This window comes from Acomys russatus, chromosome 27 (genome assembly GCF_903995435.1).
Source record: "Acomys russatus chromosome 27, mAcoRus1.1, whole genome shotgun sequence".
Classification (NCBI taxonomy): domain Eukaryota; kingdom Metazoa; phylum Chordata; class Mammalia; order Rodentia; family Muridae; genus Acomys; species Acomys russatus.
Genome location: NC_067163.1, coordinates 9,098,733 through 9,242,911, shown reverse-complemented (window position 1 = coordinate 9,242,911; position 144,179 = coordinate 9,098,733). Strand labels below are relative to the sequence as shown.

The window sequence follows — 144,179 nt, the reverse complement described above, 5'->3', positions numbered from 1 at the left end:
TATTCAGCATGGGGGCGGGGCTTATAAGGATAAACATAAAGATGTTAAGGTAATAAATTGTTAGTAGGATTGATGGTGAGGCAGCCAACTTTCTGGCCCTAGGTTGGGAGGAGGAAGGGAGCCTGCTACCCTCATCTGAGGTATCCAGGGTTGAAGTTCTCCTCAAGCCTTGTTCTGGAATCCTAGGCCATTATGGTCCCACATTCAGTCTCTTGCTTGGCTTAACCACAGAGCCTTAGGGGGATTAACTCAAACAGTTGTGAAATGCACAAACACTTCTAGAATGTTACGTGTTGCATGGCGGTCACAAAATAGGAAAGCAAAATTACCATCCCTTTTTCTACAGGAGGAACCTGGGAGCCAAGCAACCTGCTTAAAAATCACACAGGAGTAAGATCTGGGGTCCAGCCAGAGAAACTTAAGTTCTCAATTGATCAAACTCTATAGCCAAACTCCTAAAAACATTGAGTTTATAAATTTACCATGACTTCTGCAAGGTAACTCACTTTCTATAACTTAGTGTCAATTTACTCACTGGCTCAGTCATCAGTGAGTATCTATTGTAACTATAGCAATCAGTTTAGATGTTCTTTAAGAAGCTAAAATTAGAGCTACCACATGAGGCAGCTATCCCACTCCTAGGCGCAGACTCAAGGAATTCTGAGTCAGCATTTTAGTTACTGTTACTGTAATAAAAGACTCTGACAAAGGTAACTTAGAAGAGAAAGGGCTCTTTTTAGTTCACAGTTCCAGGTATGCCCATTACGACAGGGAAGTCAAGGCTGCAGCAGCTCGGAGCAGCTGGTCACATATAACCCACAATCAGGTAACAGGAAGGGAGGAAGACAAAGGTGCTCAAATCACCTTCTCTAGTTTAAAAAAAAAAAAAAAAAATCCAGGTCCTACCACTCAGGGAATCACCAAACCGCAATTAGTACAGTTCTTCCTACAACAACTAATAAAATGATGATATCCTGCCAAGGCATCCCACTTCCCAGGTGATTCTAGACTGCCGAGTTGATAATGAACTATCAGAGTCAGAATTGCTTGACATCGTTGTCTCCACTGCAGCCAAGATACAGAGTCAGCCCACGGCATCCTCAACAGAGGAATGATGAAAACATGACACATGTGCTCAGTGAGATGTTGCTCAGCCATAATAAAGAATGGGAAATAATGGACCCCAGAATCATCAAGTTAGGTGCAATGAGCCAGGCTCAATGTTACGGATTAAATCTGAAATATTGCCCAACGGCTCCTGTGTTTGAGTACTTTGTCCCTAGCTGGTGGCACTGCTTTGAGAGATTCATAGAACCTGTGAGAGAAGTGGGTGGATAGAGAACTGAACACCCATTTCTGACTCTGAATCTTGATCTGCCAGGAGGTGAGAACCCACCACAAGCACCACGGTGCACTCCTTCACATCCTCTATGCCTGACGCACCAAAGCCAGGACTGAAACTTCTGCCTTATGTTGTTTCTGTTGGGCTATTAGTCACAGCAATGAGAAAAAATGACTAATGCACTTAGACAAGTAAAGCTTATTTTGAATATATGTGAAATCCAGATATAGATATAGATATACAGATATATAGTGTATCTGTATATATTATATATAATTTATATGCTCAATTAATTTATATATGTGTGTGTACTGGCATGTGCATTAGCTTTTCAAGGGAAAGAAAACAATAAAAAAAATTAAAACTTTTAAGGGACTGGCAAGACGATTCAGCAGATAGAAGCGTTTGACCCACAAGGCTGAAGCCCTGAGGATGATCCCAGGAGTCCATGGTACGAGGGGAAAGTTGATTTCTAAAATTTGTTCTCTCCAGGCCAGTCTGGTCTACAAAGTGAGTCCAGAACAGCCAAGGCTACACATAGAAACCCTGCCTTGAAAAAAAGTTGTTCTCTCATCTTCACACTTATACCATGGTGTGCACATGCCAGTACACACACACACACACACACACACACACACACACACACACACACACACATACACACACACACACCATACAACACAACAACAAGAACAATTTTTTAAAAAGGAAAGAACGGGAAAAGCATCGTGCGCACCAGATGACACATCCATCAGGCCAGAGGAGCTTGGCACTGCTCTGCCATATCTAACCAACATGGTCCCACTCAGCCATTGCAATTACTTAAACAGAGCAAATTGGAACACAACACAAAGGATACTGGACAATTATGAGATTACATGGCTGCCACAAAATTTCCTACAACTAGCCACTTGTGTCTGGAGTAAAGCATGCAAGCAAAAGGTGGTGGGACTGTAGAGTTCCCCGCTCCTCTCTGCTAGCCCAAAATGCCTTCTGTCAGCCCATTTCTAAAGTCACTGGTTACCTTAAAAATATTCATCCATGATATTTTACCCAAGTGCCCCTTTCCCTATGGTGGAGACAAAAGCAAACGTCTTCCAGGTCTATCTAAATATAGATTAGCTTGAAGTAAAGTCTTCATTTGGCCTTTCTGCTTCATTGCCTGCTAATAATTGTTTTGTTTTGTTTTGTCTTTTTAAGGAGAAGAAAAGAAAACACGACCTTGTTTACAAATACTTCTCAAGTCCCATCTAGCAATGTGTTTTAATTAATCCTCCCTGCTCCATCTCCTGGGACTCCAGTTCTGGGCATCACAGTTTCAAAGCAGGGAACATCCTTCTTATGTTAATCTCTCTTTCAACTAGTTTTCTACCTGCACTGTTTAGATAAATAACTTCAACTTGCAGAGGATGATTAGCACGGATCAAAAACAACAAAGGAAGCAAATTACTTTCCACCCACAATGCAACGTGATGGATGGCGGGACTCTGAGACAGCCTAATTTACAGGTGCATACACAGCACCTGCCTTGGGATGCGATTGCTCCCGTGCTGTTTGCAGGGACCCTGGACACATAGGAAATTAGCAAGACATCTGATTTTGAATAGCATCATTTAAGATGCAGCCTTCCCAGGCTGGTCCATGGGGGACAGATGAAGTGAATGAGCTACGGGGTAGTGGGCACTGCGTTGAAAGCCTTCATACTCTGGCAACTTCTGTCTCTGCCCTCAGCTGAGGACATGCATCCTGGCTGCAGAAGGATGGTCTGACCTGAGGTCTGAATCACACATACCGGCTCCTTGCAAAGCTCGCTAGATTTCTATTCCACCTAACCACAATACACATATGTGAGCAGCCACTGTGAATAGTAATATGACTTATATTCCTTTCCCCTCCTGATGCTGTTTGTGGCTTGGGGCTTGGAAGTAGACTATGCCCTGTGGCCTCACAGCCCAAGCTTGTCCTTGGTTCTAGGCACTGCAGCCAGCCCAGGGAAAAGCCTTCCTCACAAACCTGTGTTTATCTTCCTTCTGATCTGTCTGGCCCACAGCTTGCCTGGCACCAACATATCCAATGAGAGAGCGATCAGTGGGTTCTGGGTTCGGAGCTCACTGCTTGCTATCTGGGCCTCTTGACAATAGCTAAATGCTCTGTCAGTTTGGGGACCAGGAAAGACACGTGCCCATTTCCTGAAAGATTCTTCATCGTTCCCCTTAGCCCAATGTCCTGAACGTTCGAGTCCTGTAAAGATGATGCTTACTAAAAGAAGACAGAGCTGCAAAGAGCGATTTTCAAAGGGCATCTTCAACATCCCGGTGGGTGGGCGTGTAAGCAAGTGCAAGCACTATAGAAATCGGTATAGTGCTCCCTGGGGGAAAAGATAGAACTGCCGTATGACCCAGCTACACGCCACTTCTTTGTACATGCCTAAAAGGTTCTTTCTCTGAACACAGTACAGAGACGCTTGCATGCCCATGTTACTGTTGTCTTGTTGTCAACAGTCAGGAAATGGAGCCAACTTGGATGTCTAACACAAATGAATGGAGAAAAGATAGGTGTAGTACGTATACACAGGGGAGTTTGTTTTTGTTTTGTCTTGTTTTGTTTTTCGAGACAGGGTTTCTCTGGGTGGCCTTGGCTGTCCTGGACTCACTTTCTAGACCAGGCTGGCCTCAAACTCATAGAGATCTGCCTGCCTCTGTCTCCCCAGTTGCTGGGATTACAGGCGTGTGCATCACATCTGACACGCAGTGGACAAAATCTTACCATTTGTAGAAAAATAGAAAAGCAGACTTGAAAAGCAAATACCACATATTTTCCCTCACATGTGGAATCTAGAAGAAAAAAAAATGAAAGAAAAAAGGAACTATTAGGGAAGAGGAAGGGCAACAGTGAGGAGACTTAGGTCAGGCAGCATCCTGCCTGTTCAAGTTCCTCCAGAAGCCTCTGAATTCTCACTAACTGGCTATTTTTTTTTTAATTTATTTATTTATTTATTTATTTATTTATTTATTTATTTATTTATTGTCCAAGATATTTGTGTCCTGGTGGCCTACTGCTTCAGTGTTCCACTATCACCTGCTTTTCCTATCATGGCCTCATAAGCCTCTGCTGTGCTCTGTGTTCTGGATACTCATGGGACTTCTAAAAATGGACACTCATTAACATAATGAAATCCAGTGATATAATACAGATTATATATATCCACCTCATATGTTATATGCTGAATGTACCATAATATGGTGACCAGCACACGTGTAATTTTACTTACTGCCGGGTTCTCGCTATGGCATCAGATCGTTACAGTAACCCAGCATGGATGTGGTGCTCACAGAGTGACTGTTATAAGATCTGCTGCTGCTGCAGGACAACCCGCCACAACTCTTATTTATTAAAGTGTGCTCCTACATAGAAACATCAAAGCCATGCAATTTTTACCTGAAAATGCTTCATTTTATAAATTACTGGGAAGAAGTCAGAGGAGCACAGATTCTACCTGAGCACATAGAAGCTAGCTGAAGGGAGAAGACATCTGGGTCAGACAGAGCCTAATGTCACTCTTCACAGAAGAACCATATTGAGGATGACAGCACGCTCCTGGCTCCTGGAGCCACAGTTACCACAGGTAATGCACAGAAGGCCAGTATGGAGCAGTGAACTTGGGTTTATGGCCCCAGCCTCAGATATCCCAAATAGTTTGTGAGCACACTAGGTCCATTTACCTTGGCTTTAGTGACAAACATGATCTTCACTGTTCCTGAATTAAGCCTGCCTTACACAACAGAAGTAGGCCCCATCATCTATTCCTAGTATCTAATGAGATAATTTAGAATAAATCATGACCAATATGTGACATGCAAAAGTGCAGACTTTCAAGAGGCCTGCATAGACCCATATCCCAACAATCACAGTTTACAATGCAGCTTGAATACCTAGCAATAATAACAATATTTATGTCATAGTTAGTCAAGCAATATAAGAGTCATTTTAAATACTAAATTCATTTACTTAATATTAAATTAAAATTATGGAATAGAAATTGGCATGTAACATATAAGATATGCCAACAGAGCAAATGAATTAGCCCCAGGTAAATCATCTGCCAGAGCCAACACAAAATGGGAAAAGTGTCAGTAGGCCTCCAAGGCCCACATTCTAGTGTTCCTCCAAAGGGGGTGTGGTCAGAGATGGCTCAGCTGCTAAGAGTGCCTTCTGTGCTTTCAAGGTTTATGAGTTCGGTTCCCAGCACCCATGCCAAGCAGTTCACAAGTGACAATAACTCTAGCTCAGAGGGATCTGTCATTTCTGACTTCTGAGGACAACTTCAGTCATGTGTGCATGTACACACACACACACACACACACACACACACACACACACACACACACACACACACACACCTTAAAATGAAAATATATTTTAAAGATAACACCCTTGGACAAATGGGCCCTAAAGATAAAGGATGTCATTAAACGCTGTGTGGAAACCCATTCCATTCATATCAAACAGACAAAGCAAGAATAGCACAAGCCAGCATCATAAGCCCTGCTCTTCTCAGAGAGAGCATGAAGCTCTGAGCTCTGATAAAGAAGTAATTTTAGAGAAATCACTCAACCGTGTCTCTCTGTCTGTAGCCCTCGAGAACCAGTGCCAAATTGTTATCATCTGCACCGGGTACCACAGAAGATATCAACACAAGGTCTGGGGTCTCTTTTGAACAAGTCCTTAAAATGTGATCCTGCAAAGCCTGATACCTGTAAAATCCCAGGCCCCAGTGGGCTTGTCCTCACAGCCCTCAGCCATCCTTTAATTCAGCTGGGGTTTTTCCTTAGACACGGTTTCATGTAGCCTAAGCTGGCCTCCAAGGTACCAGGTAGCTAAGGATGACCTTAAACTTGCAAATTCCCTCCCTCCACCTACTGCTGGTTTGGCAGACATGCACCACCACACCTAGTTTACGCAGTACTGGAACCGAACCTGGGCCTGCACACGTGCTAAGCAAATGCCCTGTCAATTGAGTGGCCTCTGCAGCCCCTCCACTCGGCTAATAATTTACATAATGGTCATTTCAATGTGACACCCACATGCAGGTATACAATACGCTTCGTTCACCTCTGCCCCCTTTCCACCCCGTCTCTCCTTTCTTAAAGGTCCTCCTTATACTTTTATGCCATTTTCAACTACATTCCACAAATGAAAGAATACGGGGACCTAACAGCCCAGGATTAATGGGGGAAGGGCCAAGGAGAGTTTCAATCCCTGCTACCTCCTCTGAGGATGGCAGGCATTGGTTCCCTTCCCTCTCACAGCCTGCCATGAGAAACTTGGCTGCCCCACCATCAACCCTGCTAAAAATACATTACCTTCACAGTGATAAGTTTCTCCCCTTGCTTGACCTTACAAGGTCGTGTGTGCCCTCCTCATCCTACAGGCCCCGAGTATGCAGATGAAGCATCTTCCAAAACCCCTGCCCTGGCCAATTATGCACGGCCACACAAACCCTGCCACCTCCCAAGGGGCATAGACACTGCCCCCTCTGTAAACTGAACAATTCTCTGAAGCTGTTCCCAAGTGTGCACATTCTTTTCTCGTGTACTCACTGCTGACCAAGGCCCTGCGTTACACCCACGCATCCCACCCAGCAGCTGGCTAGCCCAAGGGGGAGAATGGGCATGGAGCGTCAGAAGAATACATGTAATACTGGCTTGTTTTACATAAAGTGGCAATCAGGTCTATCCTTTTTTTCTCCTGATGACATGACTTCATCTTTCTAGAAAGCTGCATAATTATCCAGTGAGTGAGTGTGTGTTTCACTTTTTCTTACCCCTTCCTCACTTCAGTGCACATCTACACAGACCCCATAACAGAGGTCTTGTGAATAGTTCAGGGTAATGATGGATGTGGCAGAGCTTCCAATACGCTGACAGAGTTCTTGGGTATGTAGTTAGGTAGGTACCTGAGAACAGGAAGCTGAGGCCTCTGGTTTCTACCTTGTGGTTTTCTGAGTGCTGGCTTCCATGACTACTAGTGTACCTTCCTACCAACACAGGCATTCTTTCTTCCCTATATCTTCACCAATACTTGTTATTGTTTTCTTGATGATGGCACCCATTTTTACTCAGGTCCCATTAAATACTAAATGGTTTTTATTTTATTTTCTTGATGAATGAAGATATTCAATGTGTTTTATATAACTGCTGGCTATTTACTTTTCTTTTCAGAAGTATCTGCAGGCTTCATTTACCCATTTACTGGCTAGATTACTCATTCTTCTGGTGTTAGGATGTTTTATTTCTCTGTATATTCTGGATATTAATCACATCAGAAAAAAATAAATCTTGGACAAATGTTTTCTTCCATCTATATAAGCCATCTCTTCACTCTGGTAACTATTTTGTTGTTTTGTTTTGTTTTGTTTGCTATACAAGGATTTTTTATTTTTTTGCAACCCTGTTTTTTAACTCTTGCTTTTATTTCCTGGGATTATTGTAGTCACATATATATACATATATTTATATATTGTATATATATTATATATTATTATATATTATATATTATTTGAATAATATATATTTTAAATATATTAAATAAAATATGCAACATAATATAACTAAAATATATATTTAAGTCTTAAATATATATATATACATATATATATATATACATATATACACACATAGCCAGTGCGTCGTGGCCACTGGCTAGATCTTACTGTGTTTCCTTGTGTTTCCTGGAGTCATTACAAAGTCTGGATTGTTACATCAAGCTCCTTGATCCAGTTTGAGTTTATTTAGGACAAGATGGTGGCTAAACATCTCATTCTGTCTTCTGCATGGGGCTCTCCAGCTTCCTAAGGCCTCCTGGTACAGAGGCTCCCTTTACTCCAGTGATGTTCATGGCATCTTTGCTAAGAATCCAGTGGCTGCTGTTGTGTAGTTTTCCTCCTGGGTTCTCTGTCTTAGAACCCTCATGTGATCTCACACCGATGCCACACTTGTTTGGCTGCTATGGCACATTCCACACTTGTAGTCAGGTACTGTGCACACCTGTAGTCAGGTACTGTGCACGCCTTGAGATGCTCTGTTACTCAAGCCTGTTGTCTCGCCTTCGGCTCTTTCATGCTTCACTACAAACGTTAGTTGTTTCTTCCAGTTCCGCAAAGAATGTCATTGTAATTTTGGTGAAGGTTGCATGGACTCTGCAGGTTGCTTTCAGTAATGTGACCGTGTTAACAATATTAATTCTACTTACACAGGATTATGGGAGTTCTTTCTACTTTCTTCTGTCTTTTCCAGTTTCTTCCTTCAGTGTCTTTTACTCTTTTGATGATGCTCATTTTGGGTACTTTATTATCTGAATCTGCTGTTAATGAGACTTTTCTCCTATTTTATTTCTCAGGGTATGGAAGGCTAATGGTTTTGCATTCTTCTATTTGCTTAAATTGTCTTCAGTTATAACAGTCTTCTGGTAGGGTCTGTGAGTCTTCAAAGTGTTCCTTTAGTTTCTCCTGCCTTATTGCTTTGGCAAAACAAAAAATTCAATCACTAAATTGATTAAGAGTGGATCCCTTGTCTCTTCTTGATTTTAGAGAAAATGTTGTTTTACCGCTTACTAAGACACTGGCAGTGGGTTATCGAGGACACATGATGATCAAGCCTACTGGTTCTCCTGCAGCCTATCATTCGTCCATGTGATTTCCTATTGAGTGTGTGCATCACACGGTTCTTACCCTCCCCCCATCAGCTCAGTGGACACCGACACAGACCCCATGCTAGGCTCTCATGACTAGTGCAGCACTCACCACAGATGGGGCGGAGTCATCTACCCCTGAGCCATCTCTCCAGCCCCTGTACTCACCATCTGAGTCTCTATTGTAGAGATAAGAAAATGAACATTTGAGAGATAACAATTCCCCCAATCCTGACCAGTAGTTAACCCAGTAATCTGATCAGAAAGGAGGACCACTGTCTCCTAAGTGCTACTTAGCTCTTTGTTTTCAGATGTACTGAGATGACCTTGGAGCTTAAGCTTCAAACACCATATTTTAAGAGGAGTAGAATGTGTATACAAGGATAGGTCAGTCCTAAAGAAGAGAACACATCACGGCAAGGTCCCAGGTCCCATCTCTGTGTTCTAACTCATTCATTCATTTATATGTACTGAACTGTGTCTTTATCCTTGGAATAAAACCAACAGTATATGCTCTTCGTAATGTGCCCCCCACAACTCACTTTGCAAGTACTCTAGTGAGGATTTCTGCATCCATGTTCATCAAGGACACTGAGCTACAGTTTGGAGTAAAATTCAGTGTCACTTCATGATAAAAGAGGAATGTGTCTGACCCTTATTAAACAGCCTGGATCTGAAGTTCCAAGTGGTTGTGTGTCACCTTGTATGGGTGCTACGAACTGAATTCAGGTCCTCTGCAAGAGCAGTGCCCACTCTTAACTGCTAATCTATCTCTTGAGCCCCCTGTCTTCTGCTTCTTTGAGAAAACGTCCTATGTAGCCAGCATGGCCTCCAACTTGCTGTGTCGCTGAATATGACCTTGAACTCCTGACCCTCCTGTCCCCAAACCCCTGTACAGAGCCCCAGTTATTTCTTTGTGTTTGCCTCCCTTCCCTCTTATTTGTCACCTTCGATGGTCTCAGCCACCCTGACCACTCATTTCTCTCCTGACACACCTACTTCACCAATCACCAAGGATGTAAATATGTAAATATCCCGCTATGGCCAAATGTGAGTCTTCAAGACAGAACTTGTCTTAGTTCAATTTCAGATGGAATGAGCAGAAATGTTAGTCAGCGCTGAACTAGACTCCACAACAAAATTACAAAGGCAAAAACTCTGAGCCTGGAAAATAAGGTTTACTTTCTCCAAGTTTATAAGCAAAAAAAAAAGGTTATATATTAAAATATCACAGAAACAAAGACAAAAAATAAGACTAAAATCAGAGACAATAAAAACATCTTCCACCAGAAGCTATGAGACTTCAAGGTAACAGCAGTTCTGGGACATGACAAGTTTTATATGATGTTTGCTGTATAATAGGCATTTTCTCATAGGAAAAAAATCTATGATAAGCAGGTTTCTATTCATTTCATTGTCAAATGACTATCGTCCTTTGTGTCAAAACTATCTGGTGGGCTTTAATTCCCCTTGAGGTGTTTCAGGAGGTGGCAGACACAGAGACAGGGATGGAAGCTCCATCTGGGGACACCCAAGCATCTTGCTTTTCCCATCACCCACCAGTTTGTGGTTTGGTTGGACACTAACACTGGTGTGAAAGGATGGCATCTGAGACCGTCAGTGGTACTGCCTGTTACTGTCACACTTGCCGCTCTGAAAACGGACCATCTGTAGAGGAACGAGAATCACATTCCTGTATGACTCTGTTCAGATGCTGAGCAAGAGCATCCTCAGAAGCATTACGCTGCTGAGTCCCGAGTCGAGGCGGACTGGGAGGCACTAATGAAGGTATTTGTCAACTCCTTAGGGGAGAGACTTCATTTTCAGAGAATTGAGAGCAGGCAATTTTCCTGGTCTCAGGGAACACCCCATGAGGGTGCAAAGTGCATTTAGAATCTAAAGAAACATTAAAAGCATAAATTAAGCATGAGATTAATCCACAGCCTGCTCACTAATGTCTAAAACGATGAGAATCTAAGCGTCTTCATCTTACAGGCACGTGAATGCATGCTATGCTGTGTGCTGGAGAGCCTGGTAAATGAAATGCTCGGTTTTGTGAGCTCAGGCTCTCTGGGAAGCTATCCTCATTACATTAAGGCATGAGCACCTTCACATATTGCAGTGTTGGAGCCTGCTCTACCTTGGTGACAGACAGCAGTCAGTAGCTAGCAGCCTGGCTGTGGGCAGGATGTAATCCCCAGGCGTATGGCACCTGAGAGGATATAAGTACTCCACGTGACGACAATAAAGTTAAAAGCACTGGCATGTAGCAGCCTGCTAGGGAGAGGGAGAGCCTGTGTGTGTGACTGCGTGTGACTGTATTTGTGTGTCTCTGTCTCTGTCTGTCTCTGTCTCCCCCCTCCCGTGTGTGTGTATATGTGTGTGTGTGTCTGTCTGTCTGTCTGTCTGTCTCTCCCACCATGCATGTGGACGTGTGTGTGTGTGTATGTGTGTGTGTGTGTGTGTGTGTGTGTGTGTGTGTGTGTAATCTATTTGCTGAGGAAATACAAAGTGAAAATTTCCTGACTCCCTGCTGTATCAGTTACTTTTCTGTTGCTATGATGGACCTCCCTCACAAAAGACAACTTAGAGGGGAAAGCGTTTCCTTGGGCTTACAGTCCCGAGGTGGATTCAGCCCATTGTGTCAAGCAATGCACACTAGCAGGAGCATGAGACCAGCCTGAGTTAAGGATGCAGAGTGACCACATTTTGTCTGAACACAGAACGCAGAGAGGGAAAGTACCTATCTACAGGGACTTCCTCCAGCAAACTCCACCTCTTAAATATTTCACAGCCTTCCCAAACAGTGCCATCAGTTGGGGACCAGGTGTTCACATGCATAAAACTATGAGATATCTTTCTCATTCAAACCATAGCATCCACACCATATTAAGTGTTCAATATCTATTGCAATGGTCATTCTACTTTAAACCCCCAGAACACTGACAGGAGCTGTATAGCACAGAGCAACTCTCACCACTTGGGCTGTTGCTCTGCCTGGTGAGAAAGCACCACAACTCTTTTCAGCACCCTGCAGGACCGCTGAAGTCATAACTAGAGATGTCACATCTTCATCTTCACCCATGGCAACCACATTTGCTCTTGCACATAATAATCACTTAAGAAAAGAGAATCCATCCAGAGTAGAAGACAGGGTGGTGTCTCTCTGTGTCTTTGTATGGCAGGTAGAGAGGCTCAGAAAACCTTTCATATCACCAAGAGAAGACATTCATTAGAAAGAAAAAAGTAGGCCTTTCCTGCTTCTATTCAAGGCAGAGTCACCACAGGACAGTTTTGCCAGTACAACCAACAGGCTGCAGAAGCAAGCCTTGCCATGTCGAGCCATATCACCAATAATCTCTGCTCGCCTGATAATTCCTGGAGTTACCATCTGAGAGGTCTCAACCCCACAGACTATTTGGGGCTGCAAACACAGTATGGACTGAGAATGGTAACCCAAACATTAACACCACACACAAGAACAATAGCAGCCAACAACTGAAGGAGTCCAAGCTGTAGGTTTACTTAAGTTCTAGACATCATAGTCTGGAACAAAGAGGGATGGGATTGGGAAAACGTAGAATAGGAAATAGCATCAACTCAGCTGAATCCAGTGTCCCCCATAAGACACCCTCTGCCCACCCCAGTGACCCTGATGGCAGCTCAAAGAAAGGTACATTATCCCAACTGTCACTTCTACCAAAGCAAGCCGTTTCTGGAAAGCCTAGAGTCCATTTGTGACACACTTCATCTTCAAAACAGAGCACATAAAAGGGTAGATGAAGGGCCTTGCCTGTTGTCTGATACAAATGACAAGAGAGGAGCCAGAAGATGTGCAGCCTGCAGGGTTCTATCGCTTCCTTGGTGCTTATTCTCCATGTAAGACTTTTAATCCCTTAAATAAGTCCTAATGAGAAAGGAGCAGTTTTTAACTTCTGACTTCTTTAATCTCCACTTGAAAGGACTATCCGGGACGATGGAGCCCTTTCAGATTGCAGCACATGACTTCACTACGTCTTCATTACAAAGTATATGGGCCTCAGAACTGGAAATACACAGATTGAGGCTTATGTTGCTTCTTGCTTTTTATCTATAAAATGCATTAGAAATGATTTCATTTCCGTAATTGATCAGTTTGTTCATTAACCTCAACTTAAATAGATGCCTTCTGATTGATTTTATTTTAAAGAAAAAAGAAATTTTAAGCAAGAAGTCTAAGCTGAGGAGAAAGGTCAGGTCCACACAGTACTGAAACAGCTCTTTGTGGCCATAACTTTCTATCCTGGAAGCACAGCTAGATGCGTGCATTTCCATAATTGATCAGTCTATTGATTCTTTTCAAATTAAATGAAGGTCTTTAAATAGACTTATACAATGTCTAGAAAAGATGAACTGCAGGAGTGACTTCAAAGTCATCAGAGTTTTACAGTGAGGGAGAAGACAGAGGTCTCAGATCATAGATAGAACACATGGGATTCCAGAGCCTTCCGTCTCACTGTGCTGGCCCATGGGGGTCACTCATCCTTCTCAGCTAGTAGCAGGTCCTGTGACTGGGTACACAGGCCCAGTGACTACCAAGCTGGCCAGCCTTGCCATTCACAAAGCCTGGGCACATCCCCTTCCATGAAAGGGCTGTATTAGCTATCTTTATGTTGCTGTGATAAAATACCAGGACCAAGGCGATTTACAGAATAAAGAATTTGGTTGCAGAAGGGAAAAAATCCATCTTGGTGTGGACATATGGCAGCAGGCAGCAGGCATTGCAGTCAGGGCAGAATGCAGAGCTCATATCCTCTACCTTAAGCATAAGGCAAAGGGAGCAACCCTGAAACATGGGAGAATTGGGGTTCTGGAAGGCCACGCCCTAGTGACATACTTCCTCTAGCAAGGCCACACCTCCTAAATCTCTCCTGATAGCACCCAACTTGGAACAAAGCATTGAAATACAGGAGCCCATGAGGGACATCTTCATTCAAACCTCTACAGGGACCATAACTCTTACTACACTAGAGCGCTGGGAAGACTACCTAAGACAGGCGGAGATGACAAAAACTACACTGTGTGTAAAAATAAGGTGCTTGCAGAAATGGTTCACACAAAACCATGAATATACAGTGGGTATGGGTCTGTATGAAATACTGACACAAAATTAGTATGCAAAACACAGATCCAAGGACAGCCAACTGCAGCATCAAAATTCCCAGGTTACTTTAACTGATAAGTGAAAGCATAAAATTATTCATGAGGAAGCATCTGATATTTTGTTGCATGCACACATGAAACACTGTGTCCATTGAAGTCTGGGTGCACACATCTATCTCCTCAAACAGTCACCACTTCTTCATAGCAAACACATTTTTTTAAAAAAACTTTCAATTTTTGAAAATACATAGCACATTACCATTTTAAGTTGCAGTGTGGACTAGTTAGCAGGGACAAAGCTTAACTGAACTCCTCTGCTCAGTCTGAGGTGTGAAAAGCCAACAGTTACCTCTCTAGTAGTAACAGGCTCAATGGCATGGCCTGGTGATTGGCAGTAGGGGAAGCCGTGGCCTAACTTCTTGGCCTGGAGTTTTGTCTCTGCCAGCTCAGCCAGTCCTTTTATGTGGCAGGCCTCACTTGGCCCCTGACATCTCAAGGCAAGATGAGCCATTGGCCTGCCCAAGGCAACTTTTTCTTTAGCCTTCAGAGAATTCTACCAGGGTTCCTAACCCTTACCTCCCTCCATCACAGCATGGGGGGAGGGGTGCAGGGAGATAGAGTACACGTTTCTCTTTTTCTACTCTATGCAACACCAAGCTTTCTTCCCGGGCAAACAAAAGATATATATTCCTGATAGAATTCCTCTGTAGCCCATCAGCCTGACTTTGTCAGCATAATCATTTGAGTCTCAGGGCCAAACAAATGGAGAGACATCTGAAAGTTTCTACAGACTATCGAGTTCCCAGCTGTCAACCACTCTGCATGTAAATCTATTTTAATTTTCAGCATCCTCTGAGTCATTCGGTTCCCAAACCGCTGCACTTAAGAGTAATAAAGGGTAGGTATTGGTAGGGGTTTGAAGCTTACTGCCTACATTCTCCTTGGCTGGTGCCTTAGTTTGAGGAGGACCCCAGGACCCAGATCTGCTTGTCATAAAGTTCTTCTTGTAGGTTTCCAGGACCCTGTGGATCCTATTATTTCCCCATTCTTCCATGCTACTCTCGCCTAAAGTCTCAATAGGACGTCCTCTCCTCTGACCCACTTTCTTAGTAAGTAAAGTTTTTCATGGTACGTATCCCTTGGACTAGTGTTTTGATATAAGTGAGTATATACCGTTTGCCTCTTTTTGCTTCTGGGTAAACTCACTCATTATGATAATTTCTAGATCAATCCATTTGTCCACAAATTTTGGGAATTCCTTGTTTTTAATAGCTGAGTAGTATTCCACAGTGTAAATGTACCACAGTTTCTTAGTCCATTCTACTGAGGGACACTTAGGCTGTTTCCATGTTCTGGCTATTATGTATAAAGCAGCTATGAACATGGTTGAGCATATGTCCCTGTTGTGTGATAGGGCATTTTCTGGGTATATTCCAAGGAGTGGGATAGCTAGGTCTTGAATAAGCCCTATTCCCATTTTTCTGAGAAAGCGCCAGATAGCTTTCCAAAGTGGTTGTACTAGTTTGCATTCCCACCAGCAATGAAGGAGTGTTCTTGAATGGAGAGTGAGATCTGACTCTCACACAAACTCTGGTGCCCCTTTTCTGATCACGTCCCCTGGATGGGGAGGCCTGGGCGGCACTCAGAGGAAGGATAGCAAGTTACCAAGAAGAGACTCGATATTCTAAGAGCATATATAGGGGGAGGAGGTCTCCCTCAATCACAGACATAGGGGAGGGGAGAAGGGGGGAAGTGGGAGGGAGGGAAAAATGGGAGGAAACAGGGGAAGGGCTAACAATTGAGATGTAACATGAATAAATTAATAAAAAGAAAAGACCAGCCTGTCAGCACAGCACAGTAAGACTCTAGTTCTGAAATAAAGCTCCAACTTCCTAATAAATATATACCAGACACACACACACAAAGAGTAATAAAGGGAACATGAGGGTATATCAGCGAAATAGAGGGTAAATAATTTACAAACTTAAATTAACACCAAGCCCCTGACTTTGTACACAATAGACTTGCTTGCTCTGTGTAATGCCTGACCAATGACTTCCTGTCTATGGGCTGCCTAAATTTCATAGTAAAATCCACATCAGGACCCCTGCATGGGCCTGTGTGTCCATGAGCATGTAGAATTTATCCTTCTTGCTAGCAGCAGGAAACATTGTTGGGAATCTCAGGGGTAGCTTTGGCCAACGTGTGAGTCCTCTGCTCTTCGGATATATCACTGACCCTACCAGGATATTAAGAGATTTCCATCAGAAGATTTAGGCTGAGTCACATATCAGGTTAAAGTTTGCCATGTTGGAAGAAAGCAAGCTTGTTAAGACACAGGATGTCACCACAGGGTGAATCCCTGGCAGAAGAGCCAGCTAGGCCATGGCCCACCCTACCAGGATGCCTTGTTGATGTCTGTGGCATGAGTTACCACTGAGGGCCATGCAGATGATGTCTGTGGTCTTTGCTGCTGCCTGAAGCCATGCCAACAATATCCTTAGGTTGTGCTGCAGGCCGGGGGCCATGTCAATGTGGGTAGCCTGATCTACCACCTGAGGCCATGGTGCTGTCTGGGTCCATGTTGGTGTCCGAGGGCCATGGTGCAGCCAGGGTCCATATCGACGTGAGTGGCCTGTGCTGTCACCTGAGGCCGTGGTGATGTCTGTGGTCTGGGCAGCCTCTGAGGAGCTTGTCTGGGCCCATGGTCCTGCTGCAGCAGGGGACTTTGTTCGTGGGTCTGTGCTATGGCCAGAAACCATGTGGAGTCCCTTGATGCAAGCTCCTATTGACTATGAAGAGCATGGAGGCTTTTCTTGCTGTGATAACGATAGCTGTAGATACACAGTTGAGAAAGAGGGATGTAGAAGGCTTCTCTGAGAACCTCTTCTACCTCCCCCACACCAAAGATGCAACAGCCTAGAAAGGAAGCCACCGAAGAGAACCCTTACAGAGTGTGATTGAAATGCTGAGGAGCAGCTATCCACAATTGATGGCTTCTGGTACAGGTATGGGAGGGGAAGGACTCAGTTCTACTTAAGGGGCAGGCCACTGAGAGTTTGAGCATGCTCCAACGAGTGCATAAATAACACAAATTGGATATCATCATCATCATCATCATCATCATCATCATCATCATCATTATTATTATATGAACCAGGGGGTGAGGGGGGCAGCAAACATGGAACGACTGGAAAGTGGATGTGACTGAGATGGATAATGTGAAACTCCTAGAGAATCAATATAAATGTTACATTGAAAAAGACAACAACAACAAAGATACCGGATGTTAGAAAGGAAGCATACAAGAAATTTTGTAAGGGAGAGGGGTTGAAGCATTACCTCCTACAAGGAAGCTCTTATGCTCAGGAAATAAAGAACTCAAAGCAAACGCCTGAACCTGACCAGATACACTGGGCCCCCCCCCCCCCATCCCTAAGTATATACAAGTTGCAAGGAACAGTGAGTGTCACTCAGTAGACCATACCTGATGAGAATTCGCAATGTCACTTTAGCAAAGATGACTCTCAAAAGAGAAGAAAAGAAAATTGGATCTCCTTCCTCACAGGGCTGCACCTTAAACTAGGGGCTTTCTAAATCCGTTCAGAAAGCATTGCTCTCTGCTCACCGTTGAGGTGCATTGAGATAAAGCATCACCCACCATCACCACTGCCCAAAGGGAAGGCACCATTGTTAGTGCTGTGGAGCACACTTCCCCTCATACACTCAGCAAGCTCTCAGCACACACAGGAGAACAGACCTTGCCTATACCGTCCACGACAATGGGTAGTGTCTATATGGACTTGGTAGAAAACAACTTGAAATCAGGCTCAATAGGGTTTGCTGTCAGTGTAAGGTACTGAGTAGTGACATACCCTCATGGCCAGAACCTTTTTATGAGCAACATGGACCATGTCCTCTGGTGACTTAGTTTTCTTATGACCCTGGTTAATGCCAGCAACTGATATCAACCCAGTAAAGGTAGAAAGTCCTCCTGAGCTATGAAGGACCCCAGGACAGAGATCCCGCTGCTCTCCTGCTGAGGTGCTCCTTGAAGTTTGTGGGTTGTTCTCAAGTTCAGCACCCCCACTTACTTCAAGGCTGAGCTGCCAGGTCCTTCCTCTGTGAGATGAGGGGGGGGGAAGAGGAAGGAGGTGGGTGAGAGAGGAGTTGGAGGAGAGAGATAGAGACAGAGACAGAGACAGAGAGAAAGAGGAGACAGAGACAGACAGACAGACTTGGGGTCCAGCATCAGACAGACTTGAAGAGTGGAGGTCCCTTTCACAGTACCCATGCTACATCCGCTGCACAACAGCATGGTACCCTGCTCCCCAGGTGACATAGGACACCATTTTCTTGACTGCAGATGAGCTTGCCCTCAGGGCCAGGTGAGCCAAACAAAACTCGAGCCACTTTACCTTAATGCTCTGAGAATATATTTCAGAAGAATTAAGTAGCAATAATATTTAAATTATCTGTATGCTTAATGCATGAGCTAAATTATCCTCCAGCACTGGGCAAGTTTATCATAATGCTCCTTAAAAATTAGTGCTTTAGGCATGACTCCCCTTAAATAGGCTTTAACACTGGAGCGGATGGTATGGAAGCCAACTGTGGAAAAATTCATTTCCCTGGGAAGGTCCAGATGTCCTTTGATGGCCAAAGTGCCTGATAGAGGAACACAAGGCTCTTCCACCATCTGGGCTTCAACTGAAAATCAGCTTGAGTCCTTCTTCCCACCTTCCCTTTGAGGAAACAGGATACACAAGAAGGGTGTCCACAGCAACAGAGGATGTACATGAAGGGTGTCCATGGTAATAGAGGATGCTCAAGAAGGGTGTCCATGGCAACAGAGTGTACAAGGAGGATGTCCATGGCAACAGAGGATGCTTCAGAAGGGTGTCCATGGCAACAGAGGATGTACAAGAAGTGTACCTATGGTAACCAAGGATGCTCAAGAAGGGTGTCCATGGCAACAGAGGATGCTTTGGAAGGGTGTTCTGGGCTTTCTCTCTCTCTTCCCTAATGTGATCCCACAGCAGATGCTGACTTGAGAAATCTATGGCCCACCAAGAAGGGAGCCTCCTTAAAGAGGTATTAACCTCTTCCTGGGCAAGAAAGCCATCTATTTGCCACCTAAATAGATCTGGGCATTATAAGGTTAATGAAAAAATTCTAGTTTGCTTTCCTTAGTCAAACTTTCATGTCCTTACCAGACCCACCACATGATTAACATTTTTATCAAAATGAAAAGAAATTAGGACAACAAAAGCACTCTATAAAATAGTATAGTGGTGGCTACAAGTCATTGTCCATGTGTCCAAACCACAGGAAGAGGGAGCTAGACATAAACCATGGGCTTAGTGTGATGACATGTCAAACTCGGTCCATCTGTTGCGACACAGGTTGCTTGTGAGAGTGATGGGCATGATGCATTTGTGGATATCTTTGTAGCTCCTGCTCATCCTGCTGTGAACTTAGCATGAAGCATGTCTTCTAAGTAAAGAAACATGCATGGCACGTGAAAAGCATGTAACTCATGAACTATTGCCAAACGAACACAGCCAAGCCTCCATCATTCAGTTGTGGGTATTAACTGTCTATCTTCAAGGACTTCATTGTGTCCCTCTTCCTCCCTGCCCTGTCCCTCTTGGGCACTGGAGTCAGGGTAAGGACTGCGAACCAGGACCAGCAATCAGAATCCATGAATAAATGGAAATGGGTTTTCTTTATAAGATCCTCGAAAATGTCAGAGAAGTATAAAGTAGGAATTTGATACCTACATGTCCTTCCATGGTAGAGTAGAGTTCTAGGCAGAAACAAAAGAACATTTTTTCTCAGCAACAGGGGACTTTCAGGACTTCAAGCCAGACTAGATAATTAGGTTGGTATTTATTAATTGTAGTGCCACAGTATCTAGTGCTAGATGAAAAATTAAAGTCCTTTTATGACTCCAGAGGGACCGAATCAAAGCAGCCTCATTAGTCTTCAGTGAAGGGAGATAGGAACTTTTCTTGCCAGCACCATTATCAAACCACTGCCTAGATATTAATAAAGTTTTGGGAAAATTGCACAGCCAGGTTCAGTGGCTCTCGCTGCTACCCTGGTATTGAATACATATTTGTTTATCAGCTCCATGAGGTCTTAATATCCTGTCCTAGCAACTGACACAGTTAATTGGATGCTCGCTCTAACCTTTAGAAAGATTCTGTCTGTAAGTGTCTTTACAAATCAGGATATGCGCCTCTAGCTTGTGTGGGTTCAGGGCAGAAAGATGGAATGCTAAGACCAGCCAAAGTTACCACGCTCTTAACTAGAGCCCAGGAAGCTGATGCCCCATGGGTGTTAGCAAACTGACTGGCATGGCTATTCTTGATTGTCGACTCGACTACTAGCACCCAAAAATGGAGGGCACAACTATAATGGATTTTTGCTGAATTTAAAGTAGGTAGAACCACTTCTAATCCAACCCAGATCTCTGAGGAAGAGGAAAGCACACCTTTAATCCAGATCTTGAGGTGGGAAGACGCACTCCTTTAATCCAATCTTGAGGCCCAAAGCCTTTAAACTGGATCTTTGGGCAGGAAAACATACTTTAATCTGGGCCACACTTTCTGCTGGAAGCCTGTAATATTATGTAGCACAGAAGAGCATGGAAGGAAGAAGCTCCTGCTCTCTGCCCACTTGCCCTCACCTTGGTAGCAAGTGCATTCCATCACTGGCATTAGAGCCTACTTCTTCAGGATTCCAGCATATACTGAAGACAAGCTGAGACATCCAACCATGTGGACTGAATTTTTGGACTTTCTATTCACAGCCAGCCATTGTCGGATTAGCTGGGCCACAGCCTGCAAGGCATTCTAATAAATCCCACTTTTATGTGTAGAGTAATTCTATAACTTCTTTTGTAATTTTTTATTAATTTGTTACTTTACATCCCAATTATATCCCCCCTCCCTTGTCTCCTCCCAGTCTTCCCCTCACCCCTCACCCCTTCATCCTTCCACTAGTCTTCAGAATGGGGGAGCCCTCCTTCCCTAACATCTGACCTCAGCCTATCAAGTCTCATCTGTACTACCTGTATCCTCTTCCTCTGATGCCTGGAAAGGCTGCCAGGCCAGGGGGAAGTGATCAATGACTGGTCACCAGAGTACATGACAGAAGTAGTCCCTATACCCCATATTATAGGACCCACAAGGAGACTGTGCTGCCTGTCTACTCCATCTGAGCAAAGGCTCTAGGTCCTCCATTGCATGGTCCTTGGTTGGTACATCAGTCCTGCAGCACCCACTTTCTCTGTCCAGATTTGTTGGCTCTATTGGTCCCCTTGTGGAGCTCCTGTCCCCTCCAGGTCCTTCTATCCATCAACTCTTCCATTAGATTCCCTGAGCTCCACCCTGAAGTTTGGCTGTGAGTCTTAGTGTCTGCTTAGGTCCCCGGCTGTGTGGAGTCCTTCAGAGGACCTCTGTGCTAGGCTCCTCCCTTCCTGTTCCTTCTCTTCAACTTCTGGAATCTATTCCATTTGACCTTCTGAATGAGAATTAAGCATTCTCCCTAGGGTCCTCCTTCTTATTTCTCTTCTTTAAATGTGTGTATTATAGTGTGGTTATCCTGTATTGTGTGGCTAGCATTCGCTTATAAGTGAGTATATGCCATGCGTGTCATCGTTTCTAACTTCTTTTTCTCTAGAGAACCCTTACTATTACACTGTCCTCTGCTGAGAAGTATGAAGCCTTGTCTCCAGTCCCAATAGTAGGATGGCCATCTCCTCTCCCAAGGTCATTCTGACCATTACCTGTAAAGAGGGAGATCTGAATCCATGCTCCTCGCGAGAGACCACCTCAGCAGGAGTGATGGGTCTCTCCTGGGCTTTTCTGTGTTCTGGGTCAAATGTATCAGTCTTGCTTCCACATGCACTTCCATGATGGAGCATCATCTGCATCAAGTTTTATTTAGTGAAGTTCCAGAACGGCCACATGGGTGTGGTGTACGGAGCTGGGGCCCATCGCTACAAGATCATAGGCTGTGCCACACACCTCACCTGCCCTGAAGGATGGAGTCCAGCCACAGCTTGGCCACAGGGGAGATGAAGGGACTCTAAGGTCAGCACTGCCAGGCTGCCAGTCCAGTGTGGATATGGTCCTGAGAGACCTCTGAATGTGGGTGTCCTGTATGCTGCTCTGTCTTTTCGTTAACTGCCAATATTTAGTCAGGACTGAAACATGATAAAGTGCCTTGGGAAATGTGTCTGACAAGGCAAGCCTTTGCACTCCAGTCCACCATGAAGGGCTTTCTGAAAAGTAAATAATCTTATGCAGATAAGGCATGCAGCTTCTGGGACTGGTGCTGCAGGGTGCCATGGGAAAACCGTTTTAATAATTATTTTCTTAGCATACAAAGCATTACTTGGCTCTACGCACTATTCCATGTCCTAGTATTACTTTCCAAGAGAGCTATGCACTCCTCAGTCTGGCGTACATGTCCTTTCAAAGCAGTAACAACCTCCTCCACATTGCAGTTTCAGGGGCTGGGGAGACGTCTCAGTCTATAAAGTCATGAGTTTGATCCTCTGGACCCATGATTTTAAAAGTATATACTGGCTCAAACCACTGAACACATGTAACCCCAGTGCCAGGAATGTATTGATGGAAGCTTTTTGGGGCTTAATGGCCAGTTGGTCTAGACAAATCCATGAGTTCCAGGACAGGGAGAAACTAGGTGGAGAGGATTTGAGGAACAGTGGTCAAGATTGACCTGTGGTTCCAAATCACCTATACATTAACAACAGAGAGGGTGGGGGGTAGGGAGAGGGAGAGAGGAAGAGAGAGAGAATGAATCGTGAATTAAAGTAACACTTTGGGGGGAAAAGCCAACAGCATTAGGGCAAAGCTATCATTCTATGACTATTACCAGTTTAAAACATTCTATTACTAATTATGAAAAACATGCAAATATATTAAGCTGTCAATAATAGAGAATAATGAATCTGTAACAATAAAACTAGGTCATAAATTAGAAAACATACAAAATAAGGCAAGTGGAATGGTGAGATGGCTCAGCAGGTGAGAGTGCTTGATACCTAAACCAGATGGTCTGATTCAAACCCTTCAACACAGAAAGGTGGAAAGAGAAAAACCGGTTCCCCAAGGCGTCATCTGAGCCCTACATGCACACTGTGGTACATGTGCTATAGCATGTCCACACATTAATTTGGCAAACAAATATCCATACTCAGATACCCCCTCACACACATGTCCAGTAATTATAATCAATATGAAGAAGCTGCCTTGGTTCCTTGAAAATTGTGCCAGTGTAAGGAAATACTAGACAGTACAGGAGAAAAGGCAGATGTGCAAAGAGGTTGTTCTAATCACGAACACAAGCTGCACATCTCTGTGCCAGAGACTTGGAGCAGGGAGCTGAAATGGATAGTCCTCTTACCATTCCAGGCTCTCCTGCCTCATTGTCTCACACAGAATAAGGCAGTGGTGGAGGGCAGTACAGCTGCACTGAGGAATGGAACCTCCTCGTTACACAGCCGTCTAATTCCTTGGAGGGAAGCAAGGCTGGCTTGGGGCTATCTCTGTGAATTTGACTGTTCCTGGGGGAGGCTTAGCATTTGACCCCAGTTGCAGGTAAGTATCAGTGGCCAATGTTGTAAATAAGAGGAATATGCCACATCAATACTGACTCAGTTATAGATACAGAGGAACCATAAGGATCAACTATGTTAAAAGATACCCAGGACAACTAAAAATGAAATTAAAAATAACAGATTGATTTGCTTTCTTGCTCATGCAGGAGGAGAAGAAGTCACCAGGTGTACGTTTCTGTCCTAAGCAACTGTGAGAAGCCACTGATGTAGGTTTTAGAAAACACGTGACATGGTCTTTGATACTTGAGAGCAAGAAACAGAAGCAGGTAGTTCCATGCTGGGCTGGATTCTTCCTATGGAGGTAGGCAGGAAGGCCCTGAGAGCCAATGGGAGTCCATTGTCCTAGCAGACTTCTGGAGTCTCTGGGAGGCCTGAAGCAAGGACCCAGAAGGGAGCTAGGTAGGACCATGGTAGAGGTTTTATTGGGATCCTGGTATCTTTGCCGAATGGTACAGCATGTGTGGAATGAAACTTCCAGAGGTTGCCTGGTGGCAGTAAACAGTGAATCCCGTGCCTATACACAGTCTTTAGGGGGAGATTTGAGGATGAAAAGATCAAAGACATCAGTTAGAAGGAAACAAGTGAGAAGGCTTCCCACTGATCTGGGCATCATTCATACGCCCATCATAGTTAGACAGCATGGAGGACCCAACTCTGTCACTTCATTTCACATGGTACCAGCATCAGTGTCACAGCGAGAGCATAGTAAGCACTTAGGGACAGAAACAGCAACAATGAGGGTAGGGATGTGGGAGTTAAGCCCCACCCATCTCCCACCTACAGTTAGGACCTTCCAGAGCAGACGTGTGGTCACCACTGCACACAGAGGGAGGCTTTGCATGAGAGCAGAGTGAAGGCGATTGAAGGTGAGTGTCTGCCTTGAAGCCATCAGTACTTTTGTGAGAGAATGCACACACAAGAAGAGAGGGCTCACATGGCCAGAGCCCAAGAAGCATGAGCAAAGAATGTTCCATAGTTTAGCTTAAACCTCTTCATTGCCCTCAACTGGGAAAGTTAATCTCAAGTTTTAAAATCCAGCAAAGAAGGGATTGATGATTGCCTTAGGTTCTATGTCAAGACTGGGCATCTAATTGGAAGGACACTGCACGGTGAGCATATTTCTTGTAACACTTGTCACTTGTTCTCCCACACCATAGTGTCTCAATCCGTAGTTGTTTAATTAAAAAAAAGTCTTTGTTTTCTCCATCAATATAGCTTCCTGGCATACTGTTTCAATATTTCATTGCAAACAAAAATAATAGCTTCTAACACTGAAAAAATAAGCAGTATGGTCAAGGCTGCCTTAAAGCTTTTGAGATATAATTTTTTATTGTATCTGTAAACATGAAATGCTTACGGGCTATCTCCTGTCCTGACTGTGAATCACAATTTCCCCTATAGAATGCCCTCAGCCCCGTGTTCCAAAGGTAAGCATAAGTCTCTGAGGAAGAGACATACATGGGTTAGTTTAATGCAACTGTATAGAAATTCACACATATTCACAAGGGAAAGAAACATACAGGTGATAGACACAGGGTGAAATAATTGACCCTGGAGTTGCCACACCAGTTGCTTCTCATGCATGTGTGACTGACTGTCAGGAGGATTTTCTACTTAAACTCGACAATTCTCTGGGTTTTGTCTCCTTTGTTGGCTTGTTTGCACGCTGAAAACCTGTCATGCTAAACAATTTCTGAGACATACTCAGATGATGAGTCAGAACTAATCCTTATGACACCAAGCTTGGAATATAAACCAAGCACTTTCCTGAAATGAATGCAGGTGTGTAAGATTTATTCCTTTTATTTTTAATAAAAAAAACTATCCATACTATAATTTTCACATAGGCTTTTTTATGTTTAACAGAGTGTTGCAGACAATTTTATTTTCCCTTCGTGTCTGTGCACACCCACATAGCTGCAATGTTAGGCTGAGAGATTAATGTTATGGAATGTTCTGTTTTCTTGGTGGTTTTTTGTTTGTTCGCTTTCTCTCTTCCTATGTTCCCCAGACCCACAAGCAGTCAGTCATCCTGCAGACACCTGGTCCTTCAGTAAGCCCAAACTGCAACGGGAAGTGCTCCACCACGGATTTTCTTAGTTGCTAAGGCAATCAAATACCAACAAGCAGATTTCCAAAGTTTGTGGCTGCTCTTCTCTGTGAGCTAGCTGCTCTTCTCCAGATTTGTTCCCGTTTCTTTCACTACCAGTGCTGAATGCATTGTCCCAGATCAAGTACACAGTTCAAGGCTTCCTATCCCCAGAAGGTGCTCGGCTCCACACTGCTGAGCAAGCTCTGTCTCCATGGCCCTTTTCATCCCTGTGAACAAGGCTAGGATAAGGGCCTGTTTTATAGACTTTGAGGGTTCTCAATCTTTTGCAGATACTTCTCAGAAGTAGACCGCTTCGTGACAGTGCACACATGTATTTAATGGGTTGAGTTACACTAAGGATTAATACAACGGCTATCTTTGTCAACTTGACCCAAGCTAGGATATCCTAGGAAGAGAGCTTCATTAAGAAATTGTCTATACCCTATGAGCATATACAGGGGGAGGAGGTCCCCCTCAGTCACAGTCACAGGGGAGGGGAGTAAGGGAAAATGGGAGGGAGGGAGGAATGGGAGGATACAAGGGAGGGGATAACCATTGAGATGTAATATGAATAAATTAATAAAATAAAATTTAAAAAAAAGAAATTGTCTACATTAGGTTGGGCTGTGGCTATCTCTGCAGGGGATATCTTAATACATTTAAGTAGTGAAGGCAGATCTAGTCCACTGTGGGTGGTACCCTTCCTAGGCAGAGGGTCCTGAACTGTCTAAGGGTAGAGAAACACAGCATGAGTTAGGTGAGCTGTAAGCATGCATGTGCTTATTTCTTTTCTCTGCCCTTGAGTGTGGATCTGATCACTGTTTTACCTTGGCCACCTTGACTTCCAGACATGATGGACCACAACCTAGAAGCGAAGGTAAAGTCAACCCTTTCCCTGTCTGAGTTATCTATTGTCAGGGTGTTTTACCACAGCAACAGAAATGAGACCAAAACACACAGGTTCCATCAATGTCTGCTTCTGGTAATGAGGTGAGTGCCATTTTGCCAAGATCTTTAGCTGCAAGAATTAAAAATGGTCACCAGTGGACATTTCTGCCATTAGGAAAATATTGAGTGGTATCCCACTGTTAATTTAGTGACATTGCCCTAGCCACAGGAGGGTTTTGAGTGTCCATTTCTGTGTTTGGGGATTACCCGAGCTCTGGCTCTCTGACATGATGCTCTGTAGCTTTTGCTTTTCCTAGTGCACAACTGGTCTTTTTATTTAAATTTATAAAATCAAATCAGCAGGAACACTTTTCCATAACCATCATTTTACTCTGTGCTATATGCTGAAAACTTTCTATATAGACCAGCATGACTTTGCACTTATAGAGAGCCATCTGCCTCTGTCTCCTGAGTGCTGATTTGCCACCACACCTGGTAGAAATGTTGTTGTTATCCTTATAGCGTGAAGTGTGACTGACTAAACCGCCTTCCTGAATGCTATGTTTGTTTTGTGAACGACCATCTCATTTACTAATTTAGGTGTTTAGCTGACTCCGTACTTAAAGTTCTAATATTCAGAACAGAAGCAAGCCTGGCATTTATACAGCAGCTAGCATCAGGAAGCATTCACTCTGCCCTACCCTAAGGCCTTCATCCATCAGTCCTCAGGGTGGCAGTGTGACAGTGCAAGAAATGCATGGTAAAGGTAGGTAACTGCAGACATAATTGTTTTAGCTTCATTACTCTGTGGGGTGTGTGTGTGTGTGTGTGTGTGTGTGTGTGTGTGTGTGTGTGTGTGTGTTCGCTGTGTATGTATACACATACATACATAAATATTCACTATATATACTAACTTAAGGTAAACCAATAAATGTGATCATTATTAAGTTTTATTGTGCTAGTTTTTATACCAAGAGTTACCAAATTTTGTTAGAAAGCCCAAACCACATAATAGCACAGCAATTTCCCAGTAAATTTTAATCATTTTTGGCCATTACACCAAGCCAGGCCTTGTGCTGAGTCCTCTCCTGGCACCTTTTATTTGATTCTAATTAAATTAATGGAGCCTTCTGTGTCTGTCCTTTGTATTGTTGGTTACACACTTCACTGAGCACATCTCGTTCTGGGTACTATGAAAAGACTTATTGTTCAGCACACACCCGCGGGGCCTCTACTCCGGCCCAGGCCCTTTAGGTAACCACTCTCCTTTTAAAAACCACTCACTGTAACTCTCAAGGCACCTGGCAACATTTTATAAGAAGGATTTGTGGATGATAAATGGCACATGGTGATGTAGGTTGTCACCACCCAGATAAGAGGTGCCCAGCAGGCAGTACCAGGCAGATCAGAGAAGCACTAGCTGTGTCACCAGCCTCCTCACCCCCACACAGCTCCTATCCAGGGGTCTCCCCATGGTGGATACCCACTCATGCTCACATGCTGCCCACTCAGGCCTTCACCCTGCACACCCTTTTCCCCTTGCTCTTGTTGGTCCTTCCTTTGTGATCTCATCGACTATCTCTGGGTCCCTCTGCTCAGTAGTATCTGAGCCCACAGCATTACAATGCTCTGCAATTAGCTGCTCTGTTCCTAACGCAGGAAGGATAGATCCCATCATCGCTGATGACTGATTCCAGTGTGTCCCCGGGGTAACTCTGAAGGCTCATCAGGGACTGTATCACCAGTGAACAGCACCAGAATATTAAAGACATTTTTTCCTCCATGCTGAGCAGAAATCACATCCTTAGGAGAAAAAAAAAAAGTGTAAGAACTGGAAGGCACTGTGCCAAGTAAAAGAAGCCAGACTAAGAAAGGTGGATATTGTATCAGTACAGCACAGTGTTCTCTCATGTGGGGAAGCTGAACTTGAAAGTCTGCATAGGGTGTGTGTGTGTGTGTGTGTGTGTGTGTGTGTGTCTGTGTCTGTGTCTGTGTGTGTGTCTCTCTGTGTCTATGTTTATAGTGGGGTGTGCCATGAAACTATAAAGGGGATCATGAGGAAGGAGGGAAACAGCTAAAGGAGGAAGAGAAAGAGAGGGCAGTAGAGCTTGTGATTATCTGGAGAAAGGAGTGGAATCAGGCAGAATGGAAAATAAACAGAGAGGGGCACTGGGGGAGGCACTGGGGGGGGGGGGGGAACAAATGTGAACCAAGAATGATAACACATATTATGAAAATGCCATGATAAAATCCATTACTCTGTGTGCTAAGCTAAAATATTAACTCTTAAAGAAAAAAAAACCAACAATGCTTTTGGGATCAGTTGTCGGTCCTCATCTCACCACAGAGAAAACTGAGGTACCTATTCAAAATACCCACTGCGTTATTCCCTAGAGGGACAGGACTGGCACAGAGACTACATATTAAAAGGAGGTTTGTTAGGCTGACTTATAAGATATGGGCGGGGTGGGGGGGCGGGCGGGGGCAGGGGTCAAAGGAGCTGGATGCTGATGTCTAAAAAATGGCCACAGCTGTGTAACTGAGAAGATGGACTCAACAGCAAGACACATGCAGGGTAGATGGACTTGCCAGGACAATGTGAAGGCAAGCAGGCAAAAAGCAAAGCTTCCCCCCCTCCAGGACCTCCTTTATCAGGGCCACCACTAGATCTAGGGTGGGTCTTCTTCCTTCAAATCCCATGAACAACTAACTCCTTTATGGGAATTACCCAGCAGTTTATTTCTTAGCTGATTCCAGAAGCAGCCAAGTCGACAACCAAGATGGAATACTACTCAGCTATTAAAAACAAGGAAATCTCAAAACTTCTGGACAAATGGATGGAACTAGAAATGATCATAATGAGTGAGTTAACCCAAAAGCAGAAAGACTCGCATGGTATATACTCACTTATAATTGGGCACTAGCCCAAGAGGCATGTCCCATGAAAGTCTTCACTTACCAGGAGATGGGGATAGATGTGAGGACATCCTACTGGAACTCTAGGTAAGAGAAATATAGGAGAATGGGGAAATAGAAGGATCCAGAGGGTCCTAGAAACCTACAAGAAGAACATCATGATGGGTGGATCTGGGCCCAGGGGTTTTCCTCAAACTACTGCACCAATCAAGAACAATACATGCAGTAAACATCGAACCCCTACCCAGATCTAGCCAATGGGACAAGACATTCTCCACAGTTGAATGGAGAGTGGGGACTGATTCTGACATGAACTCTGGTGCCCCATATTTGACAACCTCCCCTTGGTGGGGAGGCCTGGTGGCACTCAGAGAAAGGATAAGCAGGCTACCAAGATGAGACTTGATAGGCTGTGACCATATAGTGGGGGAGGAGGTCCCCCTCAGTCACAGACATAGGGAGGGGAATAGGGTGAAAGTGGGAGGGAGGGAGGGAGGAAGGGAGGGAGGGAGAATACAAGTGATGAGATAACAATTGAGATGTAATCTGAATAAATTAATTAAGGGGAAAAAACTAAAAATTAAAAAAAAAAAAAAAAGACTGACTGTCACAACGTTAGACAGGAATTGTCCCAGCAAGCCCGGTCTCCTCAGCTCTGAGCCCTCCTCAGCTTACTTGTTCTGGGGTCCCCCTGTTCACGTAGCCTGGATCAGTGTACCTGCCATGCATTGCAATGACAGGTTCTAACCCACATCTGGAAAACACAGGAGCCATGTAAGATGCTTCCACAACTTTTATCGGTAACCAATACTTTATGTCCTGTGGAGATATAGTGCAGAGGTCACTTTGTCAGACATGTAAAGCTTGTGGAGCATTGTGGGAAGTAACAAAGGAAGCTGCTTTTACTTCTTGGAAATACAAGAAATTTTCCTCTGAAGTGTAAATGTTTTCCTGAAGACCTCTCATTTGGTGCCATGCGGTTACACAGCCACCATGACCTCTGGGAGGTGGCGGCTCTGGAGAGAGCTTCTCTCACAATACTCTTCCTGCCTTTTATTGTCTTTCCAAAAATATCAATATATCAGGCTGCAATATATTCATAAGTCAAGCTTTAATTGGAGTGAGACTAATTATTCCCACTTACACTGTGACGATAATGTATTATGTACGCTGCCCTTTCTTAGAGTGAGAGATTTATAGATCATTTTAATAGCATTTTAATCATTTCATTCTATTTTTTTTAATTTAGCATATTAATTTGCAGAGACACACCAGCACATTGAAAGTCTCTGTGAACTTGGAGAGATACATAAAGCCGCCGCCATCATTCCTGAGGCAGCAGAGATGGCTGTGGAGACAAAACTCAGTGTATATAGTCTAATATAAAAATCCCATAATTCAGAGAAGAGATGATTAAACAGCAGCTTGATAAGGAGACTAAACTTTACATGTTAACTGTTTTCAGAAGAAAGAGACCTATGGAATCATGTCGTCTAATCCATTTGAATGTGTCTTCTTGCACCATCCAGGACAGCTCCATTCGTACAGAGTCCACAGAAAAAATTACTTGAATGGGGAGACATTCACAAGGCGGGGGTTGTGGGGGATATAAAGCCTGGAAGGCTGCAGATGGCACCAACAGGAACAGTGCGTAAAGAGCCCACCCCGATGGTCTCCCTGAGCATGGAAGAGCAGCGTGGAAGGAAGAGCAGTGAGTCATTGCAGCTGCGGCCCCCTGTTTAGAGCACTGCTTGGTCTGAAAAGGAAGATTTTTCCTGTCTGTAAGATGACTTCCGGTTTAGACACCAATGGCAATGCCCCATATAACTGAAAAAGAGGGGTGGAAGAATGAACCCCTTTGCCACCTACTTCCTTTTCCCTGTCTTCTCCCTCTTGCTGTGGAGGAGGACCCCACAGAGAACTATGGAACTATGAAACAGAGCTTCAGAGGAAATTAGAATACTCCCTGTTCCAAGGACTCCTAGATGCTCATTGGTGGGAGATTAGATTTCCTGAAGTTTCTAGAGAAGACAATAACTTGTATCATCCCATGAAGCTGTTATCGGTCCCTAGCTTCTGTATAGAAAACATCATCCTTAATCCACACAGAGTCAAAACAATCTAGACTTACCCTGTGTATTGAATTTAATAGGCAGCACTGGATACCCTGACAGGGTAGACTAGCATCCATGAGCTGAAAGTATACAATGTTTTTATGGAAATGTCCCTGTGGTTAAAGGACAGGTAATTTAAACTCAGAAGTAAGTGAATAACTAAACACTTACCGATATAAAATAAAACCCCTTACTGGGGAAATAAACATACACAATTTCTCCTTGAGACCATAAGACAAAGCAAGTTAGGCCCAGGCAAGCCCATCCATTGTAAGCTTGGCTTGATAAATGGAATAAGAAAAGGTTAAGTGCGGTGTGATTGAAAGTGCTTTGTCTCCCCGGAGAAAATTTAGCTGCATAGACCATGCTACAATAAGCTAATTACTTGCAATCGTCACAATTCTCTTCTGTTAATGTGTTAGAATCCATGGGCATTGTCCGTCTTTCACAATAAAATATTTATTCTTTCACAAAAGGAACTGCTTAGATAAAATCCTAGTGGGCAGCTCCATTTAACAGATGGTATATGCCATGTCTAGTCCCCATGGGCACAAATCCATGCCTCTGGCTCACTTTCAGAGGGACTTCTGCTACAGCTGTCACTTTCACTTCTGGAGGATGAATCTCTGTTCTCCATAAGCACCCACATTAAGAGGATACGTGGTGCAATCTAAGGAAACGCTAATGTTATCATCTTGGGAGGTAAATTATCATTATGGTAACAATCACTAATATTGTTCTCAGCATCATGTTCAGTATAAGAACCGCCATGCTATAATCACCACCATCACTGCTATCAATACCACTGCCACCTTCATTGTCGTCATCGTAACAATGATGACTATCATCGTTATCCTCTTCACTAGCATTACCATCAGCAGCAGCACCAGCATCGTTACCACCATAACACAGCCTAATGTCAATATCATCTTTGTCATCATCACCATTATCGCCACTGCATAGTCACTGTCATTACCACCGTCACCGCCATCACTAACACAATTACTGTCAGCAATATTGCCGTCAGCTTCACCACTGTTACTGTGGTCACCGTAAGTGCCACACCATCATCATCATCACTGCCATCACCATTGTTCTGACTCCGAACATCACCAGCGTTATCATCACCATTGTTACCATCACCGTCATCGCCATGATCACTTTCATCACCGTCATCCCTTTCATCAGAGAATTTATGCCAAATGTCCTCACAAAAGACAGCTCATTCTACTACTGGTCCTTTTTGCAGGTCCAAATAATAAAGATGCTTGTCACCCTAGTTTTAAAGATAAGAAAATGTAAGGAGTTGCTAAGCAAACATCCCAAGATGCAACAGCTTATAACAGCTATGCCAAACTTGTATATATACATACATGCTCATATATGTACATATGTATATGTACATGCATGTGCATATAGAGGCCAGAGGTCAATATCAAGTGTCCTTCTCAATGATCCTCCACCCTATTTTTTGAAACAGAGTTTCTCACTGGACCTGGAACTCATAGAGTCAGCAAGTCTGGGTGGCCAGCCAGGCCCAGGGATCCTCCTGTCCCTACCTCCAAGTACTAGAGTTACAGGCACATGCCACCACAGCAAGATTTTTTACAAGGGTTCTGGGAAAACAGACCTCGTGTTCGTATGGTGAGCACAGCGACTGAGCCATCTCCTCAGCCCTAGGATTTTTAAAGTTTATAAAAACAAAACTTAACATTATAATCCAAATATAGTATCAGGCGTATAAATAATTCGAACCACAGGCATTCACAAATGAAAGCCTACATATAAATGGTAAAATACCTAGAAGTCACCTACTTCAGAGAGATTTTTGTTTTGTTTATTTTTTTAAAAAACATGATCTTGCTATATGCCCCAAACTGGTCTATAATTGTAATCTTCCATCCTCCACTTCTTAAACTAGATTATAGGTGTGTACCATCACATCTAATTTGATGGCAATTAAATATAATTTCTACATTTTTGAGGTGAAATTTTTCAAAGAGGCTGGGGGAGAAAGCTATGAAGAGCTATTGGCTTTCACACATTATTTTCTAAAACCTAATTCATCCCACTCCCACCAGCACTAGAGCTTTCGCTAATACACTTCTTCGAGTCATTCAGTTTAAAAAAGTGAAAACTTGACTGACTAGCTCCATTACTCTGTTAAAATTAAGTGTTTACAGAAAGCACTTAATTTCACTGAGGCAAGAGCAGCAGCTCGGTCAGTAAAGTGCTTGTGGTACAAGTATAAAGGCATGAGTTCGATTCTCTGATACTGCATGAATGGCCCCGCATGGTGGCTGACTTATGCTTGCAGTCCCAGCACTGAGTGTGCAGAGACACCTGGATCACTGGGTCTTACTGGCCAGCTAGCCTCCCCTACTTGGCAAGCGCTCCAGGTCAGTGAGAGACCCTGTCACAAGAAACAAGGCAGACAGTGTCTGAAGAATGACACATAAAGTCAGTCTCTAGCCTGCGCACGCACGCGCGCACACACACACGCACACACACACACACACACACACACACACACACACACACACACACACACATACATACACACGCTGAGGAAAATTGCCAATGATCAAAGAAAAGCAATATAAACCATATGGTATACAGATTAACCTCATTAACTATAGGATCTGTGCAATTCTCACATCTGTAGATAGAAAAGTAGATGTTCAGTACCGCAGTGTAAAAACACAGTGCACGGCATAGGATGCGGAGACAGTGCTGTGCATGAAAAATGACACATTGTAAATGAGAACGTCCATAGGAAATGAGTGGCACCATCATGGAAGGCCACGCAGCAGAACACCAGGCGATTCTTTCATTAAGTAGGACTGTTGTGTGTAGGTACTTGCATTGTCTCATGAATCCTGACTTCAATATCTGTTCCTGTTACATCAGTTTTTATCAATTTGGTAACACCCTTCCTGGCTCTGACTCAGAGCTGGGACCCGCTAGCTTTCAGAAGGGAATCAGACTGTTGAGCTGCCTTGCTTTAGTGGTTTCAAGCAAAGTCCAGATCGGAGGCTGGAATTCACTCCTCCACGTGCAAAAGAGATTAGCTCAATAAAGCCTCATATGCACTGTGAATTTCATTTTGCAGTTTTCTTTATTGGTGGAATGTCGTTCGTGGAGACATTTTATAACCGATGGGAAGCCCAGTCTTTAAAGTCTTGCTTGACTAAACAAGGTTGTTAAGGTCTGTCGAAGTTGATCGACCTGGTTGAACCAAGGAGAACTTTGGAAGAAGGGCATACAGAGAAAGTTCCAACTGTAGTGCTGGGCTGAGGGGTAGGCAGGCCATTCAAGAAGAGCAAGCCATGTGGGAAAAAGCTTTACACATCACTAAGACAGGCCTTTCCACCTTTACCTCTGCTGTCCATCTCGGCTAATATGAAAGTGCGACCTTGACAGAATGTGACTGTCCACCGGACAGGCCACTAGCCACAGAAGCCCTACAGACAACATCAGTGACATATGGGGCTCACTATAACCCAGTGATCAAGATCAACATCCATGAAGTCACCCACACACCACACCAGGTCCCACCAGTGAGTCACATCACACTCCTGCTGCTTAGATTCTACCATGATTATTACCTTCAGACAGCCCAAAGCCCTCTGTGATTTCTACCTCATCCCACCCTTAGAATCCAACTATTGGAACTCGGAGGCTGGGGTCTGAATCCTTCCTGGCAGTTTTTGGCTACCATGAGCCCCTACCTCATGAATTTCTCAGCACCTTCATTCCAAGATTGCCCATCCATAAACTGTATTTCTGACACTGAGTACTTCCTGGAAATTTTCCTTCATCACCTTGGCTATAATTTCTGCTTTACTAGATTTTACCTGGCTGAATTGGCATGATTCTGTCCTCAGCAGCTGGGCTGCTCACTGCAAGAAATGGACAAACACAAAATGCTCGCTCTTCTTACCTGGACTGGATGTGCAGAGGTAAAAACAGCCAACCACACACAGATGCATTCCGTCGCTTTCATGTTACAGAACCTCCTCTCTAAACAAGTAAGGTTTCATAAATGGGAAATCTATGTATACCCACCTCTGTTGTACTAACTCAACCTCTGCCACTTACCAACCCAGGCCACCAGGTGTATCTTGGTGTACACTGATTAAATGATGTACCTTTCAACAAAGGGATATATGCAACAAAAAAAACCCCTCACAACTGGAACCGCAGTGGCCAGGGAATGTCAATCACCTGCATGGTGCTTCCCAGTTCTGATTCAAGGCACAGTTAGCAGGAGTAAGAGTAGGCGCCAGAGCACTCCTGCTTGGAACCAAGGCCAGAGATGCTCTAAGACTCAAAGCTGTTATCAAGAAAGAGGCTGAGACAGTGAAGTCACCTGCTGGCCCAGGCTGTGGGGTAGGGAATGCCATTCTCCATCACATAGCAGCTCTTTGGAAAGTAGCTCACTGGAAGCCAGTGTAATAAGCTTCCCCACGGTTATATGCAGGGTTCAAAGGAAATTGAGTGAATGTGTTTAGGGAAATGGCTCAGTTGGCAAGTGTCTGCCATGCAAACATGAAGACCTGAGTCTGTATGCCCAATATCCATGTAAGAAGCCAGATGTGGTTGTACATATCTGTGGCTCTAGTACCAGAGAGGACCCTCAGAACTCACTGGCCAGACAGAATAGCCTACCAGTGACTGGCAGGCTCAGTGGCAGATCTATCTCAACCAATAATTTACAGAGCAATGGAGAAGGACACCTAAGGCCAACCTATGACCTCCATACAGAAGTACAAACAAGTATCTGTAGCCAAATGTGTGCACACACATAACTACACAGAAGGAGACGGGGTAGACAAATGATTTTTTAAAAAATGGTTTTTGGGGCAAAGAAAAGAGTGATAGTAGAGGTTAGGCCCTATCCAGACCTGGTCCAACAGCAGGTCTCATAGTATGGAGAGACAGAGACGAAGACCTAGTGGTAGAACTCCCCACACCCACCTTGCTGTTCTGCAGGCTCTAAATCATCAGGAGGAACCACTGTGCTTATGTTCTGTTCCACATCATGAACAGGAGTGCAGATGCATGAATGTGTTGATCCCAGGCACTGCTGGAGTCAGGGCACTTCCTTACTGCATACTTCTGCTCAGGAGAGGGTGTGGAACAGTCCCCAAGAGAACATCCCATTTGCACATGGCACCTGCTGTTAATTCTACAGGGGAGCTGTGATGGAAAACACTTGTACTTTTCAGATTTTGGATACAGCTGTAATCAGCGGCCTTGACCAAGTCTCCAAGTCAGTGAGGTGAGGTCAGAACTGACCAGAGGAGGTATGTGCTGTGTGCAGCTTCTATGAACAGTCAAGTCTGGGAGCATGGCTCTGTTAATCTTTTCTTCTTTGGGTGGCTTTCTCTTTATATATATTTTTTTTTCATTTTATTATTCCAGGTTATATACAACCATTTTCATGCAAGTGTATAATGTACTTTCAGGGTAAGTCTCTGTACCTGGCTCTCCTCTCCTTTCTCATAATCCCCTCCCAGTGTTCCTTGCTGTTCCCAAACTGTCTTGTTTCCCTTTACATGTCATGGAGAGATATATAGGTATAGATAGATAGATAGATAGATAGATAGATGCAGAGATAGATACAGAGATATATAGATATAAACAGGTATAGATATAGATACACATTAATATAAAACCTAGACCCACAAATGAGAGAAAATCTGTGATACTTTTCTAAGTTTGATGTAATTCTCTGGATAGTTATCTCCTGTTATATCCATTTTCCTGCTCATGACATAATTTTATTCTTGCCTGTATCTGAAACAAATCTATTGAGTATATAAATCACATTTGCCCTTTCCATTCTTCAGCTGCTGGACACCTGGACTGGTTCCATTCCTAGCCACTGTGGTGAGTGCTGCAGTAAATATACATCCTGAAGGCCTGATGGTTGGAGCCAGTGCCTCACGGATACTTAGAGCATGCGCATTGCTGTTTACTACTTTCTTCAGTTTTTCTGGGCTTTACTTCACATGAGACACAAAGTCCTGTCATCTCAGTGCTCTGGGGATCTCTCTACTGTGCTGCTCAGGCTCTCAGTCCTCAAGAACTACTGCCAGAACCTGCGTTTACCTGCACTGCGCATGCTTACACAGAAGACTTGCCAGGACCTGTATTTACCTGCACAGGCACTGCGCATGCTTGCACAGAAGACACTGTCCTCACAGTAGATGATTTTCTGAGGTCCCAGACTAAGCCTGGGTTTCCTGACACAACCTATCAACACTGTACATGAGGAAACAGAAGAAATTAACAAATGTCTCTAGAGGAGTCAAAAGAACGGGCAGCATCAGCAATGTGCCCAGTGAGCTGTGGAAAATGTCACCTCTCGTTCTTGCTTCATGTTTCTGCAGCTGACAAGTGCTCAGTACAGACTTGGGGGTGTTTGTAATGTACTCCAAGTGATCGTACAGTCATTTTGTCGCTTTGTCATTTTATTAAACATGATCTAAACATGCAAAGACTGAAGTGCATTTCTGTCAGGAGCCATAGGACCTTGCCTGACCTGCCCCAGTGGCTGAGAGGCCCTGCTGGCTGAAAGCCACAGCTGTCTGCATACTTGAGATAATTATTCTGCCTGGCAACCACAAAAGATCCAGCCTGACCTTGAGAAAGAGAACATTCGGTGTATCGTGACTTCTGAATAATCGCCCCACTCCACATCTGCTGTCCTTGGGGCCTGGCCCAGAAGATTTTGTAGCTTTCCACTACATTTCTTCCTACTCCCTGCCCTCCCCGAAGCTCACTTTAAATTTGAATACCCCCTCACAATAAACGGCTCTTGACAAGCAGTGTTTTCTTGGGCCCCTGTCTCTCTCCCGCCCATTCTTTATTCACAGGTCGCAACCCTCCTCACCGCTCCACGAATAACTGAACCCACGGGTTGGGGAAACATTTCCGTCCTTCCCAGCCCTCCCTAAAAAACTCCACAGATCTTCACACACACACACACACACACACACACACACACACACACACACACACACACACACACACACACACACTTCCTTAAGCCTGGTTTAGGTCTCTTCATCATCTTTGAATGTTAAGGGGCTCGGAAATAAATGTTTCTATTTTTAATAATTCAACAGGATCTCACCATGGCACTCTATTCTGTGTATTCATTCTTTCCTTGGTTTTCTGTCTCCATTTTCTTTTATAAAATCCCAGTAGGTCATGTGATTGTGTTGTACTCGTTTTATAATGTACTTCTGACTGGTTTTGAAATAAAAGAAGAGATACATAAGATGGTTCTGTAGCTAATGATGGAAGATGCATACATATGAAAGTAATATACGGTAGAAACATGGTGTGGACCCCTGAACTTGAGTGTTTGGTTCACAGATGGTGGGGCTTACTCTAGTGAGCTCTTCTTTCATGAGAGCTCTCAGCTACTGCTCCAGCAAAATCCCTGCCTTCTTGCTACCATGATCCCTGCCGTGGTGGTCGTAGATTCACCCTCTGAAACTGTGAGCTATCCATCCCCCAATAAACTCTCTCTTTCTTAAGTTACTTTGGTTATGGTGTCTCTTCCCATCAATCAAAATGTAGCTGAGACAAATGATGAAATGAGGAAAAAAATAGGTGCTGGTGGCTGGGCAGTGGTGGTACACTATAAGCTCAGCATTTGGGGGGCAGATATCTATGCGTTTGAAGCCAATCTGGTCTACAGAGAGAGTTCTAGGACAGACAAAGCTAAGTAGGGAAATCCTGTCTAAAAACAAACAAACAAACAAAAAACCACAGAAAATAGTGAGCAGATTGTGATAGGCCATAGACAGATGTGTAGATGATTAATTAACATATTTGACAGATGATAGGCATAGGTAAGAGGTAAGTAGATTAATAGATGCTATAAGAGACACATAGAATCAGATAAATAGATGAATAAGTTAGATAATAGATGGAGAGAGAGAGAGACGAGAGAGAGAGAGAGAGAGAGAGAGAGAGAGAGAGAGAGAGAGAGAGAGATAATTGATAGATGATGATGATAGATAAATCGATAGATATGGGATGATATAAAAGACAGATTTATGAAATAGAAAAAGAGATGATAGGTAAGATAGATAGAGAAATAGATAGATGAGTGACTAGATACATAGACAGAAGATACATAGAACAATATAGATGTTGTTGGTCCTCTTCATTTAAGTGGAAGGTTACAAGCCAATAGCTTGACATTTGTTACCCAGTCTGACCACTGAAGAAGATGACAGTAATTTTAACTCGAAGATGGCGGCGAGCAGTGCGGACCGCGTTTGGAGGCTCCAGTGAACAATTCAGGGAATTGCACAGATTTCTGAGCCAGGAACACCGAGGTCCGAACATCATGGCAGAGGGAGTGCTCCACGGTTCGGAGGGACCAGGGTGCGGAGGACCTGTGTGCCCCTGCACACGGGAGGAGCATGGATTTTCTCTGATCAGAGCGGCAGCAGCAGAGGCAGCAGCACCAGTGGCACCAGCGGCACCAGCGGCAGTGGCTGAGGTTTGCAGCTCATAGCCTTCCAGTGGAGGCAATTGGTGTGGTGGCTGGTGGGAGTTGCTGTGGGAGAGGGGACTCGGGGCAGGATTTGGGTCACGTGGAGCCTTCGGACCCAGACTGGACTCAGTGGACAGTTCGGCCCCAGAGTCCCAGGTACTGGCCCAGACCAGCAAGCAATTCTGCCCGAGGCACTAACTCAGCTTCGGCCACAACTCCCCTGCTGTGGCACAGCCTTAGTGGAGCACGCAGCTCCACACTAGGCAGCAGCTCAGCTCAGCGGCAGCTCCCCTGCAGTGACACAGCCTGGGCGGGGCACTTGGTTCCACCACCAGCGCTAACTCAGAGCAGCCGCAGTTCTCCTGCTGTGGCGCAGGCTTAGCCAAGCACTCAGTTCCACCCTAGGCACCACCTCAGCTCAGCGGCAGCTCCCCTGCAGTGACACAGTCTGGGCGGAGCACTTGGTTCCACCATTGGTGCTAACTCAGAGCAGCCGCAGTTCTCCTGCTGTGGCGCAGGCTTGGTGGAGTGCTCAGTTACATCCTAGGCACCACCTCAGCTCAGCAGCAGCTCCCCTGCGGTGACACAGTCTGGGTGGAGCACTTGGTTCCACCACTGGCGCTAACTCAGAGCAGCCGCAGTTCTCCTGCTGTGGCACAGGCTGGACAGAGCGCTTGGTTCCACCAGTTCTAAGACTCTGGTTGGACACAGTGTGCAGTTTGAATCCAGAATTCCTGGCTGAGATTGGTGGTCAGTTCGGGCCCTGAGTCAATAACTGACCACAGCACGCACTTTGGGCCAAAAAGCCCTAGCGGAGCTTGGTGCGTAGTCCCAGCCAAAAAATTCTGGCTGGACCCTGTGTGCATTTTGGGTCCAGAATCCCTAGCTGACCTCAGCAGACGGTTCAGGCCCTGAGAATCTAGCTGAGTTCAGCCCGTGGTTCGGGCCCAGTGTTCCTGGCTGGACTTGGCAGGGAACACAGAAGGCTGTGGATACCTTGGCCTGACCCAACGCTCATTCAGAGACCCAGAACAATTGCAGGATCCACAGCACAGGGGGGCTGAAGATCACTGGCTGTGATAGACCAGAACAACAGGGCTAACCTCCTAACATCCACACCAGTGAAGCTTGGAGCTCCCAGCCTAGGGAAATCGTGAGAAAACAAGTGAATCTATCATCAGACTACCTCCATCCAACTCTAGAAGCTACCAACAAAAACAAAGACGGCAAGATGTCTAAAGGACAGCGAAAAAGCATACGCAAAAAACCCCAAAACAACATGGCATCTCCAGTTTCCAGCTATCCCAAAGAAAATAACCCAGAGAACTCAAATACAACAGAAATACAAGAAAATGACCTCAAATCCTTAGTAATGAGGATGATAATGGAGGAAACAAATAAAATTAGTAATCAAATGCAGGAAGACGAAGACAAACAGGTGAGAGACATAAAAGAAGCACATAGAGTGGAACTGGAAAAATTACAGGAAAATGCAAACAACCAGATGAAAGAAATAAATAAAACGGTTCAAGCTCTGAAGACCTATAAAGAGGCAATGGAAGAGAAACGCAGGAATATACAAAAAATCAGATGAAAGAAATCAAAAAATCAGTTCAAGATCTGAAAATGAAAATGGATTCAATGATAAACACACAGATAGAAGAAAAACGAGAACGTGATACCTCAGAGAAGAAGGCGAGCAACACAGAGGTGAGCTTTTCTAACAGAAACCAAGAGATGGAAGAACGAATCTCAGGGCTAGAAGATACAATCACAGATATTGAATCAACCATTAAAGAAAATGCCAAATCTGGAAAACTCCTGACACAAAACATCCAAGAAATTAAGGACATCATGAAAAGAAGAAATTTGAGGATAATAGGCATTGAAGAAAGAGAAGATATCAGACTCCAGGGCCCAGAAACTATTCTCAACAAAATCATAGAAGAAATTTTCCCCAATCTAAAGAAAGAAATGCCTATAAACATACAAGAGGCCTACAGAACACCAAATAGAATTGACCAGAAAAGAAAAACTGCCTGCCACATAATAATCAAAACACAAAACATGCAGAACAAAGAAAAAATATTAAAAGCTGCAAGGGAAAAGGGCCAAATAACATTTAATGGTAAACTTATCAGAATTACACCCCACTTCTCAGCAGAGACCATAAAAGCCAGAAGGGCCTGGACAGAGATCCTGCAAACCCTAAGAGACCACAGATGCCAGGCCAGACTACTTTACCCAGCAAAATTATCAATAACCATTGATGGAGAGAAACAAATATTCCATGACAAAAACAAATTCAAACAGTACCTATCCACAAATCCAGCTTTACAGAAGGTACTAGAAGGAAAACTCCATCCAAAGGGTCAAGCTACAACCAAAACTACCCAGGAAATAGATAACTATCCCATGGCAAAAAACACAACTACACAAACGCTCGACTGGAAACAACATCAAAATTAAGACTCTTAACAGTCACTGGTCATTATATATCTCAACATCAATGGCCTAAATTCTCCAATAAAAAGACACACGAATAACTTGAGTGGGTACATAAACAAGATCCAACATTCTTCTGCATTCAAGAAACACATCTCACCCATAATGAAGCATTACCTCAGGGTAAAAGGTTGGAAAAAATATTCCAAGCAAATGGTCACAAGAAGCAGCAGGCGGGGCCATTTTAGTATCGAACAAAATGACTTTCAACCAAAATTAATCAAAAGGGATGAGGAAGGACACTTCATACTCATCAAAGGTAAAAGTCAAACCAAAGATGACATCACAATTCTGAACATCTATGCTCCCAATACAAGGGCACCCACATTTGAAAAGATCTCCTAAAAAGCTTAACCACACATCGATCCCCCACACACAATAATAGTGGGAGACTTCAACACCCCACTCTCACTGAAGGATAAGTCATTGAAACAGAAACTAAGCCGAGAAATAACATCATTAACCAATGCATGGGTCAAATGGATCTAACAGATATCTATAGAACCTTTCACCCAAACAAGAAAGAATACCACCTTCTTCTCTGCACCCCATGGAACCTTCTCCAAAATTGATCACATCGTAGGTCACAAAGCAAGCTCAATAGAGACAAGAGGATTGAAATAATACCTTGTATCCTATCAGATCACCATGCTCTTAGGCTGCAATTCAACAACAAACAGAAATAACAAAAAGCCTACACGTACGTGGAAACTAAACACTCTCTGCTAAATGACACCTGGGTCAGGGAAGAAATAAAGAAAGAAATCAAGGAGTTTCTGAAATTCAATGAAAATGAGGAAACCTAACATACCCAAATTTGGGCATACATTGAAAGCAGTGCTAAGAGGAAAATTCATAGCACTAAGTGCCTTTAAAAAGAAATTGGAAATATCGCACATAAGCATCTTAAGACACAACTGGAAGCCCTAGAAAAAAAAGACGCAGAAGAAACACCCACGAGGAGTAGACGCCTGGAAATAATCAAACTCAGGGCGGAAATTAACAAATTAGAAAACTAAGAAAACAGTCCAAAGATCAACAAAACCAAAAGCTGGTTTCTTTGAGAAATCAACAAGGTAGACAGACCATTAGCCAAACTAACTAAAAGGCAGAGAGACAGTATTGAAATCAACAAAATAGAAATGAAAAGGGAGACAATAACAACAGACACTGAGAAATTCAAGAATGATAAGATCCTACTTTGAAGGCATATACGCCACAAAATTTGAAAAATCTAAGGGAAATGGACGATTTTCTTGATCAATTTCACTTGCCAAAGTTGAATGAAGAACAGATATAAACAAGCTAATGGTCCGCATTTCCCCTACAGAATAGAAGCCAATCATCGATGGTCTCCCAACCAAAAAAAAGCCCAGGGCCAGATGGTTTCAGTGCAGAATTTTACAGACCCTTCAAGTGCGAGCTAATACCGATACTCTTCAAGCTACTCAAAAGATAGAAATGGATGGAAATTATCAAATTCATTCTATGAGGCCATAGTCTCATTGATACCTAAACCTCACAAAGACTCAACAAGAAAGAGAATTTCAGACCAATTTCTCTTACGAACATAGATGCAAAAATACTAAATAAAATACTTGCAAAACGAATACAGGAACACATCAAAGATATCATTCATCATGACCAAGTAGGCTTCATTCCAGGCATGCAGGGATGGTTTAATATACGGAAATCCATCAATGTAATCCACCATATAAACAAACTGAAAATAAAAAACCACATGATCATCTCCTTGGATGCAGAGAAAGCATTTGATAAATTCAACACCATTCATGTTTAAAGTTTTAGAGAGATCGGGGATACAAGGTACTTTCCTCAACATAATAAAGGCTATATACAGCAAGCCAATAGCCAAATCAAAGTAAATGGTGAGATACTCAAGGAAATTCCTCTCAAATCGGGAACAAGGCAAGGCTGCCCACTCTCTCCATATCTCTTCAATATAGTACTCAAAGTTCTAGCCAGAGCAATAAGACAACAAAAGGAGATCAAGGGTATCCAAATGGGAAAGGAGGAAGTCAAATTATCCCTATTTGCAGATGATATGATAGTGTACATAAGTGACCCTCAAAATTCCACTAGAGAGCCTAAAGCTGATAAACACCTTCAGCAAATTGGCTGGATACAAAATTAACTCAAAAAAGTCTGTAGCCTTCCTATACACAAATGACAAGCTTGCAGAGGAAGAAATTAGGAAAACCACACCCTTCACATTAGCCACAAGCAATATAAAATATCTAGGAGTTACCCTAACTAAGCAAGTGAAGGACTTGTATGAAAAAAATTTCAAAACTCTGAAGAAAGAGATTGAAGATGACCTGAGAAGATGGCATGATCTTCCTTGCTCATGGATCGGGAGAATTAACATAGTAAAAATGGCCATCTTACCAAAAGCAATCTACAGATTCAATGCAATCCCTAGCAAAATACCTACACAATTTTTTAAAGACATTGAAAGTTCAATTCTGAACTTCATATGGAAAAACAAAAAACCCAGAATAGCTAAAACAATCTTGTATAATAAAAGGTGCTCCGGAGGAATCTCCATACCTGATTTCAAACTGTACTATAAAGCAATAGTAATTAAAACAGCATGGTACTGGCACAGCAACGGGCTGGTTGATCAGTGGAATCGAATCGAAGACCCAGATATGAATCCACACACATATGGTCACTTGATTTTTGACAAAGAAGCCAAATCCATTCAATGGAAAAAGGATAGCATCTTCAACAATTGGTGCTGGTCTAACTGGAGGTCTATGTGTAAAAAAATGAAACTGGACCCATATTTGTCACCTTGCACAAAACTCAAATCCAAGTGGATTAAAGACCTCAACATAAAACCAGAGACACTAAGCCACTTAGAGGAAAAAGTGGGAAAGAGCCTGGAACATATCGGCACAGGAGACAACTTCCTGAACAGAACACCAACGGCCCAGGCCTTAATATCAACCATTAATAAATGGGACCTCATGAGGCTGAGAAGCTTCTGTAAGGCAGGAGACACTGTCAAGAGAACAAAGCGACAGCCTACAGACTGGGAAAAAATCTTCACCAACCCTACATCTGACAAAGGTCTAATATCCAAAATATATAAGAACTCAAGAAATTAAACACCACCAAACCGAATAACCCAATTGAGAAATGGGGCTTGGAACTAAACAGAGAATTCTCAACAGAGGAGTATCAAATGGCTCAGAAACACTTAAAGAAATGCTCAACCTCCTTAGTCATCAGGGAAATGCAAATCAAAACAACTCTGAGATTCCATCTTACACCCATCAGAATGGCTAAGATCAAAAACTCAAGCGACACCACATGCTGGCGAGGATGTGGGGAGAGAGGAACACTCCTTCATTGCTGGTGGGAATGCAAACTAGTACAGCCACTTTGGAAATCTATCTGGTGCTATCTCAGAAAAATGGGAATAGGGCTTCCTCAAGACCCAGCTATTCCACTCCTTGGAATATACCCAGAAGATGCTCCAGCACACAACAAGAAAATTTGCTCAACCATGTTCATAGCAGCCTTATCGTAATAGCCAGAACATGGAAACAGCCTAAGTGTCCCTCAGTAGAAGAGTGGATAAAGAAACTGTGGTACATATACACTATGGAATACTACTCAGCTATTAAAAACAAGGAATTCCCAAAATTTGTGGATAAATGGATTGAGCTAGAAATGATCATAATGAGTGAGTTAACCCAGAAGCAGAAAGAATCAAATGGTATATACTCACTTATATCTGCATACTAGCCCAAGGGGCATGTCCCACGAAAGCCTTCACTTACCAGGAAACTGGGACAGAGGGGAGGGCATCCTATTGGGACTCTAAATGAGAGACGCATGGGAGAATAGCAAAATAAAAGGATACAGAGGGTCCTAGAAATCTACAAGTAGAAAAAATAGGATAGCCAAATTGGGCCCAGGGGTCCCTGCTCAAACTAAGGCACCACCAAGGACAATACAGGGGGTAAATTTTAAACCCCTTCCCAGATCTAGCCAATGGTCAGAGTATTCTCCACAGTTGAGTGGAGAGTGGGATATGACTCTCTCACGTACTCTGGTGCCTCACATTTGACCATGTCCTCTGGAGGGGGAGACCTGGTGGCACTCAGAGGAAGGACAGCATGTAGCCAAGAAGAGACTTGATACCCTATGAGAATATACAGGGGGAGGTAATCCCCCTCAGGAACAGTCATAGGGGAGGGGAATAATGGGAAAATGGGGGGGGGAGGGAGGAATGGGAGGATACAAGGGATGGGATAAACATTGAGATGTAACAAGAATAAATTAATTAAAAAAAATTAAAAAAAAAAAAGAAGAAGATGACAGTAGAGGGAACTGGAGTAAAACTGGGCCAAAACATGGTTTTTCATCCTAATCACTGATATTTTTTAAATAATCACTTGTTGATTTCAATAAATACATGGTCATAAATACAAAATATACATTTTACAGAACTACTATATAAATGAAATATTAGAAATACAAATAATATAAAATAAATATAAGATTGTGTGCAGCATGTATTTACGTTTTATGCATAAAATGGCATAAGAATCATTAACATATAGAAGGGCTACTGTTGGCTTACTTTGTAGAGAAGATTTTAAAACTCACTCAATGTAATTTTGTTTTTCAGTAGCTGCTAAATGCTTATATTAGGATCATTAGGACAAAAGATCATCTCCAGTTCTTGACCATCAGATGTCATATTCATTAATGGCACTTAATCCACATATAGAATTTCAACAAGATGTATAAGTTAAGATTGACTGAAAGTCTTGACTTATGATCTCTTGTAGAAGATCAAGTGTTTTTTGTTTAGAAGATATAGACATAATGTTCTAGGATGGAAACAATGAATAAAGAAAACCTTCACTCTACAAAATATATTTAAAAATATATCCTTTCTCGTAAATTCATGCTAAGTGTCAGTAACACAGTCATAACTATTTAGTAGATCTAAATTGTGGGGAAATTTAAAGTATAAAAGTTTTCTTAATAAAATATATTGACAACCTCAGAGACAGATATCTTAATTCACAGCTGCTTAAATTTATTTTATACAATGAAAGATAATAAGAAATTTTAATTTGCATAACATAAACTACTAAATCTAACAGTGGCATTTAAATGCATACTTCTCATTTCTGCCTTAAGATTTATTTATTTTTATTTTGGAGGAGCATGGGCCCATGTGTATACAGGTGCTCCTATAGACCAGGAGAGAGCATTGGATGCTGGAACTGGAATCACAGGCATTGTGAGCTGCCTGAGGTGGGTCCTGGAAACTGAACCAGGGTCCTCTTCAAGAGTAGCACCTGTTCCTAACTGACAACCCATCTCTCCAGCCCTCTCCCTTCCCCCTTATCATCCTAATTTCTCCATTTACACATACTTTGTCACAAGTGTCACTGAGAAGACGGTATTCTAAATACCATTTAAGAAAACTTTTTATAGAAAAGACACAAATTTTGTTCCTTCTTAAAACCACTAAGTACTGGGGTGGAGACACACACAGGAGAAAGAGGCTCCTGGTTTTAATAGATGCCCCGTCTGAAAGTGCTGAGACAAAATGTCGGCATCCTGATAGTCTCAAGTGCTGGATAACTTTGGCTCTTACAAATTACTGCTGGACTTAGAAGTATTTATAGAATACCCAGTTATATAAGGCACACAAGTCTAAGTATCATTAGGAGAGTGTGCTGACAGGGCGAGCACCTGCTGGGTATGGAGACCATTTGTTCATGTTGCATAAGAGCCTGCTGATGACATCAGCCCCACCCTTCACCCCTCCTAGCCACTGCCAGAGAGTTGGCACAAAACACCCCACACACAGCAATCTTCCCTTACCCCTCTTCACCCTAGGACTGATTCTGCTCTAAAAATAACAAAGTCTTCCTGTTCTGAAGTATGGCATGACAACACTAGACCAGGAATAATCTCTCAGATGTGTGACATTTTCAGTAAGATGGAATCTCATCCCTTTTCAAGGGGATCAATGTCTGCTTTTGACACAACAATCTCTGTGAGTAGAAAATTGAATGAGATTTTCAGTCCACTAATGCTAAGTCGTGGTTCCCTAGAAATGTCTGGGGCTGACATCAGTGTCAGGAAATAAAACAAAGTCCGCATTAAATACCAAGCTGGAGTTTGGAAATTCATACCTGGTGAGGTCCACATGTGTCAGTTCTGGAGTAGGACCATGGTGGCTTTCAAATTCATACCTCTGCTAATGATTGCATTGTTCTCAATATCTTAAGCACTGGGGCTTGGGGTCTCTGCCCCACAAAGAAATGCACTAAGCTAGAAAGAGCTGGGACATTATATTTCTGGACCTTCCTTCTGATAAGCAATTGGTCGTCGTTTGGGTCCTTTCCGTTATTAAGCATACTGTACTTGACATCAATATGAGGACTGGGCTCTCGGAGCTTGAATCTGAAATGTGGTGGCAAATGAAGGCGGCAGATGAGAGCAACCACCACCGTGCTTCTCTTCCCTTCTAGTGAGACCTTGACAGTGTGGGGACAAGGAAAATGCGCAGGTGACTCCAGAAGCAGCCTGCTCTGACCAGCTGGAGAAAGAATCTGAGAACAGCCTCTCTTTGCAACATCCCCACACAAACATTTTCCTGTCATCTCCCCCAGATAAGAGATGCCAAAGTATCCATGAGAGACGTTAAGGAGGTGGGGAAAGCCAGGTGGACAAGATGCCAAAGGGACCTTCCTGAGGGCCCCAGCACATTTGCTGGATGAAGCACCACGGCAGCTTTGACGACAAATGAAACCAAGTTCAGATTTCCAATCTGCCTAGCAAAACCAGCCGTTGGTTGTATGGTGGGGGGCATTTTCCTCTCTATAAGCTTAACAGTGTTTCCTGAAATCCAGGCCTGTGCCCAATCTTCTGTTCTATTGTTCTTTTCTTTCCATGCAAGTCACATCCACCCTTGTCTGACAAACACATCCCTTGCCAACTCGGTTTTAGAAGATGAGTGCTGCTCACCTCTAGGAGTGTCTGTGTGAGTTACTAGGAGTAACTATTGTGTGAAGACTCATCTGCATGTGGACAGCATTGTCCTATAGCCTGGGCCAGGATGGAACAAACAGGGAGTAAGGGAAAGACAGCTAAGCTCGGGCATGTGCCAACTCTACTTCCTGACTGTCAAGACATAGCTGCATGAGGAACTAAAGCTGCCTGGAGCCACTGAAGTAGTTTCCTAAGGTGTCTGAGCACAGAGGGAAAAAAAAACTAATACATTCTGTTGCAGGGCCCCTTGCCTGTGTCTGTCTGTGCTTAGATGAGAAAAGGGAACTCATTTTGCTATAAATAAATGATCAAGTGCCTCACAGTGCAAATGGTGCCGCAGAGAAGGCTAGATGATAGAGAGAACTGATGCTATTAGTGTCATTGTCCTTATCCCCAGTAAGGCCCAAGTGACCCTGCGCCTGGATGAGAAAGAAAAAGTGAAGAGACTGAGTGTTTGCGTAGGTGGACAGCCTGCCCTTCGGAGGCCAACTGAACCAAGTTGTCCACAAACGCAGACTTCTCATTCACCAAGTACCCTAGACCTCAAGGGAGAAAAGGTCATTGGGGTGAGGGAGAGACATGCAAAGCCTAAATGCAAGTGAGCTTCCCAGGCCTACAGCATCTTCCACACTGGAACTCAGAAGGTACAATCACTTGAAACTGGCCAAGACCTGTACAGGTACTTCATGAGACTTGTGCATGACAAAGAAGCCAGCCTCTGTGAGCCATAAAATAGGATGTTCATGGCCCTGAGTCAGGCAACACAGGATCTCAAACTCGCTGCATCTAATATAAAATCACATAAGCCCCACTCTACAGCCCATGCACAGTGGATCAGGTGCACAGGGTCAGGTGCACAGTGGGTCAGGTGCACAGTGGTTCAAGTGCACAGTGTCAGGTGCACAGTGGGTCAGGTGCACAGGGACAGGACAGGGGCAGGTACACAGGGGCAGGTGCACAGGGGCAGGTACACAGGGGCAGGTGCACAGGGGCAGGTGCACAGGGGCAGGTGCACAGGGGCAGGTGCACAGGGGCAGGTGCACAGGAGCAGGTGCACAGGGGCAGGTGCACAGGAGCAGGTGAATATTTAACATGTGTGCTCAGTCCCTTCTGTGATTTAAGAATTTACTTTTCTTAACCAGTGAAATTTTTTTTTCTCTTTCAGTAACTGCTTGAGCAAATAAGACTTGCTTGTTGGGTGTCAACAGGTTTAACAGTAAAGGAGCAGGATAAATGTGTTTCTCAGAATGGAGCCAACTGATTAGCTTGTGTGATCCATGCCATAAAGCACGTGGGATACTTTAACGAAATGATTACTCCCATGATGCTTTGACCTGTGGAGTGTGAAGGAAAAACTGTGAAAGCTCCTAAAGACACAGGCAAGAATTGGTTTCACAAGTAGTGGTGGTTTCGCATGTGCATCACTGATGAATTGATGTGTAGTCTTCTAAGTGTTGAGAAGAACATGTGATAATACAAGGAAGGACTCTTGCCACGGCTGCAGATGGTAGATGCTTCTCAGCCAGGTTACATCTCAAGGAAGCAGGAGCAGAAATTTATCTCAAATCCAAGAAGTACTAATAAATGGGTTTCATTATTATCCAGACTGGAGGCTCCTGGGTGGCAGACAGATACCCTGCAATTTCAGCAAATGACACATTTGTTTAACCTCATGTCCTCAGATAATGTATAAGCGTGGATTGGGTTGAAATCTTACATACTTGGCACAATTAGATGACCAGTTCAATGGAATTTCAAAGACAATGACATAAGTGATGTGAAAATTATACCCATCCCTCCCAGAGCTCGTCCGTGGATGTTTTTCTTACAGGAAATTCCAAACGCATTGAAAATGAGAGAAGCAAGCTTGTGAAGAGCTGTAGAGATAGCACAAATGGCCTCATATGGAAGAGTTTCCTGCTCTCAGAGAGCCACGTGAACCAGTTAGCAGCACTGCTGAACCCCAGACTTACTGATCCCAGGACCTCTAGGCTTTATCCAGCTCTCCAATCAGATGAAACTCAAAATTAAATATTGCCAAATATTAAGGTACCTGATCCTAGAAAACAGTGCTTGGAATGCTCACATTTTGATAGTAAAAAAAAAAAATGTATATATATTGCATCTTGAAGTAGACCCCACCTTGTGTTTCTCAATGACTGGCACATGTACTCCTGACAAATTTGTAAAACCATCCCTAATGTTTTGAGTAGTGATTATGTGTGTCAGGTCTGTCCCCTATGAATAAAGTTATCTAATTTAGTAAAAGATCAAAACTGTAAGAAATAGGCATCAAGTGTTGTTTGACTGAAGTCAACAGATTTAAACAGCCACATAGACATAATTTTGGTTTATTTAAGTACACAACATGAAGCTTGATATTGAAATTGCACCTATGGTCAGGCAAATCACACACACCATCACGCCACATAGCTGTCTTTCCTGAAATTACAGCATCTAAAACCTGTTCTCGCAACAATTTTCCCACATGTGATGCAATGTCACCAACTACAGTGAGACCTGAGAGTTACTGGTCCCACATAACAGTGGGTTTGTTAGCATTTCTCCAACAAGGCCTTTATTTCATCTTCATTTTTGAAAGAAAAGATTGCTGGGTATAATACTCCTGGTTGGCAGATGCCTTTGTTCCCTCAGTACTTTGAATGTGTCATCTCAACCCTCCCCCCACCTTAGGCCTGTGAAGTTTCTGCTAAAAAATAAAAAATAAAAAATAATTTTAAAATGTCATTATCAGTTGCTACTGAGACAATGGAATCCAAAGGAGAAACTACTACAGCCACTATCCTAAACCACTGTCATCTCTAACTGCCTGGCTGTCCTGGCCTCACTTTGTAGACCAGGCTGGTCTCAAACTCACTGGTATGCACCTTCTTTTGCCTCCCAAGTGCTGGGATTAAAGGTGTGCGCCACCAACACCCAGCTCTCCGTTTACTTTTAATGCACATGAATATTTTGTCTACACGTGATAAAGTTATACCATGTACTTGTCTGATGCCTGAGGTCATTAATGGGCATCAGGTCCCCTGATCCTAAAAAGCCTACCCTTATTATAGGCAAGTATGTCTCTCACTCCTTATCAAAGAAGCATGTCTTTGCAACATATGGAGAGCATTCTAGAAAGCCATAACTGGTCAAAATGCAGAGATCAACTGTGCATGGGGCACTTGTCCCCAATTAACACATTTGCAGTACAACGCCTATTCCTAATGTCCAGGGAATATTGAGGAGGAGGAAGAGCAAAGGCTAGGACTCCTGCTGAGAGATGGTCTCTCCTAGAGGATGACACAAAGAGAAAGGGCGTGTGGAGGAGGGAGTGGGCCTGGGAGGAGTTAGGGTAAGGAGTGAGAGTAAATAAGATAAAAATAATTCACATAAAATCCTCAGAGTTAATTAAAAAAACATTATGGGTTTTTTTATGGAGATAATTGTACCAATATACATGCTAACACGGCAAAAAGAGAAACCTCACTGTTCTCTAACCCTAGCTGAGGGAGAGAAAACTACTCTTCCCTAAGGGAGAGCCCCTAATGGGTTATCCTGTACGAAATGCTCAGCACCAAAATCCTGAGCATGTAGGTAACAAATGCATGGTCTGAGCAGAGGGAGACTCATGAAAAAGAGGCTGTGAATATAAAAAGTAGAAAGGAGGATTGTGGGAAGGATAGGATGGAGGGAAGGAAAGGGGAAATTAGGTAATTATATTTTAGTTTCCAAAAGTAAAATAAAATTTAAGAGAATCCCTTTGGAAGTAACGGGTCTTTTTTTTTTTTTTTTTTTTTTTGTCCTGGCTGTTTTCAATTTGTTTGTTTGTTTTCAACTTCTGGCCACTGCATTGTGTGTGTCCAGATGATAGCATGTGTGTGTCCTTGAGTTTATCTTATTGAATACCATTCAGCTTCCTAGAGCAGCACTTCTAATCCCTTAGTTTGGAAAATATTTATTCATGATTTTTAATATGCCTCCTGTGCCTTTCTTCTCATTCTAGAACTCCAGTAACTAAAGCTTTCACCTTAATGTTGTCCCATAGATCCCTTAAATCTTGTTCTCTCCCTCCCCCTCCCTCTCTCTCTCACACACACACATACACACACATCCGCATACACATACGCTCACATACATACACACATATGCACATATATACATACACATATATGCACATACACACATATACACACATATACACACATACACACACATAAAGACTCACATACACATATACACACATACACACACATACACACAAACACACACATACATACACACACACATACGCATACACATACACTCACATATATACACACATATGCACATATATACATACACATATATGCACATACACACACATACACACATACACACACATAAAGACTCACAAACACATATACACCCATACATACATACACACATACACACACATACACACACACACATACACACATACACACAAACACACAAATACACACAAACACACACACACACACACACACACACACACACACACACGGGTTATTGTGTCTTTTCTTTCCTCAGTGTTTATTGCCCGTGACCTGTCTTCATGTTCCCTGTCAAGCTCTCTTTCTTCTACCTTCAGTTGACTATTAAAGTGTCTTTGATTATTTAGCTGTGCTTGTGCCTTTCTGTTCAATGACCGATGCTTGATGCCATTTATAGTCTCGGTCTTTACCCATGTTTCCTCACTCTGTGTGTCCCTTAGTGCCATAACCGCAGATAAATACATTGTGAGTATAGTTTCCAATGTTAGGGGGTGAGCACAGGCTCATCACTTATTCCCACTAGAGTTTCTAAAGACTGCGTGCTGTTCTTTTTCTTAGAATATGTCTTTTGTATGGTCTTCCTTGACTTTCCATTCTGGCTGCTGCATATCAGAAGAAATGCTCTCTCCCAGGCCCATCCCATTGCCCCTGTGAAGTGAAGACGTCACCAAATCAGCCCAGCCACAGATTCTGGGAGCCACATGGACTTCTCCCCCCGCCCCAAAAAAACAAACCAAAACAACAACCAAAACAACAACAACAACAAAAACCCACCACACTTACTTTTTAGTGTCCCCCACAAATTAGGATAAGCTACATCCTGTTAGTGCCCCAACAGAGGAACAAAGCTTCAGCATTAATCTTTAAAAGTTGGGTGCTGGGGTGCAGCGATGGCTCAGCTGTTAAAGGCTAGGCTCACAACCAAAAATATAAAAGGTGGGTGCTAAATATGTGTTCTAGTGCTTTCTTTTCTTGTGGGGAAGCTAAGATTTAGAGCATATCTCCAAGTCATGGAGAGAGAGTCTATGGGAACCGACCGCACTTTTGCCCACATCCCCACTGGGCCCAGACAACACACTAGAACTGGTCTCCTGTTCAGGACCCACTTTGCTGCTCAGTGGCCTTGACATCCTTGTGTTTCCAAAGCTCTGTTGTCAGGAGATGCCAGTCCTCAGAAACCATCTGTAGGAACTGAGACCAGGTGTGAGCACAAATCTTCCCTGGCAAGCCTAGGCAGGTGTGAGAAGTCCATTTATTTCTATTCAGGCTCCTAGGGAGCATCGAGTCTATGGTTTTTCTGCCCTGTAAACATCCTGATGCAGGCTTATAGAAGCTAAGCCTTCAGGCAGCAGCTGAGAAAATATACAGACTCATCCCAGAAGAAACCAGGAGCAAGGCCCTTTAGCCTTGTCTCTAGACCTGCCGCGTAGAGTTTCATCTTGTAAAGTGCCTGCATATCCATTGAGAATTGCTTCTGAGTTCGCTGTGGTTCAGGGGAACTTATAAATGCCAAACTCTTCTGCTCCTAGACCTGGGGGATTTAAGAGCCAAAGCCTCCTAGACAAACTGTAAAGGCTGAACCTGATTCCTCTTCAGGAAGAGCCTTGACTAGGTCCCTTACTGGTCCTAAGGTCAGGTGCCCAGGGAGAGCTGGGTTAAACCTGTTAATTGGGCCAGGGTTGTGGGAATAGTGACCACCTCTGTCCTTCCCCAGCTCCCAGATGCTAGGAATGACAGCAACACCCTGAGGGGAGCTGTTTGCTATCAACTATGTATTTCTTGAATTCTGCCCAGGGAATGCATCTCCCTATTTAATGTCTGTCATAAAAATAATTTGAGGAAAGACACTTAAATGTCAAAGTAGTTCTGTGTTCCAAGACACTTGAGTAAATAATGAGCTCACAAATTAAAGAAAATCTGTAGAGATGTGTGGGTCTGCAGGGTAGACAAGCATCTTTACCGAGTGGCATCCACAGTGGTCTTCCAGAGCAGACATGCTTGAGGGAAACAGAAAACTAATTAATCCCAGGAGGACCACAACCTCCAGGTCCCTCACTGAGAAGCAGCTTCACTCAGATTTAAGGGGATCAATTACTATGTAGCAAAAACAATTGCACTGAGCTACAACTCCTATCTGGTGAACCAAGAATTACAGTGTAGCCTACAGGAGCCACCCTAGGGTCAAGCTGTGCAGGCTCTGCCCACCGTCTTAGCACGTGCCTGCAGCACCTGCCAGAAGATCCTGTTTGTTCATCATTTGACTTTTATTTCCTTTCTTTACAAACTATAACAAGACTTGGCCAAATTTAGGAAATATCTGTACTCTAACAAGAGCCAAACCATTATCACTAGAATATGTAAGAGGGAATAACCAAAGAAACTGAGGCAGAAGGCAAGGGGGAAAAATGGCACAGGAAGAAAGTCAGTGCCTGGTACAGGAAGAAAGTCAGTGCGCAGCACATCTGTTTGAAAACAAAGTCTCCTCTCTAGGATCAGGTAGAGAAGCTGACACTGGCTCTCTAGAATCCAACCATTTTCCTCTAGTCTTATTGTGACATATTGACAAGTAAGAATTATGTATAAGTTTTATATATATATGGTACATATGTCAATGTTTTGATAACTGTGAAACCATCACCACAATTGAGCTAGTTAACAGATCCATCACTCCCATAGCTCCTATATTCATTTCTACTTCCTATTTAAGGTGAATAAACTTTAGCATTTAGATAACTGCACGGTTTTAAGGAAATCACGGCTTAGTGGAACCCATAACTGCAATTCTGCAAAGAAATTCCATTTTCTTAACCACATATCCCAGAGACTACATCACTGTAAAGGAGGATGGGCTTCTAGTTAGCAGGGAACAAAAGAAAAACACCATGTGTTGCATTGCACAGTAGGATGTAGATGTAAAAATCCCCAGAATAAATAAACCACATTATCTGAGGACCACCATGAGCCTTCATGTCACCAGATCTGGCAAAAGAGGAGCACTCTGTGGGTCCAGTGTGTACCAGAGGGGCACGCAACCGAGATGCGGCAGTCTCCCACTCACAGTGGCCTGGGACACGTGGTCTCAAGGAATATATTGTCCCAAACAAGAAGAACCAAGGCATAGCAAGGGCAGGGTCCTTATCCTGTCATGTGGAAGGCACAAGGACTTCTCTGGCCCCCCAGAATGTGCACTGAACTGATCAAGTGTACAAGGCACAGAAAAGTCAGCACACTCAATATTCCAGTGACCAAGAATAAATGTTCCTTGGGGGGATTAAAAATCCATTCATATGAAAATTTTAAAGTGTGGATCCAGAACTGCACAGTCATGTTAAACAGATACACAAAATATGAGTACAAATGGTTGGAGGAAGAAGAGATCATCAAATCACACACACACACACACACACACACACACACACACACACACACACACACCTCCGCTTACACAGAAGCATCTCAGTGTGATGTGAGGCAGGCCTAAGACAAAGCCAGAGACAGGACCAAGAGAGGAAGAGGACTGGAGTGAGTCCCACAACAAGGTGAGTGCAGATTCAACAGAGAAAAGTAGAAGGGGCCGCCTTCTAGCAGTCCAGGGGTTGTAAAGGGCTATGTTGAACTAAATGGCAGGCTTTAGCAGGATAATTCAAATGAGTGACACTATGACCTGGAGAACAAAGGCCCTGCTTTAGGAAGATGAATGGAGCAGGGTTCGTGGGAAGTCGGACACAGAAGTACAGGGACAACACTGTGGACATGGTCCTCCAGGGCTGGAAGGACTGTGGCGGGAGGAACTGAGAGTTTGGTGACAAGCAATAGGGACTTCCAGCAGCTCTATACTGTCTCCAGAACACCGTCGGGAGGAACTGAGAGTTTGGTGACAAGCAATAGGGACTTCCAGCAGCTCTATACTGTCTCCAGAACACCGTCGGGAGGAACTGAGAGTTTGGTGACAAGCAATAGGGACTTCCAGCAGCTCTATACTGTCTCCAGAACACCGTCTCTGGCTTCTAGATCATATATCTCTGAAGATCAAGCAGCCCAAAACTCGCTCACCAGAAAGGTCATTTAAACAACATAAACGTTTATAAGTTAAAAAGAAATTTCTAAGCAGGAATTTATCTGCATGTCTAAGTGTTGTCTTGTTATAAGGACTGTACATGGCAGATTAGAAATTATATTTACAGCCTAGATAACAATAAAAAAAATGACCTGGCTGTCACAAACATGGTGTTGTCACCTTCAGAAGCCAGAACACATGAAAAGGAGCCCAGGGCCTTTCCTTTTATGAGGTCATGCTGTGAAGCACAGCAGACTAGGTGGTGTAGAGAAATCCCTCTGAAAACACTGAGGACGCTGTTAGTACACTGGTGTTGGCATCTGCAGGGCATGAAGCCCAGTAACAGGAAGTGGGGAGGCAGGAGTAGGAATAGAGGGTGGCTGTTCTGGGCTTGCTGCCATAGGTAAGATGCAATCGAATTAAGCAAACGTCATACAACCAACAACCAACCAAACAAACAAACAAACACATAACCAAAGCTGAAGGCTACCACTGTTTACCTCTTAGTACAACCAACACCCAGACACTGCCACAGGGTGACATGAAGAAGCAAGATCCCTCACTCGGTACTGGGGAACGCAAAATGCCCCAGACGCTCTAGAAAACCAAACACTCTTATCATACGACTTAACAGTTATAGTCAACGAAGTTGAAAACTTGTGTGTGCACAAAACTGTGGTACAGAACACCATTGCAACTGTACTCATAATATCCCAGACTTGAGAGCTACAAAGACATCATCCTTCAGCAGGCAAACAGGCCTGGGGTACACCCAGACCATGGGAAATTATTCAGCAGTAAACAGAAATGCGTGGCCTAATCATAAAAAGACATGGAGGGATCCTCAATGCATGTCACTGAAGAAAGGAGCCAGACTGAAAAATAACTATGGAACGATACCTACCATTCTGGGAGGAACAGGAGCTAGAGGTGAAGGGTGGCCTGGGGTTGGGGGGGCGACTTAGGCAGGGTTACTATTGCTGTGATGAAACACCATGACCAAAGCATTTGACTTACTCTTCCACATCATAGTCCATCATTGGAGGAAGTCAGGACAGGAGCTCAAGCAGGGCAGGAACCTGGAGGCAGGAACTAATGCAGAGGCCATGGCAGGGTGCTGCTTACTGGCTTGCTCAGTCTGCTTTCTTATAGAACCCGCTTCCCCTTGGCGGGGAGGCCCGGTGGCACACAGATGAAGGATGAGAGCTGATAGGCTGTGGTCATATGGTGGGAGAAGAGGTTCCCTTCTGTTAGAGGTCTAGGGGAGGGGAATAGGCAGAAGAGGGAGGGAGGGTGGGAATGGGAAGATACAAGTGAGGAGATAGCAATCAGGATGCAATCTGAATAAATTATAATGAATTAAAATTAAGAAAAGTACCCAGAACCACTGGCCCGGGGGTGGCCCCACCCACAATGGGATGAGCCCTCCCTCATCAACCACTAATTAAGAAAATGCCCTGCAGGCTTGATTACAGCTTCATCTCAAGAGAGGGAACCAGGTCTTCCTAATTCACCATAGGTGCCTGGGATAACAAAGTATTTCACCAGAAGGGATGTAAGCAATGCTGTTTCCTAAGAGTAAGAATAAAGAAAAAGCAATTATCTTAAAGAAAAGCGTGCTCTACCACACTAAACTACCAGACCAATGCACAACACACTGCAAAACTGTAGTACAATACAGCCAAACACAATGTTCAAATATTCATCTGTTCAAGCACGTGAAGGTCATCTTCTGAAAGACAAACTGGGCTCTTATTCCATAGCTACTTTTGTGTAGCTTTAAAAACACGCTATCCCTCAACAAGATCTGATCTTGATCCTTGTTAGGAAGTTTGATATGAGACAGTAACAGCTCAACAGTCAGCTTTCGAGGTCTCCCCGCGCTCATCTTCAGCGTTCATCCGAGGACTGGGCATCGTCTTGGTCCCTCACTTCTCGGCATCTCCCTGTAGACTCCCCTTCTGGATTGTAGCTCTGCATTTTGCTATTCAGTATCTCGGCTAGTTTCCGTGCTGCGATCTTTGCCTGCATCTCCTTGTTAACTCTGCGTCTGTCTGCTCTTTCCGCGGGGCCAGCAACTCTTCTATAGCGTGCAGCTGTGCAGACAGGTGGTGGAGTGGAAGGAAGCGCACTGCTGTGACGTCATCAAGATGCTGCCTAGCCCTGTGTCTGCTTCGTGCCTCTTCCGAGGACGCCGGAGGCTCACCCCTCTGTCAACGACTTGGTGAGTCACTCTGTTGTGTGGGTAACACATTGGTCTTAAACTTACGAGGAGGGGGCACTGGGTTTCTAGTACTTCCATGTAATGTGGCTTCTTAGGAGTCTCGCTCAGCCCTGGACGGTTGTCAGTGCTGGTGTTTTCTTCCGAGGGTTCAGTCTGGTCTGAGATTGTAGTCTTTTGCAAGGCAGTGATAAACTGACTTGTCAGTGCTGCTGGAAATATCTTCTTCTTGACCTGAAACAGGGCGCTGGGGAAGATGTTGGTTCACTTCAGACGAGGGTGCGCTGCCTCTGCTTCTGGGAGCTGGGCGTGTGTTCGCTGGCCAGCCTGCCTCCAAGGTCTCCTCACTCCCTCTGTGAGTGAGATGAGCAGGTCTCCTGGTTTCTGAGGTTGCTTTAGAGGATTCAAATGTCTACAGAGGAACATTCGGGAACTAATGACGAAGTATCAATCATCAGGTCTGAATTCTGGGCCTTGTCTACGTCTGTATCAGTTCGTGTGGTTTGCTCTTTGCCTTAGCTTACAGTCTGCACGAACTGGGTTAAACAGTTCGCTTCTCCGATTGTTTCACGTTCTGCAGTGGCGGCTTTCTGGTTGGCAGTGGTGTCTGAGATCTTTTCACCTTTGTCGGGAAATTTGCAAATGAATTTTTCGTTGCACGAAAATCTCTCCTGGCGCCTCAACCTCTCCCTGCAGCTCCGCCGAACTCTGCTGCCCCAAGTCCTCAGGAGCTGGGGGCTCGAAGGTGCGGGACAAGTGAGCACATTGTGCAAGGGCTGTGGCTGGCAGAGCGGGCAGGGTTCCCCGGCCGGGCCCACGGCTCTAGCGAGCGAGTGGGAGTCAGCATTCTCCCGGAAGAGCACGGCGTCTTCTCGGGCCTAACGGAGCTTTATTCTACAGCTCAGTCTGATAGAGACATTTTCTCTGTTTAGGCTCCCTCCTGTCCGATGACTCTAGCTTGTGTCACATTGACACTAAACTAGCCAACACAGAAGGAGATAAACAGATGGGGAATGGAGGATTTTTCCGGGCAATGGAAGTTATCTGTGTGCTTCTGATGGACTTGTCACTGCACACTTGGCCATACGTACAGAGTGTAAAACATCAGGGTTGAATGATAATGTTAGGTGTGGGTTTGGGGCTATACTCGTGTGTCAGTGTGAATTACGTCGTTCTCTTCTGCTTAAAAAAGCTATAGTTTTAACTGAGCTTCTTCCCAAAGTTGCCAGTCTCAGAGGCTATTAGTTATTTATCTGTTGCTGGGAGGGGGGTGGGGGGTGGGGAACCATTAAAAGGGCAACTTAAGGAATAGTTATTTTGACTTACCAGTCCCAGACTGTTAGATGTTGGCAGGGATAGCATGTCAGTGGGATCTGGAAACTGAGAGATCATTTCTCAGCCATGCACAGGAAGCAGGGAGCTGGAAGTGCAGCAGCACTAAAACTCTGAAAGCCCGCTGCCTCCAATGATGTATTTCCTCCAGCAAGGCCACACCTCCTAACAGTTTCAACACAGTACTGAACAGCGCCACCAACTGGGGGCCAAGTGCTTAAATAGATGAGTCTGTGCAGGACATTTCTCATTCAAGCCATCATAGGCAGCAAAGTCCAAGGCCTACCTGCAAGAGCACAACCTGCTGGCCCAGAAGACCCGAAGGTGAGAAAGAGAGGTCCCGTAAGGTGGTGTAGGAGACATGAAATTCAGAACTTAAGATGGGAAATAGATGAACTGGCATTCATCTATAAGGAAGGCAAGAAGGAAACCAGAAATAATGAGCTAGAACATAAAAAAAGCATGAGAAAGATTAACAAAAACAAGTGCTGGTTTTTTGAAAATAATGAACAACCCCAAATATTGGCAACCACCATTTCAAACTACATAGCACAAAAACTCTTCTAAACATGTAACCACAAAATGAACACATAATTTTAAAGCACAAAACAATACCATGAAATTCAAGATTAATGAGTTTGACAGACTTAGACAAACTTAGGACCTTAAAATAGAATATATAGTTCCAATTGTCTTGAAATGAGCACATAATTATCTTATAAGCATTTGTGGAAGCAAATCACAAAAGAATATAAGTTCTGTATAATATTATAGGAGATTTCTACTGAACTTGCTAGGAAGACATGATCTGTTCTTAATGTCCAAACCAGCAGCATCAGCTGAACTTTCATATGGAACTTATACACATGAGCATCCCTGAGACAATATTTGTGGTTGATCTGGTAGCATTTATTTATAGGTGCAGTATGTCCAAACAAATGCTCGTTCCAGGACCTCAAGAATGGCTTGACATTGGGACATTCATGAACATAATTCAATGGCAAACAGACTTAAAGGGGAAAGCATTAGCCACATATTGTGGTTCTTCTGACAAAATACTGGCGAAAGTAGCCAGTGGTACCCACCCAAAGCATTGCCTGTTGACCATCATCCCCAACAAGCACAGGGAATGCCACCTCCACATCCATTGGCTACTCTGGATGCACTCCCTCCTCCCCATCATCATCCTGGTGGTTTAGTTCACAGATGCATCAAGAAAAATGCAACTTATGAGAACTGAAAGGAAAGAAAAAACTAGCTTGCAGACAGCACGGTTGTCAGAGTGAAGAAGTCTACCAGAACTGATGGTAGAAGCAGTTAATGTAGCAACATACCACTGTGAAACTACAGCCCTTCCCTGGTGTCAAGTATAATCAGACATGAGAAACAAAGGAACTCCAGATTTGGGTGATCATGCATAAAATTAATAACATTTCCAAGAGAAAATGAGAAGGCATGGTAAAGTGGGAGGCTAGTGATTCCTCGTCTGGCAACTGTTGTATCTACACCTTAGAACAGGCTCACAAAGATGCTAACAGCACTGCTCATTTATAAATACTTTCAATATTAAAAAAAAGTGAAGCAATATGTCTTTCTCAATAAGAATATATAGAACTACATATGAAAACAGAGGACAAAAATTGGTAAGAGAAGTTTATAAATCAATTTCAGGTAAGATACAGCAAATTCTAGAATCAAGGAAGGAAACACAAAAGGGTGGGTTTTTTTTTTTTAAACTGCAACCTGTGTGTGTGTGTGTTGAGAGAGAGAGAGAGAGAGAGAGAGAGAGAGAGTTAGAAATGCTCTGTTTTCACTTTTTAATTATAAAACTATAAAATTTAAGTAGACTTGTGTGGTATACCTATAAGGATGGGGGAAAAGAAAAGCCAAAGAAAATGTTCTTTCGATTGCTGAATGAAAAGCTCTGAACAAAAGCAGCTTAGGGTGTACAGGGTTGATTTTTAACTTACACTTCCACATCACAGTCCATCCCTGAGGGAAGTGAGGGCGGGAACCCGAGGCAGGAACTTGGAGCCAGCACCATGGGGGAATACTGCTTGCTGGCTTGCTCACCTGCCTTTGGTAAGTAGCCCTGGCCCACCTGTCTAGAGAGCTTCTTTCAGGACCTGCAGTGGGTGGAAGAGTCTGGTATCCTGGGCTCATGCTGTGCGTGTTAAACACATGCACTTGCTTCTCCCCAGACTGTTATCCACCTGGGAATCCTTTGTTCATGAACAATGCCAAACAAGATTTGTCTGAGAACAGAACCAAGTAACCTCTGAGTTCATGTGACAATCTGACATCACTATCTCATTAAGCCAGTTCTTGCTGTAAAAAACACTGCCCACCCCCGACTTTCAGCTTTACTCAGATGTCTGGTAAGCTATTGTTCCAGACACGGCTGCCTTGGCATTGAGGGCCTTTTCTTCCTGCTGGTCTTTTACGCTATGAATGGGTAAATGCCTTCACCCCTTAGGCAGATATGGAACCAGTTTTCTCAAAAGACTGTCCATCCGGTGGCTACAGTGGAGAGGCGGGGAGTTGAGAGAAGCAGCCTTTCACTCAAGTAGCTTAGCAAGTAGAGAATGAGAAGGGCTTCTTCATTATTTGTCATTCTTTCTCAATCATTAGAAGGGAAGCTAGGGAAATTTATGCCTGACAGTTTATTTCTCTTTGAGAAAATACTAAGGACATGTCTTAGTTAGGGTTTCTATTGCTGTGAAGAGACACCATGACCATGGCAACTTTTATAAAAGAAAACAGAGCTGTCTTAGAGTTTCAGAGGTTTAGTTCATTATCACCATGGCAGGAAACATGGGGACAGGCACGCAGACTTGGTGCTGGGGAAGAAGCTGAACTTCACATTTTGACCCCCAGGCAGCAGTAGGAGGCTGCACCACACTGGTAGTAACTTGAGCTCAGAAGACCTCAAAGCCCGCCCCCACAGTGGCGTACTTCCTCCAACAAGGCCACACCTACTGCAACAAGGCCACACCTCCTAATAGCTCCACTCGCTATGGGCCAAGCATTCAGACACATGAGTCTATGCGGGCCTTTACAGTTTGAACCACCAGAGGACATTTTGAAAACAGAGCTGTAGGAGATGATTTCCTTAAAGGTCTGCATCTTGGCCTGCTGGCCAGACCACTAGCCTCCAAATCTCTGGCTGCACAAAACAGCCTCCATGAGAGATTTACAGTCAAGACTCAGTACTTTACCAGCCATATAGCCCTCCCGAGCCTCAGTAGGATGGCACACCTGCAGTGACAGTCCTGTTTCCCTCCTGGATTCTAGAACTGTCTGCATGTCATAGCCCCATGGGCCATCCATCCCCACTGCTCTGAGACCCACACAGGCATTTGCTTGAGATGAATTTCTGCCTAGGTTATGGCTACAGCCCATCAGAGTTGGCCTCCTACAGGCTTCCAGCCAGCCTAATGTGTTCAGGCATGAACTGCTTCTTGTTTGTTTTACCCTGTGAAGGCCAGGGACCAGTTATTATTCATCATCTCTGTGACCTGTTTCTAATGATTTAATTAGGACATGGGAAGAAAGGTAAGTGGATAATAGCCGCGGTTGCTGCTGGTGTAGGGCCTGGATACAGCTTACTCTCTGTGGACCATCTTGTGCACAGGCAGCCAGGTGATGGCAGAGCAGCCACACTCAGTCCTCAGCCCATCTATATCCCAGCAGATCTGAGATATACTTCAAAAACCATTGAGTGTCATATTTTAAGAGGCATTGGAAGGGAATCCGATGGGCAGAGTGAATGCCCAGGACAGTACCTAAGGCCCCCCTGGTGGGATGGAGGACATGGTGTGTCCAAGAGACCAAAAGTCACGGAATGGAGTCCCTGTGTGCATAAGGAAGTGGTTTAGTGCAAGGAGCATTGATTCCACTACAGGAACAGAGGCACAAAAGAAATGTCATCCACCCAAGGCCGCCTACCAGTAAAATTTAGTGTCTCTACCACTGCACTCGGAATTGATCATGTTTTTAAAACAATATATTGAAAGAAATGACATGTGTGTGTCCGGGGAAGCTGGCAAGCCTCTATATCAGAACAGGAGCAGAGAGAGCAGTGTGAAGGACCACACACAGCAGGTCATGTGGGACACTAAGGGACTGGTGGCATTTCTTTAGAGCCATAACATTGAGCTGACTGGAGGTTCTGTTTTAATTGTCAATATACCATCGGATGTTCTCCTTCACCATAACACTCAGATGAACGTTTTTAACAGGCTCTGTTTAAAAAAATAATGGTCTTGAGTCTGCAGGTGAAATGAGTCTAAATAGGAATTTAATCACTTTAAGCCAGTGAAAAATGAAGCTATCATCTGTTATCTTTCACCCAATTCACTTCTTAACTATTGTTCAAAGATCCAATTAAAATTTCTGTAAAAGAAGGCCAGGCTATCTGCGTTTGGTCTTTGTAGGGGGGGGCGGAGCCTCCAATCCGATTCTCTGGGTACTGCCCCTCCCACATATGAGCAATAAGCGGAGCACTGGAAGAGGGAACATTGAAAGGACAGAGAAGGACTCCCGCTCCCTGGAGACCCCGGAAGTCCTGATTCAAGTGCCATCATGGTGTGATGATAGTGTCGCTGCACCCAGAGCCAACAGGAAGAGTTCCAATGTTGTAATTTACTGCTTTGAAAAATGAGGAAGCTGGCTGCCTTTGTCGCGTCTCTCTGAAACATGGGATAGTTAAAATTCACACCCCTGACTTAATGTAGAGATAGATCACACACTTTTATGTCTTTGGTGATACAATATGAGCCTTGTAATATCTCACAAGGTGTGTTTTATTCCTTCCAATGTGAGTCACGTGAAGATTAAGACGCTGTATTATTGCCTTCAAACGACCTGCTATTTCCTGGAAGCAGTAATTTGCCAGACCTGTCCTTGTCGCTGAGGTAAGTCTAACGCCTAAAGCAATCTCCATTCTCTAAGTGATGGGTTTGCACCTAGGAAGCCTGCTGGCCAGGTGGCTGAGCTGAGTGTCTTGGCACCACCTAGTGGCTATTTATGGAATGACCACAGGAAAGCTAGCTGGTGGCCTCCTCTTTGCTAGTAAAGAAGCAAGAATCGTTTGACTAAAAACTAACATGTGTCAGGGTGCCATTGTTTTACAACTGAACTCCAAGAAGCAACAGAAAGGAGGAAGATGGGACCCAGTTCCACACTGCAGAAGGACGGAACCAACTCACGTCGTGTTTCCTCTTTACTCTGTGTGCCATAGCATGTGTGCGTGCAGAGGAACACACATAAAAATTAAATGATGACATGAATTTATTAAGAAAATATCATCTGTCATAAAAAGTTCCTAGCTTGGATGTGGACCAAATCGTACAATGAAATGCAAGACAGCCTTGAGACGCCCAGCAGTGCCAGCTCTGTGGGAGCGTGAACTCCAAGACACAGCTGAGACGCTGACTGGGGACACTGCCACAGATTTTCTTTCCTACAGATGAGGTGGCATTAAAGATGGCTGGACTCTGGAGAAAAGACACCTAAACAGACTGTCCCCTTTGCCCTAGTCTCGGTCAACGACTGTCAACTTATCCCAGGCCGCACTATGTGCCTGAACTCACTCTGTAGCCTCACCCTGGAATCACATCCTGTGTGTTTGGTGTGGGTGTGTGCCCCAACTGTCAGGCTATATAAAACCAGGTGTTGTGACCAGGTCCCAACAGAAACAAGTTGTCTGTAATTTTACTCAGCTCCCTCATTAGTTACTTTTCTTGTTGCATTATTTTTTTAAAACAATGAAGGATTTGTTATGGCAGGGAAGGATGTGAGTCAGCTGAGGATGCTGGTCAAATGGCATCCACAATCTAGAAAGCAGAGACAGATATCTGTGCCTTTAGCCCTCTCTCTCCATTCAGCACAGGACTTCAGCCCACAGAACGTATGGTACCACGTACATCCAGGATGGATCTTCCCTCCTCAATCACATCTCCCTGAAAGGACTTCACAGACACCCAGATCTAAATCCATCAAGTCGGCAGTCAGGGTCTTCATCACACAGCCATGGAGATATGAATTTGGCTGGTCTTACCATAATTATCTCCATGGTGTGTCTAAAAGTCCACGTTTTACTGTTAAAGTGAAAATCCATTTTGAAAGAAATGAAGTGCAATTTTGTAAATGAACTATAGAGAGTAAAGTCAGAAAGACAATTAACTCTCCTTAGCTTTAAGAAAACACAGGCAAGATCTGGGAGGAGCCCCCAGCTGCACAGAGGAAGTTCCAGAAAACATACAGTAAACACCACAGTGGAAAGTGAACCTGCCCCATAGTTACAGCCAAATGAACCTGCCTGACAGTCACAGCCAACTGATCTTTGACAAAGGCAGTAGGAAGAGGCAAATTTAAAAGGAGTGGTCATTTCAATGACCAGCACCAATAATGCCAAGCAGAGGAGTAAAGCTGCACATTTGGGCCACACTGTAGAAATGGGTACAGACTTGAAGGTAAAGCCACTGAGGAAAACACAAAGAGCACAGCACATACATTGGTCTGGGCCAAGATTTCCCACATAATCTCAAAGTACCCGCTATTGACTAGTCTGTGAAAAACGTTTCAGGTCATGCAGTTCTGTTCATTTTTGCCTCTGTTGCCTGTGCCTTGGAGAGAAAATATTTGTAAAAAGTACATTTGTAAAGCATTAAAGTAGTGATTGTTATTTAAAATACATAAGAACCCAATAGCAAAAAGTAATAGTCCAATCAAAAATGGGCCAAGGATCTAAATAGACACTTTTCAAAAGAAATTGTATGGACAAGGCTCATGCCAGAGGAAGATGGACCCTACTCTCCAGTGTACTAGTTAGGGTGACTATTGCTGTAATGAAACACCATGAATGACCAGAGCAACTTTGGGGGAAAAGGGGTTTATTTGGCTTATGCTTCCATATTACTGTTCATCATTAAAGGAAGTCAAGACAGGAACCTGGAGGCAGGAGCTGATGCAGAAGCCAAAGAGTGATGTTGCTTACTAGTTTGCTTCTCGTGGCTTGTTCAGCCTGCTTTCTTATAGAACCCTGGACCAGCCCAGGGATAGCTCCACCAACAATGGCCTGGGCCCTCCCTCATCAATCATTAATTAAGAAAATACCTTATGAAGGTATTCTCAATTGAGATTACCTCCTCTCAGATGACTCTAGCTGTGTCAAGTTGACCAGAAACTAGCCAGGACATCTGAGGAATAAACCAAGCATCCACAGCTGACCTGGGGGTGGCCTCTGAGTGGGGGCTTATATCAGGAACTGGCTTGTATGGTGGCAGCAACATCTAACAACTGGAACTTTCTGAAGTCAGCCTCTTGCTCTCACATGAAACAGGGACAAGGACATTTCAAAGGACTGGCCCTGAGTCCTGGTTATAGACCAGGCCCCTGAGAAAAGGTTTTATCGAAAGGGCAGAGGAAGGACTGGCAATGACTTTCCTGAAGTCCACACAAGGGAGGAGCAGCACCCAAAAGATGCTGTCCAAAGCTCCATCCAGACAGTGGAAAAGAGTATCAGCAATGGCTATTGACCACCAGTTACTAATTCCCTTTCACTCAGAATGCCCTTTTCCCAGCCACTTGGATCAAAAGGTGAACTAAGGGTGGTCCTACAGATGCCCTGCTTTCAATGCATTTTCCTGCAAGGACCTCATCCTCCACCTAGAATTAGCCAGCTGCCAGAGTTTGCATTTAGGGGATTCCCAAGAGTACAGTACTGGGGCAATGGGAGGGAAATGGCCCCCGTCACATGCGCACACAGTGCATATGCTACCTGGCTGGGACCCTGCCCTGTTAGACAACAAGCATTCCCCAGAACGTGGGAAAGACTCAGCCCTCAGTTTACCAATCCCTTCTCCATGGATGTGGACACAAAGTTACCTTCAAGTCAAGAATAATTATTTTAAATGCTTCTACACAACCTGTCCCAGTGTTGAACCAGCTCTGTCCTCTCTTGTCACAAACATGTTTGGCGTCATCATAATGGTTCATGTACACATTATGAAATTCAACTTCTGAGTCTAGTTATCGTTTTTAATTTTCTAAGCCATTAAGATTCATGTGCAGACTCTCTTGGGTTAAAACATTTCCTAGGAATAAAAGTGTATGCTTGCTGTAAGCGACCTTCATGTCACTAGAGGAGTGGGCAGAATACAACAGCACTGTAGAGGGGACCTTCTTTTCCTAAACTGGAGACAGGATCTGCTATGTAAGATACACACTGCAGTTTATTGTCTGTGGACTTCAGAAATGGTTTGCTTGTCTCTCAAGTACCCCAAAATCACCAGGAGATGAAACTGATGCAAAGACACAAGGATCTTTATTTACAGCTTGAGCCAGGCCAAGACCATCACCAATGCACTGGTATCCAGAGGCAGCCTTGCACTCTGGTCTCAGGGTAACTTATAGGTCCTTCCCTGTCCCCCCAGCACCCCTAAAGCAGGGGGTGGTCCAAGCTTGGCAATGGCCTATTGGTTAAGATACATAAGGGGATCTTGTGTTTTAAAATGATAGGTTACGAGAGGGCACCAAAATCACAAACGGCTTTGTAGTTCTGTGTTCTCTCTTGCTGGGGATAGTATCTGGGCTCGGGTTTTGGTTGGAATGTTCTGTCCTGTGCCAATTGGCTGTTGCCAGGGGAGAGAGGTGACAGTACAGCAGGACTACGTGACTTTAGTCACAAGCTGGGGACCGTTTGGTCTGGTTTCCTAGTGCCCGTATCTCTGGTGGGCAGGAAGAGATGTGGCTAGGGGTCTTTTGGGCGATCTGTTTACCACTCTATCTCCAGTGGGCTGGAAGAAATGTGGCAAGGTTGGCCCTCCTACAGCTGTTCCCAGGCCTTTAAGCTTACTTCTTAAAACCTTGCCTCAGTGACCCTGAGATACGGATTTTAATTCTTTTTGGTATCTCATCCCCCTCCCCCCAACAAGTATGTGGAAGGCCCAATCATGGGTCTTCCAGAGACTTCTTCTTCTGTTTCTGTCTGCTGTAGGTCCAAATACTGCGCCATCATGTCCAATCTTTGTTTAGTGAATGTAACTAACCTATTAGAATACACAGGCCAGGGCTGAGAGATAGCTTGGCAGTTAAGAGCATTGGCTGTTCTTCCAAAGGTTCTGAGTTCAGTTCCCAGCAACCACATGGTGGCTCACAAGCATCTATAATGAGATCTGGTGTCCTCTTCTGACCTACTGGCACACATGCAGGCAGATATTGTATAAATAATAAATACATCTTTTTAAAAAAAAAAGAATACACAGGCTAACAGTGAGTAGTAAGATCAGGGTTAACAATGGGCCTAGCTAGGTAGAAACTAAGGTTGTTAGCCATGGGGGCGAGTTAAACCAAGTTCCAAACCAACCATGGGCTGCTTCTCTTTCTCTTTGGTGTCTCTCTAGGCTTTCTCTGACTCTGGCTAACAATTCTTTAATTACTCCAGAATGGTTAACATAAAACCAACATTCTTCTTGCTGCACACACCCTCCCTGCTGAAGTGAAGCAAGTTCAAGCCCCTCCTGGTTTACAGTACTACTTCCACTAAGGAGTTGAGAGGGCTTTCCAAATGGGAGGTGGACTTTTCTAACCCTTTGATGTCTTCATCTATTGCTTGCTAAAGGCCGGCATAGCTAGAGCTCTGTAATGCTAAGGCCGAGATTCCTGTTCCTGCCTCTGCCAGTCCCAGCCCTGGTAGCACTCTCCTTTTAAGACATCCTCATCTGAATGATATACCATCTCGGGCACAAGTTGGACAAGTACGCAGAAACCCCTAATATTGGTGAGGACACTCCACAGATATAGGGGGTGAGCCCAGTAGAGCAGGCCCACCAACCTCTTTCAGGTGGAACTAAGTATTGGGCTTGATGCTCAAAAGTTGTTGGTAATGTGAGCTCACAGAGGTGTTCGTGGATTAGGGGGACCTGTTTCACACACAGCACTCAGCCCGTTATTGACTGTAAGGTGAGACAAGTGTGTCCTGTCTGTTGCAACCTACAGGACTGGGAACTTGAGGAGTTAGTAATATTTGCTAACATCTCTATGCCTTCATGATAAGGTGGCCTGGGATTATAGCATAACCAGCAAGAATCAGTAAGGTCCAGCCTTGATTATTAAGGACCTGATAGCTGTGAGTCATGAGGGCCCACACGAGGTCCTGCGTCCTTTTATCCATTTCCCCAGAAATAGTCGAGGCTGCTTAGGGAGCAAGTGTGTGTGCCCCAAGGTCCCTATTAGGGGCCTTGGCCAGTTTAGGTTGTGGTGAGCTGGGAGGCCTTAGGAACTGAGCTATGCTCAGTGTTGCTACTGGTCCTTCTAAGACTGAGCTCTGACTGAGTTGGAGGCCCATATGTTCTTAGTCCCCGAGTTTTTCCTAATTCCCAACCGGTTGCTGATTTTCCTCTTTCTCTAAATTTTAAGATTATAGGATTGCATTTTTTGGTTCTCACATCTACCCTATGTGCATCTCCTAGATACTCCTTGCTTCACTTCACTTATATCAAGTTGTCTGTCACTGCAGTGTTCCACCATATGTCCCCTGTACTCATGTATTCCCATGATTTACAGTAGAATTGGTTGCCCACCTACCCCACCCCCGCTGGTTTCTCCAAGCTTTGTCCTGGGTTTTGTGTGTCTGGCAATTGCAGAAATAGTGCTCCTTCGTGCACTCCTTGAGCTCAAAGGGCTTAAGAAGCTGCCCTGGAACGATCCTGGAGGTCAAAGGTGAGATCTGGAAACCAGGTACCATCAGGAGCAACCTGAGATACCTGGTACAAGATACCTCCTGTGATGTTATCTACAAAAGTCCAGGTTATTTTAAGGGGTTCACGGGGGCTAAGAGGAAACCCTGGCTTGGCTACAACTACAGGTAGCAGCCCCATCATGACCACTGTAACTTGAGGTTCAGGAGATTTTGGGGGTCTTTTTATGCCATCCATGATGCTTGGGGGTCTTTAGTCACAAAGGGATTGGCTGGCTTGGTGTGTGTGTGTGATAGACCCAAGTTGCAATGCTGTTGACCTTCAATGTGGTTGGAGTTGTCAGCAATACACATATGGTACTTTTCAGCACGGTTCCAATGATGTCTTCTGATGTAGACCCAATTTCCTGGTTGGAACCAGTGAGGTTCTGGTAAGGGGCCTGACTGACAAAGAGCTCTTAGTCTGGGCCAGACATTTTCATGAGATCACTGTATTCCCCTGAGGTCAACTAGCAGATCCAGGTGCTCAAATTCAACTATGACCTCAGCCTGGAGGTTGGGAATGATGATGGGAGGGGCTCCAAACATAATGTCAAAAGGGGTAAGTCCCATTGGGTATGGGGAGTCTCACACTTAATAGAGCATGAAAGGAAGGCAAACTTCCCAGTCCCTGCCTGTCTCCAAGGTCAATTTCGTTAAGGTCTCTTTTAGGGTTCTATTCATCCTTTCTACCTGTACTGAACTCTGGGGTCTGTAGGCACAATGTAACTTCCAATCAATCCCCAAAACTGTGGCCAAACTCTGACTCACCTTGGACACAAAAGCCGGTCCATTGTCTGACCCTATTTACTGAAGAAATCCATGGAAGGATGTCTTCTAACAGCTTCTTGGCTGCTATCTGTGCTGTCTCGTGTTTTGTCTGGAAGGCTTCTGTCCATCCTGAAAAGGTGTTTCCAAAAACTAACAAATATCTGTAGCCATATTTACCCTGTTTCACTTCCGTGAAGTCTGCCTCCCAGTAGGCTCTAGGTCTCTTACCTAGCAAACTGGTACCTACATTTTTACCATTAGTCATAGCATTTGTCAATCGGCTGCCTTGCAATTAACAACAATGCCTTCAATTTTCAAATTTTCATTTTTAACCAATAGTTTGGATTGTTGGACCAATTCCTGCATCCTTTGGATGCCCATATGGTAAGACTGATGAATTTGCCTTAACATCTTTGTCCCTACCTTTTCAGGTATTACCAGGTCTCCTCCTACTGACTTCCACCACCCATGTAGAAATTGAGACATAGGCAGTTTTTCTGACCCGTTGAATGCCCTCCAAGGAGTAGTCTGGTTGTTTGGGGAGGACCAGGTCTCCAGGATCAACTAGGGCCAGGGAGGGCTCGGCCTCTAATGCAATTGTTTTTGCCACTTGGTCAGCTCAGTTGTTTCCTAGAGCTGTAGGTGAGTCCCCCTTCTGATGTCTCAGGCAGTGAATGATAGCTAGTCTCTCGGGGAGACAAAGGGCTTTCATTAATGCCTATATTTCTTTGTTTTTAATACTCTTTCTTTCAGCTGTTAATAAGTCTCTCTCCCTGTAGATGGTGCTATGCCATGGGTGGAGGCAAATGCATATCAGCTGTCAGTGTACGCGTTTAGCCTCAAGTTCCTCCCTAGAGTTAGTGCCTTTGTTCATGCAGCCAGCTCAGCAGGCCATGTTCCAGGTTGACTAACACTGCTTGAGAACTCCCAGTTCCAACAGCCATTAGTTATGAGGACTGATCCCCTTTTTAGCTTCTAAAGGCATCGGGTATTGCTGGACCCTGGGTGGATCTGTGCCAGGCTTTAATTCAATGAAAATGGGTGGCCTGTGCTTGGCCAACCCCATATTCCCCATTACTGCCCATGCCTGAGGGAAGTCATTCAGCCAGGCTTGTGTCTTTATCTGGCTTTATGGCTAGACTGAAAAGTCTGTTTTCAGCTGCAAGGGTGGTGGTGAGGACGTGAATGGGGTCCCCTGTCAGTCAAGAACTTCAGTGCCATTTGAGAAGAAATGTATTTGGGCTCCTAGCTTAGTTAGGAGGTCTCTTCCCAGCAGGGGGTAAGGGCAATCTGGTATCACCATAAGTGAATGGGTTACCCGGCCCATCCCTAAGTGCACTGTTCTTTGGGTAGTCCATGGATATTGTTTCATTCCGGTGGCCCCTTCCACCCATTTTATTAGACAGCAGGCCTTTCGGTTGTAACAAGACTGAATGTTAGGCCCCCATGTCAACCAAGAAGTTCACAGGTTTCCCCTCCACTTTTAGGGTTACCCTACGTTTGGGAAAGGGCTCCAAACCCCATCTCCTTCAGTCCTCCCCATGATCTGACCCCAGGGGGACTATCTTTCTGCTTCCTGTCCTTTGGGGGCATTTCTTTGCCCAATGCCCTACTTCCCTGCAGAAAGCACACGGGCTGCGACCCAGTCTCAGCTTCCCCCTGCCTTGCCCTTTACCTTCAGGGTTGCTTATCAGCTATTTTAGGTGTTGGCAGTGATCTTCTGGCCCCAGGAGGCAGCTAGGTGCACCTTGGCCATCATGGTTGCCATGTCTTTCTGGTATTTCTGGTTGATACTCACTTGTTTTTCCTCTGCACTTACCCTATTATTATACACCTTGGCTGCCATGGTTACTGAATCTCTGAAACTTTTCTTGTAAGTCATCTTAAGCGTCCCTTAGGCCCCCATGGCTGTGGTATCCCACAATGTCTTCCAGGGTCTCCACAAAGACCGCTCCCTGCCACCTCTTACATGGTGCAGCTGCTTTAAGCTCTCACTAGAGGACACAGAATAAAGACAAAGACAGGACACTTGGCCAAGACAACTGCATTTACCTGGGTTTGGATCCTCAGGTTTTAGGGTTCCTAGGGTTTTTGGGGGATCCTGGATGAGCCCCCCACAATGTTGTGCCTGTCTCTCAAGTACTCCAAAAATCACCAGGAGTTGAAACCAATGCAAAAGCACGAGGAGCTTTATTTACAGCTTGAGCCGGGCCACGACCAATGCAGTGGTCCACGGAGGAGGCCTCACTCTCTGCGCTCAGGGTAACTTACAGGTCCCTCCCCCCAGCACTCCCAAAGCGGGGCGGGGGGGGGGGGTCTCAGCTTGGCAATAGCCTATTGGTTAAGATACATAAGGGGGTCTTGTGTTTTAAAATGATAGGTTACGAGAGGGCACCAAAATCACAAACGGCTCTGTAGTTCTGTGTTCTCTCTTGTTGGGGGGAGTATCTGGGCTCGGGTTTTGGTTGGAATGTTCTGTCCTGTGCCGATTGGCTGTTGCCAGGGGAGAGAGGTGACAGCACAGCAGCAATACGTGACTTCAGTCACGAGCTGGGGACCGTTTGGTCTGGTTTTCTAGTACCCAGTGGGCAGGAAGGGATGTGGCTAGGGGTCTCTTGGGCAGTCTCTTAGCAACTCTATCTCCCGTGGGCTGGAAGGAATGTGGCAAAGTTGGTCCTCCCTGCGGCTGTTCCCCGGTCTTTAAGCTTGCTTCTTAAATCCTTCCTCAGTGACCCTGAGATACGGATTTTAATTCTTTTTGGTCTCTCAAACCTAGGACCCTCTTTTGGCTACAAAGCAACTATGCTACTAGTGAAGTATAAAGAGGGACGTGGGCCTCTTACAGGAAGCCTGCGTTCACCCAGTACATTGCTCAACTTCACGGGAGCAGGTCTGCGCTCAGCCAGGATTCCATTCGTTTTTCCTTGGTGGCTACCTCAGTGCTCCTTTCTAAAATGGGGCTGCTTCCCTTGGAATCTCTGCCTGATTAGTTAGTATCCTAGAACAGGGCACAGCCACATATACATTTTGCTCCTCTGCAAAAGTCTTTAAATCCATGATCTGAGAGCCTCACAGAATGCACATTTCTCAGGTCTCTTAACTGAAGGTCCTTCTCTGCCTGTGTTGTCAGTGGATGGAGCTGCAAGAGGGGACTCTCTGGGAGACTGTCGCCTACCCCTGGCTCTTTAGATATGACCCATGGTCTGCACACCACAGAAGTACAAAAACCAGAGAAACTCACTGAGCCAAGACAAGGACATGTAGGTAGACATGTTGGTACAGATGTTGGCACAGAAATCACAGCATGATGCCTTTTTTTTTTTTTATTAGTCTAAAGCAAGACAAAAAAAGGTAAGCAGGTAACACGATCAAAGGCTCCAAAAAGGGTTTCCTGAGATGTGTCCTGCAGGCCCCTCCATTGCCCTCAGGATGATGGTAACTTTATCTAGACCACCACATGCTTAGACCATCACTCCACACACCCATGATCCTGGACCTGTCAGCCCCCCTCACTCAGCTCACTTTCCACTGCCACCTACTCTTGAGCTCACACAAAAACATTAGCTTCTTCCTTCACACATAAACCTTGAATCACAAAGTGCAAAAATCAAAAGCCTGATGTGCAGTCACCCATCTTGCCACATGTGGTATCACTCAGAACTGGCATCCACTCAGCACAGCGTACAACATCCTAAGACTTCCAAATGCCCCTGAATGCCCATCTCTCCAGCCTGGGGCAGGGGGGACCCCCTTACTCAGATGAGGTAGAGGCTGGGATGAGCTTGGGTTTGGCCTGCTGGGGAGGTGAGATGTCTGGGATCTTTTCCCCATGTTTGTACACGCTGACCGTGACATCAATCTTCTCCCCTCCATATTTGTTCTTCACGTTGATGCTGTACTTGCCCGAGTCCTCGGCAGTCACCCCCTGAATGGTCAGGCTGACATACTTGGACTGTTCCACTTTCACGGAGAAGTGCTCGCTTAGCTCAATGTCCTTGTCATTCTTAAACCAGACCACTTCAGGGTCAGGGTTCCCAAACACCGTGCAGGTGAGGTTCAAGGTCTTTGGAGGGAAGACGTGGATAGAGAAAGACAGTTAGAAAAAGAGTAGGAGAGAAGGGGGTGGGTAGGCTTGATCATGGAAAACATGTGGAATTTTCCAATAGTGAATGTTAAAAGGAAAGAAAAAGCATACTGATCTCTGTTGTGCCCACTGGCCCCTGTTAATTATCCATTACATCTACAACCCTTCATCCACACAGGCTCCAAAGGGAGAAGGGGAGAAGAGCACAGTATTGTGGGGCAGGAGGGAGAGGAGGGGAAAGGAGCACTGTGCTATGGAGGAGGAGGGAAGAGGAGCACTGTATTGTGGGGGAGGAGGGGAGAGGAGCAGTATGCTATGGGGGAGGAGGGGGAGGAGGGGGAGGAGCACTATGCTGTGGGGGAGGAGAGGAGAGGAGCACTGTGCTGTGGAGGAGGGCCCAAGGAAGAGCTGTGGAAATGGTTCTGCTTATTCCACGCTCCAAGCTGGGCCTGAGGGTTATGGGGTCACTGTTACTGTGCCGCTGAACTTATTTTGAAATGTTTTAAGTTTGTTTTTATTCTCATTTATGTGCACTCCTGCATGTCTGTATAAGGGGATGTCTGTGTGAGTATAGCTGTTTGTGGAAGGAATAATAAGGCATTAAATCCCCTGGCGTCAGCATCAGCAGAGGTTGTGAGTCAGCATGGGTGCTGGGAGCTGAAGCACCACCCTGTTTCTAAGAGGAACTCTTTCTCTTTCTCTCCTAAAGGACCATCCTTTAGCCCCTATACTTGCTTTACATTTAGACTTAGGAGTCTGTGTTCCCAATTCTCCTGGAAAATCCAAAGACTATACCTCTGTATCTCCTACCTTGCCTGGGCTCAACAAACCTGCAGCCCATAACTATTAATTCCACATTCATACCTTCTGTGATGTCACGGTTACTCCATCTCAGGGGCTGTCTGTGCTTTCACTGGCTATTTAAGAGCTCTATAAATTTTGCATTTGGGCCTAATAAAGTCCTTCAAGTACCTATGTCCCCACGACATTGAGCTAGAATCATGCAGCAGAAGTGCCAATTAGATATCAATAATTCCACTGATGAGAGACAAATTAAAACCTCAATCATGGATTCTAAAATGACCTTGGAAATTATAACAGTCTTTTTTTCTTTTCTTTAACATTAAAGAAGTTGTGACTGTTCACGTTCAAAGGTGGTAGCTCATAGTTTCATGGCAGATGGGAGCTGACGCACTACCTCATTCAGAGGAACCTCAGAACCTGGTGACATCAGACCCTGTGGACACCAAAATCCTTATAACAAGTGGCTGGTCTTTGAAGATTTGCAATACTAGCTTCTGTTGTTGCTGCTGCTATTCTTGTTGTTTTGCTCAGTACAAAGAGTGAAGCCCAGTGCCTCACACACACTAGCCAAACCCTCTAACACCTCTCTGTTTGCAGAAGTTATCAGGGGTGCAGGACAGAGGGGTAACAGCATAATGGGAGGTAGTGTGGGTACCCTGCAGGCTGAGTGGGGAGCAATTTCTGCACTGTGTCCCACCCTGCATCACTACACTCATGCCACCTGTCCCCAGTTGTCTGCTCTTACCTTGCCTTCCATTATGGTCACCACGTCAGGTAAGCCGCCAATCACCTTGCCACGATCTACAAAGGAAAGGAGCTGGGTTGAGGAGGTGCTGTCAGGGTGGCCCTTCAGGAGGCCTGAGGCTGACACCAGGTGATACCAAGGTGGAAACAGGAAATGACATGTGTACATCCAGGAGAGGACACAAACAGAAGGTTATGTGGAAAAACACACCCAGCCACAGAAAAGGAATGGCTGACTCAGGACAGGTTAGGGGACAAGTAGCACCAAGGAAATAGAAAGGAGGGTGGACTGAACCAAGGGGTCATATCAAGGACTACAAGCAGAAAGAGCTATGTCTCACAAAAGGGAGGGTCCTGGCATGTGGGGAACAGAATCTTTTGAGGGTGGGTGAAGACAAGAAGTAGAAGGCAGTCAGGTAAGACATAGGCTGGAAGTAGCAGAAGCCGAAAGATCAGGGTGCACTCAGACTGGGGTTGCTGTCACTGATCCACTAAATCAACCATGTGACCTGTGCACCTCCCCCCACCCATCCACATTATCACCCCACAAGTACTCACTCTTCTCGGCAAATGCAGCTGCCCTAGAAATCACAAACGGGAGGGAGGGAGGGGAGGAAGAGAGAGAGCTGTAAGAAATGCTACTGACAAAAATACACCATGCACTTGAGAAGTTTGAGAAGTCTAATGATACACAACTATACAGCCATCTCCCCATTGGTTCCAGAGCTGAACCCCAAGGATACTAAACTCTATGCATGTGCAAGTCCCTGAGATGAAAATGTGCTGTGTTTACATACAACATATGCTCATCCTCCTAGGTCTTGCCAGTCATCTCTAGTCACTTACAAGACGATGAAGTCAACACTGTGTAAACAGTCCCTAACCTTTTATTTACGGAATGCCTATAGGGATATGCTGCCTTTGCAATATTTTTCTACTGTGGTTGGGTCTGAGGGTGTATAACTGTACCCATGCAGAGGGTCTGATCATTGAGAGATGAGAAGGATGTTAAAACCAAAAAACAGATTAGCATGCAAACTCTCAGGCTGGGGAAATGCATTGTTGTGCACCAGATTCACTAGAGTACATTAGAGACTTTTAGGGGTGTGTGTGTGTGTACTTGTGTATGTACAGGTGTGGATGTGTGTACATGTAGAAGCCAAACATTGATATTAACTGCTTTCCTTAAAAACTTTCCACCTTGTTAATTTTTGAGGCAGGATTCTCATTCACCCCATCTCTCTCCCTCCCTCACCCCTTCTCTCTCTCCTACCCCGCCTCTCTCTCCTACCCGGACCCCAGCTTGCTGATTTGGTTAGACTGGCTGGCCAGAAACCCTAGCTAGGGGTACGCTGTCTCTGCCTGCCCACTGCCCAGGTTACAGGTGTGCCCTTCTGTTTCCAGCTCCTTTTTCTTAGACATGGCTTTTAAGGTCCCACTTGGCTGACTAAGCTATCTGCTAGACCATAGGTATTTTGTTAAATTGTCAATTTCTAATTTATCACATTTGTCACATATCCACTCAAAAAAGGCATCTTGAACAATTTAGAATAATTTAGTAAGCGCCAAGGACTGTCCTCAGCATTAATATTATAAAATTCAGACACTCATTTGAAAATGTGAGGCATTCTTTAACAGTTGCTCTGTGTAGCATGTCACCTGGAATATGATGATTTGCTGAATCCATCATTTTAATCATTTAAAGTAATCCAGGGTTCTGATACCCTAGGAAGTTGATACACAATGCATTTCTAGTGTGTGGGCAGGAATGGTTGCCCTGATCTTATTGTATTTCTTAAATTTGTATTTCATCCTGAGAACAGAGTATTTTCAGAATCACTAAGGCATTTATGGATGAGTCTGTAAGTGGTCAGTATAAACCAGTCAGTCCCCCAAACTACCCCCATCACACAGTGATAGCAAGCTGTGGGTCTTACTTGAGTTGCTGGAACTCGGCAAATGCTTCATCAAAAGCTGTAAGGAAACATTCCATATGTCACTCATATTTCCATGTGTTTAACTCTTATCCGCTCAGATGTTCTACTAGATAGCTGATAAAATGAAAACTGACAAGTAATCAAAGTAATAAATTGATTTCTCTCAAGCAGTTCCCTCTAAGTGAACGTTCTGACGCCAGGTGAGTTATTCAATGCACCTTTTTCTTTTCAGTATCCATGTGGGTTGTTCCCAAGAGTGTGAGGGGCTACAGTGAACTTCCCGTACCTTGTCCAGAAAGGTCCAGCGAGCGCTGGTGGTTGTCTTTGCCGTCGAAAATCTCAAAAGTGTATTTTCCCTTGTCCTTCTCTGTGGGCTCGCAGATCTGCAGCCAAGCCATCTCCTCACTTCCTCCAATGCGCATGTGCTCACTGGATGCGATCTTAGCCTCTCTAGAAAGCAACATGGGCATGCTCAGTTCAGCCTCTGGATCTTAACGTTCACACTTGTGAGAGTACACTAGCATGTCTGAGTGAGAAGAGTCTGCTTGCTCACATCTGGTTGAGAAAGGTCTACTCATTTGCTCATGCAATGGCACAGTAGGTTTGGGGGGATTTTTCCAGCTATTATCAACTTAAGTACATTAATAACTCCTGAAACCTCCTAAGTGATTGTAACTTAAAGGATTTTAGAATACTTGATTTGGCAATTCCTAAGAATACTGTGCATAGAACTTATGACCTGTTACAGCAATCCCATCTCTAGGTGCATGTTCAAAAGCTGAAAGCAAGGACTTGGATACACATCAGTAGCAGTAGCATTCACACTGAGCAATGTGGACAGCCACGAGGGCCCTGACAGGTGAATGGATAATTGAACCGCAGGTCACCCACATGGCAGAATACTGCTGATCCTTTAAGAAGAAGGGAACTGATACACACTACAACATGCATGAATTCTCACAGCATTAAGCCACACTTTAAAAGCTGGTCACATGTGGACAAACATGTTTCTACAATCTGAGGTTACCAGAATTGCCACACTCAAGAGCAGAGAGTAGAAGGAGATCAGTGTACAGTGGAGGCAACGTTCCATTTTACAAGGCCAAGGCTCTGCAGATGGGTAGCAAAGATGATGAGCCACGGCATGTTTGCACTGCACCCTTACAATGTATGAAATAATAAAGTTTATGTTATATGTACTCTATCCCAACTTTTAAGATGCAAGTAAGACTAAGTCCCTCAATACTGTGCTCCAACAGTTACCTGTTCTCAAACCAACCTGCCTGATGTGGACACATATCTAATTATATACGCAGTCCAAGTGTAGGTATCATTTTCAAGTTACTATAATTTAGAGGACTGATTGGGGATTTGCAGAGAATCGAGCTTATGGTAATTCTAGTAGCCTTGCTGGCCACTATGTACTCTGTAGTTCAGTAAGAAGGAATTCTCTGGCCCTCTTCACTGTGAAATAGCTCCAACAGGCAACACTTATAATGTGGCAACACGGAGCATGTCAAGCCTGGATTGAAAACTGACTAGTACATCAGGAATATAGGCAGATGGGGAGGGAGGTGGACAGGGAGGCTCCATGGAAGACCCAGCCAGGCAGATATAAAAGGGTATAATCTCAAGGCACTACACTTGCCTCACAGAGCACAGGACACCCCTGCAGGAGGACACACAGAGACTTGGTGCCCTTGGGAGGACAGAAACCAGAGCTATAGTGCAGACTCACAGCTTTTTAGCCAGAATGCTTTGTTCACATCCTAGTAGGTTCGTCCTCATCAACTGGCTCTTTACCTAAGGGTGGCACATACAAATGCTAGACCTCTGGTGATCTCAGAGCAAAATCACTATTACCAAAGCAATGGAAAGGTCACTTAAACACTTACAACTGCCCAGTCCTACCCAAAAGGAATAACAAGACTTTATTATATAGACTTTCTGGTTCTACAGAAAAGAAAATTTGTTCACCAAAAATATGCTGTGCAGTCAGTCTCCCTGCCACCCTCCATGAACTGACTATCTAAGAGAGGATTAGACAGACAGTGCCTCCAAGCCTACATAGACCCATACAAGCACACAGTGGACAGTTACAACAGGGCTGTTGATGCCTCCAAAGCCAGACAGACTTGAGGCAAAGGGTTCAATGTGAACAGACACATTGATACGGCCCTCCTGCTGTCCACTTGAAACACATCAGCGCACACACCCCGCCCCCGTGTAGTGACTGAGTGTTGTTTGAAAGTTGTAACACACTCCCTGGTTGTCAGAGGGAGACAGCATCCACCACAAATAGGGATTTGCAATCTAATTCAAGTGCTGTGTGGGTCACTAGCCCCCATCCCTAAGTATGCAATAACTCCTGTAGCTTCTTCAATCTCACTCTACCGTGAACTACCCATATGGTCCTTAAATCTGCAGATGTCATTCTGTCTCTGTAATGCAAAGGTACTACTGTATGCTTAGAAAACGCTCACAGGTCACAGTCCTGCCCAGAGTGGGAGAGAAACTACCCATCACCTCAACTCCCCACTGAAGCCTTCATCTCAACACCTCTCCCACCCTGTCTAAAGACACTGAAGGTAAGATGCGGAAGAAAGAAGGCATCTCCTTCTTGCAAGTAGTTGGAGCCCACGTTGATTCAGGGAAGCCATCAGCCTGTGTGACCACTGCAGGAGAGCTGAGGAAACACATACACCCTGAGGTCAAAGCATGCAAGCTTTGTTTTTCCTATAATGACAGCAGGAAACTCCTTGAGTGGCTGGGATTCCTCTAAGTCTGGAGTGCTCAATACTCAGATAGTTGAGCTTTGCCATGGATGCACAATACATTAATTCACCCTCCAGCAAGAAACAAAGTCCTTTTTCTGAAGAACATTTTTGCTGCATTCCTTCGGCTTGCTTCCCATTCACACAGGCTAGATTTTCAGTCTTGTTATTTAAAGTGGCATTTTCTGCATTCCTTGATCTATGACTTGGCATTTTTTATAGCAAATAACAAATGTCTGTGCCTACATCTGCATTCTGCAAAATTCTCACTGGGATCTATGGACTGAGTGTCCCCCACTGATACAGGTTTTCCCTACACCCTCTGTTATTTTAACTATTGGGCTTCTTGGGTCCTTGTCTTCTTACCCCTGTCTAGTGAGAAAGCCACTGGTTGGAAGGTTGGAGCTTTGACCCTAAACACTGGTCCCCTTGCTGCTCTTCACACTGCCAGGATGATGTGCTTTGAGTATATTTGTCATCAGTAAGCACTAGGTGAGGAAGCTGTTGACACCTTCTGACATTTCCTTATCTTTCTCCTTTGCCTAAACCCTCCCCACTGCCCCATGGCCCACCCAGCCAAAGCTTGGCACAATTCCTGAGATCACGGTTATAGCCTGAACTTGCTGAGAGCCCCGGGCTGCTGCAACCACAGACACGTGCTCTCGTACTCACTTGTGATACCAGCTGACCTTCATCTCCTCCGTGAAATACTTCATGAAACACTGAAGTCTGATGCCCTCTGGGGTGCAGAGAACCTTCAGCGGTGAGGCAGAGGCTCCTGAAGATGACAAAATGTTATCTCAGATCTCAGAGAAAAGGGACAGGCCTGTGGCCTGGTAAGGTGCATCCATCCATCCCACCAGCACATCCGTCCTCAGCTGGTGCTCATTCCTGCCGCAGCGGCTCCCACCTCACTCCTATGCCATATGCTTCCGTTAAACACACACTTACCCTGCCACAGTACTTTGAAAAGCCCTGTGCTTAAGACAAAGAAACAAAGTTTTTTCAAAATAGTCCACACCTGGCCCTTAGCATTTTTCCTTGCTCAGAAGAATCAAAATAGTCTGACAGTGACTGTGAAAACTTTTATATTAATTGACCCAAATCTGAAGAGCTACAGAAAACCCACAAAGAAGGGAGGTGTGAGAATCAGCTGAACCCTCCATCCTCACGTCATGTGCACCTCACTCCTCTCCACCTGAAATGTCACAGGGACACCAGGGGTCTGATCACATGGAGACTTCTTTCCTTGCTCTTCATCCCCACCCAAATCCCCATAAAAGATTCCTGGGTCTACTTTGTGTGATGGAGTGAGCTGAGAGTTTCAGAAGCATCATTTGAGGCTAGTCTGTCGCACTCATCGCTCTCTATGTGTGACCAGCTCTGTCATCAGCAGGTGGGCCCTCCAGCACATTATAAGATAGATAATACAAAGCAACCCGCCAGAGTCTAAGAGCAAAGCCACTTTTCAAATGGTTTGGCTTGTCTCACAAGTAGCACGCACACCCACCAGGTTAGCACTTGACTCACTGAAAGCCAAGGGAAACTCATTTTGAAATGTGGCCTGGTCCTTTCACCAAACAAAAACAAAAGGTCTACCTCGCAATGCTGTTTGCAAAATATTAGAGATAAGCACACAGTGGGTTTCATGGGAAACCCAGGAAAACACGGGACTCTAATTGGGGTGAAGAGTCTGTGGGTTCTGGTGAGCCCCCATTCATATTCTTTCATTAAACACACACTTGCCCTGCCAGAGTACTTTGAAAAGCCCTTTGCTTAAGACCAAAGAAGCATACAGTTTTTCAAAAATAATCCACTGCTGGCCTTTAGCAGTCTGGCACCCACTTGCCTATGCACACTGTGGCTACGTGATCAGAAAATGTAACTTGGGTGTCCTCAAGTTTGTGTGTCAGCCCTTTGGCACACAATGTTGTCGCCTACAAATTACACACTGGAGAGCCTCACAATGGAACTACAGGAAAAAAATCCCAAAAGTCTCATACCACCGCGGTTATGGTTTTCTGTTGGGCCACGTTCATAGCTACCCTTGACTTTGTGCAGCCGCATGTGGCCAGTGGGTCGCAGGTTGAACATGCCTACAAACCTACAGAGTCTAGAGTAATAAAACCACTCATTGTAGACATGTAAGCTACTCTTTTTAGTTTATGAACAGTATTTTTGCTTCTCCGATTTCTATAGAAAAGTAAATGGCTCAGCTCAGTGCACAGACTATGAGGTCCGGGTGTTAAATATCCACGATTACTATTCAATGTTTGAAAAAAGACTAATGGCAACTGTGGATTTTTAAAATTTTCCAACGTTGGGCAGAGGCAAGTTGTCAGTGGTGCCTGGTGGCAAGGCCAGCGGGGGGCTTCAGAAGCTGAACATAGGCTTCCTTACTGACCCCGCAAAGCTCTGAGGGGGCATCACGGAGTGAGCAGATAACCGGTTACTCTCCTGCCAGCCACCCAAGTCCAGGCATGGAACACACCCTGGCCACCAATGTCTTCTGAGAGGTGAGTGCCCACCCCAGGAAAAAGAGATGCTTCGGCCAACCAGTCTTTAAAACTCAGAGCTGTTTACTTACCACACACACGACTCATTGCCAAGATCATGTCCTCGTACACTGGAAAGGAGAAGGGAAATGGACCATCATGGGGTGTAGCTTTAACAGAAAGCAACATTTTCCATGTCTAATTAAATTGACACAGGAAACTGTGCTACTCATTTGAAAACTGAAACATTAAAATGGTAATATTTGCCCATAAAAGGCTTATGTGCACCATAAATCCTTCTAACCTATTTGCCTTTTAAACATGGGACAAGAACATTTTGTTCAACATAAATTCAACTGTACATTGATTTGAATAACTTCATAAGAGCTTCAATCATCTTAACTGCATTCGTAAAGGGATCAAACCTGGCTTCTGATGAGAGGATGCGACATTTCCTCTAAGCCCAAAGTGATATTGTGCATTTTCCTAACGCTCTTATAATGTAGACAAAGCATAATCTTTGTTTCTTACAGTGTCACCACAGAGGCAAAATGCACACAGCTCAGAGTGTGCGTGAGTGCACTTGCATAGCACCTGCCATTCCAGGGACAGAGTGGAGCTCTGTCAGCTCCGTGAGCACATGACTATACCTCCTCTGTACTCCCTATAGCATGGACAGAAAGCTGAGGGTACCCACTAGCACTCCTCCACAGTACACCTCATTCCGTGAACAAAATGGATTTTACTGTAAGACAAAGAAGGTACCATTTTACCTTTGCCAACTATTTCCAGGACAGACACATCTTGACCTCTGTCATCTTTCAAGGTTGCTTTGTATTCACCATGATCCTTCTTAGACAGCTATGAATAAAACACATTCCATATTTATGTGGAATCAGTACCATGACATCAGATGTTGTATTAGGACATTTTCCTAGCAAGGCATTGGAAATCAGTGTGCAGATTGAAAGGCATTGCCGAGTTTACGAGTTATGAACAGCGCTGTTTTGTTTCTCCAGCTGCACCCTACCTTTGGTATAAGCAGCTCGCAGACGCCCTTCTCCAGGTCCGGCAGTTTCTCGGTTTCATAAAGAACATCATCCTTGAGCCATTTGAAAACCGTTTCCCTCTTGGTGTTTGCAACCTGCAAAGGAAATCCCAAGTGAATCACCATGGCTCAGGAGAGAAAAAAAAAAAATCCTTCAGGGTTAGTCAACTCCAAACCTAAAGAAACACCAGCATTTACCCTCAACAGTAGCAGCGGGGGATTCATGGAAGAACTGTCACTTCTAATAATGGCAAACACATTTCTCAGTTGTCTCCTGGAAACAGAAAGCCCTCACAGCCCATGGAGTCAGTAGGTGTGAAAATCTCTTGTTTAATGGGAAGTGTCACTAATGATGCCTAAGCAAAGTGCTTTGAGTCATAAATGTTCCTCAGATCTATAGATCTAAAGTTCTATGGGTCACTGGGAGACTCCTCTTTGAAAGCGTAATGTTGGGGTGAATGGACACAGAGCAATGATGCACTCATGGATGGCAAGCTTTCCTATGTGGGAATTCCTCAGTTGAGCCTCTAGCTTTAGAAGCTCAGCTCTTCAGGGTTCTGATGGAGTGCAGCCACACCCATATGCACGTTGCTAATAGATATGGGATGAGATTGGATTCCAGGATGCTGAGGAATCTACATCCCCATCCATACAGACCCCACACAAATAACACCAGAAATGGAACATTACAAATGATGTCACGGGATTGGCTCTCTAGAGCAGTAATGCCATGTGTTTGGAATTTCCACAGCCTCTATATGCAATACTGTCACAGTGACACCAGGGAATCACATACCCATACCATGTGTGCTTTTGCCTGCTTTAGCCCCCAGAGTCGAAAGTCGGCCTGGTACAGAAAGGCCATTCACAGTGTGTAAGGGATAGATGGAGACCATGCACCAGCCACCCTGGAAACAGGGCCCCACAGCACTGAACATGAGTGAACATACATCATCAGGTGGTAACTTCCAGGTCTTTCTGGGTCTCCCTGCAGCGCCAGCCTCTGCCATCCTTCTCAGACTCCTAGGCTCACTCTGCTCATCAGGGCAGAAGCTTCTACTCTGTGTGTGAGGGATCAAAGCCTTTCCAGTGCCCTTCAGTCTCTTCTCTAAACAGCTTCGATCTACCTGCATGTAGGTGGAGGGGTCCTAACCCAGGGACAGTCCCCGCTTATCTTCTCTGACCCTACAATTCATCCCTGTCACACTGGAACACTCAGGTGTCTAATGTGTCCATGGGCATTAGACTTAGAAGCAAGCTAATCTCTCAGACATCACAGGCACACCATGCCTATCCCCAAGGAACACCGCTGTCCCATCACACTGCTCTGTATGACAAACTACCAAGATTCTTTCTTACTATAATTATTATTAAGGTTTCTATTAAATACTTCTTTTGTTTTCAAATGCTTTTCTGTAAAAATATAGGTATTTATATCCTGAAATATATATTCCCTGTGTATTTTATCACATAAATAACTAGAGTAATACCTGCCATGGTATCACTGAGTGAGAAAAATATTTAGAAAGATGGTTTGCAGTATGTATGTGTGAAAAACAAATGCATGAGATTGCAAAGTATTTGTTTCAAGAACGGTTTTCTTCATTTCCTGATATGTGTGTCTCTGTGGACAGGGAACCTTGAGTAGTTTCCAACATTTATGGGCAATTACCTAGCACTAAGATGCTGTCAGAGGCCCGGGAAGGGGACCTCACATGTTTGCCCCCTGCCCTTGGGATACAGGAATACTGGTATGTCCTTGTGCTATGGTCAGATCCAGAGCATCAGTCGTGCTCCTCATTCCTAGACCTGACCTCTGACCTCCTAATGAGCTGAGGTTTATAATTCCAAGGCCTAGAAACATACAGTAGAAATACATGTTTCCATGTGTGGTAATGACTTGAGAAAATTGGTGTTTCTGGTATAAACTGCCAATGTAAGCAGCCTGTTGTTCAGTAAACGGCTGGCTTTCTGCCTCCAAATGCCAATACTTCAGACTCCACTGTTATACCCAACCCTTCTTACAATCCCATACCCACTGAAGATCCTCTTGATATAGCTCCATAGCTTCTTACTGTGCAAAATGCACTTAGCATTGGTTCTGTTGTCTGACTATGGCTAAGGGTGTCATTCAGTTCCTGTTCTTTGTCTCATCCCCTGGACCCGGTACCTGTCCTGCCCCATGAGTCACCACCTCGCTGAAATAGCCTGCTTATTTTTGTCTTTCCTACTTGAGCTTGTAAGTAGTTTAAGGACAAAAAATAATGCTCTATAATCATTCATCCCTAGGTCTTTTACAGTACTCAGTAAATTAAAGGCTTGTTGATTAAAACACAACTTAGAAATAAGCTTATTTAACTACTGAATTATTAACATAAAACTTAAGTACCTGCTCCCCAAATGTGCTTTTCAGTCCCTGATGGTGTCATGGGAAAAGCTTGGCAGTTGCATTTCCTCATGACCCCCCTTCTCATGTTCTTGCAGCTAACACCCTAAGCCAGCGCTGCTGTAAACTACTCCTTGACTCTGCTTTTGAATGTCACAACAGTAATGCTTTATGAAGAGGGAGGGATAAGCACTTACTGTCTCCGTTCTACAGGGCTCACTAGACCCTGAGCCTCTGACTAGTTGCGCCTAACCCTGGTCCACCCACTTCATTCCCCACAGCTGCTCGATAACCAGCCTCTCTGTGGGGAACAAGAAGGAGAGCCTGTCGGGCCTCTCACCTTACAGACAAGCCGAACCTCACACTCTTCTGTAACATCCCAGTGCAAATACTCCGCAAAATGAGGGCCTGTGGGAAAGGGGGAGGTTCCAAAGTAAGAATTTACATGTATAGATAAATACAGCTTATGTAGATATGACATACACATATGAATGTGTATTTGAATATATTTCTGTTATATTTTCATATATAAACAGAGTTGGCTGGAGGAACCTGCTGTGCCCTATAAAGCTAAGGTACTTCTTATAGTCCTGAAGCCAACTTGCCTTACAGCTGACTCTCCCTGAGCCTTCTGTTCCTAGTGGGAGTACACAGACCCCACTTCTGGCGCATGGGGTCTACCACTCTTCAAATATTTATGATATTCAGCCCATCACATTCTCTTTCCTGGCCAGTGCATCTGACTGAGCACTGAGCAGCATAGTGATAAAATCTTTAAAGTAAGACACTTAGTAGAGATGAGCTTGAAGACAAAGCCATGTGGCCTCACAACTTTGTAAATGCTTGTTATTTCTGATCAGAGAAGAATCTGTGTGTGTTCTTCAAACCTGTCACTCATTTCTACCTGAGTAAACATGGAGTAAGTAATATCCTAATAAAGCTATTTTCTCATTCAACACAAAAATATGAAGTAGGTTTGAGACTTATGTAGTGATTTTTTTTCATATTAATACACTATATGGCTAGAATTCAATATGTGCCTTGTATGAAAGCCTGTGGAGGAGCTTATTAGAAGGATACTTAGGAGATTCTAGAGGGAGGGCAGATAATGAGGTAATTCTATTCCAATTCAAAATATATATTTTTAAAACCTATGGAGAAAGCAAGACCAAATAGGGTGTGGTCTGGACACTGTCATGGGCCTGGTCAAAGAATTCTCATCAGACATGTCCAGGGGGTCTACTGGGCTTAAGGAGGCAGAGAATTTAGCTAACCTGTGCTCCTACAGCTTCTGTGTGAGATTGTTAACATAGGGCAGACAGAGAGTCATGGACAGGAAGGTGTTGGGAAGGATGATCAGCCTGCAGGACACAGGGACTGTCCACAGTCAGTGCAGAGGCTGGCTAGACAAATGTGCATCAGAGAATGATGATCCTCAGCAACAGGAAACACGAACATCAAGGCATGGGTCAGCCAAGATTAGAAGCAAGGAGGAGGAGTGTAGGCAAATCCCCCTAGAGGGCTAAAGACAGACGCAGCTCCTAATTTTCACAGCTAAAATGATGGCATAACGTGTGATTATTCTACGTGTGTTCAGAGCCAGCCGTGAGATGCAAGGCCTGCTGGAGACATATTACAAAGCCAAATCTACACTTTGTGCTGCTATGTGAGTGAGCTACCACTTACCCTGTTTCCGTAGAAATTCCTTCCTTTGAAATTCAGCCTCTTCTAGGACAGCCTTGAATGCTATTCAGGAAAAGAGAGAGAAGAGAGAAATGAAGTATGTCTGCTCTCTCCACTCAAAGGAATTCTCTTTCAGCTATGGTCTGTGGGCATGTGAGGGTGTTCACCGCAGCATACCATCCCCGATGAGGACCAGTGAAGATTGATTCTTGGCTTTTCCATCTTGAATCTGCACAGTGTAGGTCCCTTCATTTTCAATAGTAAACCGATCCATGACCATCTCAATCATGCCTGTCGATCTGTCACATTTAATTCTGTGTGTCTGGAACCCATAAAAGACACAGAGAATGGCATAAGGAATTTGCTTCTCCACATGGCAGTTATACCACGTGGTGGTCGGAATAAGAACGGCCCCATAGGCGCATACATTTGAATGCTTGCTCACTAGGAGTGGAACTGTTTGGGAAGGATTAGGAGTGGTGGCCTTGTGGGAAGAAGGGTTTCAAAAGCCCACACAGGGCTCTCTCTCTCTCTCTCTCTCTCTCTCTCTCTCTCTCTCTCTCTCTCTCTCTCTCTCTCTCTCTCTCTCTCTGCAAAGCTCTCAGCTATTGTTCCAATACCATACCTATTTCCTGCCTTGATGATCATAGACTAAGCCTGTAAAACTGTAAACGAGCCCCCAATTAAATGCTTTCTTTTATGAGTTGCCTTGGTCATGGTGTCTCTTCCTAGCAACAAAAAACTAACTAAGACATACCAGATATTACATCTAAAGGAACTCAGAAAGAAAGGTTGTCTATGTCTCTGGATGAACCAAGGACCAAAAGCAAACCATTCTCCATTGGGAAGAGAAAATGAATAGGCAATTTCCCAGTGAGTAACTATGAACTTCAGCCTCTAAAACTGTAAACAGACTCTGGATTGTACATGGCTAAAGCCTGCCCCACCCACTCCAGGCTTTGATCTTCAATAAACATACAAAAATTAACTCAGAAAGAAATCCAAATATTATTTAAAATATGCCAGTCACATGTTGTGTACTTATAAAACATCATCGAATATTTTCAAAGGCATTAGAAGAGAAGACGGGTGTATCTATATGCTTGAGAAAGGCCAAAATGAAAGGGCACACGCCTGCATATCAGTTTTGAGGTAGAACCTTCTGGAACAGGTTAATGACAGGATATAAGAGAAAGTACTTTGTCCTTGTCCTAAAATGAGTCAACACCATATCATAGTAAGAGAGCAGATAGTGGCCTCTGCCCTGGTCCTTGCATATCTGTCTAGTTTCAAATATTGGTATTTGGATATCAAAAGCAACTTTCAAGTTTCTCAGCAAATGCTCAGTACCTGTGATATCACCATCAGGTAGCTTACGGTCAGTTTCCAGATCCGTGGGAACCTACTCTAACTAGTTAAGAAATCACAGGTATGAGTCTCACCAACCAGAAGCTTAAAGGCACAGTAGGCTCTTCAGCTTCTTCTGCTCCGTCACTGCAGTGTCTGAAAAGGCTTTAGAAAATAATTAAGCATCTTGATGTAGCAAGATGAAGTTCTGTGATTTTTATGAGCCCCATAAATACAGGGTTTTATGTGACTTTCACAAAACAGCATCAGTCTTCAAATGTGAAAGTCACCTGTGGGCTGCTAATTAAACAAGTGAAATGGCACACTCCTACTCCAAAAGATTAGCTCTGGAGCAGAATGACGCTGTCTGTGGCAGGTAGAAAATGTTAATCAAAAGATGTTCAGCAAATAATGTGCAATTACTCTATATTCTGCTTTTTTTCCTAGTGTGATCTCTGCTCAGAGAAAATGTCTCCAATTACCTTGATCAAGCAGTGCTATCCATACACAGTAGGCGTTCACTTGGCTTTTTGCACCCCACAAAAATCTACCTGTGCTACATTTTTTCTAAAAGGATCTATGGCTCCCATGGGACAGACTGGACCATGTGATCTTAAACACCACATGACTCTGACATTCCAAGATTTATATTTGATAGATTTTTCTAACCCTGTTTTGCCAGTACCACCAGACATAAAGACCAGGCTGCAAGTACATAGGAAAGCTCAGAGAAACAGAGTGGGCTATCCACAAACATGGGTAGGCGCTCATTTCCACCCCCCAGTTCATAAGTGTGTGGTGAATAACTGAATTGGAAATTTAGGACTAGGTGGTTAAGTGCCAATGACACTACACTAAGCATTTAGGGCAAAGGGAGACACACCAATAAATCTCACACACCTGACTAATCTCACCCCACCCCTGAAGAAATGAAACCCCATACAAATAGATTGTCCTATGACTGGGTTCCCCAGTGTGCTATAATTAGACAAGGGTAAATATATCTAAATATAGGTAATGACTTCCAACTGTTCCACTGTCAAAAATGAGGACAGTAGTAATTTTGAGATTCTTTTTATACAATCAAAAAGATAGGAAGGTGGCTCATCCAGAAAAGTGCTTGCTTCACAAGCATGAAGAACTGAGTTTGGATCACAGAACCCAGGTAAAAAGCTCAGTGTGGTAGCACATGGCCAGAGACAGCACCGATGGAGGCAGAGACAGGCAGATCTCTGGAAGCCAGCCAGGCCGACATATTTAATGAAATTTCAGTTCAGGGAGATATTCTGTCTCAACAAAGAAGTAAAAGATGCCTGAGAGAAAATACCTGAGGTTTTCTTCTCACCACATGTGTGCCATGCATGCACACACCGCAAACACTTACACAAGTTAATGCACAAATACACACAGAACAAAGGCCGAGTGCTCTTATCTTAGTATATTAAGCATTTATGAGCTCCCCAGACCTTTCTCTGTCTAGATCGGATCCCGCACACCAAGGAACAGCCTGCGAGGACTGAGATGCCCCTGAGACTCTTTTCCCTCCTTGTGGCCCCCATGGGAGCTGTCAGAGGAGAAGCATGGGCAATCATTTCCCAGGACACCAGGATAGAGCAAACTGACACCACCTTTTATCCTGAGCCTTATCCTAAACCCAAACTCTAAGTCTCTAAAATATAGTTACTCATTTTTTCATTCTAACATACATGGGTTTTAAAGTCAACCTAAGTCATACCAAACTGAGACCAACTCTCTGAACACTATGAGAACCGCAACCTCGAGCCATCTGGTCAACCTTCTGAATTTCTGTTTCTGGAACTCAGAAAAGATGAGAATGCACACAAAATATTAATTCTGAGAACCTTCCAAGTATTCCCAGATTTCTCTAAGTTTTAGCTCACTCCCACTCCAGCAAATCCAGGCCCCTCTGAACCAGAGCTCACACCCAGGCACTCACCTCACTGTCCGAGACCTCTCTGTCGTTAATAACAAACCGGAAGCTGGCATCAGGTGAAAGGTGCTCTGCCTGGAGCCAGAAGCGGACCTGGCCCTTTTCAAAAATCTCATAAGCTAACTCTGACTTCAGAGGAATTGCTACATGAGGAAGAGAAATCATAAGTCAGTGGTGAATAGATAGATCCTCCCCAGATGGCCAGCTGCAGATTGTAAGACACCAGCAACAACCCAGTTCCTAAACATTTAAAGAGGGTGAAACCATGAGGTATTTGCCTGGGACCGTGGAAACAAGACATGAAAATCATGCATAAAGCTGCCTGTTTGATAAGTTCCTTATAGCTCTCTGGCCATGGTCAGAGGCTCAGGAGTGACACTCTGAGATGACCTTTGCTAGACAGCTAGCTTGGATTAGAACAGGCAGGTAAGTTTCCACATCCTCAGCTGGCCATTCTGTTGGTCACTGTAAGCCGAATGAAGGCCCTCCCTTCTTCTTGCAAGTGCATGTATGAGGCAGGGAGGCTACTTACTGGGGTTCTTTATCTCATTGCTCAGTGCCATCAAGCGCTCAAGTTCTAAAATTAAGAAAAAATTTAAAACTTCATCAGTTTTGACCTGTGCATTTGGAAGTCTGTGAACATCAAGGCAAAGCAAGAGCTGAGGTTTCATATCGCCAAGACTTACTCTGAGGACATGAAAATAAAGGTAAGAAGGACAGAGAAGGGGCTTTCACCCTTAATACACCTAGCAGTCTGCCCCACCCATGGTCCTTACTATGCAACCCACTTGCTGAAAGGACAGTTGAGGTTGAGGCATGGAAATGTGAGACCGGGCAAGGCAGATCCTCTGGAAACCTAGAATTATCTGCAGAGTGGATAAAGGGGCAACCTCTGCGATCACTGCTCTGTCTACCACAGGAGGTGCTTCCTGCAGTTGGTCTTCTCATGGAACATCCTGGGGCTGATGGGTTTCTTTCCCCTTCCAGGATTTCCTTCTTATTCAGATAAAGTGAAGCTCCCTCGTGGTGGCAAGTTACAGCAGGGCAGAAGCAGAATGCATGGCTCCTGAGGAAATGCTGAGCAAAGCCAGAACTCCATCTCCTCCCCTTCTTCCTCTCCTCCTGTCCCTCATAAAATTAGAATTCATAAATGTGATGGGTATATGGGAGCATTCCTTTGTGCTAAATAAAGAAGTCAGACTCTTCCCAATCAAAAGCAAACTGTTCCCAGTGGCGCCTCCCAGCAGAAGTGTGTAGAAACCAAGTGAGCTACACCAGGAACTGTGGGGTCTCTTGGTCACCAGGTATATAAAGCGAGGTGGAAGCTTCATCCTTTGCGACTACATAAAGCTCCGGTGCACGATGCCCTGTGTCCACTGCAGAGGAATGCATGGATGCTTCCTGTGCGTGCAAGGACAGAGTCCTCAAACACAGGCTACAGAGCCCCTTCTGTGCGCAGCTTAAGGTCTGACAGTGCCGACCCTCTGTTCTTGGATGTGCCTTGTTCAGTTTGACTGAGTTTGGTAAACTTTACCCAAAACTGAGCCAGTCCTGCAAATTTGTGGAGCCATAAGCATGTCACCAATGCCCTCTGAGATTTTCATCCTCACTCCATTCCCACAGTGTATGAGATGAAGGTGTCTCCCCAGTTTCACAGGTTGGAAACTGACTCCTCTGTGAGCCATATTGGGAGGTAGGAGTGAACCCACACTGCTGTCTTGGGAGTGGCCCTTTCTTGAGACAGTGAAGCCCTTGGAAAGATTAAGTTCAGCTTCCTTGTCTGATACTTTCCAAGACAGAACGAGGCAGCGAGAAGGCCCTCAGTCTTGATTTGCTACATTTCTAAAGTAATCTTGGCTCACGAGCTCTCCCCATACCCAGCCTTCTTCCTGATCAAATGTGTTTTCTCTGTATTCAAGTTGATCTCTAGACATGTAACGAAGCTGAGAATGACAAGCTTGTGTCAGGAAGACATTACCTTCCTCATCCAAAACGAAGCTGGAGGACACACCATCCGTGTCACTTACAGATACAGAGTATGTCCCTATGTCTACTTTATCTGGATTCTTAAAGTACAGCTTTGAGCTGAAAGGAAAAAAAAAAGACAGGTGAGTGTTAGTAGCTCCTGCCTGTTGAAGCCGAAGGGTCACAGCCTCTGACTTCCAGACAACTTACTGATCACCCTCGGTGTGAACCTCGAACCGCTCCTCATCGGCAATCTCCTCATAGGCCTTGCACCAGGTGAACTGGGAGGCGTCCGTCATTTCCTGACAGTCAAAGGCAAGGTAGATATTGCCCTCTTCATCCACACCAGCGCTGATCTCCTTTGTGCCTGTAAGGAGGAGCGGGAGAGGAGCCTCAGGGACATAGTGTCCCCTGGGTTCCTTTTCCAGAGAGGGCGTGGCACAGGCCAAATGGAAGCTTGCTTTACATTGCTTACATCGTCAGTTTTACTTAATGTCTACCCAAGATTGACCAGAGAGGGTAGGAAGAGTGGGCACCCCTCAAGGAGCTGGCTGGAAAGGGCAGCTGGCTGGCTGGGCTGACGCCATTTATATCATCAACCTTCTGCTGGCGTCCTCTCCAGCACTTCAGAAACCCCTGGGCTGCCTCTCGGAGCGACCCCTCACCCCCCAGGCTATAACCTGGGCATGTTAATGCTACTCTACATCACCCGTACACTCTTCCTTCTCCGCCTCAGTTGTTCTGTGTCTGCTGGGGAATGAGGGCTGCTATTTGCCTGGTATGTGTTGACCAAGACCCGGCCTGACATCAGACATTCAGAATACATCTCTTAGAAGCTAGGGGTGGGGAAGGGGTGGGAAGATGGCTCGGCCATTAAAAGCATTTGCTGCTCTTGCAGAGGAGCTGGGTCTGATTCCCACATGGCACTCAGCACCCACATGGCAGCTCTCGATCTTACTTCTGCCAATCAAGTTCTGCTTAAAACATATTTGCAGGGAAGAAAAAAAAGGTGAGGGCAGGGGGTTAAGCAGGTGATGGGGTGTAAATCAAAATTAATTATGTGCATGTATGAAATTATCAAAGAATTGTTTTTAACTTTAAATGGTAGGGTATCTATTTGTCTATTTAAGCATGCCTCCACCCACGCACGCACCTACATACAGAGGGTAGGTGCTCCCCCCAGTGTCCTGTAGTGGGGTTATGCCTGCTGTGCTGAGCAGCTGACAGGTGGGGGCTCACCTGGCCGGGCCTCCACAAGCACAGGCTCCGACGTGTCTGATGGCTTCCCTGGTCCACTGGCATTCACCGCTCGGACTCTGAATACATAGGTCTTACCTTGCTGCAGGTCACAGACCTTGAAATGACAGAAGAAATATGTGTCACCATGGTAGACAATGCCCAGTCTCACTGAAGGAATGAGCGGGTTTGGGTCTGTCTGCATTCATTTCTTCCTCTGACCAGAAGTGCAGAATCAGATGCTACTGACTGGTACCACCTGGTGATGATACTCAACACAGTTCTCCAAGGCCACATACGATTTTAAATGTGGCTTCTGGCTGTGAAAATCATCCTTTAGACATACCAAAATAGTATGTCTCTTCTCACATATATGCATATATTGCCATCAGTATCATGGCTGCATTCTAAGGCAATCATTTACCCAGTCAAAAGAGACTGTTTTCCATTGTGAGGCTACTCTGCAGAGGGTCCTCTGCCTATGCCTCCCTCAGTGCACTTCAGTGTCTGGCACTAATGTCACCTGCCCTGAAAGAAGGGTGAGTAGACGTCTGTTTAAGCGACGTCAAGTGAAGACCTCCAGGTCGGGGAAGGTGAGCACACTGTCCAGGGCCTGCAGGCCAGGGACTCACAGACGCTGTCACAACTGACCCAATGACTAGAAAAGTTAAAGTTAAATATCTGGAAAATGAATGTGTGTTCCTGCAGATGTGTGAGTACAGGTGTATATCCACATAAGTACATGTGACAGTGCAGGTGTGCATGTGCATATATGTGTGTGAGCGTGCTGGTACACAGGAACCAGGTGAAGTCATTGGGCTTGAGGTCAAAGCACATAGTAAGATGCCATCATCTTCGCCTAGGGTGGAGAATGGCCTCGGCATACAAGGAACATGGTACTGTAAATGGTAGGTAGGCTACAGTATGCATGTGTGAGCTGGTGTGAATGTTAATATGTGTATATATGTGGGCACAAATATGCATCTGTGTGTGTATGTATACATGGGTATCTTCAAGCTTGTGTGTATATGTACAGGTGTTTGAGGACAGGTATACAGGATGTGTGCGTGTGTATGCATACATGTGTGAGTGCTGCTATAAAAGGAAGGTGTGTAAGTGCAAGTATATGTATATGTACATGTGTACATACAAGTGCATTATGCAGGTATATGTGTGTGACAGTGCAGGTGTGTGGATGTGAGTTCATTGTGTATGTATCCATATGTGTTCATGTGTGTGAGAATGCAGGTATGCTTATATGCATGTGTGGGCTTCCATGTGTGTACATGTTCATGTGTGTGAGTGCAGTCATGCATGTGTGTATGTATATAAGAGTATAAATGTGCCTATGTCTGTGTAATAAAATTTGTGTGCAAGTGACATGTGTGAGTTCAAGTATACATGTGTACATGTTAATACAGCTATATATACCCATGTGAAAACACAGAATTGTGTAGATATGATAAATAGTAGATGAGTATGTGCATATGCATGTATGTGAGATGAGTACAGCTATGTGTATGTACACATGTGTGAGTACAAGTGCATGCATATGTGTTGATGAGTGTTTGTATGTGCGTGCATATGCATGGATATAATATGCATGCTGCTTATCACCTACACAGTTATTAGCAATCACGGGAACGAGGTAAACACGTTGGCTTGAGGCCGAAGCACATAGTCAGATGCCATCATCCTCGTGTAGGGTGGAGAATGGGGTGGAGAATGGCCTCTGCATACAGGGAGCATGGTACTGTAAGTGGGAGTTTGCTAGACTGCAATATGGGTCTGGGAAGAAACAAGCAAATCCTTCTTAGGTCCCAGTTGGAAGTTTGTGAGGACTCCACCTCCTCAAGGCACTTTGCTGCCCTCTGCTGGAGCTTCCTGTACTTGCTCTGCAGACCAGAGGTAAACCTCTTACAATGGTCTTCACGGCATCATTTAACAGGGCGCACCCAGAGCCTTTGGAGCAATTTGCTAAATAATCAAAAAAGGCACATATGAAAGGGGAGACAGTCACCTTTAAATAGCGATTTGGAGTTGCCACCTCACTGGTGGTCTTCCACTCCCCAGAATCCTCTTCCTTAAAATCCACAAAATATCCAGAAACAGGACTGCTGCCCGAGTATACTGGGGCTTTCCACAGCATGACCAGAGATGTGTCTCGGACCTCGCAGAACGTCAGGTCATAGGCGGGACCTGAAAAGTCACCAAATCTGAGCAGCAGCAGCCAGCACAGCCAAACCCATCCTCGCCCCAGTGACCCTGCAGCCTGGGCAGAGCTTCAGCCACAGGCATCACATATAGCCTCTTCAGATTTGCACATCACTCTCTCTAGAAGGCTCCTGATGCTGGGGCTGGAAAGAGAGTACACCTGCATCCCCTCCATCAGGCATGTGGGTCATCTTGGGGATGAGCCATGCAATCATCCATGGCACATCACTCTCTCAGGCCAGCACATGGGCATCAGAGAGACAATGTGCAGAAACGGGAAGTGTAGTTATCATCTCTCTGCTACAAACCCCCAGTGTGATAACATATCACAGTTCTCTCCAAGGTGCCAGCAAGCCACAGGAATCTGGAGCTGGCTCCCCATTCCCAGAGGAGCTCACAGAAGCAAGGAGAAAGAAAGGTGATGCCACTCAACCTCATCTTAATTAGACCTCACTATATCCTATGTGAGCTCTTAAACCAGTTCATATGGAGACTTCAAGACAATTCTGGAGCAGGGCATGGTGGCGCAGACCTGCTGCGGCAGGAAGATTAAAAGTTCAAGGCCTGTCTAGGCTACAGAGTGAGTTCAAGCTAGCCTGGCAACTTAATGAAATCCTCTCAAAATAAAAATAAATAAAAGAGTAGTAATGGACTAGAGTTATGAAAGAGAATATAAATCTGCCATAGATGTTATTTTGGGGGATAGTAGATAAGTGCATCAAAATATATTCAATAGTGAAAATATAGAATCCAATGTGAAGCCCCACAGCCTCAGATGCCTATGGACACTGGGTCTGGTTAACTTCAGTGTGTGATGGGTTGTTGTTGCTGTTTCTGAGTTTTTAATAATCTCTTTTTTAAAAGAAAAGAAAAAAAGCTGCAGATGTAGCTCTGGTATAGAGGGCTTGCCTAGCTGGTAGGAATCCCTGGATTCATTCCCTGGGGCTGAAAAAAGACAAGAAGGAAGGAAAAGAAAAAAGGAAGAGGAGAAGGAGGATGTTCTGAAAACTAATTGTCTTTTCCCAGTGCCATTTCTAAGGAGTCCAAATTAATATAATTAAAATGAGAAAAGAGAGGAAGGGAGGGAGATGGGGACATAAGAGAGAAAGATGGAAGAAAGGAAGAAAGGAAAGAGGGAGAGAAGGGAGGGAGGGATGGAGGAAGGGAGGGAAGGAGGGAGAGAGAGAGAGGAAAGGGGGCAGGACATGCAGCCAGGAATGCAACAGTTGTACTCCTTAGAGCTGGAGGCCCCTGCTTCCCAACAGCCTGGAGTACGGAGGCTAGCACAGGAGCGGGGACCCTGTGGTCTGCTCTATCCTGGCCTGGGGCTAAGCTTGAAGCTCCCTCCGGCCTGGGGCCATCTGCTCTCATCTTCTCTTGGTTCCTTAAGAGCCAGTGGCCATAGCCACATCCAGCTCATAGGTCAGTTGCCAGCTGTCCATCATGGGCTCTGGGACGCCGCCTCGCCTCTGTGGCCTGGGCAAGCTGCTCCTTCCCTCCCTGCCTCCCACTCTGTACTCAAAGCCCCCTTCCTGGCTATGCTCAGTTGCATTGGTCCAGTCTCACCACCACATGCACCTCTTGCCATCATCCACGTTATGGGAATGGCCACCATCTCACTGTGGGAGTGGGTGACAGCACAGTAGCAGACATCCGAAAGCCTGCTCTGGGAGCCCCTTCTGGCCAGCCGTGCTGATGTAAGGAAGCATGCCCGGGAAAGACTGTCTCACCAGGTTCTGGCGCTGTCCAGGCCTCACACTTGAAGTGCTCACTGGGATCCGATGGCTGCCCAATCCCAGCTAGGTTGATGGCGACGATTTTGAATTCATATAAGGAGCCTTCTGTCAAGCCCTCCACCTGCATGGATTTTGTTTCCATTCATGTAAGAACGCAAAGGTGTGTTACAACGCATAGGGGTGAAGGAGAAATCATGGTGAGTTTGCAAAGAGAAACGCAAGTTGAATGGACAGTGCTGGGAAATTCCACACTTAGTACGTGGCAGCCATGATGCCAGTTTGAGGATGGCCTCTACCAGACTAATCTATGGTGACCTCTGGACAGGTAAGGAGCTGAGCTGAGAGAAGAGACAATGCCCACAGGGAGCAAAGCAGGAACAGGAGGGCCAGCTCCGAACCCTGCTGTATCTCTACAGACCCATCACTGGGTTCAGTTGGATGGAGCAAGGGGCTAGCAGGAACCCTGACTCCAGCCTGGCTTAGCAATGCTGGGTTAACCTGTCAACAGTACCTATCACTGAATCTGTCACCTGTAGTCACTATAAAATCTACTCCATATGCTCAAGTGCTTGCTGAGTTGTCATTGTTTTTCAAGTTGCTATAGCCTTCAGTCCTTAGTGAGCTTGGGGGTCTCTGCCAGTCATAGGCAAGACCCTAATGGAAAACCTTTGACCGAGCAATTTGGTAAGATGAAAGCCATATCCAGGTCAGGATATTGATTTCCAAAGTGAGACTTTAGTGGGTAAACTGCTTCTCTCCCCAGAAGACAGACCATCTCACCCAGAGAGTAGGCGGGTAGAGCTCTTCCAGGGTTACAGGCCCAACAAAGAGCCACTGGAGGCTGAGGGTGAACTTCAGTCACATACACCATAACATGTATGTGTTGTAAATATATTTTAAGTGTTGCATAAAGAATATAATAAAGCAAAATTTTCTATTTGACAGAAATTAGACTGCTAAGAACTCTCCCCAAATTGTTTTTTTTTTCCCCAATGTGTCTGCTACAATCAGTCCTTGTGTATTAATGATGAGAAGAATTCATCACAGTTCAAATGACAAGTCAAAGGCTCAGACAGTTGAAATAAAAATCGAAGGCTTACATCTGGACTTGACTCCAGATCTCTTACTTCCTCTGCATTTGGGTGTAAAGCACACTGGGGCAGGAGATGTGAAACACTGGGATTTCTAGGAAAGGGCAGCAATCAACAAAGAGTGGACTGCCCTCCTATTGGCCCTTGCTCAGCTAGACCCTCCCCCAGGCACCAGGCTCCGCCCCAGGGATGGAACATACTGTCCCTGCCAACCAGGACTGCTCCTTAGCTGCCTATGAAATCTGCTGATTCCTGACATGACCTCTTTATTGCTTCTTAGTTTCCAAAGATCATGTAGTTCCCAAACACTTGCCCTTCTAATTCTAGATTTTTTTTAACTACTTCCTTTTCAGGATCAAAGGACCCAAAAACCACTGAACTCTGAAACCTTGAATGAAAGTGTCCACCTGAAATGCAAAGGTCACCTAGGAAAAAGCACAGGCACACACACATACAAAAAAATAAAAATTAAAAAAAAAAAAAAAAAAACCCAACCAACCGTTAAGATCCTCTCTTTGACAGGCGAAGAGTTGACTTCGTGCCAGTTCTTATGGTGTACCTCTCGCTTGTCCAGGTAGTAACCGAGGATGGCCGAGCCACCGCTAAATTTAGGCACCTTCCAGCCCAGGGTCATGGAGTGGCCATCACAGTTGAGAAGGGTGATCCCGTAGGGATGAGAGGGGACAGCTACAAGTACACAGAAGCATGACAGACAGTCAGCAGAGCTCCGTACCCCTCATCCGGCCAAGCATCCTCAGTTGGTGTCACAGGGGAAACCAAAGTTCAAGTAACAGTCCTGAGGACACGCCTTCCCCTTAATTGTCACTGCTTGTTTTCATTGCTTCCTTTAAAGGTGGTAAGTTTAAAAGTGCCAGTTCCTTTCATCTGGATTCATTGGCCTTTCTAAATGTAGATTTAAGTATCTTAATGGTAGGACAGGAACTTGGTTAAGCCTGGTCCAGACATGGAGACAGCAGATGTCCTCCGGCCCCTGAAGGTGCACAAAAGTAGCTTTCCAAACTGCATACGTGAAGGGCAATCACCCTGTGGCCAGAAGAGGGCAGTACCACCCAATGCGTGTGTTTCAATTTCAGGTATGAAAATTCAGAGTAGCAAGGGTATATAGCTCATGTTTCCCTGTTTGGACATTATGTCTCGAGGGGTGCCACCTTCCCCAACAAGCTCAGGAGTGCGCCCCTTCTTCTCTCTGAGTAAAAATCTGTTTCCTCATCCCTGATTGAGGGGTGGTGAGCTGGAAGTCAGGAGTTCCAGCTGAGAGAGCACAGCCTCTGGCCTCCTGCAGTAGGAATGGTAAAAGGCCAGTAAAGAAGAGTGCATGTATTTGAGGAGGGCAGAGCGGTGCGAATCAGAACCAGACGCTCTGTGGTCCTGTGGTTACCTAGGAGTTAGTCCTCAGGTAAGCTCAACAGTTGTCCTCAGAAGTCCTTGAACTGGAAGAAGTGGCACATGCCTTTAATCCTAGCATGTGGGAGGCAGAGGCAGGTGAATCTCTGTGAGTTCAAGGCCAATCTGACCTACATAGTGAGTTCCAGGTGAGCCAGGGCTACATAGAGAGAACCAGTCTCAAGATGATAATAATTATTATTATATTTCATAATATTATATTTTCTTTTTTAATGAATCTCAGGAATAGTATTGCCAAGAGGGAAACCTTAACTTCTGGAAATTGGGGTAAAATTGTTTGGACTTCAAAATAGAGACCTGAACATATCTCTTAGGAATGAAATTCTAATGCTGTCATGGAAATATACAGCTGTGGCATTTATATTTTAAAGCCTTCCTGCTGCATCTGTACAGCAACAGAATAAGCCTGACAAAAGGCTACAGCAACAACTGTAAGACACTGAGTGTCACAGATCAGCTTGTCTAGGGACAGCGATAAGGTCTTGCCACCGTTCAAAAGGCCGAGACTTGGGATCCCTGGAGCAAGCTAGATCACTAAGCTAGACCTATCCACAAGTTCTGGCTTCGATGGAGAAAGCCTGCCTCAAAAGTAAAATGATCTAGGAAGACACCTTAGGCTTCCACACTCACTCATGCACCCATACGTGCATAAACACACACATGCACACACCACAGACATGTACAAAAAAAATGGCTCTGAATTGTCCTGTTTGATTAACATAATAGACATTTTAAATATTCATGAGTAGGGCCAGGAAGTGACATGAGAGCCACACATGTTTGATCCTAGCACATATTTTTAGAGGCAATCATTGTGGACAGTGGACATTCTTGTGTGAGTTCAGGTGCATGCTATTGGGATGCCCTCCATACTCAACCAGCATAACGGTGGCCTACTACCATTTCCCCTCACACTGTCATTTCCTGTATGGACAAGCTGCCCACTGGGAGCTAAGAGCTATGTCGACAAGCCCCATCCCTACCACCTTTGTCCCCTGTGCACAATCTAGATGGTGTGGCAAGTATTTATTCATGCAGAGATTACAGCCCTAAAGAGAGACCGAAGAGCCCATGAGCTACGTACTGAGGGCCGCCTGGACCTTGATGACCTCCGACTCCTGGGAGTTCTCACTGGTCCCCACGGCATTGACAGCCTTAACCCGGAAGATGTACTGCTCGCCAGTGGTTAAGCCATGGACCACGAACCTGAGGAACACAATAAAGAGTCACAGGGCACTAGCCCCAGCTCACTGCTTCCTACTCCTTGATCCAAAGCCAAGTTTACTTCTTCTGTAAACCGCACACATCCACTCTCATTTTTAGTGTCATGAATGAATTCAATGTTTAAAGTGAAAAGTCAAGCCACAGCATTGCTTATACTGCACTTAGTGGCAGAAAGAGCTGAGACCCTGCCTCAGGTTTTATAGCTAGAGCCTCCCTAGTTTGAAGCTTTGCTATAGCATCCAACTCCCGATAGCCAGGAGGTCTGTGCATCAAAATTGTATACAGGACAGGTATTCCATTGTGGGTAGAGACTAGGGCCTCAAATTCACACAGTACAGGCTGAAGCACTGGCTTTGACATCTGCCAGACCATATGTTCCTTGTCATGGTCTTGACCCCTACAAGGCTCTGTTTTCCCTCCTGGCAGGCAGGGATGCCCAGTCTTCACAAAACTGCCATGAGCATCACATGGAAAACAGTCTCGAATGAATTAGGCCCACCTGCCTTGCACACCACAAGTATTCAGGAAATATAAGCAGTTATTAAAACCTCCTGCAAACCCCTCTCTGAGAATACCCTCGGGTCTCTTCCTCCAATGGATTTTTCTCCCGTTGCTGACAGTGGACTGATAGAACATCTAGTTGTTGTTCTCTTATATCCCTGGGTTTTTTACAATACACCTTTAAAAAAAATATTTTTAAGAAAGATGGTAGAGCTGCCACGGAGAACCTCCAGAGTGGCCACAGTGACACAGCCTATGAAGCACATGGCGCAGAAAACACAAACCCAGACAATCCATGTGTCCTGGGCAGAAAGCAGAAGGGAAGGTCCAAAAGTAGAGTCTGCAGAAGACACAGGTCTCGCCTGCACTGCCTAGCCAGGGGTGGGCATTCCCTGTCCCAACCCTATAAGGGCTGAAGGACAAACCTGCCCTTAAGTGAGCAAAGCAGAGTTTGCCCTGCTCTGTGGCAAGTACTGAAATGTCTCTGTGACCCCACATAAATCAAATTTAAATGACAGTTATTGTTACATACTGTGTACATATGCATGATTGTGGCATTGCATTCCATTTACACAATCAAAATAATAAACGAAAGAAGTTGCTTTTACCAGTAGACAAGTTATCTCTGTGATGTGACCTGCCCATCTGGAGTCAACACCTCAAAATATCACACCCCAACATGTGACTGGGAGAGGCTACCTGTTATATCCAATGGGTTTATGGTTGCATGGCTCCCACAGATTTGTTCCCGCCACACAGCAGTCCACGTAGTAGCCCAGCAGGTTCTCTTCATGCTTCGGCCTGTCCCACTGCACCACGACAGATGTCTTTGTATTCCTGGAGGCAAGCACCCGGCCAGGAGCAGAGGGGACCACTGAGGCAGAGACAGGAGAATGGGAGATATAATCAGAGTGTGGGCCATTCCAGAGAGCCACCTTGTCCCCAAAGAGTAAAAGCCAGGTTTAATACTCTACAAAGGAGTAGGTTCTGAGTGGAAGCTGTGGGCCTGGGGCATCTTCCTGGACCACCTGACTGGCATGAAAGGAATTACCACCATGCAATCTCATTTCTGTGGGATGGGTAGAGGTTCTAGTGCTTGACAGTCATGTTTGAAATAAGACACACTGATATCCTGTTTGGGAAATCTATAAGGGCATTTAATTGAATCACGGTTTGGCTATCACATCTCCTCCCCATCCCCATAGGCGGTGGTAAAAAATCTTCCCTGGTATCATCAGCCAAGCCAAGGCCAACTACCTCTAAAACATGCTTAGTCAGGGATTTTAATGCGGTCATGGAACACCATGACCAAAAGAGGTAAGTTGGGGAGGAAAAGGATTATTTGGCTTATACTTTCATACACTTCTGTTTGTCATCAAAGGAAGTCAGGACAGGAACCCAAATAGAGTAAGAACACAGAGGCAGAAGCTAATACAGAAGCCATGGAAGGGTCCTTCTTATTGGCTTGCTCCTCCTGGCTTGCTTGGATTGCTGAGGGATGTCACCACCCACAATGGGCTGGGCTCTCCCCATCAGTGACTAATTAAGAAAAGCCCTATAGCTGGATCTGTGGCCCCCATTTTCTCAATTGGGATTCCCTCCTTTCAGATAATTCTAGTTTGGGTATCAAGTTCACATAAGACTAGACAGCACACACATGCCCAGTGTTTGTTAACTATTGTCCCTTTGTACACATGTCATTAAGTGAACAAAAATGCCAGGGCCTCTTCTCAGAGACTCTGTGTGTGGTAGCTGTGGTCCCAAGTCTGAGTTCTAAGAGCCTGGGTGACAGGGAAAACAAGCAACAACCCAAAGAAGATCTGAAGGCTGTCTAGGCCTCTAGCCCTACTGCCAGCTCACTGTCATCCACAGCTGTCTATATGTGATACAAAGGACAGAGGGGCTGGAAGTGCCCTGGTACTCAGAATAAGAATGCCTAACGTCAGGTACATCCTGTCCAAAGGCTTTTCGGGTTCAAGAGACCTCCTGAGAGGGCTATGGTTTAAGAAGAACTGCAATTCTGAGTTCCTGTGATCTGCATTTGAAACTTTCTCAGTGAGATCTTCAAGCCAAATGAGCCAGAAGCCATCCTGTGTTTAGGATTGGAGTCTCTAAGCGACTATGGCCTGAACATGCATTTAACCCATGTGTTACCGGCTGTGGTGGCATAATGCGTATAAACTCAGCATCTAGGAGACTCAGGAGGATTTCTACATGTTTAAAGCCAGATGGAGTTATATAGTGAGACCCTGTCTCAGTAAACAAGCTAGCAACCCACTTGTTAGTTTCATGAAAAGAAGATGGACCATTGGAGACATGCTGAGGGTGGACCACAGTATGGAGACAGCCCTTCATCACTTGGGAATGGACTCAAGACCACGCAGAAAGTCATGCACATCTTCATTCATCTTCATTCTCTCACTGAAGTGGTACCAGGGACACCTTATTTTCAGCCTGCCATGGATTCTAGTTGTGTGCCTTAACTTACCAATCATGTCCTGCGCCTGAATAGGTGGTGTTATCTCAGATGGGTCACTCAGGCCATGTTTATTGGCTGACAAAACCCGGAATACGTAGGACTTCCCCTCAGCCAAGTCAAAGACGGCATACCGAGGGGATCTCACTGCTGTCTGGGCATTGACCCGCTGCCAGCTGCCACTCCCAACTGCTGACTGCAAGAGAAAACAGACAGGAGGTCAGAGTCACAGGGAGATGCATAGGAAGATAAAGAGAGTTTTCACCAGCACTTAATGAGTCATAATTCTGTTAAAATTTTCACCATTTGGCAGCTACATATAGAACTGAAATGACATAACCTACAAATGTATTCCCAAGAACATAGGTCACACAATTATGACTTCACATATCTAAACCATGAAGCAATTTAGCTCATTGAGTAAAGGCCTTTGGAGAATTATATCATCTTGTTAAACTCAGTGCCGAAGTTCAGAAAGACTAAGAGAGAGCACATAAGGTATATAGCTATATCTTATGTGCTCAAATGTGAGTGCGTGTGTGCGTGCATGCGTGCATGCGTACTGTACTGTAACATGCAATGCATTTGTCTTTAGGTATATCCAGGTAATGAAGCCTCAAAATGTTCAAACACATGGTTTCCTCTACAAGATTGCCACCCACTGGCTGCATGGCTTACATGCAAACACTGAGCATTGATAGATCTGAGTTTCTTGGGAAACCTGCAGTCCTTGGGAGAAACTGCAAGTAGATGCAGAGGTGCAAACTCCACTCCCCCCTGAATATAGGGGCTTAGGAACCAAATAGCTGAGCAACAGCTCTGTTATACAAGCGACAAAGCTCAGTTTCCACACGTTTCCATAGCAGAGCAGCTGCCTGTGCGGGACCAGCCCCGAGGTCTCACCTCTGCTCTCCACTACTTAACCTCCTCTTATACAACAGCGATCAGGCGCTATAGGATCGCAACAGGCTCACAGGTCCTAAGTGAAGCACAGAAATCAAGATGGTGGCCTGAGAGCTGCCCTCTTAGGAGCTGGGCCTGAATACCTTCTCAATGAAGTACATTAAGGGCTCCTTGCCACGGGGAGAAGGAGGATCCCAGCTGAGGACGACGTAGTTTCTGCTGACCTCTGAGGCCTGGACATTTGTGGGAGGTCCTGGAATCTGAACATCACCTATAAGAAAAATGAACTGAGTGAGTGCTGGGTGGGGACACTTGGCCATTCTCCAGCATAGCTCAGGGCACAAAAGACTGCTCTGGTAAGCTAGATGCAAGGCTCAGCAAATTCCGAGCCATGGCTGTTCTTCCAGAGGACCTGGGTTTGATACCTAGCACCCGTATGGTGGCTATAAACACAGGTTCAGGGGAGCCAGTGACCGTCTATGGTTGATGAGTGCACCACTCACACACATAGTGCATATACATACATGCAGTCAAAATACACATACATATAAAATAAAATATTTTTAAAGGACTCCCTGGTATGGCTACTACAGTTGGCCATTTTCACTCAGAGAAGGCAAACAGATCCCAGGAGCCCAGACTTGTTTTTAAAGAGTCAAAGCAAAAACACTCCATTAAATATCCCTCTATCTTTATTTCTGATTAAAAAATAAAAACTAGAACAAACAAACGGTTCCTAAGGATGTCATCCAAAAGTCTTTCAGAGTTTCTACAGGATAGATGAAAGGATTTTTCTAGAAGTAACCAACCAAACCATGATTATCTCTTGTGAGGATCTGGGAAAGCACCAGGCAGCACTGCCAAGGAGCCTGCACAGGCCACACCTTGCTGAGTCTCCATAGTGTGGGCTGAAGTCTTATATTAGCTCCTAAGACGTGCTGCTCTTTCCTCCCTCCAAAGACCATACACACTTGCAAGCACTGTACTCTGTGCCTGTTTGTTTAAACTTCAGCAGAGATGGTGATAAGCCCTTTGCAAATAACTGTCAAAGGGTATGTATGATCAAAGACATCTGGCGTGCCTACATCCCCTCTCACCTACCTACGTTATTTAAGTACATGTGAGGTGGTAGGCATTTGTGTTTGAACTTATGAGAGATTTTCATAGGGATAGAGGTTTTGCCGGACCAAAGTTCTCTTTAATTGTTATACAGAATATTAGGAGTTTCTGTTAGATTAGCACATGATTAAAATGGTTTGAACAGTCCACAGGACATCTCTCTGCCCTTGGCAATATCTAGTTGCTCCCTTGGGACTCAGCTCCAGGCGGCAAATTGAGCAGCCACATGGAGACAGCACAAAACAAGATTGGGTTTCACTGTGAGTGTCCCTTCCCAGAGCACAGCGCGCTCTAGAGGGTTCAGCCTAAACTGGACTCATGCCGGTCTATGGGTTGAATTTCACTGAGGAGTCAGCACGTCTCCAGGAAAGTGGGGAGACAGAGGGTAACTGAGGGAATGGGGAGCACCCCAGGTCCCCAATAGCTGCTCTCAACCCTCACATGTATATAACACCCAAAAGGTAACAAGCAAAGGTACCAGGAAAAGGCACAGAAAATTCTGCCAAGCTCCCAGAGCCAAATCACTTCTGATGGAGCAAACCAAGAGGACATAGCATATATGGCTCCCGCCATCCTGGACCAGGCAGGAGCTGCAAACCGGATGTCATACTGCAGCACTCAGACCTATCTGTATAGTTTAGGGTGCATGGCCTCTGGGGACTAAGACGCACATCATTGGATACCAAGGAAGGAGTAAAAACCCAGCCCTCACAAGCAGAGAGCTCTCAATGAGGGCGAAATCCTTGAGCCATTAGGATGTTCTAATGCAACCTTGGGGGAAGCAAGCAACAGACCTGCCAAGATGCTAGCTGCAGACAGAAGGAACCAGGCTAAGACTGACCTGGGAGCCAAGAAAGAACTGGTGAGATTCACAGAAACACACCTAGGGTGAGGGGAGAGGTCTGCAGAGATAAAGAGGAAAGGAAATGACCAAATACTCCTCCCTGTGTCTTTTGCTGTGGAGCTGCGTACAGCTGGTTACTTACAAATGCCCCTGGCTTCTGCTCACTTCCTACCAGTTCTCTTGGGCCATGGTTACACTGAATGAAGATGGAGACATGTAACGCTGTGCTATGTACTCTTATATACAGAAATACTTCTCAGACTAAAATTATTTTGATAAAAAATACAGCATGTATAGTGCATATATAATTTTTATCTTTTTATTATTTAAAATGTTTCCATATCCTAATTTTTTTTTTCTTTTGGAAGACAACACTGACCAATTCCAATCTAGAATGCTGAATAGGAGCCCAGACCACACCAAATTCTGTAGCCACTGAGCTCGGGTTTTAAGCATGGGACTTCTGGGTCCCCATCCTGGGCCTTGTTTCATCTGTAACCCAAGGAAGCCACCAGCACCCCAGAAGACGTTTCCTTAAGTTGCTGAAATCTTAGGTTGATTTGGAATTTGAAATGCTCTGAAGAGTCCAGCAGTCAAGAAAATGAGAAACCAAAGCCAAGGGCTGCAATTTCCAGAGGAGATGATCAACTGAACACACAGAGTACAGGCTCCCTGTTCCAAAGGCACTCCACAGGGTCCTGAATACGGGGCTAGTAGAAGGAAATCACTCTAGCAGAGGCAGCAGGATCCTTGAGTAAATTAAAGTGTTTGCTGCACAAGCCTAGTGACCTGAGTTCAAGCCCCAGGAACCACACGCTCTAGTTTCATTTCCATTCTATGATAAAACACTCTAGCCCACAGCACCGTAGGGAAGGCATGCGTGTACTCAGCTCACAGGTCATAGCGCGTCACTGAAAAAAGTCAGTGTGGGAACGCAAGCAAGAACCTGAAGGAGACACCATGGAGGAACGCTACTTCCTGGCTCACTGGAGCTCATGCTTAGCTAGATAGCTTCCTTATATTACCCAGAATACCCCTCACAGGGGATGGTGCTGCTCACAGTGGACTGGCTCCTCCTACATCAATTAACAACCAAGACAATCCCCAACAGACATATCCACAAATTTACCTGGGCACTACCTCAACGGAGACTATTTGGTGGCTCTGGGCAGTGTCAAGTTAACAGTTAAGTCAAGCAGGATGCCACATAAATGTGGAAAGGGAGAACTAAGCCCACAAGGTTGTCCTCTGACCTCCACAATCACACCAGGACACACGCGCAAGCACGCAAGAGAGGGAGGGGGTAGGAAGAGAAGGGGAGGGAGGAACGGAAGGAGGAGAGAGAGAAAGTCACATCCTAATAAAGTTTTAAAATACATAAATAATGGCTATAGAGATGGCTCAGAGGTTAAGAGCACTGGCTGCTCTTCCAAAGGTCCTCAGTTCAATTCCCAGCAACCACATGGTGTCTCACAACCATCTATAATGAGATCTGGTGCCCTCTTCTGGCCTGCAGGTGTACATACAGGCAGAGCACTGTATATAATAATAAATAAATAAATCTTTTTTTAAAAATACATGCATAAAAACAATCTTAGTACTTTATATAGGAACATATCATAGCCTTTCTAAGAATGGGCCATCCTCTTTTGGTGTAATAATTCAGTAAATATTGAAAAAGTAAATTCAATTAGGAAAAAGACATTAAATGAATAGAATGTTCAAAGAAAAGAACTAACAAACTGAGATTAGGGTGAAAAATAAAACTAGAAAGACAACAAAAAGACTGAATTAGTTGAAGTGCTGCTCTTAGCCAACAAAAGTAATATTTCCATTTCACTAAAACAGATGTCTAAAGTAATGCTTGAATTTTTTTAAAAAAAAAAAAATCAGAACCAGGGAGGTAGGGAGGTAGTTCAGTGTGAGAACAGTGATGAGTGTGTGCGAAGCATTGGTTTGACTCCTCGGTGGTGTCGGGGTGGGGGAGAAGGAAAGGGAGGGGGTCCAGGTTGTATGAAAAAAGATAGAAAAGGGAGCTTGCTAGTAGCAAATGTTTAAACTCAGATATAAGATACTTTAAAACACTATAGCATCTCTTTAAAGATTAGTTAAGGCAAACATCTGTGTTTAAATGACCAAAGTAAACAGGCTGTCCTGGTTAGTTCCTAGTGTCCCCTTGATACCACCTGTCACCTGAGAAGAAAGTGAAGAGCTTTGACTTCAGTTGAAGACCTGCCTCTATCAGGTTGACCTGTAGGCTTGTCTAGAGAACATTGTCTTGATCGTTAATTGATGCAGGAAGGCCCCAGCCCACTGTGGGCGGTACAATCCCCAGACAGGTGGTCTTGGGCTGTATGAACAAGCTCTCAAACCATGAGCCAAGAACAAAGTAGCAGAGGGCATTCAGGTACTCCCTATCCCTCTCCCTGCACCTCCTTTCCAGCCAAGAAGCCATGAGCTAGTAAGCAGAGTCCCCCCCCCAGTTTCTGCTTCAGTTCCTGCCCTGACTTCCCTCAGTGGCAGAATGTCACCTAAAAGTGTAAACCTTTTTTTTTTTCCCAAGTTGCTTTTGGTTAGGGGGTTTTGTTTTGTTTTCCTAATCATGGCAACAGAATAACACTAGGATACAAACTTACTCTCCAATCCTCTCCATTACCCCAGAACCTCAGTTCACAGCCAGGCTCGCTGAAGACCACCAGAGTTGTTATTCTACGCAGTCGTTAGCAGGCCCATAAGGCTGATTCGAAGGTCCCAAGTCCTCTACCTCGGGGTCTCATCCTCCATCTCTGAACAGATACCAGCCTTGGGAATGCTCTGATGCATAAACAAGACACAGCCACATCCAAGAGTGTAGCAACCACGCAGAAGGGTGGAGCCAGCTGGAAGAGAGGTGCAGGGAGGGGGCAGGGCACTACCTGAATACCCTCTGCTTCTTCCTCTGGGATTAGAAACCATGGTGCCTGCAGGCAGCATCTCACCGTCTCACCTCTGCTATTACTGTGGAAATTCTTCGATTAATCAACATTGTTTTTACCCAACATGATTCTTTACTTGACACGCCTCCCAAATGCAGCTATGCTTACTAAAAGGTGGCTCCCTACCCAGAACGCCATGGCAGGAATGTCCCTGCCTTTGGGAGTTTTATTAGGCTGGGCTGGTACTGCAGGTTTCATCAGAGACGCGCAGGCATTTATGAAGCAAGCTGCACCTTCTCACCGGGGCCTTTGTTATGGGGTGTGAATTCCACAGTCCACACTGGGAGAGCACAGCATTTCTCCACTAATCCTACATCCCATGAGAGTGAAAGAGAATGCCTGTCCCCCAGTATGCCAAGCCTCCCATTTACACGGCCTGCTCACAGCAACACAGCCGTCCAGTGTATCTAGGAGCCATTCCTCACTCGTTCAAATCTCTATGTTTCAGTGGGTCCTGCGCCTGGTGCAGTGGCCGACTGAGGAGCCAGACAGCTGTGGGGGCTTGTAAGCCACCCTACCTGGGCCAGTTCCCTTGGCTAAGTACTGATCAGGCATCTCTCATGGCTTTGGAGATCTTCTGTAGACACATAATTGACAAAGACCACTACTGCCACCTCGGGGGTCACCTCTGCAGAATCCTAGTACTTTTCATGGAACTTTACTTCGTCTGTGGTCAAGGTTAGAGCACACTCCTTCAGAGGCCCTGTTGCCTTCACGGGGTAGAAGATACAACACAAAGCGTGAGGCTGCACCTTTGCAGACGTATACTGCAAGCCTAAAAGACAACTCTGGCCAGCAATGCCCTGGGAGCAATCTTCTTTAATACGGTAATTTTGAAGAAGAGCCAAGAAGCACCTGCTTTGCTAGTGGCTTCAAAATGACTAGCAGTCTTGTTTGTTTGTTTTTTTAATGAAGAAGAAGAGGAGGAGGAGGAGGAGGTGTGTGTGTGTGTGTGTGTGTGTGTGTGTGTGTGTGTGTGTGTGTGTGTGTGTGTATCAGAGAACAACTTTCAGAAATTAGTTTTATCCTTCCACTGTGAGTTACAGAAATCAAACTCAGGTCACCAGGCTTGCCAAGAAAATGCTTCTGCCCACCGGGTCATTTCACCCCTAGAATCTTACTATTTAAGTTTCTGTTCACTGTACTGTGATCTGACTATACATTCAACTGAAATCACGGGATGTCTGATTCATGGTGTGCTATGCGTCTCCTTCGCTTCTACTTCTAGTGCCTCAGGAGGCATGAGACATAATTTCAACATAAAGCTTGAAGAAGAGAGATACAATATTATAAGTCAGGGAGTCCATCTGACAGGAGACTCACAACCCATTTTAGATCAAATGATAGAATTCTTGCTGAAAAATTAAAAGAATTCTTTCACTAAGAGAGTTAGTAAGGTGTAGAATGTCTCAATCAGTACCGAGCACGTTGCTCTCCAGCACCCTTGTAATAAGCCAGGGGTACACATTTGCAATTTTAGCCCTCAGGAGGCAGAGACAGGCAGATGCCTGGGGTTTGAGAACTACTTGGCAAGTTCTAGGCCATTGAAATACCTTGTTTCAGGAGACGGTGTGGGGAAGGTAGGTGCCTGAGGCCAAAGTTGTCCTCTGGCCTCCAGATACACATGTATATATACACACACACACACACACACACACACACACACACACACACACACACACGCGCGCGCGCGCACACACACACACACACACACACACACACACACACAAATACCAATAGATAATAAGAAAGCACCCAACATCAGCTAGGAATCAAACCTCAGCTTTACCTGCAGGAGTCTTTAGACGATGCCTCTGGGCCCTACCAGAAGAGCAGATCCCAGGACACTACAGCTAGATCATTGTCCCCTCTGCCCTCAGCCTCAGTCTCCGACTCGAGCCGAGTTTCACAAAGTTTCACAAAGCTGAAAAAGAGAGCCTCACCTTCAAGGTCATCCTGGTAGATGACAATTTCTTTCTCTCCTTCCAAATGAATCGCTGCAGAGAAAAGGTGACAGTGACTTTGGACATCCAAGGGTTCCTATGCGAAGCACACTTTATCCTAATTTGGGCAAGTTGTGAGATGGCACACAGGCAAAACAGTTATGGGGTCATGGCCTCTGCTATTTCAGAAGTGCTCCTGGTAATTCTCAGCACAAGCAGCTCTTTGTAGAGAGTCACGGGTCTCACAGTAAGGTCAAAATAGTGACTCCCACGAACCATGGTGAAGGGCCCAGTCCCAGGAAGGAATCTGCGCACAGAATGTAAAACTCAGACAGAGTTTTACCTGGTAACCTGATTCTCACTACATATTAAAACTGTGCCATCAATAGATGCATGCCATGTGACACTGAGCATTCTGGATTCCAGTACTTGATTGAGATAAGAAGCAGTACTGTAAAGCACAGGTGCCTGCCTGGCTGCCTCTACTCTCTAAGGCGTGTCAATCACCTTCATATCTAAAGACAATATTGATGGAGATGTTGAGAATAGGGAAGCATCGCCCTGCCACACTCATCATGGGATGCCATACTTAAACCTTCTATCGGTGGCTAACAGAGAAAAAACTAACTCCATGCAGGTCACCCAGAGGTCCCCAGTCATTTCTGGGGTTAGTGAGCATACCTTGTAACCTTCTCAGGTCAACAGGATCAAGGGCAGCCACAGCATCGGAGATCCTGGAAGGCCTGCTGACTCCAGCGTTGTTGACAGCCCTCACACGGAACACGTATGACCTTCCTTCAAAAAGTCCTGTGACAGGGTACTTGCAGATCTTTACTGGGGCATCATTACACTGGACCCAGTTGTTGGTTCCCACCTCACATCTTCAAACAAAAATGAAATACAGAGGAAAAAAAGCACATATGGTAGTCTACCAAATTATCAGAGGTGTATTCTCACAGAGCAGTCATCACAGGGAGCATGCCTGTTGTCTAAATATTTATACTATTGAAATACTGACTTCTATTGATAGTAATACAATAAACCTTAAAATAGTAAATTCAATATATATATACATATATATGTATATACACACACACACACACACACACATCTATAGAGGATGGCTGGATAAATGGATAGAAGAGGTAAATATAAGATAAATTATAGATAGATGATAGAGCTGATAGATAAGCTAATAGATAAGACAGGCATGATAAGATCCATGTAGGCACATGATGGATTCTAGATAAGAAAATCATGATAAGATGGGGGAAAGCTGGAAGGTAAAGCAGACAAGACAGAAGTTAATAAATAATAGATCAGATAGACCTACAATGTAAGATAGAAGTATACATAGATGATAGACAGACAGACTGACAGACAGACAGATGATAACTGAGAAAAGAGTAGGTGATAGAAAGACACATATGTGTAGTTACACGGATAGACAGATATGTTCAATTTTTGTGGTTTATAGCTTAAAATAATTCCCATCATCAAACATGTTTACTCCTCCCAGTTCCTCTCCCATTTCCCCCCACATCTGAATCTGTTCCCTTTCTGTTTCTCATCAGAAAAGAGCAGGCTTACTATCTAGATGATAGTAAAATATAAGATAAAGCAAAAATCTATCACATCTAAGTTGGACAAGACAAGCTACATTGTTGGCAATTCTTTTTGCAGCTTGGGTGGTGAGGCCTTGTGAGATTAAGTCTGGGGGAGAGTCTCTGTCTGTGTCCCTTCCTCTGGCTCCACTGTACATCTTGCTTGAGCTGAGCCAGGGCCGATGCTGTACTGGGATCCAGCTCAGGCTACTGACCAGTAAAATGCTACTTTCTAGGACCCTTCCTAGGCGGAATTTGGAAGACTTTTGAAAATATAGTCCTGTCTGGAAACCTGGAAATGTAGGTAAGATTAGTCTCTGTTTTTAATAGCCCAAGGATTTTTGTTTGGTTGGTTGGTTCTTTGGTTTTGGTTTTTCGAGACAGGGTTTCTCTGTGAAGCCATGGCTGTCCTGGACTTGCTTTGTAGACCAGGCTGGCCTTGAACTCACAGTAATCCACCCATCTCTGCCCTCCCGAGTGCTGAATTACAGGCATGTGCCACTGTGCCTGGCTTGAGGAATTTAAATGTAAACGTTTATGTTAAATCCCCAGCAGAAAACAGCAAGGTCAGAAAAGTTGTCTTTTGGGCTCTTCAAGTTGTAGAGTTGAACGTTCACCACCTCACCCAACCTAGTTATCCTGCAGATGATTAGACTTGTTACTGGCTAACAAAGCCCCTAGGCGGGAGGGGTCTCCCACGGCTCAACTTACTAGCATCACTTACCAATTATTTTATCAGTGACATTGGAAAACCAAATAGTGGCAATACTCCCCTGAATGGTTCTGTCAGCCTACAGTGACATTATGCATCCAAGGGTGTTACTGCCTTAGTGATGCCACTGGTGTTTCCATCCCTGTGGATGGAATGAAGTATACACTCACTTGCACACTCACTTGTCAATAAAGTAGCCGATGACAGGGCTCTCGGTGGTGGTGTTCGGTGGCTTCCAAGTCACAATAACATAGTCTCGGTTGGCATCATGGCACTGCAGGTCCATGGGTGCTCCAGGAGCCCCTGTGACCAGTGGGTCAGCATCTGTGGTGGGGAAACATGTTCACATCACTTACAAGATGGAGCCACTGCCACACCTGCCCACAGACCTCCAAACTCAGTCTGATCTTTATCACTAAATTATTTGAATCTGTGACTTTTTTAGTAATTTGACACAAAATTAAAATTCATTTCTTAATCTTATCTGGTTACATCTTATAAGTTGTCAAAATTTTACAAATAAAACAGTGGTGGGCTAGCCTTTGCAACACCTGAGAAATATCAACTGAGATGCCTTTGTATTTCAGAATTCTTAGAAAATGCGAGGATTAACAGAGAGAGAGAGAGAGAGAGATCTGATATCTTTCGATGAAATGCCTGGGTCGACTGTTCCCACACTGCAGGCCAGCAGAGCTGTTTGGGAAGCTAATACACTGACCATTTGATTTTCTTACCTAAAGCTCATATTTGTTCAGGAGCCACAGCTCCTGTAGACTCACACAAGCCTGAGTGTTCTGTGGTGTCTGGTTCAAACCTCCCTAGCGCACTAAAAGCCAGCAATCTATGAGCATGGAGCCTCGCATTTCCTCTCCACTCATAACCTCCAGAAGGTGATTAAAACGGTTGAACTCCCCCAGGTTTGTGTCCTGTTCTTCCGGCCCATAGTACTGAATAAGCAAAGCAATCAAACCCGGTTGAAGTCATTGCATCTTTATGGTACTAAACACTCTACCAGAGGCACACAGGAGAATGGAAGGTGTCTGTTAATGCTAACCCTAAGAAAACCCACAAAACTATATGGGAGAGCCTGAAACCTCCCTGTGTGCTTATGTGATCTTGTGGGAAGTGCAGGACTGAGATGCATATTTTTGTTCCTGAGGTAACAAACTTTAATGGTAGAGCCCTCTGTTAAGCTCTGTTCTAACTCCTGCTGAGAGTAAATCTAACATCCCAATTGCTTTCACATACCAACCACAACCAGAGCCGCAGGCTGGTAAATGGAGGGACCAGCTAAGGATAATGGGCTATGTGCTGGGCATGGTAGCCAAGGCACAGCAGCCATAGCTGGGGTTCACCCAGCAGCCTCAGGAAGGAGCCCACAGAGGACAGCTGGGGTGGGTCAGTCAGGGAGGGCAGAAGCAACACACTGAGAAAGTGACATAGCTCGAGCACAGAGCCCTGGCTTCACAGAGGGAATTCTCTCAGACTGTGGCTCCAACAAAATTTAGCCCTAGATCCTCCAAAGGAAAGGAAGCCAAATTCTGAGCTTTGGTGTCTCCAGCTGGAAAACAGAGCAACTTACAAAGTTGCCATGAGAATTTCAGATGGTCTGTACAGATCATGCGTGAACACACTTATCTGAACATGCCTACATACATTTATATGACAAGTGCTTACATGCATACATTGCTATTGCCTGACACTATTCCTGGCACATCATGAACTTTTTTTGCCACATAACTAAGAACAGCATCCTGATGAGCTCATGTTGGAGGTTAGAAGCAGGACAGAGGGTTCTGTCAGGCCCAGGACATTCTGTGACTGTTGCTGCCACGTTGTAACCATAGTAAGTAGGACTGAAGTCAGGAAAGATGAAAGCCCCATTGTCTTAGACTTGTGTCCGTCTGTAACACCAGAGTCTAAATGAGCCCACTGCAGCATCCTCCATGGAGCTCGGCATGGAGCACACTTGCTCTGAAGGTTTGGCTTACTCACAACTCAGGGTCACAATGACATACACTCCTTGCACTTCAGAAGGAGCTATTTCTTATCAGGGGAGTCTGGGATGGCCGAGACTCACTTTCCTGCATCTCTTTCCTGTCCCCTCCTGCTACGCACTTATCTCCCACCCCCTGCTTAAACGCCATTGACTGAGGCACCTCTGACAAACATGAACGCGCTGTGGTCACTGACTCCACCCCGGGACACGATCCTCAAGGTGTACAGTCCCTCATCGTCCTTGTTCAGGTGGCTGAAGGACAGTGAGGCCTGGCCTTCTCCAAAGAACATCTTCGTCCACTTTGAATCTTTCAGCAGCACATCTGAAATGGCATCGGAGGCAAGGTGAGTTCCAGGTGCTTCCCCACCATCTGCTCCCGGAGGCCCCTAGATGATGTTCAAGGTCAGAGCTGGCTGCCAAGCTCACCCTCTCCTGCCCCACCCCCTACCCCTGGCAGCTAGCACACCAGCAAGGGTGAGGGACAAGTGCATAAGGCCACTCTTCCACAAAGGGCTCATGGGGGCAGCAGCAGTGGAGAGTCAACATGTCAGCAGTGTCCCCAGGCCTGGTCCACCACAACACTCACCATCGCGGTACCACTCAGCTCTCGGCTGTACTCTCTTTAGATCTGGTGTCACCAACATCGTGCACTTGAGTGTGACTGTCTCACCCTCTCTTCTGAAGGTGACCCCGAATTTCTCCAAAAACTGGACATCAAAATGTGTGTATGGAATCACAGATGAAAGTGGCACTGGGGTGAAGGAGACACCATTAGCACTTAGCACGTGTGTCTGTGCCTCTCTCTGCACAGCAAATACACTCAGAGCCACTGCCAGCTGCTTCCTTGCCTGGCTCTGGACTACAAGGCCTCTGGGGGAGAAAGGTCCTTCCTGAGGGCCTGCCTCCCCCAAACTCATAAGCTGAAGCCCTAACCACCATGGTATGAGGGCAGCAGGGCCTTCAGAGGTGATTGATGTTTGATGGAATGAGGATGAGCACCATGGCAGGGTCAGTGCCCTTACAGAGGAGGAAGAGAGCAGGCTGTGTGCCCAGGAGGACAAGGGAGGACTGTGTACAAGCCAGGAGCATCCTCCCTCTGCCAGAACGCACACTGGTGACCTGGGATATAGGATCTACAAACCCATAACCCTGAGAAATAATGGCCCCTTGTCAGTCACCTTTCTGTAGGCATAAAAGTAGTCCATGTGTCTTGTCATCAGGGACAAGGTCACACAGGGGCACAGCATGGGCCTTGCTGTGTTTACAGCATAGGATTTGCATCCTGCCTCAGCCCAAAGAGTGACTTTGGAAAGTCATACTCATTGGAGTGATTTTCCTCTTTAAACTGTAGAACTCTTATCCATGTGTCATTTCACAGCAAGTGAACTAACTAGGTCTGCAGACGTCAACTACAACCAGATTAAACCCCAAAAATGTACTTAGCAAAGCAAATATGCTTCAGAAGAAAACCAATCGCTTGTTGTAGCACTGGTGTCAGACTTGGGGCCTCACACACACTAGGAGAGCACTCTAGCATTGAGCTGTTTTCCCCATTCTTTGTTGAGACAAGATTTTATTATGTAGTTTCAACCTAGACTAGACTTCAACTAGGCTAGACTTCAACCTGCACCTGCACCTGTTAATGCGGACAAAAGAGCAAGAGGCTGAATGCTTCGGGGTACCACTCCTAAGGAAGAGGTTTGCCGGACACTGGTGCAGTGTAGCATCCTCAGCATACCCTGGCTGTGTGTCCCATCTAAAGCCCAGCTAGCTGATCCAAAGAAATGGCCTAGGGCCTTTCAGGAGCATGGAGTGTCCTCACACACAAGATTTGGCACCGTCATAGTTCTGCCTAGGAATTTGTGTTCATTTCATTTTCCAATTCATATATATAAAGTCTCTACAAGTGATGGTGTCACCTGTGTCTAAATATACCAGCTTGCCAGCACGGAAAATTGTCACACACTAACCATGACTGGGGAAACCTAGAAAGGTATTAAAAACATAAATTTAACAAAGATTCTACCCAGGCTGGGCGTGATGGCACACGCCTTTAATCCCAGCACTCAGGAGGCAGAGGCAGGTGAGTCACTGTGAATTTGAGGCCAGCCTGGTCTACAAAGTGAGTCCAGGACAGCCAAGGCTAATACACAGAGACCCTGTCTCAAAAAACCATAAAACAAAAACCAAGCAAAAAAACCCAAACAACAACAACAAAAACCACAAAGATGTTTTCCTACGAAAATCATTCCTCGCTTCTCTGCTGTGTCACTAAGCATCTTTCTAGACAAAGACACCCAGGGTACTCACATCCAATTGGGAGTCCTACAGAGTAGAAAGGCTCCTCATCTCCTCGGTACCCTGTGGGGAACACTGAGTGACTATGGCACAGAGACAGGCAACGACAAAAGTTTTCCCCTACCCGGACAAAAGCAGGAACATACTTTTCACCACTACTGCAGCGTTGGTAGACACTTGTCCGTGGGGATTGGTTGCCACTGCTGAATAGGTGGCTGTGTCCTCAAAGTTGGCCCTTGGGGGAGAGAAAGTGAGTCTGTGAGATGTTGGGACACAGTTGAAGTCCTGAACTTGAACAAAGGATTCTTAGAAAGCAACCACATTGCCCAGATCACTTGTGTGTTATTGGAGATCACCACCAGCCCTATCTTGGGATGAAGGGCAGAGCATAGTATTAATTATAGATACAGATGAATGCCTGACCCCAAACTATGCCTGGCCTGGCCTCTCAGAATGAAAGAATAGGACTCCTTCCAGAAATTGTTTATGTCACTCTCAAGAAGAAATCACTCTCTGTCTGACCCTGTTTTTCAGCCTAGTGGAGTCTGTTGTTTCAAGTAGTCACGGAGAAAATCTTTGGGGCCTTAATCCACAGAAAAACCCTTCCTGCAGAGACCATAGGGAAGCACATTTGGGGGGAGCCCTGTGCCTCTTCTGTGGTCAGGAGTTTCTCTCCTGCCTGGGGAGCTGCTCTCCGCCTGGCTAAAGGTAGCCCAGGAGCTGGCGACTGGTCCCAACTTCCATGTTGTGTTGATGCTTCCCACCCTGAGCCTGTGCCTGCCAATGTTCTAAATGGCTCTGAGACACAGCATGACCAGGCTGCTGAGAACCCACCAGAGCCCCAGGCAGGAGCCACAGCTGAGCCTTCTTATGTGTGGAGCACCCTGCTGGTCAGGTAAAGCAGATCCAGAGCCCCACCTCACTCCCCAGCAGGACTCCCAAGCCAGCAGCTGGTGCTGAGAATCACAAATGACACAATCCCCAGATTAGAATGACCCACACAGGTGTCATTAAAACACCCAGACTGGTGAAACACCACCCAAGACATGGGTGTGTGTCTATCCCAGGAAGACTATGACCTGAAAGTGGCAAGGGCCCAAATTCTCAGGGTGCAGAGCTCCCATGTCCCACTTCCATCCTTCAGAAGTGAGGCCACACCTTCACTGACACCCCTTCAGGCTCCCCAGAAAACCTGACAAGAGAGAGACAGGCAGCTTCATGTGTTCTGATTTATGCCAGGTATACTAGTAGGTCCTTGATGGGGAGCCTCGCTCTCATGGCCTCGCCTATGTGTATACATATGTGTGTGTGTGTGTGTGTGTGTGTGTGTGTGTGTGTGTGTGTGTGTATGTATATATATATGTATGTATATACACATGTGTGCATGCATTTGAAAGCAGAGATCATGCTCTAGAAAAATTCCTGGGAGCTATTCACTAGATAGATAGATAGATAGATAGATAGATAGATAGATGGATAGATAGATGATAGGTAGATAGGTAGGTAGATGATAGGTAGGTAGATAGATTGAAAGCCCCATGTATCCACAGGTCTTTGCCTTGCCAGCACTGAGGTTAAAAGTATATGCCACTATGTTCAGCCTTTTCCTGTGTATTCTGGAAATCAACCTCAGATCTTGACACTTACAAGCGCTCCATTGACTGAGCCATATCCCACATCCCTCAGCCTCTGTCCTATATCACAGTATCACAAAACCTGGAAATCACCAGGGAGAACTTGGGACTCAGAGAAATTGGAAAACAAGGTCCACATGGCTGCAAAATTTGCATTCCTGCTGCTTCTTCTTTTCTAAATGGGGGTGCTAGGTGAGGCCTTAATCTTGGGGAAGAAACAGCGCCAGCTCACTTTTGAGAAATGGAAACTTGGCCCAAGTCTCACTTTAAAGTACATTAATCCAGTATTCCCAGAGGCAAACAGCTCTTCCTGGAAGTTCTCGGCCATCTAACTCTCTTCTCTGTAGCTTTCAGAGCTAAGCATATGTTCTTTGACCCTCCCCCCAAAATGTAATATCTCTAAGAAAGGGGAGAGACTTTTCAGAGACCTGTACCATCTGCCAATTCCTTTCTTTTCCCTCTGGAGTTTCAACCCACTTTTGCTGTGTCATGCATGGCATCTGGCCCCCTTTAAATGCCACTGCTCACAGAGGACAACCCAGCCCTGTCCATCTGGACACTCACACTGGGACATCGTGTTCCATTCACCTGGGAGGAATGAGCGCCAGCTGCCACCCGTAGTTAGCACAGTGCAGCACTGGCCTGGTCTGATTAGGAACCAGTCAGCTATGCAGTTTGACATCAGAGCCCAACATCAGAACAAAAGTATCATGCACAGCCAGGAGATCTGCAATGTAGACGCTTGCTCCACTGACACCCACCCATGCCCACTAGCATTAGCACTGCCCATGAGAAATATGACAGCTTGGTGACTGTAGGCATGGCTGGAGGTCCTGGAAAGCCGATGAAAAGAGGCAAAGTCTCCTACAGTGACTGCCCAACCAAAACGGAGCTCAAGAGGGGCTGCGCAATGGCACGGACAACTTGGAAGTAGGGGCAGGACAACCGCACCCTGACCACCCAGCAGCAGACAGCAGAGTTCATGGGGAAGCCTGGGCAGGACTTACAGGAAGAGCCCAGAGGACAAAAGCTGCCATTGGCCCAGCAGGGAAGAATAACACTTAGACCATGGAGAGTCCCTCAGCAGTGTGTGGACATGGAGGGTACCCAAGTGTCCAGTCAACTGCATAGATCATACCATCTCCAATTCCATCAATAGCCCTTCATATTAATATGATGGTTTCCAAACCAAGTTTCCTTAGTTGCACTGCAAACTTCTTCAATTTTTAAAGCCATAATAAATGCCTATGCTCAGATATATCACATCCTGTTTGCATAGCTAAGGACAGTGCTGAGAACTCTGTAGAGTATAATTTATATAGTATATTAGTTGTCTGTGCCTAGGCCTCAGTCAAGCCAGCTCTGTTTAATTGGATGACGTCATTTGAGTTCAAGGTAAATAACTTGTTTCTCTTGCTAACTGCTCATCTTGGCAAGTCAGGGTCATTCTCAATAATGGCCAATCAGAGTGGCTGCAGGAGACATGGTTGCCAAGGCAGTAGGACTATAGCCGTGGTACCATGGTACATTGGTATCATGCATTGCCTTGGATCAGCTCACAGTCCTCAACTATCAATGTTATCCCTCCCCCCAAAAATCTATATCTTGAATTCCTGAAATGCTTTATAAGGATGACTTTGTTGATTAAAATAAAGCCATGTATTTGAAAAATTGTTGCAATTTTATAAATAATATGAAGCTTATCATCATCCCTGAACCAAAAGATGGAAGAGATTTCCCCACTTCTGTCCAAAGCTTCCTTTCTTCCTGGAAATTCCTCCAAACATCAGGGGCTTCCAGACCCTCTGAGATGTTCTCGAGTAAAGAAGAGCTGAAGTGGCACAGGGAGAGAACAAAGCTTGTCACAGAATGGACCACAGGAGATGCGAAGGAAGTGCTGATGTGAGCAGGCCGCCCAGCAGCCTCTCCTCTACTCCCGGCTTGCCCTGGGCTGACTGAGCCATGAAGATGGGACAGCGCCACCTAACGCATTAACACTGATTAGCTCCTCCGTTCACCCATTAGCACTTCTAGCTCCAGCTAGGGCACAAAGGCAGGGAGTTAGGAGGTCTGATGGCAGAGCTTCGTCCTCTGCAGCCAGGTCTCAGGGCACTCCTCTGCTTAGGAAAGCCAGCTGAGGGGGCAGGGTCCACAGCTTCCATCTAAGGAAACCCATGACCTGCCCAAATATGAGATTTATGGCAGTGGTTCCCTAGAATTGAGTGCACCCAAGTGGCTGCTGGGTGGGCAGGGTGCAGCCCCGCTTACAACTTCTAGCATCTTCCTTTATCTTGTTCTTTGTCCTTGGTGTTTTGTACTATACAGAACATGGAAATGGTGGTACACGTATAAATTAACGAGAGAACCCATCCGTGTATTAAAGTGAGCTTTGGGGTTGGAGTATTTCCCCCACTGCTGGGTGTGACAGGGGTGTAGGGAAAAGACGGGCGGGAGCAAAATAGGAAGCAAAGAGAAAGTCCAGGTGGTTCTGGGAACTCCACCGAACTCTGATTTCATGAAGGCTAACTTGGAGCCAGTGAACTATGACCCCATCCCCACCATGCCCTGGAGGAGGGGAGGACCTTCCCTCCCTTTCTGTTCCTCAGGGCCTCACAGAGAGTGCTCAGCAAACTCAGAGTCTAATTCTAGCCTTTGCTTCATGCTGAGAGAACTTGCGAGGGTTTTGCTTTCTGCTTGGATGTGTTCCCAGAATAGGAGGGTTTTTTCTGGTCTCCGTTTTTTACTTCCATGGGGGCACCTTCGCTCCTCAGAGTCTCAGTGTGAAAGTGTCTCAACACAATTTCTGTGAGAACTTGCCATCTTATCTTTTGTAAAGATGGACAGACAACATCACAAGTGAATTCCTCATTGGTGGACAACGCCCCGGTCCTTAAACAGTCAGTGATACAGAAATCAGACTTAAAACTCAACTATTCCGAACTTAAATACCAAAGTCAGACAGTAAAATGTAAGAAAAGTTTAGTTATGAAAACATTCTGCAAAGAGTGGGTGATAGTGACGTCACTAACTAGAAAAGAAAAGAAAAGGACTGTTCTACATGCCCCTCAGAGTAAGAGAACAACATAAAAATACTTTGAAAATAAAAAAAAAAAGGAGGTTCTCATTGTAGGTGGCCAGAGGAAAATGCATGAGGCTACATACCACTGTGCAGATTCTACCAAGGAGCCAGTTTGCGTTTAAGCGTCTTAAGAACTGAGGTGCAAGAGCCAAAGAACATTCATAGGAATAAATGTCACCTCAGAATGCAAGGAAAGGCTCATTCCCCAGCCAGCTAGAGAGAAGGGCAAGGCATTCCACACCCGGAGACGCCCCGGATCAGATGATGTGTAGCTCAGCGCTTTGGAATGAACAGCTGAGCTGAGCTATAATTTGTGGGGTTTCCCATTGCTCTTTTCCTGAAGAACAAGAAATTCTCTTGATCTGCTAAGAATGTCCCAATAGGGAGAAGAAAAGGAAAAAAAATGGAGAGATGTGCTAGTCCTGGCAATTGTAAGTCAAGAAACCTGGGTTTCGTGATCATTCCACATTGGCCTTCTAGGGCCAGTTAGCTTAGGTCATTCTGAGTGTTTCTTCACTGCTTGAGCCAATGTTATTCTAGACATAAAATTTGATGACTGCCAACATTGGGTCAGAGTGTGACTATTTTCACGCTTGATAAAGAGAAAACACATCTTGACACAAAGCTAACTGCTCATTCAAACTGACCTACCCAGGCCTGCTGGTCAGAGTGCCAGCCGATCAGAGTGCACTGTGCCCAGGGATCAGATACTCTGACATTAGTGTCATCCCTGAGAAAACTGGCATTGGCTTGCTGACCACTGACTCGGAAGTCAAGGGAAGAGCTACGGTTACAGAGCTAGCACCTTTGCTCTGGAGACCTACCCACCCAACTGGCTTCTCTGGGAGCTGTTTGCTTCCACCAGGGGCACCTGACAACACCTGTGCCATCTTCTGGATCTCTCTCATGAGCGCCATTGCCCCATTCCCTGCTCCTCACCTCATTCCTCACTGCTGAGCTTCAACAAGAGCTTAGCAGTCGTCACTTTGGGCCCCTCTGGTCCCAAGTCAACAGGAACCCTGTCTGCTTGCCTTAGCATCTAAGATCCTTTGGGGCTACAACAAAGCCAGCATCCTCCCTGTCCTGCAGGTTCCCTGGTCCACAGGTCTATCTCTGGCCTCCAGTTCTCCTTCTCCCTCCAGCCCCAGTACCTGTGTACTTCAAGAGACTCTTGGAGATTTTTTTCACCCGAACACCCAGTTCCCACCTACTGCCCTCTCATCTTCGAAACTCAGAATGCACCTTCCCAAAGAAATTAGCTCTAGGCTTCATTTTGCCATGACCTGCCACCCAGTTCTTCCCTCAACTACCTGCTATTTGCCTGTGCTCAATACGGGACACCTTCTGGATACCAGCTAGCAAGTCCAGTGTGGGTGGCCATCCATGTACCACATCTCCCAGACTAGCACCTGGTACTCAGTTGGCCCTCAAGGGATGACAGAGGAATCCAAGCAGCTGTGAGGCCGGGGGCTGGAGCTTATCATGGAGCAGGGCTTCCGGCTTAATAGAGACCACACAGCTATGGAGGAGTGACACTTGTATAATGAGGTCCTTGAGGAGCCCACAGTCCTACAGGGCTCAGGGACAGCACTACACTGTCTTCGAGCAACCAATATGAGCCAAGAGAAGGGCTGTCGTCCCCCCCCCCCACACACACACACACAGAGAAGCAGGAGTCATAAGGAAGCAGATAGGAAGAGAAAGAAAAGCTAGGAAATAGAAAGGGAAAATTCCACCTCAGCAGCAGGGCCAAGGCCTACAAAAGGCTTTCAGTCAGACCAGGCTCATGTTGGAGCAGGACCTCAAGAGCATAGCCCACTCACTCTGACCCCTCCCTGCATCCTAATGGAGCCCTCACCCATCTCCATCAGGAAATGGCTGGTCACCCCAACCTAAACTCATCAAGAATCCTGATAGGTGTGCTAATCCAGGACCCTTCCCCTGGAAGCTTCCTGCTTTGACTTTCTATCTGTGAGCCCCAAGCTCCCATTGGCTCTGGTGTCTCCTCCAGATCTGCTATGGGCTGAACATACTTGTCCACTGTAGCTGTCATTGAATGTATCTACCTTGTCATCAAGAACAAATTCCAGAATCATTGCTTCTTCAACAAAACCCAATACATACAATATATATATATATATATATATTTTCGAGACAGGGTTTCTCTGTGTAGCCTTGACTGTCCTGGACTCGCTTTGTAGACCAGGCTGGCCTCAAACTCACAGAGATCTACCTCCTTCTGCCTCCCAAGGGCAGGGATTAAAGGCATGTGCCACCACCGCCCGGCACAAATTTTAAATTAAAAAGAAGAAAAATTTTTCATTCTAAGCAAACATCTAGGCAAAGTTGCTGGGTAAATAAGTTTGCCTGTGTGCATCTGTGTGTCTGAGTGTAGCATGTGTGTGCCATCATGTGACAGTCTTCCAGTCTCTCCTGAAATTGTAGGTACACTCACGGCCTCAATCAATCAGGCTGGCCCAGACACCCCAAATTCTCTGCCTCACTCTCCTGAGTATGAGGATTGGGGTTTTCCCATCCTCTCCCATCCAGCTTCCACTTTCTCTTGAGTTTGCACATTGTTATAGGGTGTGAGCCAGCACACACTGGCTGTGGACCCTTACCTGTTGATTTCCAGGGTGTGGACTCCATACATACTTTCAATCCGATACTTGCCTGGCTCACCTGCCTGGCAGATCAGGCTGCCGTCCTTGTACCTGATAGAGAGAAACACTCATGTCAGTACCCAGGCATAGTTGTGTTTGCAGTTTTGTCCCAGCCTCCTTTGTGCTCTAAGAAGCATCTGCTCCTCTTTCCCCTGCCCATTACTGCAAGGCGCTCTGGATCTGGCTTTCTAGAAGAGGCAGGAGTTGTGTCATTCAAACAGACTGAGCCCCCACATATCCTATGAATTCAGAAGTTACCATTCCATTTAAAAAGAAATGTAGCTGGTGCTAGCCATGTCCGAGGCTGGCCCGTCAGGCTACATTGCAATTGGAGCGCATGAGGAGACTATCACAGAGTGCACGGACCCCTAGTTCTGTAAGCTCCAGACCTGGCCTGTAAAGTAGAGTGCAGCCACCCACAGACTGGGTCACGGTTGGGCAAGCCTTACAATTCTCCCTTGTCTCTAACGCCGTGGATGGGCTGAGCTACAAGGTTGCAAGACTCCTCTGAGAGATCCAGGACATGGAGCTACATAAACAGCAATTCGAGATGTCAACAACTGATGAACAAGGGTCCGTGGAGCTTAAAGATTTACAGCTTTGATATCTATATCAATATTTACAGCTTCCCTACATGAGCCCTCCTATAATTAAAACAGATAGATGGGCTCTGTGTGCAGGGTCAGCAACTAAGCCAGTGCATAGAATACATACATATCAATGCAGGGAGCTAACTCTTCAACAAAATATTATGAAAGTGCCACTAGGTCAGGGTCTCTAAATTTTGAATGTCAGAAAATTAATTATAAGGGCATTTTGAATTTTGTGCACACACCTCCCACCTGGGCTTCCATAGGTCTATAGAACAGGTGCTACAGCATGCACTTTCCCATGCACATAGGGATGCTGCCCTGCAGTGCTGTCTCTCACCATTGCACCACAGGAGTAGGGAATCCTTGTACAGTGAAACAGAGCCTCACAGACATCCGCTCCCAGATGGTATGGGACCTTAACCTCACCAGGATCTCAGGGGCCTTGCTCATCTTCTCTTCAAATGAGTGTCTCTCCCAAGCCAGCTTGTCTTCCACCTGCCGGGAAGAAGCAAACATGGGCAGGGCAAATGTGGCTCAAGCAGCCCACTAGCAGTCAAGCAATTAGGCCCTGTAGGCAGACAAACTCTCCTTCTACATGCCCTGAGGAGCTTAGAGGTCCTCCTACCATCTGCTCCAGGAAGTACTTGTCCAGCTTGTCACGAGCCTGTGACCGTGCCAGGTGGACATTATCCTCCAGCTGGGCCAGCTCACTGAGGAAACGCTGCCTCTTAGCTTCTCCATAAGAAGCGGCTTGGGACCGATACCTATGAGATCCAAGACACTCTGTTATCATAGGGTATGTGACAAGACATTATGGCACTGACACTCTAGACAGATCCTTTTCCGGGTACCCATCCCTCAGTGTGAAGGGATAAAAGAAGATGATGCGGAAAGCCAAAAAATTTTCTACTTATTTTTGCCTCTTTCTTTTCAGAGTGTGTTAGTGGACACAAGAAGCTATAAAGAACAGCAGATGTGTGGTTTGTTAATGAGATATGCACAACACACATCTCTTAGTTTCTTTCTTTTTTAAAACACATCGGTGTTTTGACTGCATGTGTGTCTGTGTGGGGGGGTGTTGGATCCCCTGGAACAGGAGTTAAAGACAAGTTGTGAGCTGGCCTGTGGGTGCTGGGAATTGAACCTGGGTCCTCTAGAAGAGTAGCCAGAGTTCTTAAATGCTGAGCTATTTCTCCAGCCCCATCTCTTACTTCCTTTGGCATGAGAGACATGGCTTATATACTTGGCCACTCCTTAGAGTCCTTCAGGAGAAGACACATGTGGGGCACTGGAAAGGATCCCTGCATGTAAAGGCCAAGGGATCACAGCGAAGTCAAAGCCTCAGACCTGGAAGCCAGCACCATCCCTTCCTGCCAAAGCCAGGACCGGTATGTATATACAAGCTCAGACTAATGTCTGCAAGGAGTGATAAGTGCTTGTGATAACGATTAGGGCTGGTGAGAGTGGTATCGGATAATGAATGACCCAAGTTCCCATCAGTGCTCAGAAGGGCCCCATTCATCCTCCCAGATACCCTGCGAGGCAATGGCATCATCTCTCTGAACCCCCAGAATCACACACAGAAGCACTAGCCACCCAGGTTACTTTCAAAGGAAGAAGTGATCTCAAGATCTGGCATGGGGAAGACTCCCACATGAGTGATGGGAGTAAAATACTGTGATGCCGCAGGAGACAGTGGGGTCAGTTCAGAGCTGGTCAACCCCACACCTGTAACCCCACATCTATCAAGAGAACTGACTTCTATAGTGGGCTAAGGACTGCAGAAAAATGGGATCAGCCATCATGGCTCAAACCCAGATTCAGGAGTCAGAGAACCTGGGGCAAACACTGTGTGTCATAAGGGTTACCATCAGCTGAGACTGACACTAAACTGTGAGAGATACATAACCAGCGTACCAGCCATCCAAGTTAATGATGTTCACTTTCCTCATCCTTCAGTGGGGGACATTGAGGGACAGGAGCCGGCATATTATATTCAAAGTGACACTGATATAGGACGGATAGTAAAACAACAAAATTCAAATGTCGAATGTCTAATCCCCAAGCTTAAATACAATCAGAAGATACCTTTCCAAAACAATTGACTACATAAAACTTCGATACTTTGAGCTGCCCCATGTAGCCCAGGATGACCTTAAACTCTTACCTGTACCTCCTAATTGCTGGGATTACAGTCATACACCACCATACTGGGTTTATGTGGAGTTAGGGATGGTACCCAGAGCATTGCACATGCTAAGTAAGCATTCTACCAGCCCAGATGGCTTACATTTGGAAGTCATTAACACCAGAAGCCCTTACTTTACAATAAAATTAATTTACACATCTTGCATGGTACAATATACCTAAGGCATCTATAAGCTAATTTGTTTTTTAAAGAATGGATGAATAAAATTCCTACTTATAAGTCCACATATGCAGTAGACTTCATGCCTACTCTTCAGGTATAACAAAGTAAGTCCGTAAATGGGTAGTGTCCACATGTGATTCCATGAGGAGCTGTTATCTTACTGCAAGACATGAATTTTAAATTATTATTTCACCATTTGAATATTCCTGTTCTTTGTAAGTACTACTCAATTTGGTGCATTTTCTTTCTTAAACACACATTTTAACTGACCAACAATAGTGTGAAGATTACTAGAATTATGCTTAAAATAAAATAAACATAATTTTGACATTGCCGAGAATTCCTGAGAATACAAATTCACTATCTCCAGATTTAAAATAAAACACACTAGGAATCTGTTGGCTTTCATCTCAGTGTACACTACAATTCTAAAATATATCATTGTTGCTGAGTAACTGTGGTTTTCAAACAGCTGAAAGGGAGAACTGTCCTTTTAGCTTTCCGTTGTGAGTCCAGTTTCTCCATCGTTGTACAAATTTCAAATGGTGCACGCTTCCCCGGCTCTCATGTGTCCTTCTGACTTAAAGAGAGGTTTATTCTCTGACAAATATTAGGGAGCAGCTAGTGGGATTGTACAGGTTTGACTATTCGGCTGCTCACATTATTCTCCTTAAGATGTATTTTTAATTATTCTGGGTATTGTGTCCACACATGCAGATGCACAGGATGCCCAGAGGCATAGGAACCACTAGAGTTCCAGTGGTCGTGAGACCTGGGACTCAAACTCAGGTCCCTCTGAAAGATCAGCAAGTATCTTAACCATGGAGCCATCTCTCCAGCCTGACTCATGTTATTCTGGAAAGACCAATACGAAGCCAGCAGCTGTTCCTCTATCACCTGGATTTTGTAACTTTAGGACTGACGTTCTGGCTGGTCCCTCTCTTTCCTATGACAGTGCACCCTCGTGAGCCAAACTCCTTGAAATCTAAGATATGATGATTTATAGATGCCTTCACAGCCCTTGGTGTCCACAGAGACAGCTGTTTAAACACTGGCCGCCTCCTCAGGAGATGACCTTGCTCCAAGGGACAGCAGCCACAGAGACTGTGATGGAAACTCAACCATGGAGTCTGAGGCACCTGATGCCTTGGGCTTAGAGAAAGGCAGGGATCTAAGTGCAGAGAATAAACCAAAACCACATCTCAGCCCTGGCCAGTGTAACGATTCAGCATAAACTCTTTGTGTGTTGGGACTGACACCCATCTGATGGTAAAGAAGTAAGGGAATGGTAGGAGAGGGGCATGCAGCTCTGGTTATAAGCAAGCCCAACTTCTGTTAGCTGAACCTCCCCAGCTAGCACCCCCTTGCCCTTCTCTGCCCAAGGTCACCCAGACTGCAGCTAAGTTGGATGCCAGCACCTGGCATCCAGGGTCTGTGGGCAGCAAGCAGCTCACGGAGGACACAAAGCAGTTACCTATTTTCATTTTCAACGTCCTCTTCTGACTCACTCACTCGCTTTGCACAGAGATTGCACGTCACCCCCTTAGTGGAGCTCTGACTGGAAGCTCTCTGTGAAGAAGACCTCTCCGTAAGAGACCTCTTGGATGATGACTGGGTGGTTGCTTGCCTGAACAAACAGTGGAGACAATGAGAGGTGCCAGAAAATTACTAAAGGCATGCTCACACACAACTCTACCTTTTTGTATACCCCAACCCTCCCTGCAGAACACACATGTGCACCCAGAGCATAGGCACACAAGTACACATATATGTACACGTATGCCCATATAGATGCATCTAGGCACATCTGCATACATGTGTAGGGCCACATACCACATACAGAAGCACACACACACACACACACACACATACACACACACCAATATATATTACACAAACACAAGCAGAAACATGCATACCCATGAATACACACACATACCATACAGACATCCAGACTTGTGCAGGGACACATCTACATTGATATGTGTGTGTATTGTGTGTGTATGTATGTACACAAGCACCCACTTGCATGAGTACACCTAAGCCCAAGCCTACATTTTTACATATAACACCTTCTGTTGGCCTGCAAGCACTCTCTGAAAAACACTTCCCCTGAGCACCCTGTGACTGGTGCTCTCCCTTCCCTGCCAGATACTTCTGAACCATATTTCCTGGTTTGCAGCCAAGATGGTGTGTGTGTGTGTGTGTGTGTGTGTGTGTGTGTGTGTGTGTGTGTGTGTTGAGATGGACCACAAATGTTTGGCTTTGTTTATAACAAGGGAACTAAATGAATGCCACAGGCATTTCTAAATATAGGGTGCTGGTGACATGTGGCAGGCACCTACAGCAAGAGAAGACCAGGCTCAGAGGGCTCTTCCTGTTCTTAGCCCTCTAATCAGCACACTGAAGATGCAGATATGCTGGCCCACAAACAGCACCAGAGAAGCCCAGAGCCACAAGTTGGAGGAGACCTTGTCCTTCAGGAGCATGGGCGTAAAGGCAGGGCTAGATTCCAGCTGCCCTTGACAGGCAGGACACTCAGGTGTCACACCTGTACTATTAGGTCGGGGAAACTGGGATTAACACAGACTTTACTTCCATTCACTCGGCTGCCTATGAACCCTGCCAGTGTTCTTCCCGTTGCTTTGCTCCTTGTTGCCCTATATTGTGAGTGACTTTAAATGCCACTGCTGGGAGACACCAGGGGAGGAGTACAAAAGCCAGTGGGCTCCTACTGTGTAGTCACCTCTGTCACAGGGCTCAGAGCCAGCCCACAAGGTCCCACAGCATACATGACACCTCGACCCAGGCAACCTCTTGTCTCTCAAAGGGATATTCACATCAGAGATGCTGTCTTCCCGGCTTTCAGACTTCCCACAAACTATTTCATCTCCAGATCTCAGGAAATAGCACAGTTTCTGGCCAGAAAACATCTGAGACACACACACAGATCCAGGGCATCTAGCCAGAGCCTGTCAACTTACTTTTTTGATGCATACTGGTCCAGGAGGTACCTGGTTTGGATGTTTCGATATGACTGGTCGAAGTGCTTGTGTCTTTTCTGGTAGAAAGGCACTGCAACGAGGGACATCTTGGATGCTCCTGGGAGAGAAAGGAATACGAGGAGTCAGGTCCTGTGGTCTCTGCCCTTCACACTCCACGTCATTCCAAGGGGGGAGATGGCGGTGAGACAAAGGAAAAGGTGCTTGCCATGCAAGCATGAAGACCAGAGTTAGAATCCCCAGCCACCCAGAAAAGACTCAGTGCTACACGCCTGCACCTCAGGGCTGGAGGGGGCGGGCTGGAGAAAAGCGGAGTGCCGAGTGCCGGAGCTCACTGGCCTGGTAGTCCAGCCAGACTGGTGATGTCTGGGTTCAATGAGAGCCCTTGTCCCACGGCAGTACATTAAAGTAGCTGCAGAACAACTGACAAAGACACCTGGCACTGACTTTTGACCTTCAAATGCACACACACACACACATACAGAGAGAGACAGAGACAGATAGGCAAGCAGACACACACACACACACACACACACACACACACACACACACAAGAAAGGTTACTCTGATCCCAACATGGGGAGATGTGAAGGATTGCACAAATAGAAATCATCCTCAACTACAATCACGAAGCTGGAATCCAGTTTTATTGTTTGTTAGCGTCCATGAAAATCAGAAAATGGGGCTATATGTTTCATTCAATTTCTAGCTTAACAGTATTTATAGAATGCCTAATGTGTTCAGGGGCAATCCAAAAAGGAGTGTGAGTAAAGAGGATAAAAATAATTTAAACAGATTAGAGGGGCAAACAAACACTTGAAATGACAAGAGCCAGAGGCCAACCAGAGATAGCATGCCCTGCCAAAGACGGGAGGAGAGAGCAGCCAAAGAGGCCCCCAGCAAGGAACATGTGGGAAGGGCCCTCAGAGGTGACTATGCCAAAGACAGAGGTCAGGTGACAAGATGGTGAGAGCATGGCATGCAGCAGGGAGTTACTCTGGGAAGGCTGAAGTCACCAGAAACTTCCAGTGACTGACCCAGAGGTCTGGGAAAATTGCTAGTCCCCCACCCCAACCCCTGACCTCCAAGGGTCATCTGAACTCATGAACCTTGAGCTTCTGGTGGGAAGGTTGGAACAGAGGCAGGACAGTACAAAGCAAGACAGCAATGAAACCCCAGGTTGTGAGACAGTGAGCAAATCTGGGTGAAATCCTCCCAGACAGATCAGAGATCATTGAGCAATTTGGAGCAGTGCAGGAATTACATGTGTTCATGTAGTGCATGCATTCCCCCCAAGTAAATAAAACCCAGGCCTGGCACATTTGGTCATCTCTACACAGTCACTCAAAAGCAGCTTCCCTTGTCTCTGTAGGCGGCGGTTTCCCAGAGCCCTGAGTGTCTGTCTTTAGAGGAGCCTACAACAGCGTGCTGAGGCTGCTGCTTAGATGCCACGGCAGGGGTGGGAGCTCAGGATGGGAACTTAAGGGCAGCTCAGAGAGGAGACCGTCTCCATTCCAATCCTCATCATTATCCAGCTGCCTATATATTAGAAAATTCACCATGCTGCATAAATTACCCCACGATCAATTCTAGTTAAGACCATGGGATCGCAGAATTACAGAGCTGAGAGAGATCCTGCAGATTATCCAAGCCGACTCAGCCCACGCCCCACTCCCCAAGGTCAGTAATCTTCTATCTTGAGTCCTTTTATGCTTTGACACACTAACACAGTTCAGTATTTCTTCTTCACACTCGACTTTTAACCACCATCTCCTATCCAGAGGCCCAGTGTGAATTTCACAGTGTGCCATCATACACTGGTTAAAAGTGTAACAAGACATTTGTGCCCTAAGAGCCACGCAGAACCAACCCAGGCAGCCTTCAAGGAGAACTCAGGGATCAAGTGCCAAGCTCCCACGCTGGTGCCAAGCTTGACTCCAGCTCCGTGGTGTAGCCTTGCGACTCACTCCTAATCCCCCCAGCCCTGATATTCCACCCTGAATCTATGTAACAGCTGGCACTGCGCTAGGTACAGAGTAACAAACAACAGAATCCATGGCTGACTCTGTCACGCGGTCACTGTGACACTGGACTCTGTAGGTAGGAAGAGGTACCTGAAAGGCCCTACTGCTTTAATACGGAGGAGCCTCAACTGTATCTCAGCAAGGTGGTCCCCAAAATAGGTCTGCTGCCCACATGTCTGTAGAGCCATGCATATGTGGGGAATAAAGAGAAAAAGCCACCATAGTTTCCCCTCTAGGATTTTTTTCCTTGATCCATCTGTCCCGGTGACTACTAATTCTGCATCAGAAACCATAAACCATCATATCATACATTAATGTTTGCTTGCATATGCATTTATGCTACATTATCCTTCAAAGTTGTTTGTATCTCTTTGCAAAAAGAACTGCAGACACATGCTACATCCCTAGTGGAAATATCCACCAAAGAGAGCCATACACATTTTCCTAGACCCATGCTTCTACGTATGATGTAAGGTGACATGGTTTTTATATCTCAATGCCTGTCTTCCCTTTAACTAGTCTGATAATCCCAGTCAATGCTACAGGAACATGAGGGCAGTGTCGAGTGTATCTGACACTACTGCCCACGCTGTCGGGTGGGCCTGGAAGTCTTCAAACACTTCATGTGTGAGGAACACACACTTTGTAGTGATTAGCAAGGGACTGCTGGCCTCAAGTGGTCACATTTCCTGGGTCCCTCATTCTGACACACCGACCCACAGTGGATACGTCCCCCAGGTTCCTTTGGCAAGGGCAACAGCACGCTACCACACTTATTCCCACTTTGTCCCCTTGACACCATCAAAGCCAGGAGCTGCTGAGTGCTCTAAACATGCAGGCACTCTGCTCTGTACCCATCTTTCAAACCACAGCCTTTTGAAGCAGCTGACGTGAGTCCACCGATGCTGAATCCAAGACTAGTGGGTTTAAAGGTGGGAAACACCTCCGAGTTCATGGCTCAGAGACAATGCAAGCTGGATCTGTGCACCTGACCCCTGTGCCTGGGACCCTCAGCTCCACCTGTCTCTTCATACTGATGTCAGTCTTCTGCCCAATGAGACACTTCACAGGAAAAGGAGGCCACATGGGACCCCAGCATGTGCTCTGTGGCCATCGCCGACTCCCTGGGATCTTACACTTCAGAACCTCCCTGAGCCAGGCTGGGCTCCTAACCCCAGTGATATCAGTGCAGCCTCCCAGAAGCACACTCCAGTGGCCCAGTGAAGACTCTGGAGCTGCAACTGGGGAGCCTCAGGTGCACAGAAGTGACAGGGACCTGAGAGAGCGCACCCAGACGAGGACGGCTACTGTCCTCTTTTAGAATTATTTAAGTACTCTCACACATACCCCAAAAAAGATGAGGAGCACCTCCTCTCCAAAGAACAGGTTCTGATGATCCTCTGGGGTTCAGGAGCACAGAGAGCCTTTAGTTCTGGAGACCCCAAGGCCTTGAACCCTCACAGTGCCGGGCTGCTGTGTGGTTCACTGGAAAGCCAAGGAACTGAACTGGTGCCAGAAGTATTCCTCTAAATAAATACCCCTCATCTCCAGTAGTGTGTGTGTGTGTGTGTGTGTGTGTGTCTGTGTGTCAGAGGCCATGCTGACCAATAATTCTGAGCCCTCTCAGATGAACACGCCCTGCCTGAAGGACTGGTGCATTCCCACAAAGCCAAGACACCAGCTGTTCTGACCACTCCCAGACACTGTCCCACTCAGCCCAGCCCTGCAACCACACCCAAGAGGCTCCTGACATGTTTAGGCACCAGTGGGAAACCCTATCCAGTCATCCCCCAGCACTGAGGCTGCGTGGCTTAGATGAACCATATTCTAAGCCCTCCCTGCTGGGAACAGTTTTAGTTTGTAAAGATATGTCAAGCTGAAAGCATTTACTTCTATGCAATTAAGAAAGTATTTAAACAGCTAAAAATGCCAAAGTTCACCGACACATGGAGTAAAAATAACCCAAGGAGGAAGAGAGAGAATCACACAGCACAGAGGAGACCCCAAGGGACAAGCAAGCCCTGAGCTCATGAGATAAACCTTTTCCCAATGTGTTCAAGTCAGAACCTATTTGTCTAAAGGGTTTTCAAAATGACTTATTGCCAAAAAGGACCTCTTTCCTCCAAAAGCAACAACTGGGCACAGGTCAAGCCTTAGGTGTACTGAGAATTGATTAAACACGCCTGATGTCGTCAGGCCCCTCTCTGAGACCCTCAGAGGAAGATATAGAGGGATTCAACCTTGTATTCGCTGTCTGAGAGGACTCGCTGGCTCCCCATTAACACTTCAATAGTATTGAATTTGACAAAGAAATGATCCCTAAGAAACTGTGGTATATTTACACGATGGAATACTACTCAGCTATTAAAAACGAGGAATTCCCGAAATTTGTGGACAAATGGATTGATCTAGAAATTATCATAATGAGTGAGTTTACCCAGAAGCAAAAAGAGACAAACGGTATATACTCACTTATATCAAAACACTAGTCCAAGGGATACGTACCATGAAAATCTTTACTTACCAAGAAAGTGGGTCAGAGGAGAGGATATCCGATTGAGACTTTAGGCAAGAGTAGCATGGAAGAAAGAGGAAATAGTAGGACCCACAGGGTCCTGGAAACCTACAAGAAGAACTTTATAACAGGCAGATCTGGATCCTGGGGTCCTCCTCAAACTAAGGCACCAGCCAAGGAGAATATAGGCAGTAAGCTTCGAACCCCTACCAAGACTTAGCCGACGAACATGATATTCTCCACCGTTGAGTGGAGAGTGAGATCTGACTCTCACACGAACTCTGGTGCCCCTTTTCTGACCATGTCCCCTGGATGGGGAGACCTGGTGGCACTCAGAGGAAGGATAGCTAGTTACCAAGAAGAGACTTGATATTCTGAGAGCATATATAGAGGGAGGAGGTCTCCCTCAGTCACAGACATAGGGGAGGGGAGAAGGGGAGAAATGGGAGGGAGGGAAGAATGGGAGGAAACAGGGGAAGGGCTAACAATCGAGATGTAATATGAATAAATTAATTTAAAAAAAAAAAAAAGAAATGATCCCAGGAAGCTCCCACTGGGGCAATTCTTACAGCAACCCACAATGTCACCTTGTTTCACAAAAGAAAATTACGTCAACAGTTCAAAAACTACACATTTTATTGGCAATCTTTCCTTTTCCTGCATATAACAGTGTTAAGGTCCCTGATTCATATGTTTCATACAAATTTATGCTACAAATATAATTGATCACCTCTCCAGAGCATTCTGCAGCTTACCCCACACTTTTGCTCCTCTCTCTCTCTCTCTCTCTCTCTCTCTCTCTCTCTCTCTCTCTCTCTCTCTCTCTCTCTCTCTCTGCAGAGCTAAAGGTGTCAGTCGGTGAGCTCATGGGGCACAGCATCTCCAGAAGGCACATGGAGTTGGCGTGAGCCCCAGAGACTAAGTCCTTGGCTCTTAGGAGAGGTTTTTATCTGGGGCCCCATTAATTCAATATCACTTTTAAGTGTCTTCATTCCACGTGCTCTTTGCTTCCTGTTTTTGTTGCACTCAGTAAGGAAGGAATGTGGGGCAGGTGACAGAGAAAGCTGGGTGTTTCCAGCCTGGCCCTGGAGTATAGCCATGAGCCCCTTTCCCTCCTGGCAGGCAGGTCACTGGGCACAGCTCTGCACAAGGAATGGAGCTGGAGACCTGCAGGATCCAAACTGCAAATGCACAGGAAACTGACAACCACAAACAATTGTCCTTTCACTGAGAAAGCTTGGACCTCTTCCCCAGGCCCCGCCCAAGCTCTAGGCTAATTCTCTGCACACCCCAAAAAAAACATCCTTTTCCTAGTCAGCCCTCTACTCTCTTCATCTCTGATCCTTTGTAAGAACCTTAGACATCAAATCGATCAGCTGGCTTGGGAACAGGAAAAAGAAAAGCAGGAACCCGGGGACACAGTCCACCCTGAAGGGGTGTCAGATCGTACAACAGGAAGGCCCAGAACACAGGGAAATAAAGACAAGTCTTGTAGGTCGTGCCTGGAGATGGAGATTTGCCTAGCATGCCTGAGTCCTGGGTTTGATCCCCCAGCACAACATAAAAACCTGGGGACACACACTGTGATCCAAGCACTCCAGCATTCAGGAGATGAAGGCAAGAGGATCAAAAGTTCAAGGTCGTCCTTGGCTACATAGCAAGTTCAAGACCAGCCTGCTATACATGACCACCCCCCTTCAAAAGAAAGGAGGAGAAGGAAGGGAACAGAAGGGAACAGAAGGGGAAGGGAGGGGAGAGGAGGGGAAGGGAGGGAAAGGAGGGGAGGGGAAGGTGAGACAAGGGGAAGGTGAGAGGAAGGGGAGGGGAGGGGAGGGGAGAAGAGGAGAGACTACAGAAGGGAAGTGAAGGGGGAGGAGAGGAGAGAGAAAGGGAAGGGGAGGGGAGGGGAGAGAAAGGGAAAGGGAGGAGAGGGAAGGGAAGGGAAGGGAAGGGAAGGGAAGGGAGGGGAAGGGTTGGAAGGGAAGGGAAGGGAAGGGAAGGGAAGGGAAGGGAGGGGAAAGGGAAGGGAAGGGAGGGGAAGGGTTGGAAGGAAGGGAAGGGAAGGGAAGGGAAGGGAAGGGAAGGGAAGGGAAGGGAAGGGAAGGGAAGGGAAGGGAAGGGAAGGGAAGGGAAACTATCCTATATCTATCCTAGCTATGCTGAGCATAGAGCCCAGATACAAAGACAGGAATTATTTGATTTGTCCTACAGTAGTAAGAAATATCTGTAGGTAACTCTTCTCACTGAACTTGGCCCCCATGGGAAAATAAGTGCAGCCTGCTCTGTGGTCTCCCAAAAACCACAGCTGAAAGAAGGCGAAGAAAAGACTTACCCAAAGGAGAGTGGCCAGCAGAAGAGAAAACTACTGTGGAAGTGTTTCCCAGACACTGGCTGAGGCTAGCAGAGCTAATTTCTCCCCCGCAAAGCTCTGTGCTTCCCTCCCATTTATGGCCAGAGGAGGTGCTATATTTAGGCACAGGACTGCCTCTCCCAAACCCATACCTGTATCATAAATCACTGGCCTGCTCACCAGAGGAGGAGAAGCACCAGATGCAAGGAGGACAGTCAAACTAGGATGCACACAGCATTGGTACCAAGCCCCAGGCTGCTCCACTCTTTCCCCCCTTCTGGCTTCTGCCCAGAAGAGAAGGCCGACTCTGGTATCACATCTACCCAGACTCAGGCATGAGAGTCAGACTCAGATTCTCAGGCGTGTCTTCTCGTTCACTGACAGCTGATGTATGCAGTGGCTGTCCCCATGAACACCCGTGAACACCTGAATTGGCTGTTAGTCAGAGCACCTAGATCCAAGGGTGCTATTGGCTATGGGCAGGGAAGACTGCAGCCCCGTGTATTTTCAGTTTTTTGTGTATGCGCATGCACACATGAGTGTGTGTGTGTGTGTGTGTGTATGTGTGAGTGTGTGAGTGTGTGTGTGTGTGTGTGTGTGTGTGTGTGTGTGTGTGTGTGTGTGTGTGTTGACTTAAGAACTACTCCAGTCTTGGGAGGATTTAACCAGAGCTGCCCATCTGAGTGGGAGAACAGCCTGCTATGCAAATGCAGTCTTATTTATGGTCTTCACCAAACTGCGCCACATCTGACCTGCGTGGATAACAGCAGGTGTCCATCTTTTCACACAGCATGTGTCCAAGTATAAATAACATGCACCTGGCGTGGTCACACTGCCAAGAGGAGGAGTGCGGAGGGACGGCTGTAGCTTGAGGACTCTAGCCAGTCAACTCCACCAAGCTCTGTGTCGCTGTCTTAGGTTGTGCACAGTAGCGAGAGCTGAGAGGTCTGCTGTGAAAATTATACAGGCAAAGTCTCTGAGGCCTTTAAAGAAATCCAAGTTCCCACATCTGGTTTATCAAAACCACTTGAAAAATGAGCAAACTAAGTGTCAGGAAGAGCTGGGTAGATCCCACTGCTGCCCTCATGCAGCA

General features: G+C 45.3%; 1 protein-coding gene and 1 pseudogene across 1 annotated transcript; both read right to left on the bottom strand.

Annotated features, from left to right (window-relative positions):
* Positions 1-60,162: 60,162 nt before the first annotated feature.
* LOC127209808 (DNA-directed RNA polymerase II subunit GRINL1A-like) lies at positions 60,163-61,855 on the bottom strand (annotated as a pseudogene).
* A 14,770-nt stretch (positions 61,856-76,625) lies between these two features.
* Myom2 (myomesin 2) lies at positions 76,626-143,192 on the bottom strand. The gene is made up of 37 exons (XM_051170015.1): positions 143,069-143,192; positions 136,180-136,297; positions 134,670-134,822; positions 131,450-131,588; positions 131,162-131,319; positions 130,190-130,282; positions 123,002-123,090; positions 122,868-122,918; positions 121,144-121,308; positions 120,718-120,879; positions 118,741-118,882; positions 116,924-117,123; positions 116,243-116,296; positions 109,505-109,632; positions 108,471-108,654; positions 106,682-106,856; positions 105,342-105,463; positions 103,332-103,519; positions 101,736-101,862; positions 99,812-99,990; positions 97,795-97,909; positions 96,766-96,922; positions 96,569-96,675; positions 95,123-95,167; positions 94,597-94,733; positions 91,470-91,614; positions 91,296-91,355; positions 89,950-90,017; positions 87,206-87,319; positions 86,949-87,036; positions 86,268-86,306; positions 84,353-84,458; positions 81,193-81,356; positions 80,907-80,943; positions 79,528-79,550; positions 78,971-79,026; positions 76,626-77,400 (listed from the first exon to the last, which is right to left on the bottom strand). Exons 2-37 carry the CDS (start codon positions 136,284-136,286, stop codon positions 77,089-77,091), a joined length of 4,389 nt encoding a protein of 1,462 aa, XP_051025972.1. The 5' UTR covers positions 136,287-136,297; positions 143,069-143,192; the 3' UTR covers positions 76,626-77,088.
* Between the last annotated feature and the right edge of the window lie 987 nt (positions 143,193-144,179).

Coding starts and splice junctions, on each gene's coding strand:
- Myom2 (XM_051170015.1), bottom strand. CDS start 136,286: ATGTCCCTCGTTGCAGTGCCTTTCTACCAGAAAAGACACAAGCACTTC. Junction 103,520..105,341: donor CAAGGTCCAGGCGGCCCTCA/GTACGTAGCTCA, acceptor GTGTACTTGTAG/CTGTCCCCTCTCATCCCTAC. Junction 97,910..99,811: donor CTCCAAATCGCTATTTAAAG/GTGACTGTCTCC, acceptor TGTCATTTCAAG/GTCTGTGACCTGCAGCAAGG.